This window comes from Galleria mellonella, unplaced genomic scaffold (assembly GCF_026898425.1).
Source record: "Galleria mellonella isolate WM207_F2 unplaced genomic scaffold, CSIRO_AGI_GalMel_v1 utg93, whole genome shotgun sequence".
NCBI classification, from domain to species: Eukaryota; Metazoa; Arthropoda; class Insecta; order Lepidoptera; family Pyralidae; genus Galleria; species Galleria mellonella.
The window spans coordinates 493,439-607,383 of NW_026442176.1; the positions used below are offsets into that span (position 1 = coordinate 493,439).

The window sequence follows — 113,945 nt, forward strand, 5'->3', positions numbered from 1 at the left end:
TTAATAATTTTAAAGCCAGTTTGGGTTTTTCCTAAAATATATTACCTCATTCAATATTAAATTAAGCCGCGGTGGCACGTAAAATAACCTATGTAAAACAAGTTTGGGAAACGCCTGTCGATGGGTAAAACGTTACCTTTGAAATATTCAACGCGAAAAGTAGGTTATACCCGACTTTTCTACAAAGATCCGATCCCAAGCGACAGAGACCCAACCTACCTGGGCACGTGTAAAGTTACACATAGTATACCGGACGCTGATTAAAAAGGACAGATCAAAGGAAACTGGTTTACATGTAAAATATAGTACTTTATACTTGATCTTCAATATAGTTTAGCATAGAATCCTACATTGGTACTAGCTGTATCATGTTTTTTTTTTTTTTGTTTTTTTTATACAACTTAGAATGGCAGACAAGCTGACGGCCCACCTGATGGAAAGTGGTAACCGTCGCCTATAGACATGAGCAGTACCGTGGACATAACAGAGTATACTCATATGGCTCCGTCTGCTTAATTTAGAGAAAATAGTCCATTCACTCACCAAAATTCTTTCACATTCGTTCAACCGTTTTAGCGTAATTAAGTGATAAATATCTAAACTTCCAAAGATCTAAATATCCACATATCTTTACAAACTTTTACTTTTATAAGATTAATAGTAAGTAATGTTCTGCAACTTTCAGCCAACTGTCCAAGAAAAGCTGCGGAGAAAGATTCTCATACCATTCTCCCTGTCATATATATATATATATATATATATATATATATATATATATATATATATATATATATATATATATATATATATTTTTGAAAAAAACGGCGATATATATTCACTTCTAACTCTTAGATCCTTAATGGCTGCGTAGTGCGGTTTCAGAGATGTTTCCTCCCATAAGCGCTCATAGTTATGAAATCAACTCTCTGTCATATATATATATATATATATATATATATATATATATATATATATATATATATATATATATATATATATATATATATATATATATATATATATATATATATATATAAAGAAAATATAATGCATCTGTGTCGAATCTTGTAAGTATGTCTGTCCCAGAACTCAGTAAACGTTTTTTACTATAACACAGGGGACAAAAAAGCGTGACCGTAATAATGGATTATTTACCTACTACGCAATAGGATATTCCATACTGATTAGGCGCCACTCACGAGAGCGCTACGTCTACTCAACAAAGTAGTAGCGAGTACAAAGCTAGACTTTTTCACTGTACTGGCACAGAGTTCCGGTAACAAATTACGCAGAATTACATTTTTTGTTTATTTATTTTTTAAATATAATTAGAATTATTACTATTATTTTTCCATTATTGTATTATTATAATGTTCTATTATTTTATACAAGCAAGTAAGCAAAACTTAGTAGTGATTATGTTTAAAAGTTAGATAAAGAAAATATTTTTTATGTAAAACCTAAATTATTATTAATTAACAGAAAAAATACCGTCAATGAAATAATAAACATAGAAACTATTGTTATTTTATTTATTTTATTTAGTTAGTTATAGTACAAAATCAGCAAACTTAGGTAATAAGTTATACCTAAGTTTAAATACGAAAGATTTTAAACATGAAATTACGCTCAAACCACTTTTAAAAATAACATCGATAAAAATTTATTGAATTAAAAGTTGTTAATTAATTTAGACGAAAGTGTAAACAAACAATATTAAAAAACATGTCTCGAATTGAAAACTCTCATTATTCCAAAAAGTTTTCAGAGCACGAAAATAAAATTATTATAAATTAAATTTGAAGTACTAGATAATTATGATTTAAGGAGTAAAAAGTTATGATTCTTAGGTTATTATAATAACCAATTTTGTGGGAAACATACGTAAATTGCCATGTGGTCCCGGCATAGAATAAGCCACCCCTTCCTTTCCTGTGTGTCGTAAGAGACGTCTAAAGGAGGGCAAGGGATGGGCAGCAGCGTCCCTCTCAAAATATGTCTAAAAGCTTAACTGCGGTTGCCAACCAGCCTGCCAAGCGTGGCAACTACTATCAAAACTCCCCTTATGAGGGAGACTCATGTTTAGTAATGGACACTTAAGAGCTGATATGTTGATGATGAGGATACGTAAATACCTGTAAATACTTGGTGGTGTCGGTGATTTAAATACGTCCAGATACATTTTATCTAACTCGAAGTTTGTTTGCGCTATTTGTTTCACACAACTATCTCCTCGTCCATAATATCCAAATAAGAATAAAGAAAATATGGAGCTCATGTTATAAAATTTTGTAGTAGAGAGTAGTTTCAAACGTTCAGAGCGAAAACCGTCGTTAATTTTTGTTTTCATACTTCAGGAGCTTCTTATCTAAAATTTCCATACTACCCGCATTTTGTTTTTATGAAAACTATTCTTATTTAATGCTCGCAAAATCAAGTCAGAGACAAAATCTGTCAAAACAGAAACCATATAGCTAAATATTTCATGATTACAGGTTATTTAGTTAATAATTTTATTGCTTATGTATAAAATAATACCGTAAATATCAATCATTATTAAAAAATCTCTATTTATGTTCATTATCAAACTATATTCTTATTATTCTTTGACATTAACGACTAAACTAATATAATTTATTACAAATAATAATATCTAATTATTATCAGGTATGTAAATTCTAATATTGACAAGTTTAGAAAACTCCTTACAATTTGAAGTATATGTTATAATGCTTATTAAATATTTATTATTGCAATAATATTTCGTTTTTGGGTAAAAAGGAACCGTTCTATAAATAAATTTATTATCTATCCCCGTTTGACATTTTGTGAGCAGCGTTATTCTTTGAAAAAAAATTCGTATTATTCTAAAATATGCGGACCGTTTGTAAATTGACAATGATTGGATTATACAAAATGGATTTTCATTAATGCCATGTCCATAATATATACCGGGTGGAGCCGACAGCAAATACTAGTAATAAACCTAAACAGTTTATGTTTCGTTATAATCCCGAGAGAGAACGAAGGGGTAGACAACTTTCAAGCCTCAGTTCTTGTAATCTTGTAGTCTCAGTTCGCAGCGACTCGATAGTCATAACGAAAGTTAAATGATTTATAGGCACATTAACTATATCACTATGTTGTTAGTAATACGGATTAGCAATCCTATTACTAGCAATATACTCTATCAGGTCGACCTCCTCGCAGTTTCCCCTGGAAAATATCGTGATTGATTCATTGGTAAATTTATCACGATTGGCTAATCTGCTTCATCCTCGCCTATCATCCCTTACTGGTGCCCCGCCAGTGTATACCGATAGCGCAGGCGGGGTTACCATTCCATTATCATCCATAAAAAAACTATATCACTAATATTATTTGTAGTTGTAACCAATCAAATTTGTCTAGTTTTTGTATAACAAATATTCAAACATCTCAAGATCTTTACAATTTTCACATTTATACAATTATTACAAAGTCACGGTAGTAATGTTCCTAGATTTTCTTGGCCAATAAATACTCTTCCTTTTGTCCTTATATATAGAAATTATTTTTTTATGTTTGATGTCGATACGAATCGTAATGTAAATGTAACGTAACGTAAACAGCCATAACGCGTCTTCAGAGTGACATCAAGTAGAATAATTGTAAATGAGAAATTCAAAGGAAATATATAAAGAAGCGGTAACTTACCGACATGACAGGCACGAAAGTCAAACATCACTTTCTTGTTTTGAATTTATATGACAAAAATGTATTATATTAGCTCAGTTGATACGCTTGACACGATCCGGGAATTCAAAAAAACAAATCCCGACACTAAATTTCACAATTTTATGTCTGGCTCATTTAATAATACATAATTTGCTTTCTTATATATATATACATACATAAATATATGTACATAAAGTCTAATATATAGAACCACTTACAGACATTATTTAATTTTATAGATACGTTTTACCATTTTACAAAATCACTACATATGGTAAATATATATTTAGTCAAGTAAACAGCTCGAACATAGAAACAATTGTCAAATAGCATCTTACAGAAATGTGTGGTACCCACATATAATATTTATACTTACAATATGTAAATATTAGCGTATCACCTACGTGCCGAGTAGCTCATGTGACACTGTTGAAAAAGGCAAAGGGTCTCATTTTCTAGGATTTGCTGACAAGTGTAACCCGCAGGCGAGAGGGCGCGCGTTCTAGCTTGATTATGTCGCTGGTTTTGAAAAATAGTACCACAGACGGACTGACGAAATAAGACCTTATCTACAGCTCCTCAACTACTACAAAATACGTATTAAAGAAGTGTATTGTATGAGACGTTTATTTTTAAACATTAAGTTATAATTTAAACATAACTATGTTTTGCAATTATTTCAGTTAGAGTTCAGTAGTATAACTTTATTACTACAACTTGGGGAACTGTGCTTGCAAAATAAAAAAACAGCCGCCAGTTTGTTATTACATCATTGTTCTGCATAATTTATAAAAAAGAAATAGAAAATCCGTGTTGTTCTGAGGGTATCAGAGATATTTACAAGAAAAGTAGAACTTAAGTGCAAAAGTATGTCTAGATGTTGGTAATTTGTGTCTATTAGACATTGAAAACGGACTCATTTCGCACTTTCGCGTCATTACCGCGCCTATAAAACTGACAATAAACCGACAAAAGTAGAATCCAGGGATATGATTCGCAGGGATAATAATAAAAGTTTAAAATTATGAGAAATTTTATTTCTGTGTGCAAGGACCCGAGGGTGTGGAGATAAGAATGAATTCCCTTTAGCTATACTCGCTCGTCCATTTCACCAGCTTAAGGATGGAAATTTATAGGCCCTCGAAAAGTTTCCTCCCAGTTTAGAAGCAGACTTAAATTTTTAATTTCAAGGTTGCCGATATTTTTAAAGATTTATTATGTTGTAACCTTTTTATTTAGTCCCTTATCGGTTTCTTTTCTAATTTACTCAAAAAATACTTTTTTAATTATAACATTTCTGAACTATTTATTTCTTTTTGAATGAAAACAAATTAGAATAAATAATAATAAGTTTATTAATTCTATTATAACAATACGTATTCTAATTCCATTTAGGTATTTATGCGCGTATGACACAGTATAAATCGAAAACAAAATTTTCACTCTCGGATATATTTTTTATTTTTTTCTTTGGCCAATTTATAATATAGTTTTATTAAAATTGATGAAATAGTTTTTAAATGTATATGTAGGTGTTACATGGATAAACATCCACATAGACAAAACTTCTACAAAAACAATTTTAATTCTATAGATATTATGCATATTGATATTTTGATAAAAAAGCATAATATGTATTATGTTACGCAATTTGTAAAAAAAATATAAATCCAATTTAAACTTACCATTTTATCCATAAAAATTAAAACCTCTTACATATTTGTTATATATATATATATATATATATATATATATATATATATATATATATATATATATATATATATATATATATATATATATATATATATATATATTCTGGGCAGCCAGTCTTTCTCAGTTTGTCATTGGATAAAATCTCACTGAAACTTTAGTTAATCCAAACGTGTTCTGCTCAGCAAATACGTGCGCCGATTTTGTTCACTGAGGTGTTCCATTCAGTTTTCTCTACAGATATCTACTAAATATAACAAGTATCTCTGTTCGATTCTTGTTTCTGCTATAAAGCAATTTTGTTTTCACGGTATGTTTTGAATTGAAGGGTAGAATATGGCAATGATATTACAAGGTACAGAGGCACAACATTTTAATCCTACGAATGACAACACTTGAAGAGTATCACGGGCGACATAGCATGGACACAGTATACTTTATTGTCCTAATGATGCTGTTCATATCTATAGACGACGGTTACCACTTTCCATCAGGTAGACTGTAGGCTTGTTTACCATTATAAGTGGCTTAAAAAAATATGAATTTCAAACTTTCTCGTTAATAATATTAGTAGGGAAGGCTGAAATTTTAATTGTTTTTTTTTTTTTTTTTTACTTATGTTTCATTGTAAATATTATTAAATTTCGCTGGTAGATACAACTCGATCTGTTATTTCCACAAAAAAAAAACAATATCGATAAAAATCGTCAAAACCAGTTATTTTGATTTAAATATTAAACTATAACTAGTCGAATTGAAAAAACTTCTTTGAGACCAATCTACAAGTATATCCTTTTAAATAAAAAAAAGGTAATCCCTAATCGGTTCACAAAAGATGTACTTTTGAGGTAACAAATAAAAAAATACATCCGAATTGAAAAACTCCTCCTTTTTTTAAATTAATTGGAAAACTTGTATTTCTATTTCAATCTGTATATGTAGATACAATTAATGCAACTTTGTCAACTCTACACTTAATCAGAAAATAGGTACTGCCCAGAACAAGCAGTGTTCAAAACGGCTGTTTCAATTGCATTCGTAAATGTTTTGTGACAAAGCCATGATCGTAAGTTAGTCAGCGTTTTGGTTGTTCTTGTTTCAAATACGAGTAGTTATTTAATAGTTGTAAATAGATAAATGAAACAAAATGTTGTATTAATATTATTTTCATGTTATCGGTATTATAGAATTAGCTTACATAATGTATTTTTAATTATTTATGTCGGCTTTATTCGGTCAGTCGTTTTAATTTGAGGATGCGAACAGCGCGCTGGTCGCTCAGTGCTGCTTGCGACACAGCTGTGAACCGCACTCATGAATAAGGGCTCCTATTGAGTTATAAACTAGTCGGGCATCCCCAAATTTATACACGTACGTAAAACCGACATAAATAAATAAAATAGGTACAGTATGACTTACATTAGTTATTATTCAACAATATAAGATTTTGTTTTAAGAAAACTTTCAATTTTGATCAAATAAATGTTTGAGTCCAAAACTGAAAAATATAATGAAAAATAACTACAGTAGTGCCTAAATTAATGTGAGAGCAACATAGGAACAAATTATATTGATTGAAAAAAAAACAATACTGACAATAAATTGGTAAAGATATCGCGGAATGTACACGAAAAATACAATTGAATTGATAAGTCGTCTCTTGTTTGAAGTCGGTTAAAAATAAAATTTTACACAGTTGTGGTCACCAGAGTATGATGTTTCGCCTGACTAAACTACCATATTATCTCACAAGTTCTACCTATCTGTCGAGAAGCAACAATGTGTAAAACATATAACTATATCAATTATTCAGATGTTATCGGGAAGATAAGCAACATAATCTTGATAAAATACATCCAACAGTCAGCACAGTATATTTTACAATATTCGAGATACTGTTTATAGATATGTTTATAGATAGATAACTGTTATGATTACAAGGCAATTTGACTGCCATAAATTGAAAAATTATAGCTGAAACGAAATAAGCTTGCGTCACCCTAAACCAATTTTAATTTAAATGTATTCCAGAAATGAGAATTTCGCAATTTATCTGTATTTTTTGTATATAGTTAGATTTTTTTGCAATCGGCAGTATAATACCATTTTGGTTGCATATTAAATTTGTCATCATTGAAATGTCTATTTTTCGCAAAGCAAATTCTTGCATGTTGTGTCCTATTATATGTTTTCAACCGACTTCGAAAAAAAAGGTGGTTCTGAATTCGGTTGTATTTTTTTATGTTTGTTACCTCAGAACTCTGTCATTTATAAACCGATTTGGAAAATTCTTTTTATATTTAAAAGATGAAGTTTTCCGATCGCTTCCATAAACATTTTACCAAAATCGGTTTAGCAGTTTAATTTTTAAACAAATAAATCTGGTTTTGCCGTAACTGGAGACGGTGGTTTTTATTTTCTTTTTGTGGAACAAAATCTTAAATTATTCAATACATAAATACATCTGATACAATAAATATATTCAGTCAACTTAACTTTCAAGTCATTCGTGTGATGACCTTGTTAATACGGTTTAATACATTTTCTCACCTTCCAACTTTCAAGGTGCCATTCCCGTACTATACTAATAATTACTTTCATAAATATGTCTGTTTGTATCGATCTGGGCATTGGCTAATATGTATGAATATAAAAATCATTATATACATCCGTCACTCGTCTAATAGTATGGGTACTCGCCTAGTTATCATAATACAAGCTCGGCCCATGTTGACATTAGATGGCGCTGTGTACCTAATATGTCCAGTATTTAGTAGACGTGTAAAATACGGCACGACTACACCGCCCATAATGAATCCATTTATAGGTTTATCCGCTGGAATTTACCTACGTGAGGGAAATGCATATTGACGGTCAGGTGTTATACATAGCCGACGCAATTTGTGCTTGGTCAATACAAACTGTACTTTTGGTGAATATATTATATTATCTGTAATATAATTAAATAAATATATGTATATATATATATAAACAGAGGGAGACTTTGTAGAAAAGTCGATTCCTTGGGTACCTCTGTCCCATTCGTGTTTCAACCGTGAAGCAGTTGTGTTTGTATGGCTGTGTGTCGGTTTGAAGGATGGGAAATGTCGTGAATTTACTGGGTACAGAGGAATAACACCTGAGTCTTCAGAATGGCAACGCATGGGGGATATCATGGACGAAACAGTATAGTCTGTTATGTCCATGGTACTGCTCATGTCTATAGGCGGCGGTTACCACTTTCCATCAGGTGGGCCGTCAGCTTGTTTGCCACTCTACGTTGTATAAAAAAAAATTATAAAATATAAATTGACAAAGTATTTTCATTTGCATAAAAGTCACAAATAATGAGTAGAATCGGAAAACAATGGAATAAAGAATTTAAATTGTAGCTTTACCTGTTAAGGTACAATTAATTTCGTATAACCTGTCGTATTTAATAGTCATCATCAGCTGAGGGCTTAATATTAACGGACAAAGACAATTTCATTAGCAGATTATACGAAATAAATCATATTAAGATTCGTAAAAAGCGGCACTTTTGAAGCTCCAGGTCGCCAAAGCAATTCACTACGCGACCAGGACGACCTTGATGCCTTTTTTTATAGATTATTATTCTATTGTAACTGGATAACCGGAGGCATATATTTACTTGTTTGTTTTATACATTATATTTTCTTCTATATCTTTACTAGTTTATTGTAATCGTTGTAGCAAACATATTTATATGAAAAGTTACTATTTTTACTTATATTTTTATTTTATTTATACTTGCTATTGCAACAGTATATCATAAATTGCAAAAGAACAAATAACAAAATATCTACTGGTAACAAATCCATGACAAACATATTAAATATACAATCATCACCGCTTACACCTTCCTCTTATTCAAAATTTTGCATACAAAAGAACCATCTCACACAAAGCGTACTTCCTACAGAAATGCAAATACCTTCATCAAAATCGGCGACTCGACCGGCGGGGCACGATTGAGAGTTACAAGTACGAAATCCTTTTATCGCTTTTATAACAGTCTCTTTGTTTATCGTACTCGACTTTATTACTTCGCGTCCAGATCTCGCCAGTATAAGAACCGTCGCTCTCTAAATTATTCTCCAAAGAGGCGTCCTTGAATCGAATTAAATCGAATTAAAATTCATACAGCTGCGAGATGATTGTGTAAGTACAAAACATTTCGTTATCATTTATAAACATAAATGCCTAAAGTATAGTGTACATATACTATTTTAAGGCAACTATTGAATACATTTGGCAATAAATAAAATATAAATATTTAATTAGAAATTTGAAAAAGAACAACTTTTTTTTATACGTATCAAATCAAAAATAAAACAAAACCATGTTACTTAACTTAAAGAGTTACGAAACGATCAACCTTGCCATGGAAATCACTAAGTTTAGATCCAAATTGATATTGCGTTAGCTCGATACAAATAAAGAAAAATTTACTTCAAAAAACGTTTCCAACAACACTTGATTTAGTTAAAAATAAAATTCGATATTACATTTAAAAAGAAGGAAAAAAGAATTTATTTGGCGCACATCGTACAGTTACAACAAAAAACATAAAAAGTCATAAACTTAACTAAAAAGGAAATGCTAAAGAAATATTTACGGAAAACAACATACCTATTAAATATATATTTTTTATAATACCTACTAGATAGACCTAGATTATATTGTAAAGATTAAGAACTGCCCTCGAAATCGTAAAAATGAATAAGATAAATGATAAATCTCTTTCGTAATTCTTCTTTCATCCATCCTTTTATTCCTTTTTGTGTTTGTCATGTCGTCCACACTTCTCTCTGACATCAACTGTTTCTTTTAAATATAATATACTACTAGATAAGATTTGTAAAGATTAAGAATCATTTGTTCTATAGTTCGATTATAAACACATTACAAATAAAAGAACATTGATATCCTTACACTAGAAATAAAGAAGCATCCAAAAAAAAAAAGTACAATCTTTGATATTTTTATTTAATTAATATTTTATTCAATGTCTAATTAAGCGGTCGGAAACTCCGCACCATACATATAAGTTTATTTTTTCTTCACAATTAATCTAATAATACATATTGAAGTTTAAAAACAAAACACTCCAGTGCAGTGGCATGTCTGACATTGCCAGTGTTATGACAGTGATAAAAGTTTTGAATGAGATTGAACATTTGAACATTTACAAATATGCCATTCATTATTTGATAATTTTTTTTATGCAACTTAGAATGGCAAGCAAGCTGATGGCCCACCTGATGGAAAGTGGTAACCGTCGCCTATAGACATGAGCAGTACCATGGACATAACAAAGTATACTGTTCCGCCCATGATACCCCCCCCCCCCCTCCATGCCTTGCCATTTCTGAGGACTTAGGTGTTATTCCTCTGTAACCTGTAAATTCACTGCCATATCCCACCCTTCAAACCGAAACACAGCCATACGTTTGCATGGCTGTGTTTCGGTTCTGCAATTGCTTCACGGCAAAAACACGAATGGGAATATTAATTAAATTAAAATTAATTCTTAAATAAAACGAGGCATGGGCAGCCGCGGCTCGCTTATAACATCACTAAAAGCCTAACTGCGATTGCCAACCCGCTTGTCAAGCGTGGCAAAAACACGAGGTCTGTGTTGGGAATATTAATTAAATTAAAATTAATTATATAAACTAATTCTAAACAATTAATAATTGCATTTGCTAAATTGTTTCCCAATATTTTCTAATGTAGCGAAAATATTAGATAGATCATTATCACAGTTATTGAAGAAATAATAATACCAGGAAAACGACCAGCCAAACATCCCTTCCATAATATAGTCTAAATATATTGACTCTTAGTTGCAGGTGGGCATTACTCATTTCTTTGTTCAACGTTTATTCCATATTCTGCTATCGATATCTACCTGAAAAATTGTCACAAACGTACTCCTATAATGATAACAATATTCATAATGAAAAAATAATTAACATCACAAATGTACCACACCACGCGCTGATTGTACACGGTGATCTTTACTGTTCTGGTAACTTGATACACAGCAAGATTGTGCTTTCCGCTGCGAGTTGTTTTAGGCAACGAAATCAAAACCCTTGCATTGTAAAAGTTGGATCGAGTTCCATGATTGGTCGAGGGTCAGTATAATTTTACAGAAGATGAAAATATATTTTCTCAATATTATGCTGTCCTAGTAAAGTAAATCGTATCTTTTCAGTCAAGTTATAAATGTTGTTGAGATAAAAAATCATGAGTACTTCGGATATAGTAGCAGAATGGACAATGATATCGCTATGTTGGTTTTGCAAGTAGGTATAATGTTAATTTATTGATAACTTTTCAACCGATTTTAAAAAGGTGGGAATTTTCAATCCGGTTGTATTTTTTTGTTTGTTACCTCATAACTCCATCCATTGCGCATCTATAAAGCAGTTTGAAAAATTCTTTTTCCCTTATATCTGAAAATATGTACTTACAGACTGTTGTGATTGTCAATACTTAGTATATAAATAAAAAAACTTACCAGAATTGAAGCCGATTTTTTTGTGGAACACAATCTTATTTATGTAGACATTCAAATACTTACTAATAATTAATAATTTTCCTTATTTATCTTTAAACTTTCAGATTACAATGATTTATTTATTCTAAATATAATATTAAGTATTACATATGATGTATATTTGGTAGAAGTGTGAAGTTTTTTTTTTTTATTGTGTGATAATGGAATGGTAACCCCTCCCGCGGAATTTAATTATTAGAATTGGCCACGATGGTTTTCAAGAGGAACCACGTGGAGGTTGACCTGATAGAGAATACATATACACACAATATATATTAGTTATAGGGTTATCAAATCCCAATACTAACAATTCCTTTCTTGTAAAGTTAAGTGAGATCATTAAATTTTTCATTTGTTTTTTTCAGAAGCATGTGGAATTTGGGCCTAATGTTAAAAAGACAATTCTCGTACAACCAGATGTAGCGTTACGAGACGGCGTTCCAGTTAAAGTCTCGGGATGGGGTAGTGTGGTGAGATATATGAACTTATCAGTTTTATATAAAACAAATATTCGCAAAAAACACACTTAACAGTAAGAAGGAACATTGGATATTTAAATTTCCTTAAATAAATATACCATTTTATACTTATTATATATTTTTGTTGAAAGACGTTTAGTATTGTTCAGCTACTCATTATGAAAAACATACGAATCAATATTATTCTAAATAGATACCTTGTTTAATGTCGCTCTAGACAATTTTCGCAAAAATAATCTATGTACAAACATTATAATTATTTCATTCAATGAAAGTGCTTGTATCTTAATAAATATTTTTAGTTGCTTTGATTGACTAGAACTAAAAAATAAAACAATATACACTTTTAATTATATTACTTATCTCTGCCCTCTAGTTTGCAAAGTTAGTCTCTTTTTCCTTGTGAATCATCAGATTGAATTAGTTTCAAAGCAATGAATATAGCAGCCAACTGCTTTTCTGCTGAAAACGTTTTACTAAAAGTAACAAAGTACTATTACCTTTTCATTATCTTATATAGATGGCGCTTTTACTAAAAATAAATATAGTTATGAAAACCATATTAAAATATTATAAAAACATTCAGAATAATAAAAAAAAAACTGATATATAATCCTTATTAATATTATAAAAGAGAAAGTGACATTGTTTATTTGTTTGTTACCCCTTAGCAACTTAACCAACCATTATGACATTTGATATACATGTTCTATATATGATGGAAGACATAGATTATATTTATTTCAGTCACTAAACATTAATCCAGTCACACCGAGGGGGAATGGGATTGTTAGTAATGCGGATTACCACTCGAATTGCTGACATAATACCCTAACAGGTCGACCTCCCCGTGGTCCCCGCTGGAAACCATCGTGCTGAATTCCGAGTGTATTCATTACGATGGGCTAACTGAACTGCCTTTTCATTCTCACCTATCATCTCTCACTGGTGCCCCGCCAGCATATACCGTTAGCGTTAGCTCTGGAGGAAAGGGATTGTCAAATCTCCAACTCCAATTCTAACAATATACCTTATCAGGTCGACTTCCATGCGGTTCCCTATGAAAACTGTCGTGGTTAGTTCTTGTGGAATGCGTCACAAGGGCTAATTGATCTGCTTTCATCTTCATCGATCACCTCCCACTGGTGCCTCGCCCAGCGAATACAAACCGATAGCGCAGACCGGGTTGCCATTCCATTTTCACCCATCAAAAAGAAACATGATAGCTCTTTCTCATATATTTCAGCGTAATAAATATTGCTTAAACTTTTACTGCTTATTTTATAATATTTAAGTCTTATCATAATGGATTACAGAATGTACCACCTAATCAAATTAACAAACATCTGCAGTCTGATATGATTATATTGAATAAGGAGGAATGTATCAAATACTATGGCAATCTGATGACACCGTCTAACTTTTGCGCTAAATATCCATTGGTAAGTTCATAATTTATACTTTCATTAAATTGTCTTTTTTTTTTTTGTTTTGTCCAAAGGTTTACATTATGTATTCACGTTTACGTCGATAAGTTTGTATGACAATTTGAGTTTCGGAAATTATCCGCTGGAGGCGCTACTAAGTTTTCTGTACAAATTCTTGACGCAATAATGTAATTGTGTATTAAATTCACTATAAGTATACATTGTTTATTATATATTATTGTTAGAATATTGTTAAAAATTAATAAGTTTGAAAATTTTGTATTAACACAAAATACCAAATAATATAAAATATATAAAAATAATGAAAGAAATAAATATTCCGAGGAGGATTTTAGAGAATACCATCATAAAAGTAAATCCTATATTTCTAATACAAAACTTTTTGCACTCTTTTCGCGCGTTATACATAGCGAATATAAAACCATTTCCCAGGAGCGCCGTCTCAGCGACAATGGTGGTTCGGCCGTTTACAGAAACTTTCTTGTGGGCATACTATCTTTCGGAGCCACAAACAAAGAGGAGCCATTTGTAGCTGTTTTTACGAATGTCTCTTATTTCTACAGGTATGTAGAACCAATAATAATAAATAGTAACATTCAATAAGCGCCTATAGGTTACATATAGGTACTAACATAAATAAAGTTTTTTTGTATCCACAGTAACCGTAAATGACAAAGATATTTGTGTATTTGTTACCTAATCAATAATTTGCTTTCTGTTTGCTACACATATAGAACATAAAATTATTTTTAATAAACACAATTTACACTTTTTTTTGCAATTCACACGGCCATAACTACAGGATACAGTTAATAAGAATACACCCTACCATCCTGCCTATTTATCCAGTAAAATCAAAATGTGTTTATATTCTAAAGGACAAAATATACCTTCATGAATAAAACGTAAGAGGTCGGCGATAAACGGCACTAGATATACCTTAATGTCAAGGGTTCCCATTTTCGTCATGACAATGATATCTCAGTTTATTTTCCATTCGCGGTAGAGTATAGAAAAGTCATTAGGTGTTATGACAGTAATTCTCTTATACTGTCCAATACTCTAATTAGTCCATTTATAAAACTAAAAATTTTCTTTTATTTCTGACTATGGTCAACGATATTATAAAAAAATCTACTGACATGACGATAGGAATAATATTAAATATGTTATTGTTATTACAATAAGTATACACTATATAAACGCCTTTTTTTTATGCAACTTAGATTGGCAAACAAGCTGACGACCCACCTGATGGAAAGTGGTAACCGTCGCCTGTAAACATGAGCAGTAACCGTGGACATTACAGAGTATACTGTTTCGCCCATGATACCTCCCATGCATTGCCATTCCTGAGGACTCAGGTGTTATTCCTCTGTACCCAGTAAATTCACTGCTATATTCCACCCTTCAATCCGAATCACAACCATGTAGACACAACTACTTCACGGTAGAAATACGAATGGGACAAAGATGCACAAGCAAACGACTTTTGTACAAAGTCGCCCAATAGGAAATAATGAATCGAAGACATTAACTAAGCTTACAATATATCATTAGACTAATAAAATTGTTCTCAAAAGTCTGTAATCCAATTATTTTATTCCTTTATCAAATTCCTTTTTAATCCTATATTTAAATAATAACAATAAAATATAATCTTTCATATTCCATTAATAAAAAGTCGTCATTTACATTTCAATCCATTTTCCTTAGAAAGTTGTAAGTTTTGTGAGTGCTTTCGTTGCTTTCCATATTGTCATACATTTTCACACTCTGTATGAACATTTTATCCACAGGTGGATTATGATCAACAGTCACCAATTATTGAAGAAATATTGCGTCAAAGACGTTAACTACAGAAGTATGTCATTAGAGTACGTAGATAATATTAATAAGAAATAAAAGAATTGTTCCCAAACGTCTATAATGAAGTTGTCATATTCAATACCTTATTATTCAAACAGTGCTCATCCTTAAACTTGTAAAATGTTTTTTCTATCCAGTTTCTCAGATACCAAACATTAGCATAGACACTCGGTTTGTATTTTTTAGCGCATCCATCACCATGTGACGTAATCCCTACCAGCATTCTGTAACATCAATATACATTATTATACCACGACCTTCGACGCATGTTGCTGTGTACAAATTAGGTCATGGGTTCGATTTCTGTCGGCCCAATTTAAAATAACAACTTTTCTGAATTAGCTTCGGTTTATGCTTAGGAATGTAATTACTTGCTCCTATTTGCGTCTTGTAAAACATTATTCCAATTCCAACTCTTTGGAAACTTGTGACTCTAGACGGTGACATCACATAAGAAGTAATAACTAAAATTTTTCGAAAAAAAATCAAATACTACTCTTTGAAGAGAGAAATATACAAATGCTACTAAACGCATTTTTTTTTAATATGGATAGAAAAACGACAAAAAGTTTTTAAATCTTCATACTAACACGATGCGTTCAACTATCGAATTAGTAACATATGGGAGGTTCAAATTTTCTTATGTTTATTTGAGAGCCATGTTCAGTTTTAATGGTAAAAATGCACTCAAATGGATGGTGATAATTTAAATTTCACCCTAAGAGTAAAAACAAAGCCATTAAGAATTTTTTACAGTTTAGTGTTCTATCCATATACTGATAATATTGGGGGGGGGGGGGGGGGAAGGGATTGTTAATGATGAAGATTAGTAACTCTATTACTATCAATATAACCTATCAAGTCGACCACTACGTGGGTCGCGCCCTGATAGGGTATAACACAAGTGTATACCGATAACGCAGGTGGGGGTTACCATTCTATTATCATCTATAAAAAAAAACCATATAATATGTAAACCATACAATAAATATTCAGTAAATACTATAAATATATAAGTACTGTAAGCAATTTTATTTATAGAACATATAGTTTCCATTTTAAGAAGAAAACAGTACAATCACTGACGTAAGAAACATAACACTTTATTCCTCATAAGCTATTCATGACTGTAAGCGGTATCAACCAGCTTTCACGCAAGCCATTTACCTATTTTTTTGTTTGGGTTTAAAAAATGTAAATATTACCTACATTTACATTACGAGTATGTACCGACAAATAACCATAATTATGTACCTAATGACTAGTATAATCACGTACCTTCCTCTATAATTCCTATTAAAATACTCAAAATAAACTAGAAAATAGCTGTATGGATCTGTATGTTATTAGAATAAGTAAATAATAATGATTGATACCTTTATATCCTATAAAACATCATAATAAGATAGTACCATCCTACAATGGTATACTTACTTTTATAATATCCTCAATTTGTTCTGATTTGTATTCATTCATGTGATATGAATACAGTATATGCTAAACTCTTTCCTGTTATTATTTTTCGTTCTACGAATATCCGTTTCTTATTATCCGACCCTTCAGCCCTCAACAATTCCTAATAACTGATTATTTACGATTGATTAATTTTAATGATGATGTTCTTTTCTATATTTATGTTGTTCGAGTGTTTGTGATTTTCCACCCATATTTCTATGGGAAAATTTTCAGTTTCATTAATAGACCGTTTTTTTATTAATGTAAAATTGTGTTCTATAAAAAACCGACATCAATTGTGGCAAAATTAGTTATTTTATTTAAAAAGTACCGATTTTAATAAAATTTCTATGAGACCAGTCTTTAAGTATATACTTTCAGATAGACAAAATTTTTTTCAAATGAGTTTATAACTGTGGTAAACGGTGTTGGTAGCAAATTTACTCAATGTTTTCTTTGATTAATATTATGTATTATTCTTTATTTTGTCACTGTTAGTTTTCCCAAATAAATAAAAAAAATAGCTAACGGAATAAAAAAAAAACAAAAAAAAAAACAAATAGAACCGAATTGAAAACAAACCTCCTTCTTCTCGAAATCAGTTGAGAAGATAGTAATTATTTATTTCAATGACGATAAATAAATTGATACATTTATTTTGTTTGTACATGTTAAAAGTATTTTTTATATTATAATAAATGTAAATAAGTAGCAACTTATTTACATTTATTATAATATAAAAAATACTTTAAAAAATGAAATATAGTAAAAAATACTACTACACTTTCTAACAGCGCTTATGTGTTGCCATTCTGGAGGATTAAAGTGTCATCTTCTACGTCAGCCTTTGCAGTAATCTTTGCTCTTAGATAGATATATAAAAATGGACAGAATATAAATGTCTGGGTAAAATCTATAAAAAAGCTCCAAAAAAATTATATAAAACTCTTAAACTTTATCATTACTGGCTGTTATTATGTATTGACAGCAAATATTTAATTGAAAATTGTTTTTACAGTACCCTTTAGTGTGAAGGTCAAAATATCAAAACTTTAGCATTATTTTAAGATAGGGGCGTGGGAAGTGTAATTAAAAATATCTTACCCGTTCCAAAGTACTCCACCTCCGGAATCTCCCCTGCAAGTATCTCTCTTTCCTTCTCCATACAGGCAAAACATATCAGCAGTCAGTTTGATTCCATGCATCTTACTACACTTCTTGGATGAAATAAACTTAAGGGTAGTCATCATTAAACCATGTTGTGATATTTGTCCATCATACTGAAATGTATTTTATATATACTAAAAGTCAAGCATTTTAAACTATTTCCTACAACATAAGCTTATAATAGCTTAGCTAGCATAGCTTTTCAGAGACCAAGTCTAATAGTTTGTATCTTATGTTTGTAAATAAGCGATGTACACATCCAATTTAAAAAAAGAATATTATTAAATTTCGAATTTTCTTCTATCCTCTTTATAATATTAGTATCAATAAAAATAATCTTACTTTGTTCTTTTATCATGTCTAGAATATACTTATAATATACATACATATAGACAAATTATTCTAAATTGCTATAAAAAAACAAAAGGCATCCTACACATCAGACGACCTTTAATGCTTGCTTATAACCTTGTTGTTTTAAAAATATACAGAAAGTAACTATCTAATGAAAGTATTCTTTACAACGTATTATCTAATAAAAACCGGTTTATTTTTATTTCATAGAACATGCTTTAAATCAACTTCTGAATATAAAAACATTCGTTAAAACTTCCACACAACAATATTTATAACGTTAAAAAAATATTTCGACTTACAGTAGTCCACCCCCAACCAGTAGCAATAAATGTCTTCTCTTTCTCATTCATCCACATATTATGAGTCACTATTAGAGCTTTCTTGGATTTATTCGTAAACTTTATTGGAGTTTGGAGGAATAACAACGCTATGTCGCACGCAAACTGTGCGCTTTTGTTGTATCTCTCGTGGATTGCAAAGGAAAATATGTCGTGAGATTTAGCATTGAAATCGTAGAAGTATCTCGACCCTATATTCGTTAAATAAATTTTTGATTACTCAAAGAAATTAAAATAAATTTTATCTGACATAATTCACACATGCACAAAATCCTACAGCCTAAATGGCCGCGTACAACGCGATTTCAGAGATGTTTTCTCCGACAAACACTCAGGTTATGGAATGAGCTCCCTGTCGAAGTTTTCCGAAGAGACTACAGCATGGGGTTCTTCAAAAGAGGGGCAAAGAGGTTTCATTAGGGTCGGCAACTCACACGTAATATCCCTAGTATTGCAACCGTTCATAGGCTACAGTAACCACTTATTATCAAGTGGGCCGTATGCTTGATTGTCACGTCAGTGGTATAAAAATATATATATACACAGTCATCGTCGTCATATCACCCGTTATCTGTCCACTTCTAAACATAGGCCTCGCCCTTAGGGATGTTTTCGCAGTAATTTCCACACTGGGCAAGAACCTTTGCAACCGCAATTAGCGTTTGGTGATATTTTTAAAGAGACGCTGCTGCACATTCCTTTTCCATTAAATTCCCTTAGTCGACTTTTACGACACCCACGGGAAAGAAATAAATGGCCTACTCTACACACAATCGCAAGGAGCCATAATAGGTACTAGAATTAATTTACTGATCTATGGATTCATACAATCTAGATCGATTACAGTAAATCTGAATAGGCTATTCATGGACTCGCAAGCTCCATCTTAGACCACATCATCACTTTCCATCAGGTAAGATCATAATCAATTTCGGAACCCTTCAACAGTAAAATAAGTTTTGATGTTCCCAAATTCTATCACACTTTAATACATACAAAGAGATGCTACATTACTTGCATCTAGTATAGTATTATATTATCTGTGCTTACACTAACACATGCTATTAAGCTAATTTTTATACCTATTAACGCGAGCATAACCCGGTAACTGGTATAAAAAATGGGAATGTTTATATAGATGTTCGCGTAATGTGTTACTCGATTACTCTTAATGGCCCAGTGGATTTCAATAAAATTAGGTGTATGATTAAAAATTTGACATACGTAAATTCTAAAAAAATAATAAATATTATTTTATTATTCTCTTAAATACTCGTAAGTATGGATTTTTTATTAATGCTCTTTATTTTCATATGAATAAATTACTTTGATTTGTTCACTTCTTCTACATACAATTATACTAATAAACAAAGGCAAAACTCTGGATTAAGGCTAGTCATTTATAAATATTCCAATAATAGTACTTACCAACTTGTACTACCATATCATTTACATCAGTATTAACATCAAAGCAATGAGCAGCTGTGAGGACACTCCAACTGTTAAGTATAGTTCCACCGCACATTGCCCCAACGTTAAAGAATTGTACAGAAGTTGGAAACATTTCCATATTCACCGCCTTTCCGCCTACTATTTTACCTTGAATATTTGCTACAGCTTTCTTACTAACCAGCGATTGACTATATAACAAACGATTTCCGTGCATGAATACTATAATCAAGCAACTGAGAAAATCAAACAAATTTCTCATTTTAACGGTGAAGTCGCAGTACTCTGTGATTCCTTAACAAAGCTCTATGAATTAAAACCAATCATTACGTTAATTAATTTTTATAGACCTATAGCGGTAATTATATGGTTAACGAAATAAATTAAACGGCAACAAATAATTTATTTCACATTACTAGTCACGAGAAAAACGCTTAGAGAGTAAGCATAGTACGGCCAACTGTTGAGAGTAGAACATTCCTTTCGGTTGATCATTCATGGGTCATATTGTCCCTATGTTTGCTCAGGACCAAGTTTTCCTTTCTTACCTTAATTAACTTTTCTCTTAGTTACCTTACAATATCTTGGAGATAAAAAGGAATGCCAACACGTGAAGTTTTTATTAATGCACCGTACAAAGAACAAATTAATTTCCCGTTACTTATGAATATAGACAAAGAACAAGTGCTTGAAACAATAAAATATCCAGTTATAAATTCATAAAACAATTTTCTCCAAGAAACATGTAACGTAAGGATTAAAGTGTGAAAACATTTAATAATTGAGTACACACACATAATACCTTACTGCTGAAGAATGGCAACACATAGGAAAAACATAATCAGTGGCATGTTATGGGAGAGGACAGTACTTTACTGATAATTATAATGATGATGATGATGATGAAGGGAAATCTTAGAAGTGAATGTGTAATCTATGATGTTTGTCAACTTACCAGTTAATATTTTGGACGTTAACTAATGTACACGGTTTCTATAACCTAGATCCGTAATTTTTCTTGATGTTTGGTAAAAAATGCAGTCTTTCGGTATTTATGGGTATTTTAAAACTCAGAAATATAGTCTAAGGACTAATTATGGTAAGCCTATGACTTCTTCGTAAAGTATTTTGTAATGTCCATGGTATTCTCCATTGCTATAAGTAATGGTTACAAATTTCCATGATGCGGCTGATCTTATGGAAATTGGTAGTTAGCAACATAATAAACAATCTGATTTAAAATTAAACAATTAATGATAGTAAATTATATATTGTAATAATAAAAATTTACTCATGATAATGAAATCTACAAAATCTTTTGTATAATTCTTTAACAGCAACTTCAATCCATGGTTTCAAATAATATACGTTGCCATACATGCTTGGGGTCTTACCACAGCCTCTTCCATGTGAAACAATGCCTACAATTCGTCTGAAAATATAAACACCATTTTTAAATTTCGAAAATTATATAAAAACTAGCTGATCCGAGAGACGTTATCCGAAACACCGCCTACCGGCTCCAATTGTGAATCTAAATCATCTAAGATCCAACTCCAACACACACAAATGATTTTATCAAAATTGGTCGAACTAAAATTTTAGTAACAAGTACGTAAACATATATGATTACACACACACATATATGATAATGGATACAGTGAGAAAACAAAAAAAAACAATCAAAAAGATTCATAAACAGTCTTTTCATAAGATCCAGTAGTTATAAAGCGATATACATACTTGATAACTACTAGATTACTAATTTTTAATACTTTAAATTAAAGCAATGGTTAACATATCACTATATTTAAATTTAATAATTATGTTAAAACTTTTCCCGCAGCTAATTTTTTAACCACGATTTTTTTCTACAGAAACACTGAATTCCAATTTATATACAAGTAGATATACTGACATTTTTTGGCTGTGAGCTAGAAAAAACTAAACAGTCATTTATATTCCTGAAAATCATTAATGTCTTATTGTCCATCCAAAAATTATAAAAATCGAAGGATATTTACAAAATTCTTGACTTTTATATAGAGTAAAATCTGAAATTATTAAATCCTTTTAAAGAAATGTATGTACCATTAAGATAAAGTCAGTAAATACCTACCTAGTTTAGAACCTGCTAACATGAAATTTCCTGATTTCACCTGATTATTAATAAGAATTGCCACAGTAATGAAAGAAAACGGGTTTACGCGTACTTCACTAAAACCTCACCTCCTTAGGAGCACCACTTCCTTGTGAGAGCGTCGCTTAACAAGAACTGAACCCATTTGGGTATTTTTATGTTATATTTTTGTATTAGTTCATTATAGTTTTTAGGGAAAGATAAATAAATATTAGGATTTGGTTTAGAAAATATAAACATTACCTGTTCCATAATATCCCGCCCCCTGAGTCACCATGACACGTGTCCCCCCGTCCATCTCCGTACAAGCAAAACATATCTGGACTCAGCTGCACATTGTTCATATGTGAGCACTTGTCACGTGATATATATCTAAGTTGTACCATCATTAGTCCGTTATGTTTGTTATTCTTAATGTTATTTTTCTGTGAAAATGAAATAAAATTATGGTATACAACAAATTCATACACATGTAAGGCACGAATATTTCAATTCATATTGAAGTAATATGAGCTTTTGTAAGAAAACCGCAAATAAACATAAAGGGGTCGGGTTACCAAAATTAAAAGTATCCTATTCTAACCCTGTCATCCAAATTAAATAACATGCTACAAAAACAAAAATTAAAAATTATTTATAAAACTTTTGTATACTCATTTCACAATAAATAAGTACAGTTTAGTAGTGGCATTATCTGTAATAGTAGTCACAGTTTCTTCGCAAAAAGGAAAGCAAATGTAATCAGCCACATAGTCATAGATACATGGAGTGGATAATCCTCTAATAAATTTATTAACGCACGCCAAAAACTTATAGGTCTTACTATCTTAAACTTGAAATTTTAGATATAGGATTTTACAACTGATTTATTTATAATACGAAATTAAAATAACAATTTATAACAATAATAAAGAAACAGAAAATCTGAAACGGTTTATAGAGACAGCAAGTTTATCTTTAATCTATATGTTTATGTTGGGTAAATGTCTCATCGGTCACTTATTCAAGCGTGCAAAAAGGTTTAGACGGTAAAGGAAAAGACGGTACATACTACTTACTCCACACATAAAAGCATTAGCTAAGATAAGATTTTTGAATAAACCCTTGGTAACGCGATTTGATGTTCCGGGTAATGAAGTTACGAAATTAGATACAAATAAAATGTTATAGCATTTTTTTATAAGGTGATAAAGGAATGGTAACCTCATCTGGGCTATCAGTATGATGGTGATGATGGATCGTAATAGTTTCCTGGGGGAACTGCGTGGAGGTCGACCTGACAGGGTATATTGCTAGCAATGGGTTGCTAGCAATGATAATCAGAGGGATTGTTAGTCCCTCTCCCCTTTCCCCCATAATCTTATAGAGTAGTTGGAGTGATGACATCAATAACAATTATTTCTTAATGATTAGAACTGGAAGCTCTTCTAGCCACTTAGAATTACATCGCGCTCGATAGGTAGCTGCCATAGCATATGCTTATGTCCAGCAGTAGACTACAGTAAACTAATAAGAACCATTAGCCATGTGATCCCAACATAGAATGTGTACTAGGAGGCGACTAAGAGAACTTAATGCTCAAGAGATACGTAACAGCGTATCACCAAAGGCTAACTGCCATTACCAAACTGCATACCAAGCGTGGCAACTATTGGTAAAACTCCCCTCTTTAGAGGAGGCCAATGTTTATCAGTGAACAGTTAATAGTCAGCTATGATGATGATAATGAATAATAACTATGATGAAAATCTGTTGACTAAATGTTAATGATTACCTCTAACTTTCCCCACCCGGTACCAATGAAGCTGGTCTCGTTTTCATTCATCCATACATCATTGTCAATTAAAATTGCCTTTTGGACGTAAGGACCTAAGACAAACTTATCGTGTATTATTATTACTGCCACATCGTTTGAGAATACTGTAGTCTCATTGTAATGTTCGTGTACTATAAAATCCCATATATAGTGAATGTTTGATTTATGACCATAGATAAATTGACAATCTGAAAGATAAAACTTGCATGTAATCTAATTTTCTATCTGAGAATCTACTAAATTATTAGATTTTTTAGGGTGTGGTTAAATTTTACTAATAAAATAAATACAGATTACAATAATCCCAGGCTCTAGGATATTAATGTTTTTAACATTTAATAGGTGTATGAAATGTGTCTAAGAGTGCTTGTTACTTAATCATGCTTAAACGTCTTCATATATATTATTAAAATTTGGAATTACTCTGAAATGGACTATATTCTCAAATAGAAATGATACTTTTATCCTAATTACACAGAAGACAGACAATGTAATATCTAAATACCGACGGAGAATGAATTAGTTTCTAAATATACGAGTTACTCCAACACAAATAATACAATGCATTGATGTATTAAACGGCTCAAAAGACACTTTGTAGAATTAAATAACAATAAAAAGACCACCGCCATCTGAGGCGACACTTGAATTTTAACACGCAGCCAATATTTTGCCTCTATTTACAGTGGAAGGCGCACATTTAAAAATAAACACAAAATGTACTAATAATATAGACGTATTCACTCAACTGGATAATATTCTCATCTCAGCTTTATTTTTATTAAAATCGAAACAATGTGCAGCTGTTAAAACTATTTTCGTAGTTAATTTTGTACCACCACAGATCCCACCATAATTGAAAAATTGCACGTTGAATGGATAATCCTTTAGATCCACTGTTGTTCCACCATTAATTCGATGTTCTAATTCATACTCATTTAAAGTTGTCCAATTTAATATTGCCTCTCCCATATCTTTTAAATGGCAAAGAACAAACGATTCAACAGAAATTAAAAGTGTAATAGCTATTTTATCAATCATTTGCTTTGACTTAAATGACTAGAGATTTGAATTAAATCATCGACTGTTTAACTCAAACCAATAAAAATTTTATGGCCATGGTACGGTGCTGATATTAATCTACCAGACTTATGACTATTGGCAAATTAAACAACTATAATAAACCTACTTATATAATATTTATTTTAACAAATACTTATATTGTAATATTAAAAAGTATTAAAGACTGTTTCGTAGTTTATCTGTTTAATGAGAGTTTCTCTTAAATAGCAACTCGTAGGTACATATTTACTTCTTCAAAAGGATTTTAATAATGGGATTTTATTTAACATGATACTATTTTTTGTCAAGTTTGCATGATATTTTAATAATATATAGTCAATTCGTATGTCTTAAATGTGTTAGATAAAACAACACTATACAAAATACAACACAATATAAATACGTTTGCCATTGTCTCCAAATGATTATGTAATACATAGTAATACATAGTCTGGTAATGAAATCGTGGAGAAATCTATAAAACAGTTTTTGTATGGAAATATATCAACGACCAAATTGAATTATATAGCCCATGTGTCAACCTAGGGTTTAAAGTCGGTTTATATGCCAGATTTTATCAAAATATATTTAACATTTTATGCTTAATTAAGGAATAATGATTCACCTATCTTCACAAACTCTGATATCGTTAATACTTAATATTTAATATAAATAACTCTACCTACAACCTTTATTTGTCTAAGATATCATACCTACATATATAACGTTTAATTATAGGATATATTACAAACTATTTTTTTTGATATTCCAAATATTAATTTTTTCTGTTAAACCGACCTGTCTAGACAGACATGTGGCGTCGTCGTAACTCCTTCACAGTCAATTCACAACTATGATTCATTGTAATAATTGTATCAAATTTTGATTTTAAGAAGTATTTTTCATATATAGTGGCGTCTTTTATTAAATCTCAGATACTCTATACGAAAATATCAATTCAAATTTGAAAAATGTCAAATTTCTTGAATATTTAAAATAATAAATAACTTTGAATTGCCAACTTTTATTCAATTTAGGTACACTCAGATATTAGTTAAAATTATTTTAAATACTTTTCCATTGTAGACCAATGTAATAACTTTTAAAATTCTAAATTCACAAGTCATATTTATACGTACATACCTAATCGATTTATGGTTTAAATTTTAAGTATTAATTGATATCGAATCTGTTTATTAAACAAATTACCTAACATAATTAATTATTTCATATTTATTAAAAGTGCATGTCTCAATTTACAAATGTATTTTTATAACTTTTGTTTTATGTAAATTAGCTACATATATTAGAATGACAGATATAGCACTACGAGAACAAAATTACTATAAATAACACAGTACAAAGTTTAAAAGGTACAATAAATTATAAATACGTGCTTAATTTTACTTATTTAATCTAAAGAACACTTCGCAACCACTAATTTGGAACAATCTTATATAAGATGATAAACAAACGATTTTCTAATACATAAAACAGTGAATATAATTACTAAATCTATACTTGCCATTAATATGCTAATTTTAACGAGCAAAAACGTGTCCACAGTCGAATTGTGACTTGCGATTTATTTTAGCGTAAACTCTCACTCGGTTTGATTCGATATGATTCGACTTTATTACCGCCGTCTCTTTCATACGTACAGAAATAATAATGTTCACGCTTGAAATGGGTTGTTTCAGAAGATCAGTAGGGTTCAGTGAGGAATGCCGAGCCGCCCGCCTTCGCGCATCACTTGCCCCCAGGCGGTCGCAGGTAGCGCCGCGCGCGGCCGCTGCATGCACTAAACATAACCTAGTACGGCCTAATATAATCAATTCGAAATAATACGTTCCCTCACACTTCTTTTTTTAACTAACCTCACTTTAAATAAACATGAAGTGCAATAAACATATACGTATTGTGACTGGCGAACACATCTGAAAATTTGCCAAATGAATTATAGTTTAAACCAAAATAAAGGTGCTATTGATTCACTGATTGATGCTGTTTAAAAAATTAGGTAGGTAATATTTATTATATTTTAGTATAAAATGTGTAATACAAATATATAAATAATTATAGATTATTGACATGTGTATTAATGCTTAACTGTTTCTAAGTCACGTTATAAAGACACCTGTTTGTATTTTAATTACATAATGTATACATTTAATTTAAATTACTTAATATTATCATTCTACTCACTCAAAGGCATATTATTTAATAAATAACCTAGCGGTTATATCGTAGTGTCAGATTATTACAAATTATTTATTCCACTGTACCTATATTATATTGATATTACAAAGAAATAGCTTCAATATATTACGTAGCGTCATCTAGTCGCAAACTAAGTAGAAATATAATATGGGATTTTTCAAAAAGGGTATATTAAGACTTCTTCAGGGTCGGCAACACGCACGTGACACCCCTGGTGTTGCGGACGTCCATAGGCTACAATCAGACGGGCTGATCGTTTACAATCAGACGGTCTGTATGCTTATTTGCCGCCTTTGTGGTATAATAAAAAAATTGTACAATAGATAGGAATTAGAAAACGTTCGGACAAACAGACATACCCATTCATATATATAATTAAAATGTTTGTTTTGTGCAAGAATCAAATCTTTGTGTATCAAAGCTAAGGTATAATATTAAAAAACAGATCATTAACATAAAACATTTGGGAACGGAATATATCTACCTAGTAATTGCATATTGCACTACTGCATACACCAACACCTTTTCGTTATAGCACGTACACTCGCTTACCTACATAAGTACTTAGGAAGTGTCTAGACGTAAATCTGTACAAGCTACCTATATCTACATATATATAATAAGCATACTATATTCTAAAGGAAATGAGTGGAAATGATAATGCTCCAATGACAGACGACTCTATCATGGTTACAGTTATTTGAAATTAGGCATCATCATCATCTTCATTTTTTTTGAAAGATTTTGACAGTTCATCATTCACAATATCTCATAATCATAATATTTTAAAATCTTATACAAAATAACCAACTGCCATCAATTTTGATTAAACGGGACTGAATTTTTTTTTTTGTAATTAATTAATGAATAATTTATCTTTACGGAAACCTTACACTGTAACAAAAACATTGATAATCAAAAACTTTGATTAGATATTTATTAATGATTCTTCCATCAAAAACATCAAACGAATTTTTCTTGTTGTTTGTTATATTTTAACAAATCATTATAGGTAATTATAGACGCCGGTCACGCCGCCTTGGCCTAGTGACTATGCTTGTTTTATTTTAAAAAGTGAAACAACGCGGGAACTTGTTCGCAAAAGCAAAAATACAATAGTTAAAATACATTTATTAAAGTGATTTATTATCTTAATAACCTTGTAGATTAGGTATTTATTTCATAATCGTCATTAATATAGATACCTATATTATTGCTTTAATTAGCAATCAAGATTATTTTCTTATTATACAATATATAGGTTAATAGCCTAATAAATAATGAATACTTAATGATAACGCATTTACATAATTATAAATTGAAATGTTTTCGTTGGTACATGCTTTTGTTAAATCCTACTGTCTTAATTTATTGCCTTTAAATTATAGCCTAAAGAAATTATTATAATAAATTTCAGTTTAATTGGACACTAGAGAGTGTTTAAAAAATAGATTGCAAATTTTTAAAGGAAATATTATACTAATGCAAGTTAAATAAAAGCATATACACAATAATACCTACCTAATTTTAAATGTATCTACACCGTATATAATATAATCCCGATCAATGATGCAAATCTCTAAAATCAATCAACCGGTTTTAATACTATTTCATAAATGTTTATTGTTTACTCTTACTCGAAAGATATGATAGTTTTTCTTTCGATAAGTGACCCTCAATATCTTTTATAAGACAAGACAAGTTTGCCAAGTTCGCTAATATAGTCTTTTTTACTATATAACATATGTATCATTTTACTGATAACTAAGTAATCAATCAAAAAGAAAATTTACTGAACTAAGTGTTTATCTTGCGGAAGTCCGTATCACTGGTTTTTTGAATAAAATTATTTTGTTCAATTCCGCTAACATTAGTATGTGTGTCAGTGCAAACAATAATAATACTTTATACAAAATAATAAGACTTTGTGCAAAAGTCGATTGCTTGGGTACCTCTGTCCCATTCGTGTTTCAACCGTGAAGCAGCTATGTTTGCATAGTTGTGTTTCGGTTTGAAGGGTGGGATATGGCGTGAATTTACTGGGTACAGAGGAATAACACCTGAGTCCTCAGGAATGGCAACACATGGGGGGTATCATGGGCGAAACATACTCTGTTATATCCATGGTACTGCTCATGTCTATAGGCGACGGTTACCATTTCCTATCAGGTGGGCCGTCAGCTTGTTTGCCATTCTAAGTTGTGTAAAAAAAAATAATGATCAGTATTCGAGGGTTTGCAATTACACACATACTAATAATAGCGAAATTAAACAAAATAATTCTGTTCAAATAACCAAAAAAAAAATAGAATTTATTAAAAACCAACTACCAAACTACTACTACTTCTCTATCTATCTATTAATTAGAACTATTACTAACGCTACTATTACATTATTTTACTGCAATAATTTTTTGACTACCTATATTTAAAAGCAATAGACATAATTCTAAATTTGCTCGAGTTGAATCTAAAATAAACCATGTATATAAATAACAGGAATAGATGTATAGATACGCTTCCGAACATGAGTAAGTACCTAAGATTGTCTAGACATAAAACAGATTCACGCAAACAGTACAACAGGATGTACTATGTGCATGTAGATGTAGATAGTGGCACCTCATGTCATAGTGTTGTGTCGTGAATACAAATGTTGCGCAAAACGCGGAAACAAAACACAGGAGACATTTCCTTATTCTGTCTGTTCTCCGGATATATGATATACAATACGTCTATAGTAATTTTTAAGGAGAATTATAATATGGTTGATGATACGTGTAATAGAATAGCTTTTTCCCATAACTAACAATCCTTTCTCCCCTTTAATGTTGTATTACCTATGCCTATGACTTCCTGCGCGTACTAGTCAATATTAGTTTCATTAGTAAAAATATAAAATAAATAAATAAATATATAATTAAAAGTACCCGTAACCGGCGAGCGTGTATGAAAAGATTGATGAATGTGGAAGAAGCGAAAGAGGTTTGTTTGAATCGAAGCATTTGGCGTTCCATTGTTTCTGCCTACCCTAATGGGAAACAGGCGTGACAGATATGTATGTATGTAGTAAAAATATAATGTAATAAATACTTTTTAAAGGACTTGTTCACAAATGAAGGTTCAATTAACAAAGACCTCTATTAAGCATTAATACGTGTAGGTACACATAGCGTAATCGGTATTATAACTTGGACACTTCTTTTGCTGTAGAAAAAATATTTCCTGGAAATTCCCCTGATTATTTCAAACTTTTCGCTCGGCTGGTAAGGGTCCAACCCTTACCAACGTTGACGATTTAATCTCACAATCTGTTAGAACTTTTTTTTCTTATATTGGACTTAAATTTTTCTGAGAAAATTTGTCGCTATTATTAGTTTTTATGGAGAAATATTACAGTTTTATAAGCACTTAATTACTCAGTACAAATATATGTATTTTTTTTATTTTCAAAACTTCTTTCTTCATAATACATTTACGGACACAATTCGCCTTACATATTATTATCTCTATATAATATAATATTTAGAAACAAATGGATATGAGAGATGGATAAATGTGATACATAGATATAGAAGTTGTATTAAATATTTTCTATAACGAGTATTCGATCCGCCTGATGATAAACAGTCATAGCAAGTCATGAACACTCTAATGTCAAAAACATCACAACCATCACTCACACGGTACCAACACCATCCAAACCCGAACTTTAATTTTACTCGTATACTGTATATAAACAAGCTAATTACCAAATTTTATATTTAATAGGGAGAGAAATAATAGGTACAACGGCTTAAAGTTAGCACAGACAAGAGATATTTGGTCCGAAGATATAGTTTTCTTTATTTTTGCCTCATCTCCTCAGACAGACAAGTCTGACAATAGACAACCCTCGGAATGGATTTCAGTCCTATCATAATAAAGCTCCTAAAACTGCACGCTTTAATACACACATGTAGTGTAAATACGTATACGGCTTACACGAAGAAAAACCTTACTATCTAATTTTTCCTTTTTTAGTAAAGATTATATTTGGGTAAAACTAACGATATTGATAAAAAAAGACTCGTATATCTACAAAAAAAACTTCGTCATGATATTTTTACTTGTGCGAGTAATACTGATTTCCAACAACATACGGGGACGATTGTAAATTTTGTTTATTGATTAATTAATAAATAATCTATACTTCGATGATTAATTATAACTCCTATGTTTGGAAGCATAAAAATAGTGTACACATACGACTTATTAAGATGTTTAATTCATTCTACGTGTGCATAATGAAAAAATGCCCTTATATTCAACAATGACTAGAAATAAAGACTGTTTAAATAAACTTTTTTAAGTATGACTATCTGCTCCTGGCAGATTTACTCGCATATATCAGTTTATAAGATAGATAGATAGTATATCAGTATATAAATTATAATATATTTTAAGATATCTCTATAATATAATATTATATATTCTAAGATATCTTATACCAATGTCTAAATCTCTTTATAAACTTTCACATTACACAAATTATTATTTGTAAAATTAGTATTTATAAAATTTTATTGCTGAACACTAAAACTCCCTATTGAAAACAATGGAATAAACAAAATAACAAAGAGTCTTGAATATTTTTAGTATGTAATTAATGGTTGTTAGTATAAAAAATAATGGCATATGGGCCTGTCATTCTTATATGTAATCACGTTTTAGACAACCCAACGACCCAGCCCACCACATTGTTTCGCCAATCTCGACATTTAGTTAACATGACTAGCAAAAGCTACTAGACAACATTGTCGGTTTTATATTAATACGAATATAATATTTAATTATATATATATATATATATATATATATATATATATATATATATATATATATATATATATATATATATATATATATATATATATATATATATATATATATATATATATATATAAAAGTGTGAAAGAAAGAGAAAAAAGTTCAATAATTATTTTAACAGTTTATAATAGATTTGATTTTTTATGAATAATAATAATAATAAAGCCTTTTATTTATTTCCATATTCCTAATATATATACAGTATTGTTAGTATCTAATATATTTAATATTTTTTCTTAATAACTAATTGTTAGAGTAAAAAAGTTCAATAATTATTTTAACATCTTTCTCCACAACTCTCTGTTTTTTATGAATAAGCGAGGTTGATTTTACGCAGCGCTAACAATTTCCATTACACCCTGTAGTTAAACCTAGAAAAAGGAAATGGATAGAACAGCAACGATTTTTATTAACTTTCATTATATAAGTAACTTAATTTTAAGTACGTAAATAATTTTGAATACGGGTTTTTAAATTATACAAATTAAAGAATAGAGCAGTTGTCTTAATATTTTGGAGGTTCTTCGTTATTTCAAAGTACTATAATATCTAATAAATAAGGCTATAGCATCTAATTACGGTACGGTAGAATAAAACTTTAGCTACTCGTAAAATGAACAAGTTATAATCCGTTGTTCACTAATAGTAGTAATAATAATGATTTATGTTATGCTAAATTACTTTAGATCCATCACATACCATACAAACTAAAATACCTTGATATCTCTTTTTCTGTCTTTAATTTACGTTTTTTGATATTTTTATAACCACAAAAAAATAAACAATCCAACCAAAACAATAGATTGTTTGGGTTTTTTTTTTTTTTGATAGGTGAAAATGGTATGGTAACTCCGCCTGCGCTAATGGGATACGCTGGCGGAGCATCAGTGAAGGGTGATAGGTGATAGATGAGAATGAAAACAGGCCAGTTAGCCCATCATGATGAATTCATCAGGAATTAACTATGATAGTTTAGATTGTTTGGGTTAGGTTGTTTATTATAATATTAATAAGAAGTAACATTATCAATATGAAAGTTAATAAAGATGTTTGGGTGTATGTATATTTATTGCTCAATTACGCTTAAACGGCCAAACAGATTTGAATGAAATTTGGTACAGAGATATGTTATATTCTAAATAAACACATAAGTTACTTTAAATACCGATTCATTTGAGCAAAACCGCAAAAAAACAGCTAATAGACATTAAATGAAGACATGTTTTCAATATGATTTTGTTTATTTAAGCTTCGTTAACAATTTATCCAAGATAGTACAAGAAGAGTGAGCAACCAATCACCCGCCAATAATCGTATTACTTACCACTCGACAACGAACATTACGATAGGGTTGAACCAAATAGAAATATCGCACAAAGAAGGAACTTTTGTATTGAATTTTAGATTTTTTATATCACGAGGTAAGAAAAAAGACAAGCTGATATATGCTTGTTTAGCAAACATTTTGGAATCCAAAATAATAAGACATGCTTGACGCTGTTTTACAACTAAAATTAAGATTGATTATAAGACGGGAGGAAATTTAATTATTGCTCAAAACTTTATCGTCTACCAGATTGAAACCTCCGACAAAAAAGATGATAGTAATTTACAAAGATATACTAATATATTTATAAAATGTTCAAGATTAGAAATTAGTTAACAAATAGATTTTTTAAATAGTGTCTTCTTCTAATAATGTTTTACCGAACTTCATAAAAAAAAATTAAATGCTATCCAACTAGCATTGTTCTTAGAACTAGACCAATTTCTCATATTTTGAAACAGTAATATAAAAAATATAAAAATTTAAAAAATAGCCATTTGGATTAACGAACGAAGAAAACGTCAGCTAGTTTGCTAATAAAGCTCTTTAGGGTTACTCTCACAAATAGTTTGTATTCTTCAATAAATTAACTTGAAAATTTTTAAGTATGAGTACCATATATTGTTCTGTTGCAATTTAAAACTCTAGGTATTACACTATTACAAATATGTATTAAATTTACATATAACTGTACCAACCCTAAGAAAATTAACTGGTGTATTTTATTGAATTGTTCAGTTGGTCGACTACTGCTCGTACACATTTTTACATGCTGTATTCAGATAAATTAATCAAGCATGTAACACACAAAGATGCAAAGACACTGACGAATTTAACAAATCTAGCGTGGCAGAGGGTGAGCTTACAATGGTCACTCAAAATAATTTTATTTGTCAACAGTGGTAACAAATGAGATATAATTTATTATCATTCCTTTTCATTTTCTCGTTGATTTAGGGGTCGACGCAATATATTTTCCTCTTTTAGAAATCTATATCTGTCATCTTTCCGGGGCTCACTACCCTTTCATGCACAATCTTTCACACAATCTATCCAGCTTTTCTTCGATCGTCCCTTTTTTTACATACGTCTACGTTCATATTTAAAACCTTCTTTAAAATATGATTTTCATTCCCGTGCATGACATGACCATGCCAAGGCAATTCATTGCTTCGCTACATTTAATATAAATATTACGCTACTTTATCCTACAAAAAGAAAGCTAATAAAATGGAACACATTTTATGACATATAAAATGAAATATATATCCAATTTTTAGTTTCATCTTCAGAAATACAACCGTAAATACTGCATTCAATTTGGTGTAGTAAATTACGTGTTGCCAAAAAAATTATACAGACAGACAAACAGGAAAACATTCTAAAAATTATTGTTTTCGCTTCTATTACTCTTATTTAGGTCCTTTATATATTTCTTTAAACATCATCTTTATATACAGTATACAGAAATAGTCAACCTAAAAATTATTAATACTTACGATAACTTGTATAAATATATTTTTGAGTTGTGCTGATTTGTAAGGAAGCAAACGATGTATAAAAAAAAATTTGGCGATATGCCAAGTCGATATAACTCACGCCGCGTAAATAATTCAATCTTGCCCTCAACACATCTTACGCTTTACGAAAATGGTTCGTACTACGTGGCCATCAAAGTTTATAACTACCTGCCAAATTCTTAGTGAATTTGGTAGACGGTTATAAACTTTGAAAAAGCCTTCCAGGACAATAAGTTTGACAAAGAGCTAAAATAGTTACTTTTAAATGAAACGTATTATAATAGTGACGAATACTTTAATAATAAATTATAATCTTGACAATGGTAACGCATAATTAAAGAGAACATCGATAATGGAATAGAAAAAAAAAAATTTAAACTTTTTTTACAATTACGATTCTTTTTTAATTATGTAAAGATTCTAAAATGGTATTGTTGTAAGCTGATAGTTTTTTTCTTTTTTTACATTCTTACTTTTGACTAATTTTATTAATGTTGTAAATACCGAATTGTGGTTGAAATTCAGTGTTGTCATGTCTTCATCTAGCTTGTGTATTGATTGATGCCTCCAATAGGTAAATTTGTAATAATAATATTTAACACCTAATTATTTTATTTTATTATTACATTTATTTAGAACACATTGATGCAAATTTATAGTAGTTAAATGAATTTGAATATTATATTATATATATATATATTATATTATATATATATATATATATATATATATATATATATATATATATATAATAGATGTTGAGTAGGAGCATGGTATTTGTCTACGACTTTTTATGTCATCACACAACCCACTAATTTCATTTTAATGACATATTCAATGCCAACAACTTCAAACTAATATAGATAATTAGAGAGTAAACAAAAAATCAAATTCACAACGACTTCTTCGATGATTCGATCTTTTTTTTTTACATATTACTAAAGTAACGAATAGCATACTGGCAATACAGAATAACAGACTGGCAATAGACCTAATAAGATAATAGGTTTGAATGAAGTGTCCCAAAGAAACACGGGGTGAAAAATAAAAAACCTCTTTTACTAAACTAGCATTATCTGATATAAGGTGGTTACTACGTGCTAATAATGTATTTATAGTAATCATTTTCCATATATCAGGTCGACCTCCTCGCGTTAACATGGTTAATTCCTGATGAATTCATCATGATGGGCTAATCATTCTCAATCACCCTTCACTGGTGCTCCCATACCGTTAGCGCAGGAGGCTACCATACCATTTTCACTTATAAAAAAAAAATGTATTTCATTTTCTATTTCAGCCGTTAACTGTCCAATGCTGAACATAAATCTTCTCCATAAGGGGAATTTTGCTAGTAGTTGCTACGATTGGCAGGCGTATGGGCAGCTGCAGTTAGGCTTTTAGAGATGTTTTAAGATGGACGCTACTGCTCATCCCTCTACTATTAAATTCCCTTAGTCACACCCAAGTAAAGGAAGGGGTGACCTTTCCTATGCCGGGATTACATGGCCATATTAAGTATAAGACATTCGAAATTTTATGTTACATGTAGTATTAACATTTTTTTCTTACTCCTGTTTACCTTACGTATCTAAGAAATAGTTTTCGAGTTTCCACAGAAAAGATCAGTTTATAAAAAATTACTATGTTTCAATATAAGTATGTATGCATTTATATTTAAGTATAGAATCCATTAGCACTCAGTACCCGTAACTTATGGGACGTTACTTTATTTCCACACAAAGCCCCTTATGGGCTATAAGGGTTCCGCGTAAAAATTAAATAAATGATGGATATACATGTACTCATATATATATATACTAGTTTTGATTCACGAACCAGTATATTGCATCGATTGATCGAAATATAAAAAAAACATATGTTCTTTGTCTCGAATACTACGTGTATACCAAATTTCAAAACGCATTAAACCTCCAATAATATATATGTAAAAATCTATCTGACTCAGATCTTATATTTGTAATGATATAAATATTTATTCCAGTACAATATTCTATCTGTCATGAAAAGTATAACAATCTATCTGTTAGGGCGACCTTATGAATTAACTTTTAATTAGATCACATAAGAGCCACCCTAATCTCTAAGGGAATACAATATTGGGGAAGTTTCATAACTCAGCAAAACCTTTCAACTGGATTACTATCCAGTCGGATAGTTTTGTCTAATTACGGAACTATAAGAAGCAATATTCACAAGAAAGTATCAATATTTATCAAAAGAAGTACAGCGACTTTAATAGTGATAAAATTAATATTGAATAGACACAAAAATATGAATGTAAATTCTATATATTTATCTGCATAATTATTTCGAGTAGAAATATTACATTAGTAACAAACATATAACACAGAGAAGAAACAAAAAATAGTCAAAATTGGGAACCTCTTCCTCTTTTTAAATCTTTAAAAAATTTACTATGCCGACCTGAAATAATAATAATTCGTAATAACAATTCTAGCTACACTTGACAACTAATTTATATATCTATTTCAAACAAAGTACTTACCGATGTTATACGTTCCTTTAAGTTTTATTTTTTATGTATTACCATTAAATTTATGTGTAAATGTGTATGGTATGTATGTATGTGTATATGTGTATGTATATGCATGTGTGTATGTGTATATATATATGTGACAAAATATATATGTAAAAATGTGTATAAATCTAAATTATTTATGTATCTAAAGTTTATATATTAGTTAATAAGTTTTGTAAGTAGAAGAGGGCCCAAGACTTCATGACACAGGGAATCCTAGTGTGAAGTTTTGGGAACAAATGTAAAATTGAAACATGTATTTTTTGACCTAATAAATATTATTATTATTATTAAACAAAGGCTTAGAGGCATCTTGTTATTTATCTTCACGTTAAATCCATTTTACATAGCAAACTGAGTATAAAAATTCTTAACTGGATAAAGAATGTTTTCGTTGATAACGTATCCAATAATCAATCTAAAATCTGTATACAATAAAAATACAGCATATAAATTTAGCATCTGTACTATCATATCTGCCACACTTTAAGTAATTAATATGGTGTAAGTAAAACGTAACTCTATCTTAAGTACTCAAAAGTAATATCGTCTGCGTAATTTGATTTAAATGTTTACAATATAACATCAAATAGAACCAGCACTGATGGCAAGCATCTAGTAGGTAACAAATTTCATTTTCGTCAATTATTTTATAAATTGTAGGTACTTTTAATTAGGGTTGCCATCAGTTATAATATCTTAAATTGAATCTATTTTATTAATATAATAATTTATTTTAAAACTTATTAATTGAAATTCAAAGTTATTTGAGGGTTTTTAGGCTTCTGTACCAAAATGATATAAAGGAACCTTTATAAAGCATCGTTGTCTGTACACCTAAAATAATTCAATTAATATTTTTATTTTCTTCGGTCCAAAATTTTAATTTACTTGTAATTGCTTAGCGATTCCTCAAACAACGAAAAACTGGGTACAGTTTATGTTAATTTATAAATTTCCATTGTAATAAAACTTTGTAATAAACAAATAAAAAAAATAAGCTTAAAAATGGTTTTTATTTATTAAAGGGACAAGATAATATAGAGGGAATTACACTATGCTACAAATATTGTTGTAATTTATTTGTAAACATATAATTGTAGCTAAATTCAGAATATGGTGTGTAATTTGGATACAGTTTTTTTTTTTATATTAAATATGATGGTAACATACATTAATAATATCAGATTTAATATAAAAAAAAATTGTATTCAATTCATTCCGTTGTATATACTTATAATGAATACCTATATGCATACACACATTAATGATCCCATGTATACCTAACGAGGAAACACATTCTGTCATATGCAATAAGAATTATAAAATTGGTACAAAATTGATAAAGATTTCAAATAGCAGACAAAAAATGTAGGCAAATTGAAAACCTAAAAACAAATTATAAAAAAAAGTTTTATAGAACAACATAATTTTTCACTTATTTATAAGATGGTAACCCTGACCTCGACGCTATTTACCAGTCAACCTAGGGCAGGCAGGTTGGCCGTCATACGAACTAACGCAGCAAGTATCGGAATGAGGACAGTACATTTGCTCGAATAACATTAACGGGTCTTTGATTAGTTATTGCATACGAGCACATTCCTATAGAGCAAATGATTATTTACAAAGTATTTAAAGTGCATTCGTATTACATAACGACATTTTTTTACACTACACTACACACTTACATGGAGTTTAATTATAGGTATACTTGTATTTATCTTTACCCACGTTTATCATATATTTTATCACATTTTAAAATATTTAAACAATACCTATTACAATTGTTTACAAAATGAGATTCATATATTATATATTGTTTTGTTCACATTACTCCTAATCACCTTGAACTTTATACAATTGTGACAAATCTCATTTGTACATAATAATTATTATTTTATTATTATAATAATGTAATAACTTTGTTTCAATCGGGTATACCTACCTATAGAGATATATTCATATATATTCTATCGCCAACTAAAGGCAAATCAAACTAAAAGTGATTTAGGTATATAAGGTGATAGAACATATATTGTACTTTTCAGTGACATTAATAGTACAAAAAATTGAAGAACTGGAAAGAAAGAAAGAAATTTCAAATATTTTTAGACCTTATAAAAAAAAATAACTTGGTTACGGACTACAGCTGTGATACTTATCACATATAAAAAATATACCTATAATATTTCGATAGCATTGACTATAATTTCGATATGAACTTACGTAGTTCTAAAGTTTTATTTATACATATGGCCATGTGGGTCCCGACATACAATAGGCTACCCCTTCCTTTCCCGTATTTGTCATATAATTAAGGAAGGGCGAAAACAGACAGTAGCGTCCCTCTTAAAACATTTTTTTTTTTGTCAATTCAATATAATCATGGCAACTACTGTAAAAAAAGTAAAATGATTATGTTCATCAGTGGACAGTTAAAAGTTGCTATGATAATGATGATATATTAAGTTCCATAAACACCATACACTATTCTATTACTTCTTTCATAATCCATCGTTACACTGTTTTACAAATTTTATTAAATCTTTTAACAACAAAAATCGTTAATTCCGCGCTCCCTTTAATTACTTTCTTATTTATTTTCGGTTATCTTTCGTTTATACGCTCACCAATTTAAAGTTTCGAAGTTCGGATCAAGTTTCTTATTTTTCTATATAATTAAGTGTTTACGAAATACGAGTACTTTGTATTATGCAATATTTATCAACAATATAATCTGTTTGCTCTGTAAAAAAAGTAAAATGATTAAATTAAAACAGGAGAGCCTTTCTACATGTAGCTAAAGGTCAGGTTATGGATTGTCTAAATTTTTCAAAAAGGTATTCCAGGCGTTCATAGGCTATAATAACCGTTTACCATAATGTGGCAGTTCGCTTGTTGGCCATCTCAGTGATATAAAAATAAAATAATACAGAAACAATTTTTTTAAATGAAGTTATAGTTATAATGAATAATAAATAAAAAGGAAATTACAGTTACACTGAGCTTTTTGTCTTCTACTTCTTACGTGTCATCATTTCAGAAGTAAGAAAATCAATGAAATAGAATAATTTTAAATATCATATCACGACAAAACATACACCAGTTTTAAGTTACACCTTCAGAAACACAACTGGGAAAATCGCATTCAATTCATTCATATGGTAGTTTTTGGGTGATGCAGAAAGAAACATATAAATGAAGTTTTTTAAAAAATATTGTGTTAACTTCTATTACATCAAGACCTCTTATATTAAATTTTATTATTATCTCACATGTACATACATCGTTTAGTTACAATTTTATAATGTCAGTAAGATTACTTTTTGGAATAAAATTTGTATACACACACATACAATATTTTTAATTATTACGTATATGTGATATATACAAAAGTATACGTAATAATAGAAGTATATACGAAACATATATATGAAAGTAGTATCGATTACTTACATCATCTGTGATAGTGCTTATATTTTCATCCGGCGCTTAGCACGCAACTAAATTGGTTAGTTAGGATGGTTACGTTCAGAAAAAATAGACAATTTAAAAAATTCTCTAACAACTTCCACAGTTTTGCATAATATACAAAGTGACAATGAAAAGTAAATACCTTTGTGAATCATTTAGCATACGCATGCACAAAATGATAATGAGAAGTAGGCAAATTTATGAATCATTTACTAACTTGTTAACAATAATTTAATATTTTCTAACAAAACAAATCAATCGTAACAGTTTGAGACTAATTCGTGGGTACTTAGTACCTACATTTTCTATTGCAAAAAGATGCATGTTCAATTCAGAATAGGTGAAATAGTGCGTAAGATACACGTAAAAATTATTCCCCCTTTTTAAGCTCAAATTTAGGAATAGCAAGTAGATGTAGTAATATAGTAATTTATCATAGTTTTTCTTATATTTGTAATCAACTAAATAATCGATTACATAATGACAAATTGAATTTCCTATTATTAGCCATGAATTAAAGTTTAGAGTTTTCTATCGTCGCTTGCTTTCACCATTAATTAATTAGATTCATATTTCAAAGTGTCATCTTCACATGTCGGAATACATTATCAGAGCTTATTAGTTACGGACATGGAGGAGGAATCCTATAAGGTCTCTCCTTCCTGGAAGTCATTGTTGTTCCTCTTGTCAATTCCTCAATTCCTCTTGAATTCGTCACGATGGACTAACTGACCTGTATTCCTTCCTACATTTCATGATCTTCATCTTCATCATTCATCTTCCTCTGGTGCCCAGCAATTGTATACCGTTGACATACGTTGCACCAAAATTGTTACGGAATACCTAAGCAATAAAAAGTCGGATCACAACCTGAGTAATTCAAGCGAACAAAGACACGTTTAATAAGTCAAAGGATAAGCTTTTAATTCTACTCCAGCTTTTAATAAGACCGAATTAAGTATTTTTCTCTATTTATTCTGTAGGTATATCTTATGATTCATTAATTCTCTTAATCCGAAGTCGTCTGGGAGCCTCCAGCTGAAGACAATTAGTACATTTCAGAAGTTTCTATGACAAATCATTTACTGTGAAAGTTGTTCGACTACGGAATTGCCTACCTCTATACGAAATATAGAATATTGAACTAGTTTTAAAACAAAACTTAACGATTTTAATTTGAGTAAGTTAACATATTTGTATTTTGTATCTATTATTTGCACACATTCTTTTAATTTTGATATTTTTATCTACAAATCTATGTATATTCATTTGTGTATGAATTTTTATGTATATGTATTATATGGATTTTTTAAGTATATATCCTTAAATTAAAATGTGTATTTTATAGTCACATTATTTCATTTCATTTAAAAAAAAATGTCAAACTGTTTTTAAATTCTCTTCTCCATTCAAAGAAAATCCATTCGTCTGAAAGAGATCGCTCTTTGCGATAAGTCCGTCTACTGTTTTTTTTTTTTATATATACAACGCTGACGGCACACCTGATGGAAAGTGGTAACCGTGTCGCCTATAGACATAAGCAGTACCATGGACATAACAGAGTATACTGTTTCGCTCATGATACCCCCCATGCGTTGCCATTCCTGAGGACTCAGGTGTTATTTCTCTGTACCCAGTAAATTCACACCATATTCCACCCTTCAAACCGAAACACAGCCATACAAACACAGCTGCCTCACGATTGAAACACGAATGGGACAGAGGTACCCAATGTAATCTTTGAGAGGAAACAATAATATATATCTATATATCTATCTCACAGAAAGTTACTTTGACCTGTACAAATGACGTCACGTGACATAGGCATCATGCCATAAGTATGGTGTTGACGCTTACAGCACCTATATTAAGTTCGTAAAGTGTGAGTCAGGCCAGACATAGATTAATTATGGTGGCAGGGTTTAATTAATATCTAATAGCGTAATTATACCAGTGACCGGATCTGCCATGCCGTGCTATTTCGGTCTGAAAACAAAATACCACAGAAATCTTTAACATAGTTATTTTGAATTTAAAGTGTTATAGGTGGCGCAATTTCGTGTTTATAATTATTATGAAAAAAAAAACAACTTTTTTCCCAAAATTTAATATGAATTATTTTCATTCGATTCTAATACGTTTGATGAAATGTGGGCTTCACAAGTGTTACGTTCACCACAATAATAACAGTCTAAAACTTTTTCTGACTACCTTTAAAAAGGTTACATCCGTTAATCTATAGGATATTTGTTTAAGTCTCTCAAAAACGGTGTGGGTGTAATTTGGAGATCCCTTCAATATAGTACACATACATGCTCAAATACTTGTAATATTATCGTTACATCGTACACGCACTATTTACGTAGATACCTCTTCATTCCATTGGCTTCCGCCTTTGAGATACAGATTACCGTCTTCGAGGTATATTATCGGGGACGGGAAATTGTGCAATGAAGAAAAGAATTTAATATCTATACGTATACATAAAAATAAAATCTTGTTCGGTTACATAAGATTTGAGAAAGGCTGGTCCGATCCAGTTAGATAATTTTTTATTGTTCCTATAGAAGAGTCCAATTAAAATTTATACAAAAATAAGTATAATTTGAACCGAACAAAAACATCTATTTCGTCAGCTAGGATGAGTTATATTATCTAAATACTGCAAATAAACATAACTATGTACATACTCGTAATTAATTATGTTTGCATAAATAATACAGAATTTATATTAGAGCTATAATCTCCAAATACTAGTAATACCACTGACAAAGATAATTTAATTTACATATATAATAGAATCGAGAATGTTATGAATACTGTCTTTAATAATTGAATATTTTATTTAAAACCTTGTGGACACTCATGTATGATACAAAAACCAACATTTACTTTCATTATTATAAATTTCTGTCTACTCTGTTCTCATACAGGTTCGTACATAATTTTGAAATTTCAATACAACTAGGTATTAAAAGATACTAGTTGACACTTCTGTTTGTCCTGACTTTATAAGACTTATTTGCAAATAAACTCGTTATTATTGTGATTCGTGATTATTATGACATCATGACTCCATATTGTATTGCACGATAAAATATTCCATTGAACATATCTGTATTAGCAAATCGTTATACCTACAATAACGTAATAAGTTCTCTGTTTATTACTAATAAAAAATAAATCTTAAGTTATATATTATGGCACAGTGCACGTGATTTATCATCGTCATCTACATATCAGCCATTAGCTATTGCCAAACATATTTCTTACCCATAAGGGAGGTGACTACTAACTAATTCTCCTTAACATCAGCAATTGACTTAAGGAGTAATGATTAACTATTGCTTGAATTTGTAATATATAATAATTAATATTTATAAATAATTGTTAAGTGTATTAGTTTTATTTTAATTTTAATTATAAAACTATATTTCAAGTTAACAATTTAATACTATATAAAATACTTAAGCTTTACCTCTCGATTTTCATAATTGATTAAACAATTTATTTAATTAGAAAAGAATAATAAATTAAAACGTCAATCATAGAATATGAAGCCACTAAAAATGTTGTAACTTTTTTTTATTTTTTATAAAAATCTAAAAATATAACCCAAACGAAGAACCTAATTTTATTTGCATTACTATTTACAGTTAGTTATTTTTACCTACAACTTCGTTTTAATTAACACGATATATTATATAAAAAATAGCCTATGTCCATCTCCATTCCAAATATTTGGTATATCCCAAAATATGAGCATGAGCATTGTTTGAGCTAACAATAAACTTACCTTTAACAACAAACGCACACTTTCACATTTATAATACACAAGTTACGTTTTTATGGTTTCAGTTAGATTAAGTTTTTATGTACACTCTCAAATAAAATATTATGGTATCTGTGCCATTTGTGACAGTATTTGTGACGGTACACCGAATTTCTTCATTTGATATGAAATATGACACATTTTAAGGATTTATAGGTATCGTAAAAAAAGCGAATTTTATCGAAATGCAACGTAGATATATTTATTTTATATTGCCTTTAAATATATAGATTATTTTGAAAATACGCATTTATTTACTACATTTAAGATATATTTTATAAGGTAGTATAAATATCCAAAGAATAGGTTTCTTATTATAACTATAAATTGATATAATTTATAGTGAAAATCTTACATTTCTCCCATATTGGCCCTATAATTATAATTTTACCTCGTAAGGAACTCCTTATGAGGTAAAATTATTAAGTATTTTAATGGAAAATTACCAATATTATCTAAATACAAGAATCTCAGACAAAGCGTAATCTGCCCTGCTGTCTTATACGGATCGGAGTGCTTGCCAGCAAAAGTGACGAATGAAAGGCGACTGCATGTGGCTCATATGCAAATATTCAGGTGGATGTATGATGTGACAAGAAGGAACTAAATAAAGAATGAGTATATGGTAGGAAGTATGAAAGCGCCAGTGATAGAAAAGTTATGAAGTAACCGTCTGTCCTGATAAGAACGTGTAATGCATGCAGGTATTAAAAGCATATTTCAATAAAGGTATTAAGTATTAATGTGGATGGCTATAGCGGTAAAAGAAAACCTAAAAAGACATAAATGAATTGTATGAAAGATGATATTGCCAAAATGGGAAAAATGCAGAAATACGAATAAAAATAATAAAAATACGAATTGAGAAGAATGAAAGAGAAAAACATATTACGCCGACCTCAAATAGATAATTGAAATGAGAATAGGAAGGTAATGATAATGATATAGTTTTATAAATGATCTAATAACAAAACCTCTTGTATTGTGTTGTTAGACGACAATCTCAACTTACATTTATTAGGTATATTTTATTTAAGAATCCAATAATATAGAATTATATATTGAACTATATTTCAAACCAGTTGTAATAATACATCATTGTCTATTAGGTTTATATTTTATATAAACTTGATTTTTTTGAAGAACATCAATCAACAGGTTAAATCCGTATTTCACTGTATATGTATCTCATGAATGATGGCAGTTTTTGATTGTTTTGAATTGAATTCCTTTGATATTTTTGATAAATTAATGAAAATGGAACGTTAATCCCTCATGCGCTGTTGCTTTACGCTGACGTGGTATAAGTGAGGGATGATAGATAAGTTAGAAACAAAATCAGTTAGCCCATCGCATAATGGTCCACATTCTCAAATCAATCATACATATTTTTAGCACAGCTGATAATTTTCGTTATAAAATCTTATACACATACGTATAATCTACTAATATTTTAAATATGTAACAAACTTTGTAAAGACATTCATGTATTTGTTACTGTTTGGATTTACACAGATTAAACATTTCTTATTACTATTTATCTACTTTTCATCCCAATCTTAAATTTCACATCATAAAGAACATAGAATTATCATATTGTCTTTAAAAAGAAGTTCATAATGTTAAAAATTTTAATTAACGTGATACATTACATTAAATTTATACCAGATAATCAGATAATAAACCACTATAGGTGAGTTTTAATTAACATTTTAGTTAATATGCATTTAGTTAGCTATAATTATATCGTTTGATCATTAAGACTACAACGACTAATTCGTCTAGCTAACTCGTTTAAGATTAGAAAAAATCTTGAACACATTGTTTATGTGCACTACATTTTTAATTTGAATACAGGTAATTTTATTATAGAGATTTTGGATATATAAGTGAGAGGTGTGTCGAATAGCCTACTCGACCTTGTTTTTATGCCAAAGCCCTCCACAACACTGTACCTGCTTCTGACGGTTTACTGAGTGCAATAATTTGCGTCATCGGATGAAAAACTTTGCTACACACCTTTTATTATAACACTTATATTTCATTTCATTATAATAGCATTTCCGAGTAAATTTTTATCTATCAAATGTGATTATACAAACAATACAAATGTTTAAAAGCTTTGTTAGGTATTTGGTAAAGTATCAGATATTAACCCCTCTATATCAATTATTTTTTAGAAAATATTAATTTAAGTAATAATTATGATTAGAATTATGAAACTATTTTAGTAGGTGACGTATGTGAAATATAATATTATTACTCGTAATTATTTTAAGATAGAAAATAAAACAAATTGATACCCAATAAAAAATGGTTATCAAGGCATAGATATTAATAAAACTATTTTTATGGTATAACGAAATACACTGTGTCTGTTTTATTTTTGTATTACCAATCCATATGCAATTTCTAATACAAAAATTATCTTGTATCAGATTCCACGATAGTGTAGCAATAAGTAGTGGCTACTGAGACGAACATAAAACTGTAAAAGAAGCAGCTACTATCATTATTATGTAAATATTTTTTGTCTCACCTAATACACCGAATAAACCGAGAACTAAATTTTCTTTGTTTTCATTCATCAATGCGTTATTTTGTCATAGTTTTTATGCAATCTTTGTAGCAACTGTCAAATTAAATGTTCTGAATTATATTTATTTATTGTTTGTTTTTCGTTTGTTACATATTCTGCATCCCATTTTTTTTATTTTATTTTTATTGTTCGACTTTATAAACCAGTAAGAAAAATATATTTTGTTAAAAAATAAACATTAACGCATCTTTTTGCTAAAATTGTGTTTATCACTACAACTTTATATATAACATTGTCTAAAATAATGTAATGAATAATCACCAAACATCGAGATACATCCGCCTCCCATTATCCCAGTTATAATATTTATGTTTTTCAATTTCACAAACTCGATACTAAAATACATATTGGTCTTTCGAAAAAACCTTGTCAGAAAACTATCAACACATCGTTTTCCTATAGTTTAGCTACAATCTTTGTGACATTGTCAGATTAAATGTTCTGAACAATGTTTGTTTTCCAAACATCTGGAAACATATTTTGCGCCCCATGTTTTCTCAGTTCTCAGCTATTTTCGTTTCGTTGTCAGTTAGAAGGCGACAACGCGGGTGTTTGGACGCCGGCTGAGACGCGTTCAATTGTGTGTGAATATTTCATACGTTTTCACTAGAATCGTGCTAATAAGTGACCAAACAAGAGAACAGTGATTATTAATTCGATTATAGGTAAATTTAATTGTTATTTAACTATAATTACTCTTTATGAATAAAATACTAACTTTTCATTCAAATCAACTATTTACATGTTTATTTGGCTTGATGACTTGTAATTTACGACTGATTTCAAATAAGCTTCTCTTTTATATTTTATAGAAATTGTGTCTTTGTGTTGTAATAAAACGGTTTTTGTGAACACGTCAATGTAGGTATTTTATTTTTGGCTTCAGATCTGCACTTTTAAACAAAGAGTATTTAAATGAAGAACAATAATTTGTTGTAAATCGCGTGAAAAGTTTATTTCTTTGTTTAGTACTATTGAGTTTATATATATTTATTGGATATAGGTAATTAAGCAATTGAAATAGTATTTTTAATGAAATGTTCAGCTGCTAGTGGAACTGATTATTTTTTCAATGGTGTGGAAAGGTGGAAAAATAATAAAATAATAGCTTTCATGCCTAATACTGTCAAATTTTGTTCTTCGGGAAAAAATCAATTTTAACTTTAATCTGCTTCCATGTCTATAATATGATAATTATTTCTAATTTAACTTGTATATAGTCCGAATTACATTTACAATTTATTTTGATATATTTGGGACAGTTTTATCTGCCTAGATTAGAATATAAAAAGTGTATCCCATGTTTTATTCTACAAATTAACCTAAATTTCATTCATGTCCCCGCTTCAAACTTGATTATGTACTAAATACACAAAAATAATAATATTAGTATGATATCAAAAACAATGGCGAACAAAGAACATACCAATAATAATACTAATGTGTTATTACTAAAAGCTTGCATGTACTGGTTAAGATTGTCAATGTAAGAATACTTCAGACCAGGAAAAGAAGAAACTGTTAATAATGAAGTTTACAAGCCACTTTGCTAACAATTTGTCCTATCAGGTCGACATCCTCGAAACTATTGTGATTTATTTATTGTGAATTCGTCACGTCACATCAAGTGATCTGCTTCATCCTCACCTATCAACCCTCACCGGTGTATACCGATAGCGCAGGCGAGATTACCATTATTAAACATTAAAAAAAAATGTTGTACGAAATCAAAAGAATAAATAGTTATACGCCGAAATGCAGTAAGGCAAAAATATGTATCTGCTTATCGGCAGAAATCAGTAAAACGATACCATTACATTCAAATAATACGCGTTTTTATTTAAAAACGAATATTAACTACGTGTAGTTAACCTATTAATTAATGGCCTTAAATTAGATTTAATGGAATCGAATGACCTAATGACATATGACATAATGATTTGAATTAAAGTTTTTATACGAAATTTATGTTGAAAAAATAACAAAATTAAAAAGTAATAGTATTTTTGAAAGTCTGGACACGCAGTATTGTTATGAGAGATTCAAAGACTATATTGATTGATTGTTTTCCGACTCATATACATATTTAGAAAAAATATTCAAATACGAGTCCATTGGTAGAACACTTCCTTATTAATGATTTCTTGAAAAACGCATTAAATATTAAATTCACGAACAAGAACACTAAGTGACCATGATAAGTAAATACATAATTGACTGATACATGTATAAAAATAGTAAACAATGCATTAATTATTATACTAATTGCTTGGACGCTCAAATGAGATACCAACAAAGAAGGTTTGTTATTTACATTAGCATTATATTCGCGTACTTACATCATTCATAATAATTATGTATTTATAAACATATTCGATAAGCATGCATGATAGAATCCGTATCGAGGATATCCACAGGAGAATCAATAATACAAGACTTAAAGTAAATGTACAGATAGATTATATAGATGTAATATAAAAGAAGTAAGTAATCTCAAACGACAATAGACCGACCATTGAATTCAACAAACCGATAGGAAAAAAGAAATCCTCAAAATCAAATGCTATGCGCAAACCACTACATAAGCTAGGCACTTCAAATAGATAAGAGTTTTGAAAGTTCCCACTAGAAAGCTAAAGGATCGCAACGTCATCACAAGAATAATGAAAAGGAATTAGCTTTAATTCCCATAATTACTTACTTAGTTCGAGGCCAGAGGTAAACATTACTTATTTGTAACCCTATACCCTTACACTTTCGTCAAGAAATGTTCGATAATAAATTAGGTGTTGTTTGCTCACATTTTACACGTGTAAGTCGATGTGCAAACAGTTTATTATTAAGGTGATGGAAGTAACCGGCGACCTGTAGGTCACCCAATATTCTTGATAAAACATAACACCTCAAATTTCATTATTTACGATACCAAGTCTAATTTAGATCAATCAAAAGAATTGAAAATCGCACTTAATATTATAAATATGAAAGTTTGTAAAGGTGTTTCTATGTCTGTTACTCAATCACGCTTAAACCGCTGAACAGATTCATATAAAATTTGGTTCATGAGTATATTACATTGTAACTTAAAATATATATTGATACATTAAACACTGAATTATGAATGAAATAACTAATATAAACAAACATTCTTATTATAATAAGAATGTTTGTTTTTAATATCTTAATAAATGATCAATAAGGAAAATTAGATATTTGTATAATATAGCCTTTATCTCTATGTCATTAAATAGCAACAAACAAGCCAATACAACAAAATTAAATTAAATGCGATCGGCATGCATTAGTAACAAGATTCCGTACACCTACTATTATTTTACCAACATTTATATTTTTTTATGTTTTGTCATTTTAATTAACTGTCTCATTATTTAAATGTTATCGACAAGATTATTATATTGTATAAAGTAATACTAAATTGTAAATACCTAATAATTTTTTCTATTCCTAGAAGGGAGAAAATTGTATAATCAATATTTAAATAAGCTATAATATAAATAAAAACAGAGGCTGTAGGATAAGTTCCGAACTAAAGACAACGTTTCCTAAGTAAACAACGTAGGGATCAATCAAATTTGAAAGTCAAATGTATGCAAGGACGACCTCACGATTAACCTCTGTGCATGTTCATAAATGAAATTATTTTTGTATAGAAAGACAAGCCAAATTGAATTCCATTAATCAGACGCATTATGTTTGAATATATTTTAGTTTTTATGTTATCAAAACAATCAGTTACGTCCCTCTGCTGAACACGTGTGTTTTTTTTTTTAAGACGAAACTTCTCTTGCATTGATGTTACATACTCTTTTATCTTTTGTACCGCTGAAGCACTTTAGTCGGCTCTTACGATATCCTGCTATCCAGGATATTAAGGCTAATGAAAAGAAGAGATGACATATTATATTCATACTAGGATTATCAACTTTTTATCTGCCTAACTAGACAAACAATCAATAATCTTAAATAATACGGGAATTCTCTTTTTCGTTCGGAAAAAACTAATTTTACTGCATTTTTTTCATTATAGGTATTCCGTTTTATTTTGGCTTAAAACTATACTTTTTTATACAACTTAGAATGGCAAATAAGCTGATGGAAAGTGGTAACCATCGCCTATACACATGAGCAGTACCTTAGACATAACAGAGTATACTGTTCCACCCATGATACACCCCATGCGTTGCCATTCCTGAGGGCTCAGATTTTATTGCTCTGTACCCTGTAAATTCACTATCATATGCCACCTTTCAAACCGAAATACAGCCGTATAAACACAACTGCTTCACGGTGGAAACATGAATGGGACAGAGGTGCCCAAGCAAACGACTTTTCTTCAAAGCCTCCCCATTTCGTGACGGACATCATTTATATCATCAAATCGAATCCTACGAATTTTTAAAAATAGAAGACGTCGTCTATCTCACGATATTTAAATCTATATAAGAAATACGGAACAATTAGCAACTCTAATTCATACTCTGTCACCACAATATAAATACGGAACTCTAAATGTCAATATTGTTATAATATATATAATTATATGATGTAATAAATAATATGCAAGAGTTTACAGCGGGAGCGCATTGTAATAAGGGTTCGACCTCTTATCGGGCATGATAAAGGAGAACGGTCATGCGAAAGGCGAACAGTCAATACTGATAACACGGCGTATAGCATTGAAATACAGAAAATCAAACTAGATTACTACATACTAACAATGTCTGCGACTTCATCCACTTAGATATTTAATATTAATTAATTATTTAACACCACCTAGCGCACTTTTTGTAAACTGTTTTATAAATTTACGAAATCTTTTAACATTTTACTGCTTTTTCCTATGGTGGATATTCATACGGTCTCTCTCATGACTCGTTAGACCAATTTTGACAAAATATAGACTTTTTTTTTTAATTAAGACTGTTACCTAGTCAATTATAAAGTATGGTACATATCCTGTCAGCCATCATTTCGTAATGTCATTATAAACTGAGCGACTGATATCAGTTCTAAAAATAGCTGATTTGGGTCCCTTTGTTTATTTCTTGCTTCGATCCAATTTTACGAAATAAAAATGTAGAATGTCTGTCAAGAACATTCTCAATTCTTTACATTTGATTATAATAACTAGCCGTAAACCACGAATTTACCCGTATAAATTAAAATATAAGTAACTGACATATTCATTAATTAATGAGAGACTGAATAATAAACATCCAAACATCCCAACATCTTTACAATCACATTTATAAAACACTGTTACTATTTTTTACTGTAACAAGTCATAATAAATAAAAGTCTATATAAATAGACCGTCATATTTCCACCTACCTACTTACAGTGAGCTGTGTAGTCCTGACACAGAATAGGTCACCTTTTTCTTTTCCATGGGTTTCGCCACTAAAGGAATTTAATGCCTGAGAGATGAGCTGCAGTGTCCCTCTTAAGACTATCACTAAAGCCTAACTGCACTTGCTAATCCACCTGCCAAGCGTGGCAACTACTAGCAAAACTTATGGAGAATGCCTATTTTCATCAGTGGACAGTTAACGGTTGAGAGGATGATGATGATTAACTTGTAATAACTATCAAATTCTTTAAATTAATAAACCAATTTTTTTTATTTACGAGTTAATCAATTCTATTTGTATTTAATACTCCAGTATATTAAAAGAGACCATCGCCTAAATGAGACGAAATGTACAAATATGTACTTAACATACACGTCACGCTCCCATCGGGAACATTATGTTTATATACACTCATCTTTTCCAACCTCTCTGTAATACTGGCTGACAAAATGAGAGTATGAAATTATATTCTATGATCTGGCTACGACATATCCAAGCTGACCCGGCTGACCTCATGATAATAATAGAAGGTACTTTTCCATAGTGTCGCGACTTCGATTCCAGCAATCTAGTGCAATATTTGTTATAAAACTAATCTCTAGTAAATGTTCGTTAAGATATATTTTGGGCTACCACTTTTGTCTCATCTCAGCCTGATTAGTATGATCTTACTATGAGCTCTTTGCCTGTACATATTGCGATAAGTGTATTCTTCATTATATGAATTTAGGACATGGTCCAACTGTTTATCAAGTTTCATTCAAATTTGTTTAGTCATTATACAAGATAGAAGAGAAGTAATAAATATCTAAACATTTTCACAACCTTTCTCATTTATAATGTTAGTAGGTAGAATGCTTCTGAACTAAATCCAGATTAATACATATGACGGCGGTAAGCTTGCCTATTGCCACTTAGATTGTAATATGCTCGGCGAAATCGGTGACAGTAGATAAATGCTCCTGACTACTTCAACAGGATTTATAATCGTAAGCCTATTATATATATATATATATATATATATATATATATATATATATATATATATATATATATATATATATATATATATATATATATTCTTTATTGCACTAATACATACAGTAATAATAATAAATTAGTGACTAAAAGTATAATAATACCCTGTACCAAATTGAATGAATATATATATATATATATATATATATATATATATATATATATATATATATATATATATATATATATATATATATATATATATACATACATACATAGAAAGTAGGTAATGGGCAATAGTAGTGCCAAATATAAAACTAAACAACAAAAATATTATTATTATATTTTTAACATAAACGCTTTTATAATTGAACGTAACATTACACGACACTATGTATCTAACTGTGACGTGGAATTCTATTTATAATTTTCATATCGTGGATATTCATACTTACACCGATAATATTTTTATATTAGACAATGTAAAGGCTGTGTCAAATCCTATTATATGTATTGAGAAGAAAGTGGTCAGGGTGATACAGTTACATGTGCTATGCTAAAACTTAGTTACGGTCCACACCTGGCGTGAATTTACTGGGTACAGAGGAATAACACCTGAGTCCTCAGGAATGGCAACGCATAGGGGGTATCATGGGCGAAACATTATACTCTGTTATGTCCATGGTACTGCTCATGTCTATAGGCGACGGTTACCACTTTCGATCAGGTGGGTCGTCAGCTTGTTTGCCATTCTAAGTTGTATAAAAAAAACCTAAGATAATTATCAGTATCATATATGGAAAATACATAATATTTTGATAACGATTGACTATAATTTCGTGACGAACCTACGTAGTTCTGTTGCTTTCATTATATATATAGTCGAGAAGGTCCCGGCACAGAATAGACCACCCTTTCCTTTCCCGTAGATGTAAAGTATAAGAGGCGAATAAGGGAGCTTATAGTCGAGGGATGGTCAACAGTGTCCCTCTTTAAACGTCACCAAACACCAAACACCAAATAACAAATAATGGCTGATACGAGAAAAAACTGGCTCCCTCTTATGATATATATATATATATATATATATATATATATATATATATATATATATATATATAAAGTTTTCACTTTAAACCCCAACCGAGACCTTTATTACTGTCACACGCCATTCAAAGCAATTCTAAATAAAACACTGTGGTTTGTGAGAAGGGTGTACTTATTTTTGTACTTTTAACAAAAATTATCTAAATAAAATTACATTCGCATTATATTAGATAAATACTGACGTACTTCTCATTTACATACTATTTCATTCCATCGCTAAAAAAGACATATTAGCAAAATTCTATTAATATTATATATGCGAAAGTTTACAACAATGAATGGTTATAACTCTGTCACACAAAAACTACTGAATGGCATTTGAATAAAATTTGGAACACAGGTAGTCTACAACCTAGCTTAGTACATAGAATACTTTATATACTTATTCACGCAGGCAAAGCCGCGGTATATAGCTAGTTATATTTATATTCCTTATTAAAACGACTTCAAAATGTAGGGAATTTAGTTAATTATTAATTTAATATTTATATTGCTTTTTAAGTCGGCTTCAAAATGTAGAGAATGTCAATTCCCCTATTTTTTGTGTATGTAATGCCATATATTCACCATGTCTTAGTAAATTTTTATTATTGCTATCCATAGGATTTAGTTCTATTGATCTCATATTAAGTTTATCACGACTGAGGTCTATGTTTTCGGAACAAAATCTTAAACTGTTTACATATTATTTTTCTTTAGTAGGACATAAACAATTTGAGATTTTATACATTATTAATTAAAAATAAAATAAAGGACAATAATGTCAATTACCAAATTTGTTTCAATGCCCTTACGTTAATAACAATAAGAAGGTTAATAATTGCCTGAGTGAATGTCACGGTCTTACACCGCGATTCCATTAAATATACATATATGCCTATATCTGCAGCGTAAAACCTAGCAAATATGAAATTTATACGAAGTTTTGGTCGTGTCGCAACGTCTGCTCATGCCAATTTCCGAAATCTATCAACCAATTTTAATAAAAAATTCAAAAATGTATGTTTTTATCATCGTAAATTATTTACAGAAAGCAGAATAATGTTTGCTAATTCAGATTATGTACTTATAAAATATAATTTTCATTTATTTTTTAGTTATATACAGAACAGACTCAATGCTTTATGACATTTTCTATCAGCCAGTCGTTATGCTAAACAATAACAGTAAAAGGCGATGGCGATGCATTGAAATAAAATGAAATACTTTCAATAAATAACATTTTTTAGTTGTTTCTATCAGAATATAGTAGTTTAATATATTGTTTGTGATATTATATTTCGGTGGCGCAATAGATAGATACCTTAAATAGTTACCTACGTATCTTCTGCGCAGCTACATTGCATGTATCAATAAACAAAACTAAAAAAAATGGGTCCATGAACTATTTACTATATTTTTACAGCTAAACTACTATACCATTAAGATAAGACAATAAAACTTCACGTGGACGAGGCCATCATTAGTATCTAAAGTATTTTTGCATTACCATTTTATAGAAAGAAAGAAAATAACAAATCGTCTTTGTGTTTAATGCAAATTTTATTGAATTAGAACTTATTCGGCTAATTTAAATTCTCCTTTGTACTGACTGGTACAATCTTGACAATGCCATTCAATAAAGAACAATTACTAAACAGCGCCGTTGCTTTATAACTGTCAGATTCATTCTTTTACTTGATAAAAAAGAAATATCCGAGAACTTACTACACGTTGCATAATTTACATGATAGTCTGCGGTTTATGGAGGAGACAATTTAAGATATAGTTTTAGATAAAAATCATATAACGAACTATCTACAAATTTATTCTATCATGTAAGATTATCTGAATTATTGACATCATTTGATACCGTCGATCGATCACTTTGTATTGAAGATAACAGCTATATATTTTGTGATACACAATTGTGAACGGGAACACGTGTTTTTATGTATTTCTTCATCCAGTCCACTTCATTCAATAAGGAATATCATTGTTTCGGTTTTCTATAATTCACCGTTTGTATTTTATTTTATTATTATAAAGAAAACAAGAGTTTGCTAGTATCGCATTATTAAAATTCCGTGCACGCTTAACCTCTTTTACCTCATATTCTGATTGCATTTTAAAAATCCTTCTCAATGACTATCTTATGACTTTTTATAAAATATATTTAGAAATCCATCGTAAGAGTCACGATTCTGTCTTCTTACAAAGTTTAATGACATGTCTAGTATACTATACATATATTGTAGAAACAAATATTTGTTTATAACTTTATTGTTGTACATCTGTATAAGAATATATTTTAACTGATTATATTTAATTAAAATAATTATTTTAAACTATTAATATTAGTATTATTATTAGTATTTATTTTATACTAGCTATAAAAGTCTCGTGACGTATCTTGAATAAATGTCTGCCATATATTATTTGGAAGCTTCGTGACGACTCGGTCCCCTTACGTCTAAGTATAAGACATTATCTTCTAAATGGACCTAACCTCCAAAATGAATGTCTTATAATTTATTTATAACTTTGTGTCAGTCTCAGTCAGAGACATTATTATTGGCCGTACATTTTAAGATTATTAAATCTTTATACTTCATTACACCCTACAGTAACAAACAGACCTATTGGCTTAACTTCCTTCAAACAAAAACAATTCTATTACCAAATTATGAAAGCTGTTATGCTTCTAAATTGTTTGGCCTCGGATCTTTTATCATTTAAACCTATAACTTGAAGTGGCAAATAAACCGATTACATCAATTATATTTATTAATTTTCGCCTATAAACATGACAAAAGTAAAGAAAACTATGTATATATAATAAAAAAATAAGGTGATCATAGTATACCTCATGCTGTTTATACCAAGAATTGCAAATTCCTGGTATAAATATTATTTCACAAATCAATATCTATTGTCCATTAAATGTATTACCATTGTCCTACTTTTTAATCAAAATAAGCAAGTACAGTTGCTTCACAGTAGAAATATAAATAAGATAGAGGTAATGCAATTAATTTGACAAAAGTCATATACTACAAAGTCTTTCTTAAGTGTTAGTTTTGTATCTAAGTGTAGATACAGAAAACGTTAACATATTAATGAAGCAGTTTATAAAATATACACATAACTATTTTTATTAAAATCTTTGTTATTTTTGTTGCAGTTACAACACTAGCGGTAAATAAAAAATGTCTGAAAATATTTGGAGAAAAACAACGCTCAGAACAAAAGCGATCAGAAACCGCAGATAGGTGTCAAGATAATGATCTACGACAATAGATAGAAGTAAACGAGCAATCATTATCTTTTAAAACCTTTCCTTTCATCCCTTCCTCGGTAAACGTTGATCTTCCTGATTACCCTTCCATTGAATTTTCAGCGTCATACTAATACTTATTCTACCTATAAATTACTATTCTTTATAACCCTAAATAATTTGAAATTAAAGAAAAATATACAACAATAATAACAAGGTTTCATGAAGAGGCTCCAATTAATCAATATAAGAAACAATCATATCGTAATGACAATACGAAATATTTGTACAAAGTAGTATCGTGCTAGAAGATAATCATCATACAAAGCATTTCAATAATCATATCATCTACATTCTGCTGCCTTAAAAAGTGACAAATTAATACGTAGTGCCAAAGAGTTAATTGCAAGATGTCTCACGGTGTGGTGAAGAGTTCTAGAAACGGGAACAGTACCCATGCAGCGGAGTCAACAAGAGAGACTTCGGAGAGCCCTACACCGCCACCAGATGGAGGCTGGGGTTGGATGGTCGTCTTCGCCTCGTTTATGATTCATATAGTCAGTGAGTAATCCTATTATGTTTAATACTTATCATACTATTTTATCTCTACTATATCTAATACATAATATTTTAAATTGAAGTACCTATTTATAAGTTTATATATAACCAATTTAATATACTCTCTCAAGAGACCAATTGTTGCAAGACACACTGTAAGCAATATCCCGTAATAAACCTGTGCTTTTTTTAATCAACCTTGGAATAGGAAACTAACAGCTCACCTGATAGAAAATGTTAATAGTCACTTATAAACATATATGTGTGGATATCTTGTTAAACATTCTGACACCCATGATATCTTTCACGTGTTCACACCACATCAGTCCATTAGAATAGCTCCAAAGGTTTAATATGAAATTCCACCATACCCAATAATTTTCTTGTCATACCTCACCCTTAAACTTAAATAATCGGTACTTTAACTACATGAAAAGAGAGAAAAAGCTATTTATAGTCTCCCTTAGGAAACATCCGCCTCGTGATACGCTCTCTACTAAAAATATATTTTACATTTAATTCCAAGAATAACATTATTAGGTATTGTTTGTAGCCTTAAACGTTATCCAAATTACATGACTTTTAAATTACAGGACTAAAACTAACTGTTTATACTCGTAAAGAAAAAAATAAAATTGTAATTTGATGGCTAACCTAGCTTATTACTAAATTGTTCTTTTTGATAATCACAGTACTACAAGAGAATAGCGCAAGTATATTCCTGTAATGAAATTGGCAAATGTTTTTCCATGTTATTTTTTATCTTTTATCTTATACTCACAACGTTAGATGTATAATCTGATAACTACTGCTGATATATCTTTACTCTACTGTTACTAACGATGTGGTGATAAAAATAATATATACCGTCCAATATATACTCGTATGAGTACATAGTTAGTATATACATTCTATAAATAATATGCGATAATCAAAACTAATTTGCATTTTCAAAAAAATAAACAGTTGCTTTTTTATTTATGTGCTATTTATATGCCATATAATAAAAGAGGAAAGGAGAAAATACATAAAAAAATAAGGATTAATATTGGAAATTTCTAGACAAAGTTTATTTTATAAATCATCCTTTTTATCTTAAAATCTGAAAAATAAAGTGAAATAAATTGAATTGAATTATCATTGTCCTAGATTATTTATCACTTGATATAGCACGTTTATATCCTTAGTAAACAAAAATACAAATCCTAAGTATAGAAGGTGATAATGTTGACATGTATGAATTGTTTGACATAATATATTATTTCGGTATATATTACTCAACTACTTTTAAAACGCTGGGACTAAAAACTATAGTATATATGTACCATAATATTCTATATTAAAATAACTATAGGTGTTATTTATTCTAATTCATTCATGTAAAATTGACGGACACAACTACTTTTATAAATTAAATAATAATATATTTAAATACATAAAACAAACTTTATTATCTAAAATATGAGCATATAAAGTATGAACATAGTGGAGATAAAAGGCGATGACATATTTGTACTATTTTGAATACGAGTGGCAGTTTTATTATATTATATCTATTTGATCAAATATTTGAAATGACTTTTAAACCACATATCATACAGCACTGTCTGTTCTACATTATATCCAAAGCTATATTCTTACGTAGGTATATAATATATAGTTCCTAAGTTGGTTAGGTATAATATTTAATGCTGAAGAAGTATAAATAATTTATAAAATCCCTGATTTTAATGATTTATTAAATACTGAAACACGTTTCAAAAAACATTTTACAATACTTTTCGAGACTAAAAACCAATTTGCATTTGTTTTACATATGAAAAAATACAGCTGTAGACATACTTATACCCAAAAGAAGATATTATTGATTATACCTATATTAAATTTGTTAAGAGCCTGTGTGTAATTATTGACTAATTGGAACTGTAGAGTCCAATGCAATGACCGCTCCAATTGATATGCACAGTTACCAATAAAGTTCTATTCATCTTCCGACTTATATCTACTATTGTATGTAATCCCGTATCATTCATTCCAGTAATATAGGCCGTGCCGGCAACTATCTATTCATAATATAGGGAACCGGCGATGCTCACAGCCCGTAATAAAAAGAATTCCAAGTTAGGTGATCCTAATCCACTGCTTTCGTTTCCCTTTTACATGTTTAATGCTGATATAAGGTATAAACACTACCTGCCCATTTAAATAAAAAAGAGTTCCGAGATTTGCATCGGTAGTATACGAGCATATATCTAATGAAGACCCAAGATATATAATCAGGGATTAAAAATCCGCACCGTAAATAGAGCGCATACCACATCAATGTATGTATGGATGTATAATATTGTTATTTATTATTAAAATTATACATTTATAATAAAAATACACCTTTTGACTCATACTTCATGCCACAATAACTATTTTTAAAAATATGAAGTAAATAACAATTTTGGTTTTATAATATCAATATGGGAAATGTGAATCTTGGGGTTATTCGACATTCCTTTTACATAATAAAATGTAAAATTTTAGTATTTTTAAATCTCGATCATAAACGATAAAATGATCGACCTTGATCTACATCTCAATGGTATAGCAGTTTAACAAACTGCCTCAACTAGTTGAGGTGAAATAATTGCAAGTTCGATGCCCACATAATACAAATATTTGCATAAATGAGTAAGTTTATATTAATATAAGCGTTTTCTGCCAATTGCACAGTTCTGATAGTATGTAGTAAGATCCGCTTCGTTTCGCACTAAATATAAACTATAAATCTATTTGAACAGAACATAATGAAAATTAACAATTGAATAATTTGACCCAAATAGAATGCTGGCAATGTCGAATAGTATAATAATAAAACAAATTAAAAATCAATTAATTAATTTAATGTTTCGATTTACTACTACTTTTATTTAAAAAACGTTCCTGTGATAATTTTAATAAAACTTCGTTTGCTATTTAGTGTGCCTATAGATTATTTGTCTATAAGGCTATTTATTGATTATTTTATAAAAGTAAAAATAAGTAAATCTGTATTCAGAATGACAATTTTAGGTATCCCAGAGAAGTTGACCGAGTGTTTTTTAATTTAACCACTTATATCCATATATTAAATATTATGAATACGAATATTCTTAGATATGTCATAGTTTTACTTAATATCTATTTTTAGGATGTTAATAAACTTTTATATTTTAAGATGTATAAAGTTTTTTTTATACAACTTAGAATAAAGCAAACAAGCTGACGGCCCACCTAATACAAAGTGGTAACTGCCGCCTATAGACATGAGCAGTACCATGGATATAACAGAGTATACTGTTTCGCCCATGATACCCTCCATGCATTGCCTGTCCTGAGGACTCAGGTGTTATTACTCTGTACCTAGTAAATTCACGCCATATCCCACCCTTAAATTTATTATATCTAAGTTTTTTTGCTCACTAATTCGAATGCGTTAATTTGAGAAGTAGGAATGAATAAATGAATGAATGAATGAATGGTTTATAACAACATGAGGTACAATTTGAAATGAAGAAGTTTTAGGAATAGGTTTAGAAGAACCTGTGTTGTCACCAGTGCCCCATCTCCATTACAAATAAGGAATAACGAAATGTCCACTTCTACATGGGGTACGAGTATCAAATTAAAATACACCAATTAAGTTTAATATTTAATAACCACCAATTCATTAAATAATTAATAACATTAAGTTAGACTTTCAGGAACACAACTATTAAAACTGTTTCCAATACGGTTTAGTAGTTTTTGTATGTTGCCCGAACAAATATATATGATAGACAGACAAAATTTTTAAAAATTCACTTCTATTGCTATTAATAAGACTCCTTATATCAGTTTTTCTTAAATATCTTTGACATAATCTTCATCGGTTCTTATAAAATTTGGCCTATTTTTTATAACTTTGCAATTTACATTTTTAGCAACTTCAAATATGATGTTCAATTAATTTAGTGAATAATAAAGCTAATAGGTATATCTAAATGATAAAAATTACAACAACAAAGATAAACGCTAATATATATATATATATATATATATATATATATATATATATATATATATATATATATATATATATATATACAACATAAATAATTAAAGACCTGTTACGCAAAAAATCGACTTCAACAGTAGTGACAAAACTTACGTTTTACTTACTTAACGTTATTATGATTTTGATAAAATTTCTATGGGACCAATCTGTAAGCATGTTCTTTCAGATAAAAAAAAAATCAAAATCGGTTTAAAACTAACGGAGTTATAAGGTAACAAAATTAAAAAAAAAATTGAAAACCTTCTTCATTTTGAAGTTGGTTGAAAAGGAATTAATAGATTCAAGGAATTAATAGATTCCCTTTTATGACATATTTCGCAAACGACGCACAAATAACATAAAAAAGGGAATAAGACATTTTTATTTATAAAATGAAATATTGAGCTATTGAAAATTTATTCTCATTCAACTCCAATGTAAATACGTTTATATCCCAGAAGCAAAAGGAGGGACACACAATTATTTTATTCATAAAATTAAACAGCTTGATGGATTCTAATAAATTGTGTATAATTAAATACGTATTAATTTTAGAAGTGATTGGGTATTTTTTTTAATGGGTGTAAATGGTATGGTAACCCCGCCTGCGCTAACGGGATACGCTGGCGGAGCACCAGTGAAGGGTGATTGATGAGAATGGAAACAGGTCAGTTAGCCCATCATGATGAATTCATCAGGAATTAACCATGATAGTTTCCAGGGAGAACCGCGAGAAAGTCGACCTGGTTGGGTATCTTGCTAGCAATGGGATTCTCAATCTCCATTACTAACAATCCCTTCCCCCCCCCCCCTCCGTGATTGGGTATTAGATAATTGTAACCTTAGCATGGCTAGGATAAACTGTCATAAACTTACTAAATCTCATACTCGTACTCATATTTGTCCTTGTCAGATCTGCTTGTTAAAAATTATTTACATATTTTCTCTCATATTTCTTGCAAAAATTTATTCATTTTCAAGAATAATGACGCTGAATTTCGGGTCGTTACCTTTTCATTACACCTACATTGTAAATTTAATACATTTGGCTTTGGAGCGACTCGACCCGTAACCCAATTTTAAAGTCAAATTTGAACCCGGAAATGATAAAATTAAAAGCTCCCTACCTGTTTTCCCATTCCACAAAGAATACCTAAAGAAAACCGAATGCAGATAAGTGATAGTACGAGTACGTACCTATATTAACGAAGTCGCGTGCCACGGTTACATTTATTGAGAAAATTGTACCATTACAAAGGGCGAGACCTTCCTCGGCGGATTGTTTGATGAAACGCGGAAAAAGCTAGTAGATAATTTGACAAAGACAGTCACGCATCCGTGTCTTAATCTTTATTTTTCATTTGTTACTATATTTCATTGTAAATTGTAGTTTCAATATATACCTTTTTGCTTAGGAATGAGTTCTTTAAACTAATACTGTAAATACAAATCTGTCTTGTACTATTATTTATTCCAGCCGTATGATAGTTCTTATGGTAGGTAGGTACCTAATCTCTTTATTATTTATACTTACTTAACATTCGCAAATTAACAAATTTATTTATATAAAAAATCTGGAACGTTTACGACATATCAACAGTAACAATAAAAGTTTAACAAAAGCTATTCCTTTATATATATAAAACAAGCTGTTCCAATTTATTGTGAATTAACACACGGAAACGTATTTATCTAGGACTGTTACAAAACCTTCTTGAACTGACCACTTTATTATTAAACGATTTCTGGCAATCTCCCAGAACCATAATACAATTATGCCAGTAATTTCTAAAACAATGTATATTTTATTCCATTTGTATTATAAATATAGTATTCAGAGTGCAATTGTATTATCAATTCTTAAAAACTCCAGATTGAAAACTTTTTTATTTACTTATTTTTGTCTTAAAATAGCTATTATAAATTAAATAAAAATAAACAGATATTCCCAGCCTTATTATAACTGTAGTTGTTGGATGTTATAATCTACATTATATACAAACATTGCTCGACTAGATAAAGCAACCCCCGTCGATTGAAAGGTGAAACCCTTTTGAACCTAACAGATTATTTACAAAACGCGAAATGTGCTCACAAATTGAAAAACAGGTAAGTATTTATGATTATAATCTGCCAATATTTCTGTATGTCATGGTTACTTTAACATTGTTTACATTGTTGTCCGAAGAGTAAAAGAGTTAGTAAAGCCCATACTTCAATATAAAGATGTCGCTATAAATGTTATAGTAGATATATAATCCATGATATAAACTAAATGATGTGTATTCCATCACGAAATCTCAAAAGTGGCGAAATTAAAATTTTAAGTCCACTCCGACTATTAAAGTATTTGCTAGATCAGTGAAAAGGTTGTGTAAAAGCTGAAGTAGAAGTTTTTTATGATCCATAAATTCTATAAAGGCTATATATACCATTAAAAGTCTCATGATCATTTTATATTTATATTGATTTGAAAACCTTAGTCCTTGGGTAAGACATAAGACGTAATTAGGAACGAGCATTACTGTAGATTTAATATTATATGTAGATATATAATATAAAATCAATTTCATTGATTGATACCATCATTTAGCTTCTTTGTACAAAAGGAATGAAACTTCTATGTATAATTAATTCTATTAAAAGTTTATGAGTCGTTGAGCCATTCACAGTCGCGTGCTGTACCGTGAATATGAGCGCCGTAATGTGCATAATAAATATTCACCCTCCTTCTAATAACATTACAAGACAAGAAAGGGTAAATTTTGTTTCATACATTCGAAGACCCCTATTTTCTGAATGTATTAAACAAAATTTACCTCCCTAGGTAGTCTTAACTCTCGTAATGTTCTTTAATATTCTCACTTAGCGTCTAGTAAATATGAATGATTAATTTATGTTATTCGAACAGCTCTCTTATTAAATTATTCTATTGTAAAAAAAAAAAATTCTAAAATAAATTATAACTTTTTATTAGTTTTTAATGCAAATGATCATGAACTAGAGGAAGACTTTGTACAAAAGACGTTTGTTTGGGCACCTCTGTCCCATTAGTGTTTCTACCGTGAAGCAGTTGTGTTTGCATGGTTGTGTTTCGGTTTAAAGGATAAGATATGGCAGCGAATTTACAGGATATAAAGGAATAACAATTGCGTCCTCAGAAATGGCAACGCATGGGGGTATCATGGGCGAAACAGTATACTCTGTTATGCCCATGGAACTACTCATGTCTATAAGCGACATGACAATCAAACATTATCAGTGAAGAGTGATTACTAAACGTGAAAACATGTAAGTAATAATTTCTGATGAATCATTCCAATTTTCCAAATAAAAATGTTCATCTGATTAAGTCAAAAATTAGCAATTCATTTGAATACTTCATTTGGTATTATTTAGAACTGATTAATTAGCTCATTACTAATTTTTGTTCATATTTTTTATATATTAATTAAACATGTGGTTAATAGCTGTTAATTTTAGCATAGCAAACAATAATATAATAAATTTATTTCATATAAGCCGATCTGGAAAAGTATTTTTTTATCTAAAAGAATACATTTTCAGATTGGTCACATAGAAATTTTATCAAAATCGGTTAATTAATTTGATTTATTAAATCAAAATAACTAGTTTTACCATAAATGAAGTCGGTTTTTTTCGTGGAACACAATCTTATTTTTTTAGATATAACTAAATAATCATATGAAATAACTTATCTATTATAACCAGTAGGTACATTATATGCATCTAATTACGAAGCTTTCATATACATTAAATTTTCTTTGTAAGTAAGTGAATACATCACGGCTTACTTTTTATATAGACAATAATTTGGTATGTATAATTTGATATGTGCATGTATGTACAACTATTTTTCTATAAAAGTCTTGAACGTGTGCAATTTCCTTATATTAAAAACATTGGATATTAAGGGAATTTAAATTAAGTAGATATAAAAAATACAAAATTATAATTAAATACTTCCTTTTACTAAAACTTTAAGTTGGTACTTTATATACTTAGGCAGCTTCATTATATATTTAACTTGAATTCTATATATTGTAACGAAAACCTCATATTGAACTATTCATGAAATCTCCGGAGATTTTATCTAGGAATCTAGAAATGATAAGCTCCTTACACTATACTAGCAGTTTACCTCGGCTTTACTCGAATATTTAGGTATTCTTGACATCGAAAATGGGAACATGGTTTACGATGCAGACACAAACAAAGTCGCGGTCGATTTGTAAAAATATCAAAGTTTACAAAAACATATTTTGAAACATGGTACACAATTGCTTAGTATCTGCGTAGATAAAGTAAATTTCAGTATAATATTTTGTTATTTCCTATACGCGTTCCCATTAGTAAATACTATAATATAGTCGTATATATAGAAAGTCTTTTTCCCGAAAAATATCTTGGAGGTTTCGAAATAAACAACGGAACTGAAATCAGCCATTTTTAAACTGATATATATCTGCTTCTTTATTACGTGACGACGGTTGAACCGATTCAACGCAACTTTATGATAGGGAAAGAATTAGATCAACTTTAATTCTAGTGTATTTTTTGTGTTATGAAATACAACTGGATCCCTTCATATTATATTGCCGCGTAAAAACCAGAGATCTTTGTTAATTGGATGGAAATTTTACTAGAAAAAAATAGTGCTGGTAAACAATAAATCTACTCAGACCAAATCGCAAGTACGAATAGTTATGTATATCATAATTATTAGATACTATATGGTTTTAGTCTGTGGATTGCGTTGCTACCTAAAAACAAGGTATTACATAAAAAGACTGATAAAATTGTCAGTTCATACCAGGCTAGTGTACAGAAAATGTTATATGGCCGTATAACCCTACCAAATTCAGATATAACCTGCTTGCATACTTTCTACATAAACTGTGTCGAATATATAATCTAGCAATATAAAATTTGTTATTGACAAATAATTAACATATCAAACATTTTCTACACACTAGTCGGCTATGAATTGAGAAAAATAGCAACTAATGATATATCTTTCGTCCTCTTTTTACTAATTATATTTGCATAAAAAGAAAGGAGGCAACCATATGTATGATTCACAATTTTTATTTTATCATTCCTTCTATGTAATTCCTTGTTCTTAGGTTAATTATCGTAGACAAATAATTTCTAATTTCTAGCAATCTATTAATCTAAAATAAAGCAAATACAACGTTACGAAATGACACTTGATTGAAACACAGTTTATTATAAATTACGTACTTAGGACTATCATCAGGCACCATCAGGCGCCTATCTACTAACGGCCTTGTAACTATTTCGACATTGTGCTCTATACGTCCCTGCATTTATCGTCAATATCTAAATATCACGTCGAATTATGACAATTTACTCAATCTGTATATCATTACTTTTATTTATATCTCTTTGAATATATGCAATACTTGGTGGCGTATATGATCACAACGTGATATATGTTTCAACAACATAATTATTGTTTGTTTTGATTTATTTACCTAATAAGTACGTACATGAAATATATATTTGTTTATCATGTTTTATTTCATCGTACGTGTATAATAAATGTCATACTAATTTGTTTTAGCAATATAATACTTATCAATACATACACATAATATGTACATGTATCTTGTAATTAAGAACTGATTCTCAGAAATGTTTAACATTTTCTTAAAATTCATAATTTTTTGTATTAGTTATATATTTCAGCCACACCTACTCGGTAAATGGCTACAACTTCTTCTAAAACTAGAGAAATTCTTTATAAATTTTTCTACGAAACTGATTACGAAAATTATTCTTTACTGGTTCACAAATTCGTACGACTGGAATGTATTAACAGACTATCCCAAATACTTTATGTATCTATATATCTATCACTATACTATGTGTAATTTCGTAATGATTGATTGACCTATTATAACGCCAAGGCACAAATATATACAGCCAAGGTGACCAACAAACAAATTCACTTCCAAAATTGTAAATTTTTGAATTGATAACCAAAAGGGACACATCAATAAAATATATTCGAATGCAATAAATTTCATTAACGCAGTAAGATATTCTGAAACTTAATAAAACGTGCGTATATCAGTGAGCACGTGCGTCGAACAGGCTTGGATAAGTAGGAGTACTACGTAACCCACTTAACTTTATTCCCCTTAGGTACATTTATGAACGAAAGACATATTTTCAATAAAATCCAACGCTAATATAAATCCAAAAAACATTCTGATTATTTAATACTATTGTACGAATGTGTTATAATTATTATGCTGTATAACAGTGCTTATTTTTAATGTTTACTGTAATCGTAGACTAATAGACCAGGCTTATTAATCGATATACGTCAATAAAACATAAATATCATTATACGAAATTTAAGAAATTTTATTAAAATATGAAATATGAAATTAATTTTTTACCTATCAAACCTACTAAAAAATTACTAAATGCTTATTTCCCCCAAAACAGAAGAATGTGAAACAATAGAAATGCAATTGTAAAGGAAATGCTATTCAATTTTATTATTAATATGTTAACATGTCTGTTCATTATTTTTTAAGTTTGAATGATAGATACACTGCCTATTCAGTCTAACCCTCTCAAATCTACAGCATTTTCACGCCAAAACTTTATTTCCATAAGTAGAAAACAAAATGTATAAATTCCAAATTTAAATTATTTTAATAGAAAAATAATAATACGTGCATCAGTAAAATTTAAATGCAAATAAAAAAATATATAAATAAGTATTAAATAATTCGATATCCATTTTTCGATAAATCGTAATATAAAAATATTAAGTTCATCTGTTGTAACTGTAATTACATCATTTCAGCCGTTAACTGTCCACTGCTGAATATAAGACTTACCCATAAGAGGAGGTTTGCCAGTAGTTGCCACGCTCAGCAGGTGGGTTGGCAACCGCATTTAGGCTTTTAGAGATGTTTTAAAAGGGACACTGCTGATTATCACTCTACGACTAAATTCCATTAGTCGCCTCTTATGACACCCATAGCAAAGGACGGGATGGCCTATTCTATGCCAGGACCACACGGCCAACTGCAATACAAGGAATTAAATATGTTCAAAGCACTAATATATTACTCGAGAGAAAATACGATTCCCAGCTTGTATGATTTGAAGCCTTTCCCTTTGGCACTTTGGTGAACAATATAAATACTAACTATATCATAGAATCTATGCGATCACATGATTAATTTAGTATTGGAACATTCAAAATAAGCTGTAGCTGAATTTAATTCTATTATTAATTAAGCTAATTCTACTTCCTACTGATGTCATTAATCGTACATTACTTACTAACATAAGATGTAAAAGATTGTAAAGATATTCAGATATTTGTAAATTTTAAAACTATAATGTAAATAAATAACTAAGAATGGATTAAAAATGAGTAAATATTTGTTTGGATACACACATGTGTGTTCAGAGAATCAATAAATATATTTTTTTCTATAATAATCCAATAAGCATAATATATAACTTTGTATTATAGAGATATAATCTAACGTCGTATATTTTTATAGCTCTATGGCTATAAAAACTATTACTATTAACACCAAAATTACGTATGTATTCATAAATCATTGAACTTTGAAAATGATTGTCTGATGTGTCACAGTGAAGGAAACTTAGTTTATAGATAAACGAATTTACTTTTTTTGAGGCAATGTCAATTTTTCTTCCTCTGTATTCGCTTTTAACTTACTACAATTGTTACCTACACCATAAGAATAAATATTTCTTATTATTATACCTACACTACATACACGTATAATTAATTTTTGTCACTAGATAGGTATATTTACCTCAATTATGTCTACAATGTCTGGGCTATTTAAATATGCTAAAATTCTAGTACGTATTATATTTTACCTTAATTGTATACTTTGAGCTAATATTAAACTAAAACTTTTGATAAGATAACGTAAATTTGACTAATTATATGAAATGAAAACAACTGTTAATAATGAAGCATCAAAATAGTATTTATTAATTGTAAAATATTACGTCTTCTTTTTCCATTCTCAACTCGCTCATCATTATCTGGAGTCGAATCTCCTCACTTCTTTGAGCCATGGTATTATATCCTGGGTTATAGTTTCTGAAGATTAAGCTTTCTTGAAACCTTATTAAATAATACGGTCTTAATCATATTTATTTGTATAGAAAATAAAATTTATTTATTAATATTATTAATTTTCTTACTACTCAAATTGCTTATATTTCATCAACCTAAGAACTCAACATGGAAGCCAAAAAAAAATGCCATCTTTAAGTTTTATTTGTTTATTAAACAGTATTTACCAAACATAAAAAATGTATAATATTAAAGAACAAAATCATATCGAACTCCTTAACTTCACTATTTACGTTGTGCCAATAAACTACTAGGCGACAAGAGAACGCATTGTCTACTACAAATAATATAAATAAATGATTGAAAGTAACGCTAAAATTAGATTTTATTTATATCTTAATACAGTTCATACAATTATATTATACTGAAAGGTAGAAATCATTAATATTAATCTATATAAATATTTTTCTAATTGTTTCATAAATTATCTACGTATTGTGTGATATTAAATGAAGTTTTACGAACTATAAAAACAAAGCTATTATCAGATTATAACTTTTACAATACTCAGATCTCTATTAAAATTCGACAAACTGAAGTTCTAACGAAGTTATAAATACCACATTCGTAACTTCTTCTGACAAGACTGTATTGATTTTGAACTTGATTAGAGACTGTAATTAAAGCAGTTAGAGTAGTCTATCTTCTACATAATACATATAAAGATATAATGCAATTATTGTTACAAAAGTTATATACGAGTACATACCTATAATCATGCGAAGTACAATTCCTTACTTAAATTCTGACAGATCAATATTTAAAATAATATATCTTATCTAGCTGTACATTGCCACTTAGTTCCATAAGCAGAACATATGCTATGGGTTATATAAGGAATTTATTTGTCGTAAATGTAGTGAATACAGGGACGTTATAATAATTCTTACATTCAACCCTAGCCAGTTAGTACACAACAAATACTTATGATATTTCATAATTCTTAATCTCGTGAAAAAATTCCATAAAAAACTTATACATTCAACATTTATTCTAATCAGAAACTATTTATTATGTATATACGGAATATAAACGGAAGGATTTCTTTGCTTGAATCTCTTAAACTACCAGTCTAATTTTAAAATATTTCTGTTACATATTCACAGTAAATTATAATATTGATTTTAAATAACTCTCTCTCTCTTCTCTCTCTCTCTCTGTATACGTTGGTGAAACACCAATAACACATAATGGGTGTGGATAAAAAGCAGACCAATTAACCTATCGTGATAAATCCACAAGATTTAACCACGATTGTTTCTAGGGAGGAACACGTGGAGCCTTGTCGCCATGATAATTTATGTTGCAAGCAATGGAGCTGTTAGATTTCATTACGAAAAATCCCTTTCCCCAACATTTGGTAGTTGGTTAAGTAGATATAGATACTTTTACTAAAAGGATTGGCTATATAAACCACATCCGAGCACACCAACGCCAACAACAGGGGGGAAAGGGATTGTTAGTAAAGGAGACTAAAAATCCCATTGCTAGCAATATACCCGACCAGGTCGACCTCCTCGCAGTTCTCCCTGGAAACTATAATGGTTAATTCCTGATGAATTCATCATGATGGGCTAACTGGCCTGTTTTCATTCTTATCTATCACCCTTCACTGGTGCTCCGCCAGCGTATTCCGCTAACGCAGGCGGGGTTACCATATCATTTTCATCCATCAAAACGTCATAAACAGGGGGAAAGGGATCGTTAGCAATGAAGACTAAGAATCCCATTGCTAGCAATATTAGGTATATTACTAGCAATGGGATTCTTAGTCGACCAAATCGACCTCCACGCAGTTCCCCCTGGAAACTATCATGTTTAATTCCTAATAAATTCATCATGATGAGCTAACTGGCCTGTTTTCATTTTCATCAATCACCTTCACTGGTGCCCCGCCAGCGTATACTGTTAGCGCAGGTGGGGATACCATTCCATTTTCACCTATCAAAAAAAAACGCCAACAACAGATAATCTAATAGCCTCCTATAGAGATGGGCAATCCACCTGGGTGGGTTTAAAGTCTGGTGGGTAAAAACCGGGTGTTTTGGGTTTATTGGGTTTAAACCCCATAAACACCCAAATTTTTGGGTGTTTATGATTTTGTACTTCATCATCGTCATCTCAGCCGCAAGACGTCCACTATACTGGACATAGACAATATTATTATGCAGCCTACAGAATAAAAAACTTTTAATTTGATTTTGAGTTTATTAAGAAAGAGATGAAAGTAAAATGTAAAACTACAGTCAATCACTGTCAGATTCAGAGTTATTACAAGCGATGAATTGTATAGGTTCGATAGGCTCTATTTCGTCTAAACTGTTATGTTCATTTACTTGCTCAATGAAAGCTTCTAAGGTATTTTCTTCATTAAACTGAATGTCCTCGCATTCAGCTTTATGTTTAAGATTCCAGTTATAACAAATGAATGAAATTTTTTTCAGTTCTTTCAGTTGTAAGTCGATTTCTTTTGTTATTATGTATGTAGCCTTGGATACTAAAGGAACGCTCAGTGGCTGCCGAAGTACAGGGAGCTGATAGAATACGAATCGCTACTTTGCTTAACTCAGTGGAACCACAAATACCTTTCCACCATATTAGGGGCTCAATGCTATCTAATGAGCTCCATACAAATCCTCTGGCCCAAAAGTTTTCTTTAGCTTTATAACACGCCAAATCTGCCATTACATTTGACAAACTTAAGTGTTGGCTTAAATTGTAGATAAACTCCATACCCTTAAGTTCTTCCTCTTGAGTAAGTTCGACTCCTAGAGTCCTGGGGTCTAGAATATATGCTGCAAAATGTATTGGCCTCATTGCCATATTGCATCTTGAAGATACTGATGTTAGAATCTGCTGTTTGCTTTCTTCGCTCAATGTCGAAATCTCATTTAATGCAAAACGTATCTTAGCTTGTACATCTCTAAATGTAATGTATGTGCGATGCAAACGATTCTGGTCGCTCTCTAAGTAAAATATGCTTTCAGTGACTGGTTCCAAAATACTTATACATTCCCCTGTCTTCGTCCAGAAATCATCACTTAGAATTAAATCTTTAATATCTCTTGAAATTACCACATCTTCTCTAACTGTTAATATTTGCAAAGCTATCTTATTTGCTTTCAAACTTTTTAACGAAGTAACATGACTTCCCCATCTTGTAGCACAAGGCAATTTTAGTGTTTGTGTAGAATCTTCACCCTGCCTTGATTTTATCAACAAGGAACTTAATCGTTGACTCCTTTTAACAGTTTTTATTATATTTATGGCTTGCATAATAAACACAGTTACTTCTTGTATCTTTACAATATCTTGGCACAACAAGTTAAGGATATGTGCACAGCAACCGAGAGGAACAACATGTGGATATTTGAGTTTTGTTAATTCGAATGCCTTTTGTATATTTCTAGCGTTATCGCCAATAAGTACAAGAAACTTATTTGCTCCATACACTTTCATTACTTTTTCAACTTCTTGGCTAAGGTATTCACTAGTGTGAGGATTACTTTCTGTATTCAAACTTTTAACGTATGCAGGTTGAGGTTTTGATATAAGAAAGTTTATTATTCCTTCATTTCTTAAATTAGACCAGCCATCGCACTGAAGGTGTAAGTAACTACAAGCATTTAGTTCCTCATTTAACTCAAAACGCATTTCTCTATATATTTTATCTAAGTATTTTGTCGCTAAAGCTTTACGTGAAGGTATTTTAAATTTTGGTTGCAATTTTTCGAAAAATTGTATCCATAAAGGATGTTGCACCATCGATAATGGCGTCCCTGTTACAAATATAGCTCTCGCTAATTCTGTTTTTATATGATCATCGGTGTCTTGAAACTCAGCATTTATTGTAGTGTTAGCAGACGACGAGGGGCTTATAAAAGAATCATTTGTCTCTATCTCTGACAGTCCAGACATTTTGGTTTTGGACGAGCTATCTTTTATAAGTTTCATAGAGTCTTTTAATGTTTCTGGAGATTTTGGACAAGTGATAAGATGTTGAAGCATTTTGGCAGCATTACTGAATTTGTAGACCTTATTACAAAGCTTGCAAGAAACAGACTTGTTTGGTAAAGTACGGTAGTGCTCCCATATGCGTAAATCTTTAGGTCTCCCCATTGAACCTAAAAAAATGAACGATGATTAGTTGGTCTGACGAAAATTCAACAATAGAGTGCCTATTTTTTTACAATGATTATTTCTTGTTATTTACAATAAATTTATTAAAAAAATAATAAAATAAATACAAAAAACCTTTGTAAAATTACATCTCCTCGGAGGATTAAACGCAGACGCTAGTTTATTATCGTATTGTTCTGTATTTTTCTCAGCAACTTCTTTAATTCGATTAGGTACTTACGCATATTATGTTAAAAATAAATATCTAGTACACATCTTAGGCTATCCACCATTATTATCCAATGACGACTCTCAGCTAACTATGCACTATCATCCAAAATAAACGTGTATGGAAAATTTTATCCCAGTCGGTTGAGGATTGAGGATAATTGCATCAACATACGAACATACCTACATACTTTTATTTACATAACGCAAGCTAAATAAAAGCTTGTAATAATACATCTAATTTTAAGTTAAAATTGTTAAGTGATCATGATATAATTGTATCATTCAAAAATCCACTTACCTTTAATTATTTCTTGTTAAGTATAAATATTATTTCAAATCTGCTCCCTTAATATGCACTTTTTTACTGCTTTTCCTACCTAACACGTTACCAGGAAGTCACGTTACCAGAGTCAGAGTAATAGTGAACACGTTTGACAGTGATTGTCGTCGCCTCATATTCAGCGTCGACGAATAAGGGAATCCCCAGTCATAATGTATTGCATGCGTGGCGGTCTTACTTCAAATCCATAAACAAAGAGATAATTACAGAACTCGATACTAGATGGCGCTGTTTTTGTTTGAAGAAAGTTTGCGGGCTAAAATACATAGAATTTCATCAATGACTTCCACAAAGAACAACATTTCTGTTTTTTCTAAGTCCGTATCTCTTCCGTATATTTCATAAGATATAAGCTTGGGCTACATTGTTATGCAACGTGATTTTGTCGCTGTCTTGCTAGCAGGGTTGACAGATATACGATTTAAATCGTACTCATACTATTATTTGTCTATTTTTTAATGTACGATCGTAAAGATTATGATCGTAATTCGCACAAAAACATACGACTTTTTGGTTACCTGGCAACATTTTTATTATGAAACGAACATGCTCACATCATCAGTCACATGCAACAATTTATTGGGGATTTCCCCTTCACATCTGGCAGTCCTGCTTGCTAGAATATAGGTAAGTCAGCCACAGTTACTGACGATCGATATTTAAAGGGTATTGTTTTTGTGCTAAATATTTCATAAAAACGTTATTTAATACTTTGTGGATTATTAATTTAGTTGATAATCACTGGAAGTAAAATGGATGCTAATTTGAGAGATCAAGATCTTCGTATAAAACAGTTAATAAAAGAAAATCTACGTAAGTACTCTTTTTATACCTAGGTAGGTAAGGTATAATAAACACAAAAGGTACTTAGATCGCGTGTGTTCGAAGCATTTATTCTAATAAATTTAATTTAAAATTGTAGAAAGAAAAAAATGTCTGCCAAGCCGTAGCCGAAGCCGATCTCCAAATATATTTGGCGATAGTGAGACCCAGTGTCCAGATGATTTACCCAGCGTCGTCGCAACAAAGAAAAAAAAAGAGGATAAAGTAAAAGAAAATTTACTGAAAGAAGAAACAAACTGTTCTAAATGCTTAATTTATGGAGAAGAGGATAAAAGAAATGAGTATTTCGGACTGTTAGTGGCTCAAGAATTTAAATATATACGGCCATGTGTGCGAACGAGGTGTTATGAAGAAATTTTAAAGTATCTACGGGAAGCAAAAGGCCAACATGTTGATCAACTGCAACATGAAAACACTGAAAATTAATTACTTTCATTTTATTATATATAGATTTTTAAAATTTCCTGAAATATTATTAGTTAACGTTTTATTTAATATTGTAGAATTGATCAATACAATTTATAAAAATAATTTATTGGTATTACTTACATATTTTCAAAAAAATACGTAAAAACCTATTTTTTTGGGTGATTATGGGAGTTTATGGGTGTTTATTGGGTTTTTACCAAAGCACCGGGTTTAAACCCGGTGCTTTGCCCATCTGTAGCCTCCTATGCAGACAATTAGGTAATAATAGCAGAGGCAAAACGGTCGCTGTGACTGAAACGCTCAGGACTCATCATCATCAAGAATAATTTGCTTAGTCGTAGAATTGTATGAACAACTGTTACTGAAGTATAAGTATAGTCTTATATGCGGTAATTTCCAGAATAGCTGACAAAAATAATTATTAATCTACTTTAAAAATATGAAGAATGCAACTTCACAAAGAGATTTCAGTAGAATATATAGGTACATAGAATGTAAGCACTTTTGGTTTTCATTTAACAAAATAGCGCACTTGGTGTCATCAGTCGGTCATTACAAATAGTACGGATAAATTGTGTTTGAGACATAAATACTATAATTAATATCTACCTTAAAACAGTTTATAAATAACAATTGTCGATTCTAAACAATTTAAAAGACACGACGATTTATTTTTACGCCCCCACGCGCCCGGCTCTATCTATAATTAGCTAAATTACTGCTGCATGATAAAATTATCACTATCACAATTACACTACATGTGTTACATGTATTCTGTTCATACATAATGTAATGATTTTAAAAAATCAGCTCACTAAGAACGCCGTACTTGATATTCTGAACATACATATATAAAATAGACAATGTTATTTTAAGACGTGATTCATATTTTATATTTACAATGTATAGATAGCATAAGCGATATATAAATATTGTAATGAAGCTGATATATGTTTTTTAGTTTGTAAAATGTACATATTACATTATTTTCCAGAGAGTGTAACGTTTGATTTGCATATTTTACATTTAAAATTATTTGACTTGTTATAAAACTGACTTCTACTTTTAAAGAGAATTATATGTAGCAGAAAATAAAATTGCTCATTGTTATATTTATTACATATTTGCATATACTAACTAACTATTCAAGTAATATTTTATTGGAAACCAAAACATCTTAAAATTTTTAAAATGAAACATTGTATTATCGTATGAAAGATTTATACAAATATCCTATATTCTGATGTAGAATATGACACCAAATTTCATTCAGTACTATTCAGATGATTAAGCAAGATTCGAGTTTGTTACTCGAACCAAAATATCAAAACATCTTAACAAACATATCTACATAGCATTATGATCGAACGATCCAAGGTAAGTGGAAAAGGGACGTCTTGACGTGACGCTACCGTTGTGCCCCATTGTAACGCCATGCTTTTGTTCTTCCATGTATTCATAGTATCAATAGTGTTCACTGATGTGTCTGTACAATAACAGCTACTGCGTTTAACCTACTTTATAATTAACCATATAGTGTTATAAGGCGCAAACAATACAAGCTATGACATTGACAGCCTATATTCATCTCTTTTGAATATTTTTTTTTTTCGTTTCAATATTTGTACTCGTATCTACAAATTCCAATTATTTTGCGACTTTTCCCGCGTAAATTTTATTATATCAAAGTTCATTTAATAAGTAATAATCAATGATAATATATACTTAAATAGCTTATTAAAATTATAAATCTTATTGTTAGCGTAATGACTTCCTAAAACGTTTTAAAATTTAACAAACACATTGTATTTATCGTGAAAAACGTAAGCTTCTTATCTCAGTGAATCAATATGTCTCGGTCACGAAATCCATTCCACCCCTCAAACAAACCAGTATTGAATAGTTACATACAATACGTGGTGATTCATGGTTTATAGAAAAACCAGTGACAAATGTTACCACTCTCCATCAGGTGGGCCGTTAGCTTGTTTCTCATTGTAAATATTATAAAAAAGGTACACGTTATATTTTAAATGTAAATATTATTGTCGAGGATGCTCGACTAGACTTAAAACATATGTAAGTCAAACTAGTTATTTTTATAATAAAAATACTATTTTAATTGACTTTGATAAGACAATGCGTACAAACCAAAGTCAATGAATATTCATTTGCATATATTGTAACTAAAGTTATATAGTTTTCAGATAAACGTTGTATTTTTGTTCTTCTTTATTTAGTTTTGGTAAAATACTAACAGGAGAATAATTTTAATAATAATATTTTCATAAATATCGACAAGTAATTATTTTGATATTTATTACGACGAGATAATGATAACTCGAGAATACAACAAAGAAATTATTCTCTGCTACTCTACCTTTAGTCCATTGATAAAGTACGTAATTAAAATTCTATGTAGATTTATTGACTGAGGACTTTAAGCATCCGAGAGGATAATAATAGATTTATTATCCCCTCGGATTATAGATTTATTATCGTAGTTTAATTATACATTGTTAAAGCAAAGTTTGTAAACAATAATTTGTGGAAATAATTGATTGGAAATTTTACTATAATTACGTACACCCTATATAATGGATATACACTATCAGATACTATCTTCTTTATTCATTAACATGTCTAATAAACTTTGTTTCTACCGAATATTTCGTCTCTTTCTATCTAATTAAATTCGTAAATCGACAGAAAGTAACAAAACAAAAGTATTAAGAATTAAAGATTCTTATGTTTTTATGAACCTTAACCTTACTCAGTTTTAAACGTAGTTGATCTAATTTAAAATCTTTCAAAAATGTTACTATTATGGTCTAGATACTCGAATTTCACTACTATTTGTACAGTTTCTAATATTTGTAACTTCCCAGGTGATTTAAAAAAAAAAACATTTAAAAGCATGCGTACATCACATACAGGAACTAGGTACCTACTGGCGGTGTTAGGAGTATTATGTCTCAAAACTACTATATATAAATCAATCTAAAGAACGTATTATATTTCTATAAAGACGAAATGTACTGTATCTGTAGAAACTTATTCTGTACATTATTATAGAAATTTTCGTGATTAAGTATCAAAGATAAATATAAAGAAGTTGTTGATTTTCATGCCAACATCTAGTGTCGTCACCCAATATTATGATTAACACCGTGTTTACTTTTCACTGTTGCCTGTTTCAGCCGATGGCATGACCTATTCATTCGGCGTGTTCTATGCGGAGTTTCTGACCTACTTCAACGAGGGCAAAGGCAAAACCGCGTGGATCGTCTCCATCCTGGTGGGGGTCACCTTAAGTTCAGGTAATTATCGATACATTCAAATCAACAATAAGTCATCTATACTACACTATCTCTTTAATTCTCTATGCATGTTACATAACTTACAACACTTATTATGTAAGCCAGTTCTAAAACAAAATAATTATTGAGTCGTCTACCTACTATATATGTCTTCAAAGTCTTACTGATAAACGGAATAACATTATCTTTCTTATGTTTTTAGGTCAAAATGTAAATCAATATACGTAACTACTAATAAATAAGTTGTGGAGGCTATTTTCATGAGACCCACAATGAGCCTCGTGTGCAGCCATATTCTACTTTCATATTTTTTTTTATTAAATATATCTATAACAAAAGTGATAGCCAGTATTTCCGTAATTTCTTATATATAATATGACAACAATATGATATGTGTCTCTTTACTATTTTTACCGAAATTTTAAATTATCTCCAACATCATACTTTATCTAAAATTACATTATTTCACCAAATAATTAATTTCACAGTTGTGACGAATAAAATAAAAACTAAAAGATAACAATATGTCTTTTCTCACAGACAGTCAAAACTAAATGTATTTATATTCTCTCAATCCCTTGTTTGTTACCCCGGACTACAAATTACGAACAAGGATTCAGTGAATCTGGACCACACAAATAACGAATAGCCCATTAATTATTGTGATTGACATGTGTACTTATATAAAACGATTATAATACCTTTATGGTGAAATGTGTTAATCCCTACGGATTACAAAGGTCTGACGTTACCTAATCACTTAATGTAAAACGCAAGCAAATATAAGCTCTTGGCACCTATGTATTTTGATCGAAATTAATGGTGCGCAGACAAGATTTTATATGTAATAACGCAACTGCGCATCAATCACTTCGCTCAAGTTACGGTGTCAGGTGAAATACCTGAAAATGACTGAATTGGCCTGGCATAATGTTAAATATAAACAAAGATAGCTATTTCATGTGTGTTTATATGTAATCATATCATGTTAAGTTGACCGTTAATTACTCCTTATAAACATATGAATTATCAATGATGTTGTTGTAAGGCAACACCAAAGTATTTGCATTATTATTGCGCAAAGATATGAATAAATTTTAATTTATTTGTTTTTTACAATAACATATACTTTTTCAAAAAATCAAAACTGACTGAACATCCAAGCACTTATGGCAAACAAGTAGGTGGCCTATTAGATATACCTAAGTAGTAATCCTTCCCTCCATATATTTATTACGACTCGGCTCTACTCCTGATAATTTTGGACAACTTTTTTGTTTAAAACATAACAACATATGCTACAAAACAGATACTTCGTCGATTACCAAATCAATCCTGACTGGCATAGTGAGAGATGGTTCATTGTATATTCCAATATATTTGACAAAAAATAACACTTCCAATACATCGGCAACTGTCGATAATGAATTATCCATTGACCTCCAAATCTAATATTATATTCATAACCTTTTTTGTCTCTTCCATCTCTAACTACACATTATTGGCAATTTCAGGTCCAATATCAAGTTCCTTCGTGAATCGTTGGGGTTGCCGTGCAGTAACAGTTGCTGGAGCGCTACTGTCTGCTACGTGTGTGGTGGCATCAGCATATGCTGAAAACGTACTTACTTTAATCTTCACAATTGGGGTGGGTGCTGGTTTCGGTTTCGGACTAATATACCTGCCCGCTATAGTGAGTGTCACTGTCTGGTTTGAACGCTATAGGAGTCTAGCTACAGGTAAGTTCTTCTTTAGTGGGTAAAATAGTTTTTAAATTGATTTATTTCTAGTTTTTTTTTAAATGTATTTGTATTATATATATAATCATGCATAAATCATTTTTCCCTTTAAATCTTTATTTTCTTAATATAAGTTTATCATCTTATTGAAACATACCAAACATTTAAATTTTATATAAATATTTAAAAATAAATTCCATAATTGATCATTATTAGTGGAATAAAACATAATTCTTATAACATGTTTATTTAATTCAATTTTTATTTGAATTCCAGGCATAGCAGTCTGCGGGTCAGGACTTGGCACATTTTTATTTGCACCAATCACATCAGCTCTTATCTCAGAATATGGCTGGCGTGGAGCAATGGCTATCATCGGTGCCTTCATTCTCAACTGTGTGCCCCTGGGACTTATGTTTCGCCCTGTCCCTGAAATTCGAAGAACACCAGTAACCGAACCAATGCTCCCTAAATCGAGTAATTCCCCTTTAAAAAGATCTCAAAGTACAGAAAACGTTATTCGGGCTAACGGAAAAGTTGAAGATAATGATATGGCCCGACTAACACTTTCGCAGCCAGCTCTAAATAAATCACTCGAACAAAAAAAATTGTCTAAAAGTCAATCAAAACATGGTAGTGGCATTATGCAAAGACCTGATGTATTATATCAGGGGAGTATGAACAGTTTAGCAAAATTCAGGGCTGCATCGCCAGAAAGAATACTCCCAAGAGAACCAAAAGAAGAAATAGAAGATAAATGCGGATGGTTACCATGTTCTGCTGAATCGAAAGCAGCTTTATCCGAAATGCTAGATCTTTCTCTTTTAATAGATCCAATATTTGTTTTATTTTCGTTATCTAATTTCTTAACTAGCATAGGATTCTATATTCCATATGTTTACATTGTGCCTATGAGTGACAAGATGAAAGTAACAAATCCTGCTTACTTGATATCTATAATTGGTGCATCGAATTTAGTTGGGAGAATTATTCTTGGATACATCAGTGATAAACCTTGGGTGAACCGCTTATTGGCCTACAATATTTGTCTCACAATCGCAGGGATTAGTAAGTAAAACATATCTATCTATACTAATGTTATACAATCTAAATGTACTAAGTTAAAACACTTTTTTTACTATTATAATTTTTTTAAACATTACAGGTACAGCATTGGCAATGGCTTGCTGGGAATTTTGGGGTCTAGCAGTATATGCAACTGTATTTGGATTCACGATCGGTGCCTACGTCGGCCTCACTTCTGTGGTCCTTGTAGATCTACTGGGTCTCGAAAAGCTCACTAATGCCTTTGGACTTCTTTTACTATTTCAAGGCATAGCATCGCTCATAGGTCCACCTCTAGCTGGTACGTTACTGTTAGATATCCTACTAATAATAATATATTATAATTTGTAATAAGTCTTGAAGTAGTCGTGGCCGTGTGGGCCCGGCATAGAATAGACCAACCTTACCTTTCCCGTGGATGTAATAAGAGGCAACTAAGATAAAGCAAGGAATGGGCAGCAGCGTCCCTTCTAAAACATCTCCAAAGGCTGTCGTTGTAAATCCATCTGCCAAGCATAGCCACTACTGGGAAAACTCCCCAAAGGGAGGCTTATGTTTAATAGTGAACAGTTAAAGGCTTCAACCTTGATGATGAGATAATGAAGTCTTGAAGTATTCCAAAATAAAATTTATTCATCATCATCCCTCCCACATAAGAGGAGGTTTTACCAGTAGTTGCCACTAAAAACTTACAAGTGAACTAGTAGCTACGAGTATTATTTATAATTCTGAGATTATCAACCGCTGATTGTAACATAATTATTTAATACTATACCTGTAGGCCAGACTAAGAACGTAACTGCTATTACAATATTGGCATACATATTTTCAGGCTGGCTGTACGATGCGCTAAACTCATACGCGCCTGGATTCTACGTAGCGGGAGGGACGATCTCTTTAAGCGGTCTCATCCTATTCTTCATTCCTGTATTGGAAAAGCGAAATAACAATAGAAGATGGGCTGACGAAACGGATATGGAGCAAATATAGCAGGCCGGGACCCGAGGGATCAGAGAGTACCCCATCATTGTACTCAACAGTCCCTCCACCTCCCCCGCACCATCGTCGGGGGATGAAACCTATAGCGACAGGGTATATAATACTACAATAATAGAAGAGAATAATTTTTATACCAATAATAGTTACGATCATGTAAATAAACTAGTGAAGAGTGAATGCTTTGATGAGAGCTACCTAACTCATTCCAGAGATAATGTGGAGAGTGTATGAACGTTTAGTGATAAAAGGTGCAATACAACATTAATTTCCTACATTAGTTTAATTGTGAAGTGCCGATAGTTCAACTTTACCCAAAGAACTGAAACAAATTTATATACTATATCTATTTTAAGTATTTAATGTTAAGGTAACTGATAAAATTGTCATGCTTAAAGTATACCAATTACTATTTCGTGTTAATAACATATTGACGTGCACTTAGTGAAAATAGTAATTTAAAATGTATATGGACGATATGTCTTAAAATAAAAAATGTTATTAAGAATGTTAAGACAAGTGAAACTGAGCAGAATATTGAAAAAGATATAGTGCAAAGCTAGATCTTGTGTTATTGTTTATTATGTAAGTAAATATAGTGATTGTTTAATCTAATTAAACAAATGACACCTAAAACGGTATCTTAACGGTGTTGGAAACCATTTAGGAATAGTGTCTTCTATTATATAGTATTTGAGAAATTGTTTTCGAGTTTGTTTAACCAGTAAATTAAATTTCTCTCTTGAAACCAATCACCAAAGTTTTTAAATTTAATTACAAACTCTTCCAGAGCAACTGTTGCCCTGGAATTTCTGTTTTATCTATATTTATATTTGGGTATATTAATTATTATAATTATAATAAGTATATTATTTATTATAATATTGACTAAATTTAATGCATTGCTGATTATAAAATTTGTGTAAATTAAATGCATACGAATAACGAATTTTAAATGTAAAGAACGTTCTATTCAATACACTTTTGGCAACTAATGAGTATGGAAGTGTAAACAATATTACCATGAAAATACTCATGCTAATATTACTTACTATTTTATCTAACAACTAATGTTTTTATAAGACCCAAATTGATGTCACAAAGAAGAATTAAACTTCTTTAAAAAAATTAATCAATTATTAACATTTTCACGAAGTGCCACAAATTCAATGTTATTCAAACATAACATGTATTGTATATCATATAATAATAGTAGGTATCTATATTATTTACCAAGGGGAGAAAGCAAAAGAATATTAACGAGAATACATTTATGGCAAGAACCACAGGATTTCGCTCAAATTAATATTCTTTGCTCTCTCCTTAGTGACAGTTTTTGCTACATCTACAAGGAAAACGTATTTAAATGAAATCTTTAATGAATTAAACTTGATTATTGTAACATTAGATATCTTGGATACATAAGACTTAACTTAAAATTAAATAAAAAAAATCGTTTTTCTGCATTTTCTGTTGTGGTTGTGTGTTAATTTAGACAGTAATCATTATTTTTATCCAATCCTATTTCAAGGATAAATAATGAACAGCTGACGGCTTTTAGTGTTTATAATAAAGTATGTGCTTTCTGAGTAGATGTGGTAAAAATACTATTCATTATAATATGTGACGACGTATGATTCTATAATGGCCTTAATGTGGACCAATCGTTGGTAGAATGGATGAGGTCCAACGTATCTTAACAGGAGCATAGTCTCTGTTTAAATAACTATGTAGTAAACTAAAAGTACATTGATTTTTTCATTTATTTTTACAGTAGATATAGATTTTTCGCTTAGTGCCAACTCTCCGTCCTTCCACATCTACTTGAGAAATATTTGTACTTTTATTATTATGAATTTTTCGGTAGACTACAAATCTTAAAGTCTAATCTATTCGAAGCTCGAGAGTTGGCGCTCTAGCTATTAATTTCCACGTTGTGTTCAGTAGAATAAACCTTATCCTATAATTTTTCAGAAACTGATACGTAAACTATATAATAATGTAAATACTTTGACTGAATTAGGTAATGCATACTGTATCTTACAACAAACAATTGAACTGTACTAATTACAGATATCTTCGTACAAATCTTTGACTCTTCGTTTTATATTGTTGAATTCTTGCGCATCTAATGCGATAACTGTAAATTGATGTTAATATGCATATATGTATACCTAATATTGAAATATATATTGGAATTTATTACAGCCATTACCTTCCGTCCTTTTTTCTAATCACTATCCACGATCCAACCAACTTATAATATATACGATATAAATACGAGTACACGAAAATGTTAATGCAAACCAATCATATGCTTAAACTGTATCTTCATTTATACGACTGGAATTGATTTTTCTTACTCTACAAACTGACGGTCATTGTGATGAAAAATGGTAATCGTTTCCTATAGACCTAATACTATAGACAAAATACTCTGTGACTTTCATAGTATACTTAATGTGTTGTCATTCCTGAGGACTATAGTGATAACATGCATTGCTAGTCTGTCAAAACGTGAACAAGTTATACTACGTCTATGGATATAATTCATTCCTGAGGAAATAAACAACATCGCTACAAAAAACATTCTCCTATCATTGTTAGAAATTAGCAGCGAACTTTAAAAAAAGACGATCACAAAAGATCATGGAAAGGTCGCAGTATCACAGGTTTGTTTGCCTGAAAAATCCCGTCTTTCAATAATAATAATAATGGACATAATTAGAGTCATAATACCCTTGGTGGCCACCATTGTGTACCTACTGTTCCCAAAATCTTTCAGTGGCATCCTTCAAACTAAAACAGGCATGGAAGTATAGTTACTTCCATTAGAAAAAACTTATTATTTACCAACTAAGGGAGCTTGACACTTTTCCCAATTCTCTTGCTTAAAAATCACAATATACAAAACAAAATAAAATTTTATCACTGGAAACTTTGTAAATAATCTATTACCATTCCGCGACACTCGACAAGTTTACAAGTTAATATATCCAAGTCCGGATACTGACTCATGATACCGTTGAGCAGAGTGGAAAAGGAGCCTGTTTTGCTAGCTGTATTCTTCTCAGTGGAACATGGAAAAAGTCCTTTTAATGTGCTCGAACTTATGTAACTTTGTTAAAATATTTGAATATTTATAACTTCTACTACCTTGGGGGTAGCATCCCCTTGTGTAAAGATTTTCTGTACCTTCATTGCAATGAAGGCGATGTAAAAATAAGTTAAAGAGTTAATTAGAATGGAGGAAGTGCAAAGATTAATTTATGAGCAAGTAGAATACTTCTAATCGAGTTAATACAGTCCTACTGAATATCTTATAGTTGACATTCATAAAAAAGAAACCACAAATAAAATATATTTCAAAAGAATATACAAACAAATTTATTAATTTTAAATTACATTTCTTTGAAAGGTTAACATAAATAAGCTACTGTACTCCTTACATATAATTAAACCGTAGATAAATAGATAGATATCAAGTAAAAGATAATCTATACAGAACTGTTTTAAAATCTAATCTAATAAAATATTTACTGATATTTAAGTAAAAGATAAATAAGTAATTATTATTCTGTGGTAAAAGTAAAATTTATTGATACTTCGTGTGATCAGTTTCTTCAGTATTCTTTTTTTGTTCATCACACATATGCAAATTACACATAACATTTCGCAGTCGAGTGTCTACTATGAATAGGGCAATAACAGTTAATGCTGGCGACAGCTGAAAATTAATTAAATTAAAAAATTTGAAATTGTAAAAAAATGAATAATACTACAATTATTCTTTATAAAAAACCGTAATAAACTATATTAAAATAATAAAAGCGTGGTTTAAAAAAAATTCTGTGACAGTTTTTCATGCAACTGGAGATTGAAAACAAGCTTATGGCTCACCTGATGGAAAGTGATGAACCATTGCTTACACCTAAATTCAAATTGCTTATCCTGATGCTGACCAGAAACATCGCAGAATACACTGTGACGCCCAAAGTACCTAATGCCTTGCTATTTCTTAAAACTAAGATGTTATATCTCCCAACCCTGTAATTTCCCTATCAAAACCCACCCTTCAAATCTACTTTAAAACTTGATCTTGTAAAATGAATAAAACATAATACAGTTTCATTCATTTTACAAGATCAATTTGGAAACTGATTTTTATGAATCTTTTTTTAATGGAAAATATTTAAAAATTTAATCTCTTGTTGGTCCATGCCAATTTTCAATTCAAATATATGTATATATTGTATTGCCCTTTATATTGTAAATTACGAAAATGTATTAAAACATATTTAATGGAAACGCGAACGAAAAAAAAAATTTTTGTGATATGACAAAACGCTAACTATACACACAATTCCCATTCCTCTGCAACATATATAAAAGACTATTTCTTACCCAATTTAGCCACATAGCACAATTTATAAATGTCAGATACAGTGACGAACTAATAGGCAGTATGTTCTTAACTAATAGCTGCTGGAGCAATATCCGGCCTCGGATAAAAGCGATCGGCATCCAACAGAGCAGGTTCACTGTAGTTATGACTATGACATTCTATAAAAAATACAAAATTAAATAGGCAGCTGACTATGACAATCTGGCTTAAATCATAACTAGACATTTTGAATGGCATCTCCGTATATGTATTAAGAGATTCAGGCTCGAATCCCCTCCAATCGAGTTGTCGGAAGATTATATTTTTGAAGTGGTATACTATACCAGTTTTCAAAAAATACTTTTAAATTAATCCTTTAATATATCGTCATAGTCGTAGAATAGTGACGGATCTTTATATGTAATCTTCGTCAGATCCGTCAGTATTTTTTTTATTTTTTTTTTGTGATGGGTGAAAATGGTATGGTAATCCCGCCTGCACTAACGGGATACCCTGGCGGAGCACCAGTGAAGGGTGATAGATGAGAATGAAAACAGGCCAGTTAGCCCATTATGATGACTTCATCAGGAATTAATCATGATAGTTTCCAGGGGGAACCGCGAGGAGGTCGACCTGGTTGGGTATATTGCTAGCAATGGGATTCTCAGTCTCCATTACTAACAACCCCTTCCCCCCGATCCGTCAGTATTCTACGACCATGACGATATGAAACCTACAATGCCACAAACAAGTACATACAAAAATAAGCTTAACTTATGCAGTGGTTAAAGACCAAGTATATGAGATATTAAAGTCAATAGAGAGGCAAAAAGAAGAAAAGGTTATCAATTGAACAACAATATATTCTTTTAAATTTTATTTTATGTGTCCTTGAAGTTCGAAACTATTTTGATAATGATTCTATGTACCATTTTTCCACACTCATTATGACATGATAGATGATAGCTTTTTGGAAAATTCTTAAAATATTTGAGCTTAGTGTTTACAACACTTTGGAAAGAATTTAAATATTTTACCTTTGTAAACTGGATTTGTCCTTCACTGGTTTTGTTAGAATGTCTCTTTTCCAGTAAATGGGCCCAAAATAACATCATAACCCTAAAATAAAAAGACTTTTACTAACTACATTGTATTTATACCTATAATATTAATATACGTAAGTAAATATGTCACCACATGTTCACTCAACCTGTGTTCCTATAAATAGCCTTTTCAATATTTATAGGCGCATAATAAAATCTGTTTTATAAACCTATATACGTATAGAAATCAATAAAATGCTTTAATTAAATAATAATTATTTAAATACCTACATCATTATTGCAGGCTTGATACTTCGAAGAAAGAATATAATCAAGATGACGTATTTCTCATAGCCCTCGGGCAATATCATGTCGAAAGTGCAAGAACTGCATGTAAAATCATACCAATAACCCCCGTAACCAAAAACAGGGGCATATGTGTACAGAGTAGTAAAAAACAATGAACTAAACAAATACAGTAAGTAGTGTTTCTTCTGTATCAGCCAATCTGAAAATAATTAATAATTTATCAATAAATTAATTAGTGCAAAATATGCTCCATATTTGTTAAAATCTATGTTATTCTTAATACTAAATACCGTTATATTGACATAAAATATGTTCAATATCATCATCATCATTTCAGTCGTTAACTGTCCACTGCTAAACATAAACCAGTTTTGGCAGTAGTTTTCATGCTTAGCAAGCGGGTTGGCAACCGCCGTTAGGCTTTTAGAGATGTTTTAAGAGGAACGCTGCTGCCCAAACTTTATTAAGTTCCCTTAGTCGCCTATTACGACATCCTCAGGAAAGGAAGGGGTTATATGCCGGGACCACACGGCCACTTAATATACAGGTACGTATATATTGTATACATTTCATGATGGCAACGAAAGTGAATTGTTTCACTTTCATACTTTATGGACCTCACTGCCTGATAATGTATACAAAAAAAATATTTTAAAATCATTAAAAATGAACTTTAAGTAAATAAATATAAAACTATGATATTACCATTAGCAGTATACCGAGCAAGAACAAATCTCTCAATACAAACATGATTAAGACTTTCAACTTCTAGTATAGCAAAGAAAGTCTCATAGAGCGCGAACATTATACAAGAAAATATTTGTAATTCGAACCAGCTGTAATAAAAAACATATTATAAATGAACATTGCATTCATTTTTACAATAAACCCCTAATTCTGTATTGTTATTTCATTAGCGAATAATCGTTTTAAATTAGTTATAAATACAGTTATGTCTTTATAGACAACTGGCCAAGTAGCGGTCATGTAGATTATGTTTAGACTGTGAAATAACGTATGCTTTATGGTTTTTTTTGTTTAAATAATTTTAATTACAAATAAAAAATATAAATTAATAAAAAACATATTACTTATCTAGATACTTGAACATAGGCAGATAGGCTAAAGTTGCAACTACGTTCCTCACTCCTGCTACCACCGTAAAGATTGTTAGATTGCGATAACTCAAGTCATACCATAACCTTGACGAAACGAGAGCTATATTCACCCAACAATTCAGTATCAATGAAACTAAACCTGAAAATAAAGAACATCATTAAAATATAAATTATTTATTTATAAACGTTTAAAGAAGTTTGTAGTAAAATTGTGTTTGTCAAGTTTGTTCTATTTTTCTACAACTGAATTGACATAACATTTTAAAATATTTTTGCACAACTCTACTAAGTATCTAAGTGTCTGGTATGAATACTTACTATAATAATAAACGATTTAAAACCAGACAACAAATATCAGGGGATTTACCCCGAATATTCAGCCCTGAGTCAATTTAAGAAAAGTTCATTTCTCGAATTAACTGTGACTTGGACCCACCTTGTATTCACATTTACATAAAGTTATTTTGTTTCACCTTTCCATTATGTATATCTCCTCAATCCACTTCAAATACGCATACAGTGCAACGCGGAATGGAATAAATTAAATTACTAAGAAATTAATTTATCATATCTAAAAACAATCATTTGCAATAATTAATTTTAAAAGCTTTAAGAACAGACTACGTTACCTGTAAAGGCTAATCCCTGATGAAGGACAGACCTTGAATTTTCATCGTAATAATCCTTCCAAATGCATTGATCTACAACTTTCTTATCATCCAGAAGAAAATATAAAAGTAGACTACTACTCATTTTGAATGACAGTTGATGTTCAATAAAACTTTTTGTACAAATTACTAACTAAATAAAAAAGCAGCAATCTTTAGTGCGTTACAGGCGACGAATAACAATATACTTTGCTTGACCATACTTACCTCAGATACATAGATACTACGCATCTCACATTACATCTTCTGTTCAACTACTAACAAGTTATGTTACGCTCTGTTATTTTATATTGTCCTGAACAATATAACTTGTTTCAATTATAGTTTAAAATAAAACTGTGGATTCAATGAAAAATTAAAATGGATTACTACATTCAATTCGTGCTTAGGACATAATAAAAAAAATGGTAAATAATGTGCTTATTATTAAAAATGTCTTATTTATTACAACATAGAGGATATTATAATACAACATTTCGTTTAGACCATCACTACAATTTCATCTGACAATCCTCCAACGGCCGGGGAACCTCAAGTTCAGTCTTCTGGGAGCGGAACGCGTCCTCTTGGGGTCACAGTCTTGTCTTCTGGAGACGTAACTCTGTCTGGTTATGCACTATTGAAAAGTTTCGCTTGTTCTGGGTGCAGCAACGCGTAATTTCTACGCATACGCCCAAGGAGCGCAGCGCGTAATCTGTCGTCACAAATTAGGTAGCACAGAACAGGTATACTGGTTGCTGCCTGTAACAACATATATAAATATTATGTAAAAAAAAACAATATTATTCAAAGCATTATTAATTTTAATGTTATAAATTATTATTTACTTTTAACTTAAAATTTTTATGCTCCAAGAAAAATTCATAGTAATCACTATTAACTACAAGGATTATTCAAATCTATTCTGAACTGGCACCTTAATTATTATAAGTGTTAAGTGGTATAAAGAATGCGGAAAGCATTCTGTGACATTCTTGACTATAAACAACGATTACTAGTTTATGTCAAATAAGCTTACCTCAGCAGCTATCGGTGCTATGAGTGCCAGAGCGGGGGGTACGTGAGGTCTGTACCCATATGCCAATAAAGGTACCCATTGCCATATTGTTAGGACAGCACTTGGAATCCATAACGCTAGTGTTGCAACACACAGTGCGTGAGCACTCTGTAACATTGCAATTTGCCATAATATTATCTCTTGGTTAAGTAAGTAATAAAATAGTCAATAACTAAATCAACCCCTCTCCACACCAAATCCTTTCCAAAATATCATAGGTAATGTCGTTTTAGCAAATGATATAAATTTTCTACAAACGTACATAATGTCATACAAAAACACTGGATCTAAATTTAGCCTCAAGTTCTAGTAATGAGCGTGAACTTTAGAGTTGATGGAGTATAATACTTTCGTTACAAAAAAATTGGCATATTTGCACAAAGTTTTAACTAATATACATTAATTAATAAATACACTGAGTGATCGTTTAGTATGAATGCAATCACAATTTTTTTTACAATGACACTAGATGGTGACACTTATCAAATTTAAACGTACATCCGAAGAAAATACATATTGTTGCTAGCAACAGTAGAGTTTACGAAGATTAAAAAGGTACAAACTTTTACTTAAAGTTTGTAGTTAAAAAGTATTCATACAACTGCTATTTAAACCACTCAAGTAATTTATTCGAGAAATGAAGAAAAACACAGAAATATAAAATTGCTTAGGTAGACATAACCGCCATATGTCAATTCCATACATTTTGCTATAAAAATGTCGCCACTAGAAATGTATTTTATGTAAAGTAATAGTACACATTTGATTTTCTTTACCTTTGTAAGACGCTTCTGTTCCCTTTGCTGTTCACTTCTATAATATATTTTCTCAAGTCGAACAGCTTTTCCCATATAATAAAAACTGAAAAAAAAATAATCCACTTAATAAACACGTATATAAAATCAAAATAATATTTAATTTGAAGACTTTAAACTGACATTGCAATAATCGGAACCACTCCACATACTATGACGTATGGTATACTAAAGCCGATGTGTTTCATTCCTGATGCAAGTGACGGCCATAGTAAAGTGCAAGATGTACCCGTAGTATCACAAGAGTACAATCCGTAACCAAACAGTGGCGGCGTGGCGAACACTACTGAACTAAACCAACACGCACCAATCAGTATCCAATACACTTGGAGATATAGGGATTTTTCTGAAACAATAACATATATGTACGTAGTTAGTACTTTTTATAAAATACTGTAAATCACAAAAAAAATGTACTTTATTTAATTGAGAAAAAGTTAACCGAAATTAGATAATGTCTATAAACAACTACATAATGATTAAAGTTTATTAATTGATAAATGGACTGCCCATTTACTAATTACTCAAAAAGGGTCCTGGCGTAAAGATCTACTTAAATAAATTTCTTTATAATACTAGAAAATCTATAAATACAATACTTTAAATAGGCCTTATTTGAAACAAATTTAATTTGTTGTATGTGAAGTAAAAACAACCAACCTTGTCTGTAGAATTTTGCTTGCAAATATCTCTCTAATACAATGGCGAATAAAGCGTACATTTGAAAAATGCCAAGGAATTGGTTCAAAAACGCAAATAGTTGGCAACACGCTGGACCAAATAACCATCTAAAACAATATTACACTGTCACATGAAAATTAAAAAAAAAAAAAATTTACTTTAAAGTTATCAATATCAACTACTGTAAGTTTTAATGTCTTTAAAATTAATAACATTTATATGGGAGGGATTGAAAATATATAATATATATATTTTCTACTTTTAGTATTATTACATTATTTCACAAAAACACATATGCTAACAACTGCTTTCTCAGATGGAATAAACAAATTAGAGATATTTATCAAATTATTTTATAACATTTGGTTGATAATCAACCAGACTAACCTTTTTGCTAGAGCTGATGTTCCTGAAAATGGAAATCCTAAGAGATTCCTGCCGAGCGATGCAGAACAGAGATTAAGTACTAGTATATGACTCTTGAATATGAGCAGGTGGCTATGAATGAACGTGGCAAACAGCCAACCGTTTAGCAGCACCCCGAATACACCTGTCAAAATAATGATATTACGGCGAGGTAAAAGTATTTATATTAAATTATAACTAAACGTTACTATTTTTAAATGACTGTAATGATCCAGTAATATCATCCAGTACTTTCCACAAGCTATATTAATACCTGCAACTTCAGGGATATCACGCTATGTTTGTTAAAATACTTGTCTTAATTTTAGTTTTGGACATTTGTGTTAGTTCATTTCAAAAAAAAATAATTTGTTCAAATAACTTTTCAGGTACTAAATGTAAACTGGACCTATACAGAATTAACTGCTGAATCATATTAAATTATTGCATTTTTATAAAAAGAAAAGAGAATATATAGATAAGTAATTTAAAATTATAGTTTTATCCCCTCCTGACACACATCGTGCTAATGTAATGAAAGTGATGAATAGCCATGTCCTTGTCTTAGACATCGATAGTTTTCAGAGGATATTTCTACCTCGACATAACTTAAAAATGTCCTTATTTGTGTCTGATCATCCATTCGTTAATACTAACCAAATATTATTAGACAAGCGCCGAGCAACGTTTTGTAGGAACCGTCGAAGTAATACCACGGACACTCGTCCTCCGGATAATCGAACATTCTCGTAACGCTACTTTTTAATCACTGATACTCAGGCACCAACCAAAAAACCACAATATTCAGGACATTTATTACTTCATTTAGCTCAATTTTTCGCTGAATATGACGTCCACATTGGACAAGAGGACATTGAGACTGGTCAGGTTGTCGAACCAACAAGATTCATCACAAAGGATGATATCGTGTTACTCGTCCTGACGCCACTTTGTGCGTGGCATTGGGGGCGTGAACGTCCGTGGTACGCTTAACAACTACCTCTTACTTGAAACTTTCAGATTTTCACAGTCACCTTTACGATTTTGCATATTAAATTGTATATAGTAATTCATTTGAAATTAATACATAATTGACGGGTTCTTACCACAACTATTTGATTATTTGATCAAGGCGATATTTCGATGTTATTACAGGAGTTATGATCTTAACATAAATGTAACTCTTGAAATGCAAGTATGTTCTATTTTAATGTAAAAACAAGCTTTTATTAACATATGTATATTTTAATCGAGAATGATCAACTAGTTTCGGGACCATTCAGGACCTTAATCATAAGTGGCCATACATGGCGAGTATGTTTGCTGACAGACTTTTTTCTGCGTTTATAGTAACTCTATGATATTTTTAAAGAGAAAATTTGATACGTAATGGTAGAGAACAAAGACAAAAAAGTTATAAACCTTTGAGAATAGAATGCTATAAGGCGAAATCGATCAGATAATGTTATCGATATAACTGTGAACCGCCGAACTTGCTTATCATTAGATTATTTTATTCTCTTTATTTAAAAGATTTACCTTTTCGATAAAACAAATAATTAAAATTGATTCGTAACTGAGAAATATTTGAAAATGAAAATAACTAGCTAAAGACACCCTCAAAAATTCATAATATGTAATTTAATATAGAGTGTCTACTTCATGTTCTTTGTTATTCCATAATAATTATACAAATAACAGAATCTTATCTAATATCACAGTAGGTAGAAGACCGACTCAAAACAATAGTCAGTGTTGCATTATGCAAGCCACTATTCGTATTATAAGGAAACAATTACTAATACTGTCCTGAACATACTGTATACCTAATAGAGTATTTAAACAACAAAGTTACAATAGGTACAATAGTGGTATTAAACAGAACTACCGTTATAGGTGATTAATTGCATACGTGATAGTTATTATTAGATCTTAGCGCTTCTTTCTAGTTTAACCTATTTTTATTTATGCATTAAAAATACCTCGCGTGGGCGAAGTAATATTAGGAATAAATTTGCTCCTTCAGCAAATTTTATAACATAAAGCTAACATGTAGATACTATACTCAAATCAGAATTACAAATAACTATAAATAGATACCTACAATGCGCATTTACGTAATTTTAATAATTAAACACTACAAAAAATAATATTTCATTTGCATATTTTCTTACTTATTAAGATTAAAATTTATATATTAAATACCCATATCACTATAATTAATCTCAAATTATACACATCTTAAAGAGTAGATAGACATTGATAATAAATTTACGTTTAACATTCTATAAAAAGAGCATTCTACAGCGAATGCTTTATTTCTAACAAATTGAAACTAACGTTTCCGTATTCGTAAACTAACACTCCCTAACCAGTCGTCAGATATTTTTGTATATTTGACCTGAGCTCAATGCGTTTACTAATAATATATTTTACTTACTTCACACGAATACAAAAATAAACTATCTAATGTAGCTTATCATCATCATGTTCTCGCCCTTTTCCCAATTGTTATTTGGGGTCAGATATTTTTGTATATTATATTTGACCTGAGCACAGAGCGTTTACTAATAATATATTTTACTTGCTTCACACCAATATAAAAATAAACTATCTAACGTAGCTTATATAACGAGAATTTTAATTTTTAACTCAGATGACACTTCGTCTTTCACACGACTCAAACGCGAAGCTCAGGTAACCGCTGAATTAGCACACTCGATCGTGTGACCTGCTTGTAAATATTGTTTAGTTCGTAAAGTGACTGAGCAGTTACAGGCCTAACCTGACTTACTATATTGGCTTGGCAACACACGTGAAACATACGTCAGGTGGATACGCTCTACAATTACAACGTACGCCGCCGGCGCACGTCGATCGGGATGCGGAAAAGATTTCAAACGAATTTGCCTGTGCTAATGTCACATCCGAACGCTGCCTAGCTCGTGTTATCAAACCCACTGATTTGTATACTCGCATTGAGTGCGCAGTGCAGTACCGTCATCGGCCAGTCACGGCAGGATGTTGTCGTTGGAGCAATTGTCGCAAATAGTAAAGGAACATCTCGGACTCTATATGCTTATTGAGGGTACACAATATACCAGCAAATGGATTATTTCTGAATCGGCACTCGGTGGTCGAGGAATATTTGCGACCGAAGACATAATGCCAGGTGATGTACTCTTTGTGGATCACCCTCTCATCCGCGGTCCGCGATCTGGAACAACAATACAAAGAGGATGTACCATTTGCAACAAACTTGACGGTGATGAGTTTTTTAAATGTCCCAAATGTGGCCTGTTGCTATGTTCTGAACAATGTCAAAACACAAACAGACATGGCGACGACTGTGATATCATAGGTGGATGGACTAAGAAAGTACCTACCGAAGAAATTGATGATACGCTTTTATCGAGAGCATTAACTGCCATCAGATCATTATTATTGAATGAAGAACAAAAACAACTTATGCTTTCACTGGTAGCACATATGGAACCACCGCATGGAAGTGAGATAACGCGTCTCAAAAAGTATTTTGACTTTTCAGATGAAGATGAACAAATGATGATACTCGCATGTTGCGCTCTTGACGCAAACGCATTCCAAATAGCATCCCCTTTTGGTGTTAAAGAAATGAGTACAAGAGGTTTATATCCAGTCGCAGCACTTATGAATCATAGTTGTGTATCAAATACGCGGTACACATTCAATAGTGATTTACAAATGACGGTCAAAGCTGTAAAACCGATTAGATCTGGAAGTGAAATATTTACTTGTTACTCTGGAATATTATGGGGAACACCTGCCCGGCGAACTTACCTCTACAAAACGAAACATTTCTTGTGTAAGTGTGAACGTTGTGCTGATCCTACTGAACGTGGCACGCTCCTGGCAGCTCTCAAATGCTTCGTTACGGAATGCCCTGGCTCTATGTTGCCTGTAGAACCGCTAAAACTATCAACACGTTGGCGATGTTTAGAGTGCGGTTTATTTGTCCCTAATAAAAATATTTGTGCAGTGCAAGGAGCTCTAGGAAGTTTAATGGGCACTTTAGACTTTGATAATGTCAATGAATTAGAATACTTTCTCCTCAGACGAATTATTAAGTTCATCCCGAAGACAAATCAAATAGTGGTCGACCTCCAGTGCCGCCTTATATGGGAACTTGGAGAGTCTGAAGGACTGCGTTGGCATGATAAGTTTCGAACATATATAGGTACAGTAAACACTTGTCACGCTTATATATTTTTTAACGTATACCTTTTATAAACCAAATTACAGCTCTATTTATCATTGTGTGTAAGATTATGTATCTTATAGATAAATTTTTAAATAGATATCTGAATAGTTTTAAGCAATAATAATAATTCGTTTAAAATAATAATAGTACAATCTTAATTTTTGAATTTCGTGACCAAAACTTCAGTTTCCCTAAAAACTACAGCTTAAGTTCGTAATAAGTATATATAAGGATCAGCAATACATTAATGATGTTGCAATCATTCATAAGCTACGTTAAACATTTAGGTCAGACATCAGACAGCCCTATGCTTCTTTGCCACCATTAGTACGAGTTTAGAAAATCTATACAAAAAACTTACCTTACTATATGGCTACATTTGCATTTACTATACGTTTTTTGTCTCACCTATATATTTAAATCTAATAATCTAGGTTAGCTAAAAAAATCTTTCAAGAGTATATATTATACGACAAAACCGTAAGACATACTCTAGTTTAAAATCCTACTAATATTATAAATGTAAATATATAAATTTATAAAGAGAAATAGATGTTACTTTATATACTGATTTACGTGGGCAAAGTCGCCGAAAACAACTAGTAATTATAAATCTAAGTACTTAGTTCTAATTCCTTACCGTAAAAAGGCAACTGATTTCTTATTTCTGTACTTAATAGTTAATAATAGTCTGACGACCTCCGTGGTGGTGACAATAGTCTCAATAGTGTGCTTTTAACCTTGCATAAATGAGGTCCTGAGTTCGATTCTCGGTCGGATATTTTTTTTTTGTTTCAGAAATAAGCCAATTAAAAAAACAGACTTCTTTGAATTGACTTAAATCTGGATGTTCCGAGTTATAAACCTATATTTTCATTCCCTAGTTTCTAGGACACAATATATCCTAGCTTGACTATCAGACCATTGCTGTGTTTGGGTGGCCCATTATTATTATTATATTAATAGATTAAAAATGTAAAAGTTAATTTGTTTGTTACCTGTTTATTGAAGCTCAATGAATTAATATAAAATTTAGAAAAGACTACAAACGGCGAAATCGACGATACAGCTAATGATAATTAGTTACATAAAGGTAATTAGTAACTACCTTTATAGTGGATTTATTATGGGTTTCTTGCTCTTTGTTCTGAAATTGATAGGCTACATACAAAAATCTTCAACAGATGGCGCTTATTACCAGTACGATCTGTAGGCTCAGTATGAATTATAAATAAAAATAAAGAAAGTGACATATTTAAATGTACAATGGAATTTAATTCTACATTAGAGATATTTTAGGGAAGACAATGATCTCATCGATATAATATACTATCCATAAAATTTACTATAATCTTATACTTACGTACTTATAATATTTTATATATACGAGTCAGATACATACAGCATAAATGTTAAATATTGTGACACTGAGTTATGCCTGTAATGTCATCATTGTAATAGACACCCACGGAAAAGAAAGGATGGCCTATTCTTCTATTCCCCTTAAAGCAATAAATAAGAAATTTGTTTAGACTTAATTCTATTAAGAATTACTGAAGTTAATTTTCTCCATTAAAGATTGGTGTAAGTTAAAATAGTTTCAGTCATACACTTTTTTTTTTATACAACTTAGAATGGCAAACAAGCTGACGGCCCACCTGATGGAAAGTGGTACACACATAAAAATACACATATACCTGTTATTATCGACACATATCCTAATAATGAAGTACCGCTTTCGTAATTTATTATTCATTGCAAAGATTGACTGGTACAGAATGCTACTAACAATAAATCCGCTTTTTGCACCATATTATACTTGTACAACAATTAGTCCAATACCCTAAGGTTGTCTTGAAAAGATTGCTTTCAGCAATAAGACCACCATTCTGTACCCACTTATAGAACTGTATCGCTACATTTATTAATTGTCTTGCTTATTCCCTATATTGTATAATGCAAAAAAAGAATACTCATTAATTCATTCATATTTTCATTTCATTAATAAAGTTATTTAATTAAATAAATATACGTATCCTTATCGTTTGTTTGTTTGTTACCTCTCAACAATTTAGCGGCTCAATCAATCCTTATGAAATTTTGCACATACATAGTATTTGGAAAGAACATTTTATCGTAAGCAATAAACATAACTCCGCTCACGCAAAGAAGTCCCAGGTAAAAGTAGTCCTATTATAAATTAATATTTTTTGGAAAGCCTTGCTGCATATACTATACCGACATTCATGATACTGAATACACTTAAATATTAAAAAGCTAAAACATTAAATTACTACTGCAATATACTACAGTGATAAATCTTACAAGTTTCATTTAAATCAATAAGATATAGATAGGATATTTTTCCCACAAGTAAGTATTATCAAGAAGGAAAACTTAATCAAAATCTGTCTATAGCAATATTCAAGCATTATCGACAGAAGTATGATCTTAATTCACCTGAATTATTTTATGTAGGTACGTATATGTTATGCAATATTTTTGCCAACTTTAAATGCATTCTCTTAGCAATTGGTATCACGAAGTTTACTCCTGTATTGAATTTTTAGCTTTGCAAAGCAAAACAAAATTTCATATAGATTCAAAAACAGTTCAAAAAGGGTATTAAGGTTTCTTTAAGGTCAGTAACTCGCACGTGTCACCCCTAATGTTGCAGGCGCCCATAGACTACAGTGACCATTTACCATCAAGTAAAAAAAAATAGATGTTTACATCAATTCTTTAGAACGGTCCACTTTACAATTTTCTTTTTGTGTGTTATCTTCATTTCTTATAAGCATTTGAAATCTCTTAAAAATAGAATAAATTATTGTCACAATACGCTCCACTTACAAAACGCAAGACGTTAACAAACTGCTTTTATAACTCGCAGTGTGGTTGTAAACTGTACATAAATCGTGAAACAAATACATTACGTAAGAATGGACACGTAAACCGGATTCATGAATCAGATGGAATTTAGTTATTCCAGGCGCTATTTTCACAACGGGTCATGTACAACGATAGGAGGCGTCAGTCAGCCGCGGTTCGTTACGGGCCCCACCATGAAAATACGCTTAATAACATATTATTGAGAGCAAGGAACATGGAAAGTACCTTAAATAATCTTAAAAAGGAAGCTGAATATATAACTCAACGTAGTTGGGTCATTAAGAAGTCTAACCTTGGGGGCAGAGGATTGTTTGCAAGTAAATTCATAAAGAAAGGTTCCCTAATATTTACCAATAAACCACTGGTGATAGGCCCTCGCGCGGATTGCGCGGCAAAAACTTATTGTTCTATTTGTTATGTAATAAGTGAGTTCTGCTATCCCTGTGATAAGTGCTCTTTATTTATTTGCTCTAAAGAATGTGGAATATCACAAGAACACGCCAAAGAATGTGCCTTTATTCTTGACTATTGGAAACCGAAGACTCCCTGTGATAAAAAATCAAAAGTTTTAAATCAAATGCTGATATATTTACGTTTTTTCTTATTGAATGAAGAACAAAAGCAATTGGTATCATTCCTGCAAAAGAGTAACAACTATTCTGATTTTGAAGAACTTAAAGCATTATGTTCTCAATATGAAATACCTAAATATCAAGTACAGTTTATTCGAACGATAAATGCTATGATAAAACTAAACTCATTCCGGATTTCCGAAAGTTCTTGTAAGAAAACAATACCTTTACGTGGTATTTTTCACTTATCATCTTTTCTAAATCATAGCTGTGTACCGAATACAAGAAATGTATTTAAGAATGATTACACTATGTGTGTTTTCGCAAGTAAAGATATTGAAATAGGAGAAGAGATCTTGACCTGCTACACTGGAATTTTATGGTGCACCCCTGTGAGGCGTTGTCATTTAAAGAAAACTAAGAATTTTTGGTGCAAATGCCGCAGGTGTGCAGACCCCACCGAAATGAATACAAAGCTTTCAGCTCTAAAATGTTTTAATAAGGAATGTGTTGGATTCCTTATACCTTTGGTACCACTGAATCCTGAAACTGAATGGCGCTGTGACAATTGCAAAACAATAGCAACACCTCACCATGTGAGCACTGTGCATAGTGTATTGGGTAGCTTAGTGGGAATTTTAGACCTAGATGACAAATTTCGTCTAGAAACGGTCATATTAGAAAAGATATCAAATTTTATACCTTATTCGAATCACATTTTTACGGATCTGCGGTTGAGGTTGGCATTAAAAATTGGATTTACAGAAGGATTAAAACTTAACGGTATACTGAAATTTAATAATGCAAACAATACATATTGTCTTTGTAATCTTTATCATAATGCTATATGTATTATTCTACTAACAATGATGTCTAATAAAAACCTTTATAACAACTTCTTTGTTATAATTATTTATATCGGCTTTGCTTACGCACAGATAATATAATACTATACTAGTAACTCACGTATTCAGCTTCTTTGTTTACTTTAATCACAAATAGCAATATTAAATTCAATTAAAATTTATATTCTAAACATAGGGCTTTTCCACTTTTCTATTTCAAATTTACCTCACTAAAGATTTTTTGCAGTGTTTATTTATTTTTAAAACTTTTAAAATAAATCTTTAATCCCAAGTGCCAACAATAATCACTGTTATAACCTTAGATTATAACATATTGCTTTTCACTATTTCTTGAATCAGCAAGAAAAGCAAAAGTTTAAAAATTTCATTAAATAAAAATACTTGCATAGTAAAGTAGGTCATTTATGATATGACACTAATTGAAGATAAATTAGTAAGATTTAGATTCTTAACGAATCTTTTTATGACTTATGAAATTTACATCGTAAAAATTTTGTAGTATGATGAACGATGATATAAAAAATATATAATTTATTATCTACTCCGACATATTATATCCATTACAAAGAAAGTAATGCTTGGATACGATATTTCATCGAATAATAAATAAATAGGACACTTCAACTATTAATATAAATTGGGTCACGTTCAAAAAAATGGGTACAACTATTTTAAATCTTTTATACCATTTTTCTCTCGTTTCTGTGTTAATACATATTATTATAGAACAATATATTAGACCCGGCGAGCGTGTATGAAAAGATTAATGAATGTGGAAGAAGCGAAAAAGGTTTGTTTGAATCGAAGCATTTGGCGTTCCATTATTTCTGCCTACCCTAATGGGAAACAGGCGTGACAGATATTTATGTATTAGAAACCTAAGCAATACAGTTCAGTTGCTCTAAATAATACAACTTGACATGTTTTTTTTTGTAATTTAAAATGGTAAACAAGCTAATGACACACCTGATAGAAAGCGGTAACTATCGTCAATAAACATAAACAGTACCATGCACATAACAGTGTATACTGTTTCGCCCATGATATCCCCCATGTATTGCCATTCCTGAGAAGTGTGTTATGCCTCTAATAATATTATCATCAGTAGTCTATTACAACAATTAAGACGAAAATCAGTGATATCGTTTAAGCTGTACGTTTCACCGAAGAATCGGAGATCTCTCTGTATTAATTCAATAGCTAAATTCATTTTTGTATCCTTGGGATTAAAATATATTACTTAGATATATTTATTGTATAACAGAATAGAAACATTGTATGTACGAGTATATCTATTATGCTTAAGTGAGCTCCGTCCACAACAAAGGTGTTACATTTCTAGAGCAAATTGTGGTTGTTGCTGTGTCAAGGTTTCAGTGCAATTAATAACAATAATAACACTATATTAATTATTATTTCTCAAGTTTATCCAAATATAATTTAATACATCAACTATACTGAAAGTGGTCTATTGATATGGTACTATCCCGAGTAATAGACCCCAAAAAGGCCATAAGTTCGAATCTGACCGACATCAAAAAACTAAACACGTTCCGTTTAGAGAATTAGATGATGGAAAACTCCATAAACAATTTCAGTATGCCACTATATAGTTACAACCAGTGTTAACTGCGTAATATATTACTAAGGTATAATATAAGTGTAATCTATGCACAAACTTTCTTAAATGTTGCGTTGATTTGGCCATTTGGCAGTGGCGTAACAATACGGTGGCAGGGCTGGCAAAATGCCACGGGCCCCTGACCCAAAAGGGCCCCGGCTCAAGAGACCGCGAGCTCAGATTTTTTTTTACTATGTACCTGAGTATTTTATTTTACTTGAAAATAAATGATAGGGCCCAATCAAAAGAATTTGTCACAGGCCCCAAATGGTATAGTTACGCCACTGCCATTTGGAAAGGATGGATGAAAGAAGAATTACGAAAGAGATTTATCGAGCAAGAATGAATGGAGATGTCGATAGGGGCCGCCCTAGACGAATGTATGTCGACCAAATAGGCGACATGCTGAAGAAGGGCCAAATTAAAAGTATCCGTAACCGGCGAGCGTATATGAAAAGATTGATGAATGTGGAAGAAGCGAAAGAGGTTTGTTTGAATCGAAGCATTTGGCATTTAATTGTTTCTGCCTACCCTAATGGGAGACAGGCATGACAGATATGTATATATGTATGTAAATTATCTTCGAATATTGCAACTTTAACGTTGAGATCTTAAAGATTCAATAAATATAGAAATTCTCAATAAATATAGAGAATGCTATTATAACTACAAGGTCAATGCGAAAAGTTGTGGCCGTCAAAGGTCACAGACTAATGAAAACACACTACAAAGCAAGCTCTTGCAATATCGTATTTGTTTTGTTAGCGACACGGCTAGTGCACAAATGGGACTGGATAGCACCTCGACCAAAGCAATCACTAGCGTTCACATACTTACGGCCATTTGTACATCACATTATTTACTAATTGGATGATACAGTTATACATACACATAAATTAAAATACAAACGATTATTATACTATAGACATAATATCAGCTTTACATGTTATTCTAAGTCTCAATTTACATGTTAAAGAAAATCATGTTCCAAATAATAATCTCTTTCGCAGAGCAAATAATCATTGCGAGTAGTAAGTAACAGGAAGCAGTCTTGGGTATCCTGCTATTATATAAATGCGAAAATTTCTATGGATGTTTATTACTCTTTCATAAACGCAAAAATTACTAAAAGAATTTGAATAAAATTTGATACACGGTTAGATTTTATCCTAACTTAACATTGATTATACTTTATATACTGTTTCACGCAAGCAACTCCGCTATAGCTAGTAATTAATACATACAAGAGCAACTAAAGCAAAAGCTTTGGAGAAACTAGATCGATTTTTTTTTCAAAATATTTTAATAGGTTCTGAACTTTCCATTTTTTTATATAATCCATGCAATTATATGATTAATGCAATGTCAAATTTTCGAAAATTATTATAATATTCAACATGCTGAAAAGGCACTGTTTCTCCTCATCCAATTTGTTTGGATCTTTTAATTGTTATGATTGAAGAATTAAAAAATTGGGCCGACCTTTATCATCCTAATTTTTTTTTATATTTCTAATATAATATCCTATACGAAAAATTTTTCTGTTTGTTCAATATTATTACTTAATTTGGACTTATTATATTTATATACTAAATGACCCGCCAAACGTTGTTCTGCCAGCCATATAAATAGTTTTTTTAGATAATCGTCTAAATCGGAGTGACTCCTTTATAACCTATTTTCATGCCTACCAAATATAAATTAAAAATTTTATTAAAATCGATCGGAGGAATTCGACCACAAACACCGTGACAGGAGATTTTTATATATAACTTGTATTTTCAGGAATTATAAATGATAATTAAATAATATTTAAACGAAATCTTATTAAATTAACGGTACTTACATAACATGTGTATTTTGAAATCATAATAATATGGACTTAAATAATAGTCTAACTGGGTTATACTCGTATACTGGTGGCGGAATGTAACGATGCACACGATTCGCAATTAATTACTTTGACATTCATTTCTATTTCGTTTGACAAACAAAACAGAAATGAATGAATCGACAACATTTATGTAGTGCATCTATTTTCTAGGCATCCATAGTTATTAATATTAATTATAGTTTATATTGTAGTGATGTAAGTAGTACATCTACATACATCGCTACAGTGTGTGTGCCCAATATGTATTATCCTTAGCTAATTCATTCGTTTAGCATAACTGTGGTATATCTACACCGAAAATTTCTTTAATTTTAATTGTAATTGATTATTAAGTTATTTTACAAAGATTCATAACAAAGAAATTATTCTTCTGCTCGCGACTTGTGTAGGATTCAATAGTACAACTAATGTTTGAGATACGACAATTTCGTGTACTCATTACACGTTGGCAGCTTGATAATTTTTATATAGTGATATTAAGGGACCATTATCGATTGAACTTAATTTATTAGCATGTTCTAGTGTAATAGAGCTCAAGATGAAACTTACACCAGTTTGATAAATGAGACCGTATGGTATAATTTGCTACGGCCATTTGCAGACAGACAGACAAAATTTTTTATCATTATTTTAACTTTAGTTACTTTTATAGAGACCCATACCATTGATGATTTTTAAATATCTTATACTAGCTTTTACCGGCGGTTTCTTCTACATGACTAGAATTATATAGATTCCCTAGGATAAAAATGTCTATTCTTTCTTGCCATGTCTTTCTCCATCACAAATAGTACCTACGTATGTATCCTAAACGTTGTCATGATTGATTAAGTGAGGTTAAACTGTTAAAGTACCAAGGTATAATAAATAAACTTATTTTCATATATTAATAATAAATACCTTTTTTAATATTTAAGTACATATGCATAAATAATATTGTTGTATAAAAGATTGGTAATACTACACTACATATTTATTCCTTTAATAATACACCGAATAATAAAGAGAATAATTATAATGTTAACAATACGAATACACAAAATTACATACTCATACCTACTCGGTATGAGCGTGTAATTTTTTGATAGATTTTTGTTTTTGACACGAGGTCAAAATAAAAATATAACAAAGTTGCGGAAGAATTTAGTACTCAATTAAAACACAAAGACATCGACTTCTCCGCCACATTTGCGTCTTTATAATCTGCGTCATTCAATAATGTTATAACTGCGTAAAACAATATGCCTCTGTATAAATTATGCAGTTAGTATTGCATCGTACGTTCGGAATAGCGTGTCCCGGTCTGCGACGAGTAGGTACTACGCAACAAGTGAATAAAATCGGGGACGATAACATCGTGGGGGCAGTTGTCCGATTGAACGCCAATTGACATGGGCGCCGCCGCGAAGAACCCGAGACCTCACGTTGTGACCAGGTGGATTTGTCTGCCCATGCCGTTAGTAATGCGAAATCTGCTTCTCTAGTTACATTAATTTGTGAATATAGTGATACCTTGGTCTCAATATTTAAAAAAAAATATTTGTCAAATGACGCTTTCTACATTATAATTTCTCTCCATCATATACTAGTTTATTAACAATACTTGCATAATCAAACATCAGTGTGGACATTGTGTCATCTGTCCACTCAAGTTGATTACCTTTAATGACACCATAACGATGCGTTAGTAAACATTGTTGTTAAAATTCAGAGTGTGTGATAGACTTGGCGCCCTGCCGTCGAATCTATCGATGAAGGCCTGCTTTATCTATCTTGCCAACTATTTCTATTTGACCGAGCCAATAAAGTGTTAATCGATCATGTATCGTAAGTAAAAGTGTACGTAGGTACTAATAGATTGATTTAATATTAATTATTTACCAATAAATTATTGATTCGATTCGATTGACTAAATATTAATAAGCTAAACAAGTACCTACTATGTCAATAGTTAATATAGAATGTACACCCATTAAATAAATCAATGATGTTTTTTAAACGAATAATTAATAATTAGATATGTAACATTTTTGAAGTCACATTCCAATTACATTTTACTGGAACAACATTCGCTTAATTCTAGTATTTTTAATAGAATTTTTTATTATTTTTGGTTCTGATTACTGGATGATTTATTAAAATAACCTATTATTTACAGCAGACTCACTCACGCGAAGCGAATATCTCTCATTTTCCATGGAAGTTCCAAGATACCTTTGTTAGTGACTAATTACTTACGTTATAAAAAGTATTTCTTTTCGAAAAAATATATACATAAGAAATCAAAAATATTATGGTATACATCTTTTAGCACTTATATTGTAAATAAAAAATATTGTAATAATTAGATTTGCCGGTATAGAGTCATATATTATTTTCTTAAATGAAACACGAACGTGCCTTAGTTCAAATCTTGTATCTATTCAAACATTTATATTTCAAACTGAGCCTTAATTTATATGTTTATATTTATATAAAGAATAGTGATCATCGTCATACTTTGATTGTTGTATGACTATTATTATTCATTATAATTGATAGTTAATTAAAAATATTGTGAAAACTACACACAAATGAAAAATGGTACAGTCAAATTGAAAACGCCTTTCTTTTTCAAGTCGGTGAAAAATAATATGGTTAATATGTACAAGTATAAAAATTTATCGGAAACACGAAACAAATTATAATCATTATAGCTATAATATTATACGTAATATGTAACATAGCATTTGTTTGAAATCAAGAAATATGAGAGATATCGAGAAACTATTAACTAATAACGAATAAATTATTTGGTTTACAATTGCGATGTGTTAATTGTTTCTTTCTTAAATCTTTCTTTCTTAGGTAGATGCATATTTTTCTATTCTACTAAAAATGATAAATAATAAGCGGGTAGCATTATGGAAAATGGTAACAACCTACGAAAATAAACAAACCCAGGGTTATGAGTTACAATCCCTAAGGACTGGGAGGAATTGTTATTAATGGAGACTAAGGGCCTCATTGCTAGCAATATACCCAACCAGGTTGACCTCCAGGTGGTCCCTCCTGGAAACCATCGTGCTGAATTCCAAGCGTATTCATCACGATGGGTTAACTGACCCATCTTTTCATCCTCACCTATCATCCCTCACTGATGCTCTGTCAGTGTATACCGTTGACGCAGGCAGAATTACCATTTCATCATCACCCAATAAAAAAAAATCCCTAAGGACTAGGATATTTTTAATGTATGATGATTGATCCGTTGGTTGATTAATTGGTTGGTTGCAGAGCTGTCGGAGTCGCGACTGTCGTTGAAAGAGAGCTTGTGCCGCGGCACGCTGCGCACGGTGGCGGCGCTGGGCGTGGGCGACGCGCACCTCCGCGGCCTGTTGCTCTACCACCTGCACGGCGCGCTGGCAGAACGCGCCAGGCGCATCCCAGACCTATATGAGGTAGCAACGACCTGTTCTTTTCTTTCATCTATCTTCTTCTGCCATACACAAACACAAAAATGAGATCGTGATTTCAATTCATTAGATTAGCTGGTGCCCAACCTAGAATCCAAGCAAAGCTTTGCAAAACATGCTTAAGAGCACAATAAGCATTTTAAAGATACTTGCCCTTAGGGAGGGGTCCCTCCCTCTTCTAGAAATTAAATATGCCAATGGATAAACTACAATGTCCGAGATAAAGTCTTAGGATACATTTTGTCCTAATACACAATAGCAAAATTACGAGTTACAGCTAGTATAAGTATAATATTATTATCATTATAAAATTTTTATTGCTGTCTGTACTTCTGAGGTACTACCTACACAGATATTAGCAAAACAAAAATAAGCAATGAACTGTTATTTTCCGTTTCAATCAACGCAAAATAAATGTTTATAGCAATAATTTCACGTATAATAAATTTATCTTGAACTAGATTTGTTTTAGAAAATATTTTCGCCAATTCCGACGCGGATATCAAAATAAATTGCGGTCTTATGATGTCCATTCTACGCAAGACGTAGTTTCACTTTGTTTCACGATTTATTCCATTTATAAATATCTCTATTCTCTGTAAGTAATCACTACTGTGTGATGATGACTGGTAAGAATACAAAATAATATGACCATGTCTTTACTCCTTCGTCTCCTTTATTGTCATCATAAGAAACGACAAAGGAAACTAAACAACCAAGTAGGCTAACATATACTCGATATACCTGCACCATTTCATGATTTTATAACACAATCTAAAATCTACCTATATAATGTATCTACCGATTAGGTATACGAAAATATTTTAGAATACTTATCTATTGAATTTGAAAAACAATTTAATAATAAATATTTCAGGAGCTGAAGTCTGAAATTGAGAGTACGATAGAACAAGCCTACAACATACTGCAGGGCGACATTTCTGCTCCGCCAGATCTCGAGTTAAGGCACCAGTATCTCGGTCCAGGGTGCGATAAACCTCATGAAGAGAGATTTTTTATCCTTTCCATATAATAACAAAATATAAAAATGAGGTGTGAATATAAATAACATCAGTAAAAAGCATTTAGTTGTAGATATCCAATTACGTATTCTATACGTATAGTGTTATATTGTCTGTACCTATACCCACTATGTATGAATATTTTTACATTTTGTGTTAAAAAGATTTTTATAATAAATAAAAATATTATAACTAATCATATTATTGTTTCGGTTTTGAAATGACTACATGAATCTGCAGTTTTGAATCCTATAAAATTATTAACTCCCATGTTCACGTAAAAGCGTGAACTTTTATGATAAAGAATAAAGCTGTCACATCTGTGTGATGATGGGGATGTGAATTCAAATCTTTGAAAAATAACAAAGATATATAACTTCAGTTACCACACTACTAATTATTATTATATTAATATTTAAATATATTTTACACATGCTCATATTTAGTTTCAAGAGAGTTAATACAGCTCTAAGTATAAACATTTTCGTTAATGTTCTGCAACAGTAAGTTAATATTATGTTCTAATACAATATTACTAGTGTTTCACATTCTCTTAGTAGATCATTGTTATATTCAGTAGTATAAATATTTTAGAGAGCTTTATATTGTATTACCTGGTACGCATGCATAACACCTTAGTTCTCAATAATAGCAACGAATAAGTGGTACCACGAATGGCACAGTATATTCTGGGAGACAATAATTTTCATATCTATAAGACATAGTTATCATTTTAAATTAGTTGTACTAAAGTAACTAGTCTAGTCATAAATACTGTTACATAAAAACTTTACTTTATTCAACTTTTTAATTATTTTGAATTCGAAACATGTTTATTATTTTAAAAACTCCTTTCAATTTCGTGCCATTTCACATATTTTTTCGTGTTTATTATCAAATAGGATTGCAGTGATCGCCTTGCACAAAGTGGGTATGGAGCCGTCGGTCATATTCCAAACACTTCAAAAGCTTGGTTCAGCCGTATGTTCGTATATCGTACTATCAACAGATACAACAACACTTCCTCTGTCAAAGACCAAAAAAGTTTGGTGCGGTCGCGTGCTGTTAGAACTACAAAAACTATTAATGCTGTTAAAGCCAGAATTCATCGAAACCCCTTAAGGAAGTAAAAAATCTTATCGCGAGAAATAAAGACTCCCGCTACGCCTCTGTCGCGTATTATAAAACAAGATCTGAAGCTCGGTGCTTATCGTCGATATACAGGACATGCCCTAAATCAATCTTTACAATTAAAGAGAGTGAATCAAACAAAACACCTTCTGTCGCGATACGCAGGTGAGAGGCACAGAAATATCCTCTTTACCGAGGACTAAATTTTCACGATTGAAGAACACTACAATAAGCAAAATTATAAAGTGTATGCTCACAGTTCTAAAGAAGCTGCTCAATTGGTCAGAAAAGTACAACGTGGTCATCATCCTGCGTCAGTGATGATTTGGTAGGGCGTGTCTTATCAAGGAGTCACAAAACTACATTTTTGTGCAAAAGGAGTGAAATCTTCAGCCAAAATGTATCAAGATCTTGGATCGTGTTGTGAAACTTCTTAGCAATACAATTTTTTAAATATACCGTGGACTTTCCAGCAGGACTCTGTACCTGGTCACAAGGCAGGAACTACCCAAGCCTGTCTTAAAACCAACGTTCCGGACTTTATAAGAGCTGAAAATTTGCCCAGACCTCAACCCTTTAGATTTCAAATTATGGTCACTTCTAGAAAACATGACCTGCTCTAAACGGCACGGTGACATTGAGTCTTTTAAAAAATTTTTGGAGCAAGCAGTGGCGAAACTTTTCCTTGGAAACAGTGCGTAAATACATAAATTCGTGGGCAGATAGATTAAAAGCTCGTATAAAAGTCAAAGGAGGCCACTTCGAATAGTTTTTTTTTTTTTTTTTTTTTTTTTGCGGAGACTAATAAATATGGTAAGTATACATTTCAGTAATATTACATTACTTTGTAAAAAAAAAATATTTTCATTTGTAACAGAACTTATAGCTGTATTAGGTATATAATTACTTTGTCTAAGAGGTCATTTTAAAAATTCTGGATTTCGATAAAAATTAAGACTAACTAAGTATCCTCTACATTAAGATAGGCAGAAACAATGGAATGGTATATCCTTCAAATCTCATAAATATCCTAGACCTAATCCTTATCCTTTCTAAATTCGTTTGTGTTAGGTATTTTTATTACTACTGTCGTTTCCCCGTTTTTTTCTTGGCAAAATACCCTAATATCAGGGTGAACGCCACCAAATAAAGAAAAA

General features: G+C 30.6%; 10 protein-coding genes across 16 annotated transcripts; 5 read left to right on the top strand and 5 right to left on the bottom strand.

Moving 5' to 3' along the window:
* Nucleotides 1–9,604: 9,604 nt before the first annotated feature.
* On the top strand, nt 9,605–15,851 carry LOC113516830 (vitellin-degrading protease-like). The gene is made up of 7 exons (XM_031907813.2): nt 9,605–9,612; nt 11,307–11,594; nt 11,675–11,765; nt 12,385–12,489; nt 13,815–13,940; nt 14,379–14,509; nt 15,746–15,851. Exons 1-7 carry the CDS (start codon nt 9,605–9,607, stop codon nt 15,849–15,851), a joined length of 855 nt encoding a protein of 284 aa, XP_031763673.2.
* Nucleotides 15,558–21,439, bottom strand: LOC113516831 (trypsin epsilon-like). The gene is made up of 4 exons (XM_026901307.3): nt 20,561–21,439; nt 19,094–19,323; nt 18,375–18,550; nt 15,558–16,039 (listed from the first exon to the last, which is right to left on the bottom strand). Exons 1-4 carry the CDS (start codon nt 20,841–20,843, stop codon nt 15,871–15,873), a joined length of 858 nt encoding a protein of 285 aa, XP_026757108.2. The 5' UTR covers nt 20,844–21,439; the 3' UTR covers nt 15,558–15,870.
* Nucleotides 21,435–25,646, bottom strand: LOC113516832 (trypsin epsilon-like). Of its 2 annotated transcripts, none has more exons than XM_031907943.2 (4): nt 25,287–25,646; nt 24,496–24,725; nt 22,965–23,146; nt 21,435–22,013 (listed from the first exon to the last, which is right to left on the bottom strand). In XM_031907943.2, the coding sequence occupies exons 1-4, from the start codon at nt 25,576–25,578 to the stop codon at nt 21,869–21,871; spliced, it is 849 nt and encodes a 282-aa protein (XP_031763803.2). In that variant the 5' UTR covers nt 25,579–25,646; the 3' UTR covers nt 21,435–21,868. The 2 variants fall into 2 exon arrangements, with proteins under 2 accessions (XP_031763803.2, XP_052758563.1); XM_052902603.1 differs by having other exon boundaries at nt 25,389–25,644.
* Nucleotides 25,647–27,358: 1,712 nt separating this feature from the next.
* On the top strand, nt 27,359–86,829 carry LOC113516666 (monocarboxylate transporter 12). 2 transcript variants are annotated; one of them, XM_052902601.1, is made up of 7 exons: nt 27,359–27,619; nt 58,626–59,279; nt 80,696–80,815; nt 82,330–82,554; nt 82,831–83,622; nt 83,720–83,920; nt 84,452–86,829. In XM_052902601.1, the coding sequence occupies exons 2-7, from the start codon at nt 59,129–59,131 to the stop codon at nt 84,607–84,609; spliced, it is 1,647 nt and encodes a 548-aa protein (XP_052758561.1). In that variant the 5' UTR covers nt 27,359–27,619; nt 58,626–59,128; the 3' UTR covers nt 84,610–86,829. The 2 variants fall into 2 exon arrangements, with proteins under 2 accessions (XP_052758561.1, XP_026756922.1); XM_026901121.3 differs by lacking the exon at nt 27,359–27,619 and adding an exon at nt 48,513–48,670.
* LOC128202400 (uncharacterized) lies at nt 73,501–76,346 on the bottom strand. The gene is made up of 2 exons (XM_052902600.1): nt 76,182–76,346; nt 73,501–75,657 (listed from the first exon to the last, which is right to left on the bottom strand). The coding sequence occupies exon 2, from the start codon at nt 75,650–75,652 to the stop codon at nt 73,949–73,951; it is 1,704 nt and encodes a 567-aa protein (XP_052758560.1). The 5' UTR covers nt 75,653–75,657; nt 76,182–76,346; the 3' UTR covers nt 73,501–73,948.
* Nucleotides 86,830–87,974: 1,145 nt separating the features above from the next.
* Nucleotides 87,975–92,336, bottom strand: LOC116412800 (rhodopsin-like). Of its 2 annotated transcripts, none has more exons than XM_052902602.1 (7): nt 92,099–92,336; nt 91,455–91,608; nt 91,057–91,187; nt 90,334–90,550; nt 90,037–90,118; nt 89,020–89,178; nt 87,975–88,342 (listed from the first exon to the last, which is right to left on the bottom strand). In XM_052902602.1, exons 1-7 carry the CDS (start codon nt 92,220–92,222, stop codon nt 88,211–88,213), a joined length of 999 nt encoding a protein of 332 aa, XP_052758562.1. In that variant the 5' UTR covers nt 92,223–92,336; the 3' UTR covers nt 87,975–88,210. The 2 variants fall into 2 exon arrangements, with proteins under 2 accessions (XP_052758562.1, XP_031763908.2); XM_031908048.2 differs by having other exon boundaries at nt 91,443–91,608; nt 92,099–92,335.
* A 122-nt stretch (nt 92,337–92,458) lies between these two features.
* On the bottom strand, nt 92,459–95,991 carry LOC113517076 (visual pigment-like receptor peropsin). 2 transcript variants are annotated; one of them, XR_008253755.1, is made up of 8 exons: nt 95,753–95,991; nt 95,078–95,240; nt 94,670–94,797; nt 94,133–94,355; nt 93,971–94,055; nt 93,156–93,302; nt 92,633–92,878; nt 92,459–92,473 (listed from the first exon to the last, which is right to left on the bottom strand). XR_008253755.1 is itself a non-coding variant. In XM_026901619.3 (7 exons), the coding sequence occupies exons 1-7, from the start codon at nt 95,838–95,840 to the stop codon at nt 92,747–92,749; spliced, it is 966 nt and encodes a 321-aa protein (XP_026757420.1). In that variant the 5' UTR covers nt 95,841–95,991; the 3' UTR covers nt 92,500–92,746. The 2 variants fall into 2 exon arrangements, 1 of the variants encoding a protein (XP_026757420.1); XM_026901619.3 differs by lacking the exon at nt 92,459–92,473 and having other exon boundaries at nt 92,500–92,878.
* Nucleotides 95,992–97,732: 1,741 nt separating this feature from the next.
* On the top strand, nt 97,733–99,364 carry LOC128202381 (SET domain-containing protein SmydA-8-like). Its single transcript, XM_052902556.1, has one exon. It carries the CDS (start codon nt 98,117–98,119, stop codon nt 99,362–99,364), a length of 1,248 nt encoding a protein of 415 aa, XP_052758516.1. The 5' UTR covers nt 97,733–98,116.
* Nucleotides 99,365–102,030: 2,666 nt separating this feature from the next.
* LOC128202382 (SET domain-containing protein SmydA-8-like) lies at nt 102,031–103,746 on the top strand. Its single transcript, XM_052902557.1, has one exon. It carries the CDS (start codon nt 102,349–102,351, stop codon nt 103,744–103,746), a length of 1,398 nt encoding a protein of 465 aa, XP_052758517.1. The 5' UTR covers nt 102,031–102,348.
* A 4,609-nt stretch (nt 103,747–108,355) lies between these two features.
* LOC113516997 (uncharacterized) lies at nt 108,356–111,856 on the top strand. 3 transcript variants are annotated; one of them, XM_052902691.1, is made up of 3 exons: nt 108,664–108,863; nt 110,457–110,620; nt 111,513–111,856. In XM_052902691.1, exons 1-3 carry the CDS (start codon nt 108,860–108,862, stop codon nt 111,666–111,668), a joined length of 324 nt encoding a protein of 107 aa, XP_052758651.1. In that variant the 5' UTR covers nt 108,664–108,859; the 3' UTR covers nt 111,669–111,856. The 3 variants fall into 3 exon arrangements, 2 of the variants coding, with proteins under 2 accessions (XP_052758651.1, XP_052758650.1); XM_052902690.1 differs by lacking the exon at nt 108,664–108,863 and adding an exon at nt 108,870–109,007; XR_008253768.1 differs by lacking the exons at nt 108,664–108,863; nt 111,513–111,856 and adding an exon at nt 108,356–108,636 and having other exon boundaries at nt 110,457–110,599.
* Nucleotides 111,857–113,945: the final 2,089 nt, after the last annotated feature.

Coding starts and splice junctions, on each gene's coding strand:
- LOC113516830 (XM_031907813.2), top strand. Junction 11,595..11,674: donor AGTTCCATGATTGGTCGAGG/GTCAGTATAATT, acceptor GTATCTTTTCAG/TCAAGTTATAAATGTTGTTG. Junction 12,490..13,814: donor TCTCGGGATGGGGTAGTGTG/GTGAGATATATG, acceptor AATGGATTACAG/AATGTACCACCTAATCAAAT.
- LOC113516831 (XM_026901307.3), bottom strand. CDS start 20,843: ATGAGAAATTTGTTTGATTTTCTCAGTTGCTTGATTATAGTATTCATG. Junction 18,551..19,093: donor CTGGTTGGGGGTGGACTACT/GTAAGTCGAAAT, acceptor AATACATTTCAG/TATGATGGACAAATATCACA. Junction 16,040..18,374: donor GGTGGAGTACTTTGGAACGG/GTAAGATATTTT, acceptor TTGATGTTACAG/AATGCTGGTAGGGATTACGT.
- LOC113516832 (XM_031907943.2), bottom strand. CDS start 25,578: ATGATTGATAAAATAGCTATTACACTTTTAATTTCTGTTGAATCGTTT. Junction 23,147..24,495: donor CCGGGTGGGGAAAGTTAGAG/GTAATCATTAAC, acceptor TCATTTTCACAG/AAAAATAACATTAAGAATAA. Junction 22,014..22,964: donor GGCGGGATATTATGGAACAG/GTAATGTTTATA, acceptor TTATATTTTCAG/ACGAATTGTAGGCATTGTTT.
- LOC113516666 (XM_052902601.1), top strand. CDS start 59,129: ATGTCTCACGGTGTGGTGAAGAGTTCTAGAAACGGGAACAGTACCCAT. Junction 83,623..83,719: donor TCTCACAATCGCAGGGATTA/GTAAGTAAAACA, acceptor TAAACATTACAG/GTACAGCATTGGCAATGGCT. Junction 83,921..84,451: donor CATAGGTCCACCTCTAGCTG/GTACGTTACTGT, acceptor ACATATTTTCAG/GCTGGCTGTACGATGCGCTA.
- LOC128202400 (XM_052902600.1), bottom strand. CDS start 75,652: ATGGGGAGACCTAAAGATTTACGCATATGGGAGCACTACCGTACTTTA.
- LOC116412800 (XM_031908048.2), bottom strand. CDS start 92,222: ATGAGTAGTAGTCTACTTTTATATTTTCTTCTGGATGATAAGAAAGTT. Junction 90,119..90,333: donor ATCAAGCCTGCAATAATGAT/GTAGGTATTTAA, acceptor TTTTTATTTTAG/GGTTATGATGTTATTTTGGG. Junction 88,343..89,019: donor GTGCTATGTGGCTAAATTGG/GTAAGAAATAGT, acceptor ATTAATTTTCAG/CTGTCGCCAGCATTAACTGT.
- LOC113517076 (XM_026901619.3), bottom strand. CDS start 95,840: ATGTTCGATTATCCGGAGGACGAGTGTCCGTGGTATTACTTCGACGGT. Junction 94,356..94,669: donor AGCAAAATTCTACAGACAAG/GTTGGTTGTTTT, acceptor TTATTGTTTCAG/AAAAATCCCTATATCTCCAA. Junction 93,303..93,970: donor AACAGAAGCGTCTTACAAAG/GTAAAGAAAATC, acceptor GCAATGTTACAG/AGTGCTCACGCACTGTGTGT.
- LOC128202381 (XM_052902556.1), top strand. CDS start 98,117: ATGTTGTCGTTGGAGCAATTGTCGCAAATAGTAAAGGAACATCTCGGA.
- LOC128202382 (XM_052902557.1), top strand. CDS start 102,349: ATGTACAACGATAGGAGGCGTCAGTCAGCCGCGGTTCGTTACGGGCCC.
- LOC113516997 (XM_052902690.1), top strand. Junction 110,621..111,512: donor GCATCCCAGACCTATATGAG/GTAGCAACGACC, acceptor TAAATATTTCAG/GAGCTGAAGTCTGAAATTGA.